General features: G+C 38.2%; 2 protein-coding genes and 1 long non-coding RNA gene across 5 annotated transcripts; 2 read left to right on the plus strand and 1 right to left on the minus strand.

Moving 5' to 3' along the window:
- The first annotated feature begins 19,921 nt into the window (after positions 1-19,921).
- HIF1A (hypoxia inducible factor 1 subunit alpha) lies at positions 19,922-59,433 on the plus strand. Of its 2 annotated transcripts, XM_045900998.3 has the most exons (15): positions 19,923-20,285; positions 37,843-38,033; positions 38,410-38,555; positions 38,639-38,723; positions 42,191-42,303; positions 42,869-43,071; positions 47,539-47,645; positions 49,117-49,264; positions 51,051-51,271; positions 51,936-52,222; positions 53,458-53,580; positions 53,712-54,136; positions 56,585-56,693; positions 57,230-57,356; positions 57,857-59,433. In XM_045900998.3, exons 1-15 carry the CDS (start codon positions 20,251-20,253, stop codon positions 58,006-58,008), a joined length of 2,472 nt encoding a protein of 823 aa, XP_045756954.1. In that variant the 5' UTR covers positions 19,923-20,250; the 3' UTR covers positions 58,009-59,433. The 2 variants fall into 2 exon arrangements, with proteins under 2 accessions (XP_054369719.1, XP_045756954.1); XM_054513744.2 differs by lacking the exon at positions 37,843-38,033 and having other exon boundaries at positions 19,922-20,285.
- Positions 34,015-64,672, minus strand: LOC129046544 (uncharacterized). Its single transcript, XR_010405211.1, has 3 exons — positions 62,402-64,672; positions 39,714-39,903; positions 34,015-38,061 (listed from the first exon to the last, which is right to left on the minus strand). It is a non-coding gene; the product is annotated as an uncharacterized LOC129046544 (long non-coding RNA).
- Positions 64,673-70,500: 5,828 nt separating this feature from the next.
- SNAPC1 (small nuclear RNA activating complex polypeptide 1) lies at positions 70,501-100,896 on the plus strand. Of its 2 annotated transcripts, XM_045900999.2 has the most exons (10): positions 70,503-70,719; positions 73,325-73,484; positions 73,638-73,778; positions 74,535-74,639; positions 79,085-79,243; positions 81,215-81,283; positions 81,981-82,043; positions 85,031-85,181; positions 96,416-96,514; positions 99,594-100,896. In XM_045900999.2, exons 1-10 carry the CDS (start codon positions 70,592-70,594, stop codon positions 99,653-99,655), a joined length of 1,137 nt encoding a protein of 378 aa, XP_045756955.2. In that variant the 5' UTR covers positions 70,503-70,591; the 3' UTR covers positions 99,656-100,896. The 2 variants fall into 2 exon arrangements, with proteins under 2 accessions (XP_064427219.1, XP_045756955.2); XM_064571149.1 differs by lacking the exon at positions 96,416-96,514 and having other exon boundaries at positions 70,501-70,719.
- Positions 100,897-144,179: the final 43,283 nt, after the last annotated feature.

The raw sequence follows: 144,179 nt of genomic DNA on the forward strand, positions 1-144,179 counted from the left end.
GAACTACAAATGATATCTTTTCCCACCACGAATACTTCTAGTACACACATTTTAAATAAGGGTGATAGCACCCACAATAAATGATTCTTGGGTGGGAAAAAACCTCATAGATAGTACAATGGTTTGTAGTTCTTTAAAGCTCAACTCTACCTGACAAAATCATATTCATTAATATTTCATTTCTCTTACTGGATTTTCCTGAGCATTACATGAGCAGCATTAACACTAATTTCATGGAAAATACACAAAACATATATAAGATGAGTGCTTAAAAACTACAGTGAGTAATGGCTGTAATTGGCAGATTTTCTCTTGATGGATTGCTTTATCTTGAAGTCATAAGTGAGAGTAGACTGTGTGTCTATTGGCTGCCATTTACTACCTTGTAGATGTCTATGTTTGATTCTCAGTGCTGATGTGTGTGACTTTGATTTAATTAAGTAAAAATAGTTTATATTTTATAATTTAATTCCACAGAAGTCCTTCAACCCATCATTAATTATGTCAAGCATTTAAAAGATGTCAGCAGTATCTCACTGAGTATCGGCCTATGTTTTACTAAAAACCCATTCAACTCAATGATGTTTTACTAAAAGGCCATTCAACTATATGTCATAGTGATAGTTTCCTCCCTCCCCCAGCTATAAAACCACTTGATCACTTGAAAAGGAAACATCCTGATAAAGTCGGTAAATATATATAATATCCAAATCTTTAAAACAGAATTTTGAGCTATGTAACACTGCTACTTCCTTAGTTAAGAAGAACACATGAATGAACAGCACCGGAGTGCTTGGGTCTTAGAAAATTGCAGAAATCATTACAAAATCTGGTAGTGCTCATACAGCTGCCAAGACTATTGTATGAATGTGGAGACTATAATTTCAATAGTGATCCAGCAAAATCCAGTATTTTAAAAGAACTGCCATTGGCACATTAAAAACAAGAAAAATGCTGGGTCGCCTGGGTGGCTCAGTCAGTTAGGCGTCCAACTCTTGATTTGGCTCAAGTTATGATCTGGGGTCATGAGATAGAACTCCATATCTGGCTCTGCACTGTGCATGGAGCTTGCTTGGGATTCTCTCTCCCCCTCTCCCACTGTCCCCCCATCCCCCTCTCTCCCCATGCACATACACACACTCTCTTTCTCTCTCTAAAAAAAAAAGCAAGAAAAATTTCTATTCAGATTGATGAAATACAGTTACAAGGTTTTTTAATGGCAACTATTGTTATCTCTGTGATGATTATATACTGTTAGAAGGGATGTTTGTAAGTTCTTTAGAAACTAAATATACTAGAACATCTAATTTTGCTGTTGTAGAATTTTGGTTTGATGGAACACAAGTACCATTGTAGAATTAAGTGCCTTGTGCTTCTGATGGAGGAAATTACATGGTTGGAAGACATAAAGATTTATAGCCCACCTAAAGGATGTATGTCCTGAAGTTCTTGCAATAAACTGCATCGTGCATTGACATCAACTGGTTGCAACGTTAGCCCAGTCCTTTATCTCACTATTACAATTAAAGCCATCAATAAAATAAAGTCACATAGCAAATATACTCTTTCATAAAACTTAATGTTGATAAAGAACAGTATGTGAGGGTTCTTCTGCAAACAGAAGTCAGACGGCTTCCTGAAGGAAACTAATAAGATCTGTAAGCCTTTTTGAAATAATTCCTTTTCAGAAAGCAAAGGAGATTTAGCAAAGGAAATCACAAACACAAAAAACAAATACTATGCTTTGAATTTTTCAAAAAACTTAATATAAGTATCATTTCAACTTCAAGTGAAATTATATATTACATAAATATGCAAGTTTAGCAACCTTCACTGAAAAACTGGAAATATTCTCAATCAATTAAATGAGAAAATGATGTAAGAGAATGCAGTAGTTAACTGAAATCAATGCATTAGTCACTAAGAATAAGGCTAAGAATTTGTGAGATAGTTTAAGAAGTCAAACTTCTAACCAGATAGCAAGCTACAGCAGCATGGCTTAAGAGCCAAATCCAGGGGGGAAAAAAAATTCATTGTCTTATAATCCTGCATGACACTTTGTTAGTAGAAGTTCCAACCTGTTTAGGTAAGACCTCCAATTCCCCAAAGTATTTCTGAGAGTTCTGGAGAAGTATCTCACATACCTTAACTGATTAGTCCAAGTCCTTTACTTCCTTACTATGGCTGGCCCCCGCAGTTCTCAGGCTCTGCTGTGGTAAGTGCCTGCTGGAGATCTGCTTAAATGCTGTTGCTTGCTTCCGCCATGTTGACGTTGTACGTCAGCTCCAGCTACCAATGTGCTCAACTTTGCTGCATGTAATAGTCCAGCAGCAGTGAGCTGCAAAGTGAGAAGGGAAACTGTTTTCTCCCCCTCTGTAGTATGTTGTTAGAGGGTCTTGTAACAGCACTCCAGCTGGTCTTAAGGGTTAACTTACTTCAAGCTTATGCACTCCTTGCCTACTGACCTAAACCCCATAATTTATAACAGAACTAACCTACTTCCCTTGAGATCCTGCAGACCGCTGACCTTGAGAAACAAAGGACCAGACTTTTGGGAAGATAAGGCCTGACCACACTCAAAAACAGCCACCACTGACTGCGGTATCCTCAATAACAGACACCTGGGAGCCTTGATTCCTGATACAGAAGGAGTGTGGATGGCCTTGCCAGGACCTGGTTTGTCAGGCTGTAGGGGTCCCTTTTACCGAGAGACACCTGGGAGCCTTGATTACTAAAAGAGCAGAGGACTCTGGAGCCTTGCAAGGACAAATGATTAACTGCTGAGTACCAACTTCTCTTGCATGTAGTCCCTTCGCCATTTCTTGGCTTTCTTCTTTAAAACATCCTGGTGATGGGTATTAAAGAGGGCACGTATTGAATGGAGCACTGGGTGTTATATGCAAACAATGAATCATGGATCACTACATCAAGAACTAATGATATAATGTACGGTGATTAACATAACATAATAAAATTAAATTAAAAAAAAATCTCTGGGGCACCTGGGTGGCTCAGTGGGTTAAGCAGGTTAAGTGTCTGCCTTTGGCTCAGGTCATGATCTTAGGGTCCTGGGATTGAGCCGCACATTGGGGCTCCCTGCTCGGTAGGGAGTCTGCTTCTCCTTCTCCCCTTCCCCTGCCCCGTCATGTGCTCTCTTTCTCTCTCATAAAATTTAAAAAAAAAAAATCTTAAAAAAAATAAATAAAAATCTCTGGCTTCGCCTGCAAGGGGAAGATGGTCTTTGGGACAGGAGTCCTCCACTTTCCCAGGTTGCCAACCTCCTGAATAGAGCAACCTTTCCTTTCCAACCAATACCTGTCTCTCCAGAGGACAAGAGCCAAACCTGAGCTCGGAACCAGTCCTCTGTCCAGTAACAATATCATAGCAACATTCTTAAACTCAAATATGTTAAAAAAATAAACAAGCAAACCAGAACTGCTTTCTTCAATTACTTAGATTATGTTGCTAAATCCAAACCACACCAGACTTTCTATAGGATAAATTGTCTTTGAGATTTAGTTGTCCTTTTATTGTAATTTGCTTCCATTGAGTTCTTCACAATTTACAGGTGCCTATAGATGCCTGAAATCCAATAATTGACATCCCAATGATTTTCTCAAGGGCTTATCAGCATCTGTATAAATTGAATCAAATGGAATGGATATAAATAAATGCTGATAGACAGTAAGTTGCCTGTCTCTGCCTATAACTGTATTAGAATTTTAGTTTTAGCCAAGCTAGGATGCCCTATTACATTCTTTTTTTTTTTTTTTTAAGATTTTATTTATTTATTTGAGACAGAGAGAATGAGAGACAGAGAGCATGAGAGGGAGGAGGGTCAGAGGGAGAAGCAGACTCCCTGCCGAGCAGGGAGCCCGACGCGGGACTCGATCCTGTGACTCCAGGATCATGACCTGAGGCGAAGGCAGTCGCTTAACCAACTGAGCCACCCAGGCGCCCTGCCCTATTACATTCTCAGAGAAAGCATGGAGGCTTTTACTGTGCAACAATAAAAGTACATATATATTTAGAAAGAAAAAACACCCTAAAACTATGATCTGGAAATCAGGTTTCTAGTTTATCTCTGTCTCTAGTTTTCTTTGTGACTTCATGCTGTGAACCTATTTCTTACCACACCGTATTAAATAGTTTCATAAGGTGGTTTTGATTATCAAACAGATAATCAGATAAATAGATATGAACGTGCTTATAAAATATTAACTGAACTATTCAAGTGTGCAGCATTCTTATTTTATAACATTTAATTAAAATTTTACTTTTTAAATTTAGTTGTCCACCTACTAAGTAAGCTATGACAGTCACTCTGCGTTTCTCAGTCAACCTTTAAAGGATATATGAGATAAATTACTTTAGAGGAGCTTTGTCATAGAATATTAGAGCTGGAAGGGACTTTGGAGATCACATAGCTCGAATCTCTCATTTTTCAGATGAGGAAATCGAGTCTGAAAGAAGGGTAGGTTATCTCAGTTGTGGATGGAATAAAAGGTCAGGAACCCAAAATCCTGATCAATACATATTACTCATTTCACCACATCGTAGAAGACTGCCCTCAAGGACATTAATTCCTTTCAGAGAGTATTCAACATGAACAGTTGTCCATCAAGGTCATTCACCAGACCTCCAGGTAAGCTATGTGATATTCATTCACACCATTCCTATCCCCAGAGCTTTTACATACTAGTGCTCAAAGAGCCCAGTTTTTAGGAGACCAACAAAATGGTATATATTGAGTCCCTTTAATGCACAACTTGAGGCACCAAAGATCAGCATTCAACAAGACAGACAAATCACTGCTATAATAGAGCTTATATTCTACTGAAACACTAGACATAAAAGCAATATATGTGTTAAAAGTAACCCATTCTCTCAAGCCTATAGGATACACAGGTAATGTTCTCCTTGGCAGTGTATTTCTTTAGCTGGAAGTCTCTACTGGAACATTTCTTCTCCGTATTGGACTAATATTCAAGTTTCAGTCTCCCTAGAAATAGTTTCCAAGTCCTTTCACCATTTAAGAATATCCCTACAGAGGCCCACAGGCAATATGAGAAACATACTCCCGTATGTTTCAGGCATCTGCCTCATACTCAGTGACAACATATATTGTTAATACAGACCTTTGGTAACATTCATTCCCTAGGCACAGGGCAGCCCTTACTTGAGCAGGAAGGAGAGAAGAGCCACGTTTTAACATCTGTGTCTGGCCATTTTGTTTTCCCTTCACACTTTGGAGCAGAGGAAATTCATTCAGCTATTTTATCCTCCTGAATTCTTCTCCTTTATGCCAGCTGATCATCAACTGCTCTATATTCTCCTGGTTGGTGTAGTGAAAGCTCTGAAAAATGGAGCTGGAATCCAGGATTCAGTGAGCCATAGACAGAGCCAAGATGAAAGACAACCAAGGACTAGCATATAGGCGGCAGTCAGGGGATCAACCAACTGATAGTTGAAATGTAGCCTGGTGAAGATAATACCAAAGAAAGGATCCGAAATTAGACCAGTGGCACAGTGAACAGATGGTTAGCCTCTTTTGTCACTTCTAATCAATTTTATTGAGGTGTAATTTACATGCAATAAAATAAAACCACCTTATGTGAGTTTGGTGTGTTTTGAAATATGGACATACTTGTATATCCACCACCATATCAGCATGATAATGTCTTAGGATGGACCCCTATTTTCCCACCACATAATCTTCTCAGCTATTTCCTCCTGCAGGTCCTAAGATAGCTAAGCTCTGGGATTTGTCTTTGCTCCAACAGAAAGTATCAGTGAAGTACCAGCAGCAATAACACCTTGAGATAAATTCTTGTCCCCAAACCTAATTGCCATAGATCTTGCTAACGGGATCTGGAGAGGGCTTGGGGAATGTTTATGCAGCAAGCATCACAGATGTTCTGCTGTCTGGCCACACGGGAGTATGGAGAAATAGTTCATTAATCCAGATGCTTATCTGTCCAAATACAAAAACTTTTAACAACTCATTGGATTGTTTTCCCTTTGTCCCTTACAATCCTAGAAAAGTGGACAGGAAGTAGGGAGTGGAGGTGAGGGTCAGGACTAGAAGGTATTGGTTGAAGTAATGATAGACAATGTCTGCAATTGCCAAGATCCACCCCAAACCTTGGCACACAGTGCATGTTTAATATCATGAGCACTGATAATAAGATAATGCTGTGAAGCTTTGGCTTTGGTATTGCCATGTAATTTACACTCAAACAGGAAAGTAGCTAACCTGTCTTTGCAAGTCCAGGTATAAAATTAATCAACTTCTTGTGACTGCCTCTGGTTCTTCATAGGCAAGTCTTAACACACTTAACCAAAGGAATCTTTGTAAGTTTTCCAATATAAGAGCCAAACAGCTAATGTTTCTGCATTACCCACAAGAAAATCAAAAGGAAAATATTATCCACCCCAAATTTGGAAAATATGAGTTGCCAGTGGCTTAGTGCACATGGAAAGAAAACCAAGCTAGGATAAATATTAAGCAATGCAAGATTCTTGTTTTCTTTCTGCTATAATTTTTTCTATCGCAGTTTTTCACTTAAAAATGATTGTTTCAAATTCCCTGGATAAAAGAAAGATAAACTTATAGTAGAAAGTAACATCTAGAGGAAAAGTACCTTTTAAATGCCATGTTCGCTGGCATTTTTACTGTTCTGGTAGTGTTTTCTTCCTGATAGAAACCACAGTTGATTTGCAGAGAATGAGTATATCACACAAACAGTTTTTATTTTTATTTATTTTATCTTATTTTTTTGAAGAGTTTTTCATTTTTATTTTTAACAGCTTCAATGAGATGTATTTTATATCAATTGCAGATATTTAAAGTGTACAGTTTAATAGGACTTGACATACCTATGCACCAGGGCCGGGTGTATACTTACATGTAGAGTGAGGTGAGTGAGGCACTCATCTCAGATGCATTTTATTTTTTTAAATTTTTTAATTATTTTTTTATTATGTTGGCTGACTGAACATAAACAGTTTTTAAAAATAAGCGCTTCTGTCCAAAGATTTATTCTAAGATTCTCTCACCTACTGTTTATCATCTGGCTACCTGTATTATAATCTGAAAATTTTTTTTCCTTAGAGCATTGAAACAAAGTTCGATGGAGATGCACAGAATTTCTGGAAGGCTACAGTCTTGCAAGAACTTATTGTTTAACAGGGTCTTGACAGAACCTCAGCAGACTGTATATAGAACTTGAAGATATTTCTCTAGAAATATGTGAGCAAATTTAAATTTTTATCCCAAAGGATAATTATGTAATATTAATTCATATCACAATCAGAAATGCTCAAAATCTATTAAGTGAATTCCTAAAACTCTTATTATAGAATTCTTAGATTCATAGTGTCCTTTTCACTTTTCACTTTCATAAAAATCAGATGAAACCCAGCTGGTTTGAACTGGATTTTTAAGTCATTAGTTGTTTACAATGAAGGAGTTTTGTGTCCTTGCAGCTGAAAAAAATGATGTATGATATGCAAAATCAGGGTAGTTCCTCTAAAGATAGTAAGGACAAAAGAAAAAACTATTTTTAATTGGTTATAATAATTGATACAGGTAAAATACTGGCATTTTTTCCACTTATAATTCATTTAAGGATGATAGCTTTCACAAACAGATAAGGAAATTGACAGGGTGAGGTTTTGCCAAGCAAACTATAATATAAGAGTTTGTCTTTCTAGCTGTTAAATGTCTCTTTGTTAACCTACTTAGATAAATCCAATTTTATTTGCAATCAAAATTAAAGATATTTGTTCATAGATATTAACATTAATTTTAGTTTAAAATTCTTGCAATTTTGCATTCTGTGTTATCATAGATCTGGTTATTGTAAACACTGAAAATATTAGATATATGCAAACTGGTGAGACATAAGCTCCAAATGATATTGTTATATGAAATAAATTCAGTAGGTAGTCAAATATATACTAGTTTATCATTTGTATAAAAAGGAAAGGACACAAAACAGATCTTTTGGTATATTAATTGAATATCTCTGGACAGACACACAAATACTGATAACAGTGGATTTCTCTGCAGAGAAGGAGAAGGTGAGGGAGGTCAGGAGAACTTTTTTGTATTTGCTCATTTGTTGAATTTGAATTTTTTCTAGCCAAAAGCATAACACACCCCACAATCACACACATGGTTATGTTACTCAACTTTTCCTCATTCTAAAACTGATGCTCTAGGAAGATGAACTATGCTTTTATCCTCCCCACTCCACCTTCCACAGGTTTGAGCATTCCCTGACATACAGGTATCACAGTTTAAGTACCATAAAGGAGTGGCATGTCTATAATCCTGGTTCCACTGATTCCTAGCTTTGTGATTTTGTATTTTTACCTCTTTCACCTTTAACTTACTGATCCATGACAAGATCACCACAATTTCAACCTCACAGGGATGTCATAGTGCTTAAATGAAAGAGTATTTCTAAAAGTGCTTAGCCCAGGGCCACCTGGGTGGTGCAGTTGGTTAAGTGTCTGACTCTTGGTTTTGGCTCAGGTCATGATCTCAGGGTCACGGGATCGAGCCCTCCAGTGGGCTCCTTGCTCAGCCCGGAGTCTGCTTGAGATTCTCTCTCTCTTTTTCTCTTTCTCTCTCTCTCTCTCCCCCTAAAATAAATAAATAAATCTTTAAAAAAAAATAAAAATCCTTAGCCCAGTGCTTAGAATATGACAGGTGCTAAGGGATGATTGTTCTTACATGCTGGGCACCATCCCAGATTCTAGGGCGGCCAAAATAAGTTTCCTGTTCCTAAGGAGCTCACACTCTACAATGGCACACAAACCTATAGATTAAACAAAAAATATATGTCTGGCCCATAATGGAATGGACACAATGTATACAGAATTAATGAATGATACAATGATATACTCTAAGTATGCTAACATATTGGTGTGGTCTGGGATGGGGATAGAAAGCAGGGAAGGCAGTTTCTTTTTTTTTAAATTTTTTAATTGTTATGTTAATCCCCATACATTACATCATTAGTTTTAGATGTAGTATTCCATGATTCATTGTTTGTGCATAACACCCAGTGCTCCATGCAGAACGTGCCCTCCTCAATACCCATCACCAGGCTAACCCATCCTCCCACCCCCCTCCCCTCTAGAACCCTCAGTTTGTTTTTCAGAGTCCATCGTCTCTCATGGTTCATCTACCCCTCCAATTTCCCCCCCTCCTGCTATCTTCTTCTTTTTTTTCTTAACATATATTGCATTATTTGTTTCAGAGGTACAGATCTGTGATTCAACAGTCTTGCACAATTCACAGCGCTTACCAGAGGACATACCCTCCCCAGTGTCTATCACCCAGCCACCCCATCCCTCCCACCCCCCCCACTCCAGCAACCCTCAGTTTGTTTCCTGAGATTAAGAATTCCTCATATCAGTGAGGTCATATGATACATGTCTTTCTCTGTTTGACTTATTTCACTCAGCATAATACCCTCCAGTTCCATCCATGTTGTTGCAAATGGCAAGATCTCATTCGGGAAGTCAGTTTCCTTTTTTTTTTTTTTTTTTTTTTTAATTTTTTTTTTTTTAAGATTTTATTTATTTATTTGCGAGAGAGACAATGAGAGACAGAGAGCATGAGAGGGAGGAGGGTCAGAGGGAGAAGCAGACTCTCCGCCGAGCAGGGAGCCCGATGCGGGACTCGATCCCAGGACTCCGGGATCATGACCTGAGCCAAAGGCAGTCGCTTAACCAACTGAGCCACCCAGGTGCCCCGGGAAGTCAGTTTCTTAATAAACATCTTTCTTTGGGTTATTAGTGTACCAACTTATATACAGGTGAAAAAAATGTGTGGAAATCCTATAAGCATTCAGATCAGGAGGTATTATTACCATTAATTTTCAAAGATAGGACTCTGTTCTCTTTTTCTTTTATAGCTTTCCTTTCTAGAGATGAAAACTTTTATGGAGTCGTGGTTTTCAGTATCTTTTTGCTGACTTTGATATTGGAAAAATATTCAAGTATCACTTTTCTTTTTAGTCAAAGGGATGCTTTATCAAGGTTTATTCTTACAAATTTATGCTTTTTGCTTTATTCAGGAAAATATGAAAACTTGACTTTGGAAAGGTATTCCTTTTTTTGGTCTTATAATTCATAGACTATTTCTTTTCTTTTCTTTTTTTTTTAAAAGATTTTATTTATTTATTTGACAGAGAGAAACACAGTGAGAGAGGGAACCCAAGCAGGGAGAGTGGGAGAGGGAGAAGCAGGCCTCCCGCGGAGCAGGGAGCCCGATGCGGGGCTCGATCCCAGGGCCCTGGGATCCTGACCTGAGCCGAAGGCAGACGTTTAACGACTGAGCCACCCAGGTGCCCCTCATAGACTATTTCTTAGAGTAGTTTTAGGTTTATAGAAAAATTAAACAGTAAGTACAGAGAGTTCCCACATATTCCCTCTTCCTCCACCTGCAACATACCCATTTCCCTTATTATTGACACCTTGGATTGGCATGGTACATTTGTTACAACTGATGAAACAATATTGATACATTACTATTAAGTAAAGTCCATAGTTTACATTAGGTTCACACTTGTTATAGAGTTCTGTGGGTTTTGCCTAATGCATAATGTCATGTATCCACCATTAGGTATCATACAGAATAGTTTCACTGCCCTAAAAATTCCCTGTGCTCCACCTATGCATCCCTCCCCTCTTCCCTCTAATTCCTGGCAACCACTGATCTTTTTACTGTCTCCATAGTTTTGCCTTTTCCAAAACGTCACATAGTTAGAATTATGAAGCCTTTTCAGATTGGCTTGTTTCACTTAGCAATGTACATTTAAAGTCTTCTTAAATATGCATTTAATGTCTTTTGGTGACTTGATAGCTCATTTCTTTTTAGCCCTGAGTAAGATTCCATTGTCTGGATGTACCACAGTTTATCCATTTACCTATTGTGAGTTTTAGTTGCTTCCAATTCTTGGCAATTATGGATAAAGTTTCTATAAACATCCATGTGTAGGTTTTAGTGTGAATGTAAGTTTTCCACTCATTTGGTAAATACCTAAGAGCATCATTGCTGGATTATATAGTAACACCGTTTAGCTTTGTAAGAAACTGAGACACTGTATTCCAGAGTGGCTGTACCATTTTGCATTCCTACTAGCAATGAATGAGAGAGTTCCTATTGCTCCACATCCTTGCCAGCATTAGATGTCAGTGCTTTGGATTTTAGTCATTTTAAATGTGTAGTGGTATCTCATTGTTATTTAAATTTGCGATTCCCTAATGGTATATGATGTTGGGCATCTTCTCATATGCTTGTTTGCCATCTGTATATCTTTACTGATGTGGCATCTATTCAGATCTTTTGTCCATTTTTTTTTCCATGCAGAACGTGCCCTCTTTAATACCCATCACTAGGCTAACCCATCCTCCCACCCCCTCCCCTCTAGAACCCTCAGCTTGTTTTTCAGAGTCCATAGGCTCTCATGGTTTGTCTCCCCCTCTGATTTCTCCCCTTCATCCTTCCCCTTCTGCTATCTTCTTCTTCTTCTTTTTTTTAAACATATAATGTATTACTTGTTTCAGAGGTACAGATCTGTGATTCAACAGTCTTACACAATTCACAGTGCTCACCATAGCACATACTCTCCCCAATGTCTATCACCCAGCCACCCCATCCCTCCCACCCCCCGCCACTCAGCTTGTTTCCTGAGCTTAAGAATTACTCATATCAGTGAGGTCATATGATACATGTCTTTCTCTGTTTGACTTATTTCGCTCAGCATAACACCCTCCAGTTCCATCCACGTTGTTGTCTTTTGTCCATTTTTAAATTGGATTGTCTATTTTCTTATTATTGAGTTTTAAGAGTTCTTTGTGTATTTTATATGCAAGTCCTCTATCAGATCTGTGTTTTGCAAATATTTTCTCCCAGTATGTGGCTTGTCTTTTAATTCTATTGTCAGTGCCTTTTGCAAAATAAAAGTTTTTAACTTAATAGAGTCCAATTTATCTACTTTTTCTTTCATTGATCATGTTTTTGGTGTTGAAGCCAAGGTCACCTAGATATTTCTTCTATGTTATCACCAAAAATATTTATAGTTTTGCCTTTTACGTTTAGGTCTAAGATCCACTTTGAGTTAATTTTTGTGAAAGGTGTGATAAGGTCAGAATTTAGATTCATTTTTTAAAAATGTGGATTTGAGTTATTCTAGCACCATTTGTTGAAATGACTATTCTTTCTCCAATGGATTGCCTTCTTTACTCCTTTGTCAGAGCTCACTTGGCTATTTTTGTGTGAGTTTATTTCTGAGCTCTCTATTCTGTTCCATTGTTCTATTTATCTATTCTTTTGCCAATACCACACCATCTTGATTATTATAGCTCCATACTAAATCTTGAAATTAGGTAGTGCCAGTCTTGCTTTGTTCTTCTTCAATACTGTGGTTGGTATTCTGATCTTTTGCTTCTCCATATAAACTTTTTTTTTTAAATTTATTCAGGGAGCCCGATGTGGGGCTCAATCGCTAGACCCTGAGATCATGACCTGAGCCGAAGGTAGATGCTTAACCGACTGGGCCAACCAGGTGCCCCTCCATATTAACTTTAGAATTAGTGTGCTGACAATGAAAATTAACCTCCCAGGGATTTGGATTGCATCGAGTCTATAGATCAATTGAGGGAAGAACTGACATCTTAACAATATTGAGTTTTCCTATCCATGAACATGAAATCTCTGTTTATTTAGATCTTTGATTTTTTTTTCCTGAGAGTTTGTATAGTTTTCTTCACATAGGTCTTGTGCATATTAAGTTAGATTTATACCTAAGTATTTCTTTCTTTCTTTTTTTAAATTTTTTTTAAAAGATTTTATTTATTTATTTGAGAGAGAGAGACACAGCGAGGGAGGGAACAGAAGCAGGGGTAGTAGGAGAGGGAGAAGCAGGCTTCCTGCGGAGCAGGGAACCTGATGTGGGTCTCGATCCTAGGACCCTGGGATCATGACCTGAGCTGAAGGCAGGCGCTTCACCGACTGAGCCACCCAGGCGCCCCTAAGTACTTCTTTCTTTTGAGGGGGAATGCTAATGTAAATGGTGTTGTGTTTTCCCCTCCAGCTCTACTGAGGTATAATTAATATATAACACTGTGGAAGTTTAAGGTGTACAATGTGACACGTATACGTTACAAAGCACTTACCACAAAAGATTAGTTAACACTCTTTTACCTCACATAATTACCATTTTGTTGTTCTTGTTATGGTGAGAACATGAAAACTCTACTCTCATAGCAACTTCCAAGTATACAATACAGTATTGTTAACTCTAGTCAGTGCTGCTGTGTGTTTAATTCAAATTCCAATTGCTCATTTCTGGATGCAGAAAAGCAATTGACTTTTCTGTATTAACCTGATAACCTGCAATCTCACTATAATTGCTTATTCATTCCAAGAGGTTTTGTTTGTTTTGTTTTTGTTTTTGTTTTGTTGAAACTGTGGGATTCGATTTTTGCTTTTGTCCTTCGTTTCTTTTTTGGATTCCACTCTTTTTCTGCCCTTTTGGTTTTAAAAATGAACATTTCTCTTGCCATTTGCAACGGCGTGGATGGAACTGGAGGGTATTATGCTGAGCGAAATAAGTCAAACAGAGAAAGACATGTATCATATGACCTCACTGATATGAGGAATTCTTAATCTCAGGAAACAAACTGAGGGTTACTGGAGTGGGGGGTGGGGTGGGAGGGATGGGGTGACTGGGTGATAGACACTGGGGAGGGTATGTGCTCTGGTAAGTGCTGTGAATTGTGCAAGACTGTTGAATCTCAGATCTGTACCTCTGAAACAAATAATGCAATATATGTTAAGAAAAAAAAAAAAAGAAGAAGAAGAAGGTAGCAGGAGGGGAAGAATGAAGCGGGGGAAATCGGAGGGGTAGACGAACCATGAGAGACGATGGACTCTGAAAAACAACCCGAGGGTTCTAGAGGGGAAGGGGGTGGGAGGATGGGTTAGCCTGGTGATGGGTATTAAGGAGGGCACATTCTGCATGGAGCACTGGGTGTTATGCACAAACAATGAATCATGGAACACTCCGTCTAAAGCTAATGATGTTATGTATGGTGATTACCGTAACAATAAAAAATTTTTAAAAAATGAACATTTCATCTGATTTATTTTATATGATTACATTTTTTCCTCCTATCTTTTTAATTAGATGAAGAAAAAAAAAACTTGGGCCCAGGAAAGGGGTGAGGCCAGAGGTGGGATAAAAAAACTAGTGGTTACCCTAGAGTTTGCAATGTGCATTTATGACTAATCCAAGTCCACTTTCAAGTAACATTATACTTTTTCACCAGTAATGCAAATACCTTATGAGAGTTTTCCCCATTCCTCCCTTCTGTCCTTTTTAACATTGCTGCCAATCATTTCATTTGTCCATGAGGTATAATCATTGAATATATCTTTACTATTATGTTTCTGAACAAACTATTTGCTAGAACAACTAAGAAAAATTTAAAAAAATATTTTACCTTCATTTATTTTTTCTGTAACACTCTTCCTTTATGTAGATTTAAGTTTCTTTTTTGTTTTAAGATTTTATTTATTTATTTCACAGAAAGAGAGAGCGAAAGCAGGAACACAAGCAGGGGGAGTGGGAGAGGGAGAAGCAGCCTTCCCGCTGAGCAGGGAGCCCGATGTGGGGCTCGATCCCAGGACCCTGGGATCATGACCTGAGCTGAAGGCAGACGCTTAATGACTAAGCCACCCAGGTGCCCCTAGATTTAAGTTTCTAACCCATATTATTTTCTTTGTCTCTGAAAAACTTCTTTTAACATTTCTTGCAAGGCAGGTCTATTTGCAAGAAATTTTTTCATTTTTATTTGTCCTTCACTTTTGAAGGACGATTTCACTGGGAACATTCTAGGTCAGTATGTTTTCTTCCTTCAACACTTTAAACATTTCACTCCACTGTCTTCTTGCTTGCAAGATCTCTGAAGAGAAGAACAATGTAATTCTTATTCTTCCTCCTCTATAGGTAAGGTATTTCCACACAACCCCCTACTTAGCTTCTTTAAAACTTTTTCTCTTTGTCTTTGGTTCTCTGCAGTGTGAATATGCTATATCTGACTGTAGCTTTTTTAGTATTTATCCCACTTGGTATTCTCTGAGCTTCCTGGATTTGTGATTTGCTGTCTGTCATTAACTTTGGAAAATTTTCAGTCATTAGTTCTTCAAACATTTCTTGTGTTTCTCTCTTTTCTCCTTCTGGTATTTCCATTTAAACCTTTTGTAATTGTTGCACAGTTCTTGGATATTTTGTTCCATCTTTGTCATTAATTTGTCTCCTTTGTCTTCCTTTGGAAGTTTGTACTGATATACTTTCAAGCTTTCATTCTCTCCTCAGCTGTGTCCAGTCTACTGATGAGCCCACCCAAATCATTCTTTATTTCTGTTACATTGTTTTTCATTTCCAGCATTTTTTCATGTCATTGCTTATATTTCCTATCTGTTCTTGCATGTCGTTCACCTTTTCCATTAGAACCCTTAGCACATTGATCATAGCTATTTTAAACTCCTGGTCTGCTAATTCCAAAATCTCTGCCATATCTGAGTCTCATTTTGATGTTTGGTTTAGGTCTTCAGATTGTGTTTCTTGCCTTTTAGTATGTCTTGTAAATTTTTTTGTTGAAAGCCAGACATACTATATCAGGTCAAAGGAAGTTAGGCAGATTTAGTTTTATGTTTATCTGGCTAAAAGGCTGCATTATTGTTTGCTGTAGCTGTGGTGTCTGAGGCTAAAATTGCCTCTTGGGTCCTTGTTTTTGTTTCTCTTGTTGTCTTTGGATGTCCCTAAGTGACTCTTTAAATGGGGTCTGAGGTTTGCTGTTTTTTAGCAGCAATTCCCTACTATTACACAAAAGCCTTACTGATGTGGTAGTATGGTCAGGTGTGGGAGGAAGGAAAGCATTCTATAGTCCTCTGATGAGTGCTCAGACTTTTAGTGAGCCTGAGTTATTTCCACTCTCCTATGTTGAAGGCTAGAGGGGGCTGGAGTTGGGTGTTTCCCCTCCCCAAGGTCAGTTAGGCTCTGGCAAAATAGTTTCCTTTGAGGGCAGATCTTGTTAAGAACAGAGTGCTCTGGGAATATTTTTAAAAGTTACTTTTCCCTTTCCCCATGAAGATTTCTCAGATCTTCACAGTGAGAATTTATTAGGGTTCCTGAAGGTAAAACTCAAAAAAGTTGTGGGACCCCTCTAAGGCTGAACCCCTGAGTTTTTAGCTCTCAAGCAGGTCCACACAGAGCCTTCAGCAATTCCACAATTAGAATTTAAAATATTCCTACTGATATTTGCTCCAACTGTCATGTTGGCTTCAGCTGCTGGCTTCCACTCCTGGTAAACTGTGATCTTCTGGTAAGCTGCGATTCTCTCTATCCGTCTGTCTCTCCAGTTTTCAGGGCAACAGTTTGCCCAGTGACCTCAATTCTCTGAGGGATCTAAGAAGAGTTGTTGGTTTTCAGTTTGTTCAGCTTTATTTTCTTACTGTGAGAATGGGAGCTTCCAAGCACTTTACATGTTGGACCAGAAACTGAAAATCCTTCAGCATTTCTCTGTAAAATTGTGCTTAAAATCTCTATCATAATTAAAAAGCGCTAGTGGCAAATTTTCAGGCTATTCTTATTCTCTGCAAACTCAGACAAATATATATATTTATTTTGTTTTGATTCTTGAAAGAAAAAACAAAGGATTTTTAATGTCAGTTGTCTGCTAAGCACTTTCTTTCCAATGATCTGCTTTTTTCCGTATGTTACTGTTCTTATAATACAATAGGTCGAAGGTGGGGGAGGAACTAAGGGTAATAATAAGACAAGAATCATGAATTGATCACAAGTTCTTCCCATATAATTTGATACATTCTAAACTATCTGAATCTGATGTGTTTCACTCTTTAAAAGCATCAATGCTCCATATTATTTAGTGGTAATCCAAATTTCAAGTTTTACCTTGCCTCCTCCTCAGTCACTGCCCAACTTCCTGCTTCCTACTAATATGGGTTAAGAGTCAAGTCGTTTGTAAGTCATCATCAGTCTACGTAGAAAGTTCTCCAAGGTATTTTGGATTCAAATTTGGACACTTACAAAAATTACAAGGTGAATGAATAAGACTGTTCATTAAGGATTATTTAAATTGTAATAACCTAAATACATTTATTGATAGGTGGTTGTAAAGAGGATGATTTAAAATTTTATCCCGCAGAAAACTTGGCTTTTTCAAATTCTGTTACTTAACAGGATTGATTGGATTATGGAATACTATTTGGCTCATTTGTAATTATGTGAAAACAAATTGGTTGAATATTACTGCTTTCCATGCTCATATATGTATGTGTGTGTATAAACATATATACATACATATTTTTTCACACATACGTAAAATAGCATATTCTACACATTTTGGGGGCAAATTTAATGAATGTTCAAAAATATCTTCTGCTGATTGAATTATCCTTCTGCTTTAAACTTTTGAAATGCTCAAAATTTTTTTCAGTGATTTAGATTTGCTATTACAAAATGCTCTTGGGTGCCTGGGTGGCTCATTCTGTTGTGTCTGCCTTTGGCTCACGTCATGATCCCAGGGTCCTGGGATGGAGCCCCGCATTGGACTCCCCACTGAGCAGGGAGCCTGCTTCTCCCTCTGCCTGCCGCTCCCCCTGCTTGTGCTCTCTCTCTTGTTCTCTCTCTCTCTGGCAAATAAATAAAATCTTTTTTTAAAAATGCTCTTTTTTTTGATGTAACAAACATTATACACTTTGGCTATAATTACTGGCTAAAGAGAATTTCTTACAAGTATAACGAGAAAGGAACTGATTGAAGGTCTCTGCCATTATGTTTACATACAAGAATGGGAACCCCGTGGGCAGTTCCAAAGTTGAAAATAGAGAATATATATGGACTTATATTAACATAATAGGCATTCTTGGATAGTTAAAACTAGCTGAACTGTGGCAGAAGCCCAAGTAATTATGACTAGCAGAGGCACAAATTTGGGGGTAAGAGTAAGAAGAAGAATGGAAAAAAAACCCACCAACAATACTAATGCTAACATTTATTGACTGCTTACTATGTGCCAGGAATTGTTCTAAGTGCTTTACAATGTATTATCTCGCTGAATTATGCCATAGTTCTGTGACATAGACATAAATGAATAAACTGAGGCACTAAGATTAAATAACTTGTTAGTGTCAGAGTCTGTATTCAAACTCACTCCTGACTGGCAAAACTATGTTTAACATTGAGTTTTCAGAATGTTAACTTAAAAGGTTTGTATTTTACGGAGTCATCGTTTTCACAATTAAAAAACAAAACATGAGTAAATATTTTTGGTCCTTTCCTCTTTTCAGGCATTTCCAATGGTATTTTTAAAGAAAACATATCATTCAGCAACGTAAATCTAAAAAAAAACAAAAACACAACTAACGTTAAGATCAATCTTTATATTTTCATGGGACTACTGACCAGTTAAAATGAGGTGCTTTGTGAATCAGTTGTTAAGTTTAGTGCTATGTTATGTAAACCTTTGTTTTTACGCATCAATATAACTGAATCCACTATAGATATCCACAATAATATACAACTCAAAGCTGGATTGTAACAATATAACTAATAAGGCAAATGTGAGCAGTAAAATAATCCAGTGTCCAGTGGAAATATAAGGTCAATGATTCTTTGTTGAACTCAAAATACATTCTTTTTTCGTTTAAAAGACTGACAGCCTTGAAATAATACTTTCCAAGTCAAAAAATGATGTTTTATACAGCACATTGCAAAGTCAGGTTAGCAAACAGACGATACTGGCCGCCACCATATCGAGTTACTCCGGTTCAGCAATCCCCTCCTGGCCCAAGCCTGGGTGGTGGGTTTGGAGAATCCTTCCTCTTTTCAGTCTACACAGTGAATTAAAGGTGATCAGTATCAAACTAAGGGTCTTCTTCCTTTTTTTCCCAGTCTAAGATTATTTTTGGCTCTCTTACAAACAACGAGAAAGTAAAATGAAAGTCCACTTAAAGCCATTTTCCTCCTCTTTCCCTGAATTTCTGGTTTATGCTTTTATTAAAGCCACTTACACCTATTTGTAAATGCTAAGATAATTTCAGATTTTAAGACTTCCCTGCTACCTTAACTACTTCCCTTGAGAAGTTTACAGCATTAGGGGTTTGTTCGCTTTATATTTTTATTTGCATTTATTCAGTAATCAAACTTCATCACAGAAAAACTTAGTGAACAAGGAGAGTACCCTTGTGTTCCATGCTAAAGAGTGCGGTTGGTGACATGGCCCGTGGTTGGGATAACCCGGCAAGAAAAACCCCACTGTAACACATCTAAGCAAAGGGTCGAAAAGGTTTTCTGCCGCGACGCGAAAAGTCCGCTTTGTTAAACTGGAGCTCAGCGGAGCTGGCGGCAACCCTGCACAACACAGCCATAGAAGAGAAAGAGAGCAGGAGACTCGCTGCACCGGGAGGAGGAAATGTGATGCAGGCTTGAGACCCAAAAACCGAAATCCCTTCTCAGCAGCGCCTCCCAAAGCCAGCCGCTGCTTTCCCTAGGAGAAGGCAGAGCGTCCCCAGACCCAGGTTGGCCGCACCCCAGCTCCTTTCTCTTTCCTCCGCAGCTGCACACAGACGAGCACGTGAGCGCGGTAGCGCGTCCCAGCTGTGCCTCAGCTGACCGCCTCCTGATTGGCTGAGACAGACGTGGGCTGGGGTGGGACTGGCCGCCTGCGTCGCTCGCCATTGGCTCTCAGGGAACCCGCCTCCCCTCAGGTGAGGCGGGCTTGCGTGAGCGCGAGCTGGGCTCCGCGGGCGGGCGCGCCCCCGACACTCTCCTCCCTCCATCCCCTGCGCGCCGCCGAGCGCGCCTCCGCCCTTGCCCGCCCCCTGCCGCTGCCTCAGCTCCTCAGTGCACAGAGCCGCCTGGTCTGAGGGGACGCGAGGATCGGCCTCGTCGCTGCTTCGGCCAGTGCGTCGGGCCGGGCCTTGACAAGCAGCCCAAGGGGAGGCTCTTCGGAGCTGGATCTGGACCCTTGCGATTGCCGCCTGCTCCTCCTGCTTGTGTTTTACGAGGGGTTTCCCGCCTTGCACCTCCCACCTCTGGACGTGCCTCCCCGTCTCTCCTCGCGTGTGGAGGGAGCCAACGCTTAGGCCGGAACGAGCCTGGGGGCGGCCGGCCGTAAAGGCTTCGCGGAAACCGATTCGCCATGGAGGGCGCCGGCGGCGCGAACGACAAGAAAAAGTAAGCCCATTTCCTCCGCCGGCCGCGTTCTCCGCCGGTGCCCCCGCCCGCCCGCCACCACGGGCTGGCGGGCCAGCCCCAGCGTCCCGGGGTGGGGGGGGCGCCTTTTTGTTTCTGCCTCTTCTCCCCTCCCCTCTCCCCCAGCCTCGCCGGCCGTGCTCCCCCGCTGCCCACGTCGCCATCTTGTCGTGGGGGGTGGGAGACGCATCGAAAGTGCTTTCGGGGCCGGGGGCTGAGCCCTGTTAGCCCCCCTCCCTGCCGCCTGGGCCTCGCACCACCCTCCTGCCCGCCTTGAAAACCCGGCTCGCTCTCTACCCCCATCCGGGTGGACTTCCCCTAGCCCGAAAACCCCGGCAGGAGAAACGAGCCGCAGCTCAGTCGCCGCCGTATGCACCCGAGCTTCCGCTCCTTCCCGCCCCCATTCTCTCCGGTTCCATTGAAAACTCGGCCCCGGGGCGGACCCTGCACACTGGTCCTGGCTTCCCAGTGGGCTCGGGGCCCTGGGTTTCCGACCGAGGGGCTCGCGTGGTCGGATGCGATCTGGCTGTTCGGTTGTCTCGCCGCGGCGGGGGTCTTTGCCTTTGTGCATTAGGGATTTGTCGCGGTGGCCTGAAGATGCTAACTTTAGTTTGCACGTGCAGGTTTTGTTTTGTTTTGTTTTAATTGCCTTGAAAAACTTGTCTAGACTGAGAGAGTAACGGGAATTTGGAGAAATCGTAACATTTTAAAGAGAGCATCAGAATTGGATACTTGTGTTTGTATCAGCTGTTAAGAGAGCCCAGACGTTATAAATTAATATGTGCCTCATTCATTCTTAAAAGTATCTTACTGAGGGCGCCTGGGTGGCTCAGTTGGTTAAGCGACTGCCTTCGGCTCAGGTCGTGATCCTGGAGTCCCGGGATCGAGTCCCGCGTCGGGCTCCCTGCTCGGCAGGGAGTCTGCTTCTCCCTCTGACCTTCCTCCTTCTCATGCTCTCTGTCTCTCATTCTCTCTGTCTCGAATAAATAAATAAAATCTTTAAAAAAAAAAAAAAGTATCTTACTGAAAATGTAGCGGTTGGCTGAATTTAGGCGAACAATATTAATGAAATTGAAAAAAAAATGATCGCAGCAAATGAAATGTAGCATCAACGTTTTTAGAACACTTATTTTCATGAAAGTGAAGTATATTAAAGGAAAACCTTCTAGATATATCCGACGTAAATAATCATTCTGTTAGAATTTAATGCAAGTTTTTAAAACACTTTAAAGTTTGAGTCTAGGTAGTACATTATGGGATTAAGAATTGTAAGTGGAACCAGTGGGATTAAGAGTGATTCCACACACACACACACACACACACACACACGCACAATTTGGTGCACTTCTGGTATTTTAACCTTTGTGGAAATCATTTTAAGGAATTGGAGATTTATAATAGTTGTGGTTAGTAGACTGGCTTTACTCCTTAAAGTCCTTCCACTCTTCTGGAAGAGATTAACTTCCCTAATCAGTATCAGCAGAAGATAAACTTGTGTTGTTGCTGTTTTGTAGATACCATTTTGATCCTTATTTAGTGGAATGATAAATTCTCAGTTTGTGTACACCAGAGAAAGCTCTTATAAAATTCAAACAGGTCTAGACTTTTAATTCCAAGAGTTGACAGGAATTAATTGCAATTAATTTTGCAGAAGTGATTACAGTGCTTTTGATGAAATGATGAGGCTGCTAGATTATAAACGTAAAGCAGATTACCTCCGTGTAGTGCCAATTTTCAGTCCTTATTATATGTTGAATCATACTTAATATTGTGCATCAAGTTATGCACCAATCCCTTTTTATATGCAATATTATACTCATTTTTCCTTTGCAGTTCATCAGTTGGGATATCACAAGCAGCTTTAATATAAATGAATTAATTAGTTACTGTGCATCACTCCCAATTCTACACTAGTTCTTAGATGTTGCTCAGTCCCATCTGTTATTTTCAAAATATTCTCATTTGAAAATTCAGCAAACTTGGATCAGATTGAGTCATATTTCTTAATATAGAGATTCTTGTAACTGAAAAGTTACAAATAAGTTAATAAGTGGCTACGCAACAACTTTTAGATGCTATTTTTTAAAGATTTTTTAAATCATTTTCTAACTAATAATTTTAAAACTTTTTGAAGAGGTAATTGAGAGATTACAGGGCAAGGTATTTTCTCCTTACAGTTTTTCCATTTTAAATGTGCTCTAGGGCCCAGGCTGGGGGGACAAATTTGTCTTCTTTAAAGGAGGTCTAGGAAAATAAAAAACTGAAGCATTGGAAGAAACCAGAACAGAGGATGGGTATGGTTATAATGGGTTTAACAGGGAATTTCATGTTGATTCCTTAGCAGTAGGTAGGGGCTGGACTTAGTAGCACATTAATATCGATTTTTAGATTTCAAGGGAAGGTTAAGAGGTTCATGGTTCTCTTTCAGGTTTCAGGCCAGACTCCTTCAGTATCCAAAACCAGTTATTGGATCATTAAAGTAAAATTTCTAAGAATGGACATTTCTTAACTTCTTTTAACTTTTGGTCATTAAAAGTCAAGAAGCTCTCTCATTTATTAGTAAGCTTTTTTCTTGTTATAATTTTACTTTGATTTTCTTCTTTTTTGAAGAAGAACATGCCTGGTAGCATAGGATCTGGACCCAGACACCTCTTAGTTAAAACTAACAGTCCAGTTTTTTCACTTGTTAGCTTTGTGAGCTTGGGCAAGTTACTGAATGCTTCTGAGCCTATTTCTTCCTTTTGAAATGATGATAATAATAGCAACCACCTCAGAGGTTATTGTGAGGATTAAATGAGGTAATGTTCACTGTCTGTCTGGTTTAGGAAGCTTGGTAACACTGTAATTGAAAATAGTCGTTACCTATTCAAGTTCTAGTTTGAACTTCCATAGCACTTAAAAACCCTTTTTTTGCAGGTGTTACCAAATATTTCTTGTGTTAGTTCTTCTCCCCACCTTCATGCATCTTTTCTAAATCTCCTAAAAATGAAAAGACTAACATTGGATTCAGATTTAAGGGGGGGCGGTTCTTTTCCAGCTAAAACAGTACATCCCTGGGTTATGTTGGCATCTAGCATCAATTCTTCTTGAGCATCTGTTCTCTGTCTACTCTAGGCCCCCTTCTTCACAATTTCTTATGCCCCTTTCCTCCCCAAATAGGCCGCTTGAAACTTGAATTTACTCTGGATTTCAGAGACTAGAGTCATAAAGACGTACACTACTCTTAAAGTTCATTTCAGCAAGGTATGTGCAATGCACTGCAGTCTTAGGAGTGGTGGTAACTTAAAACATTTTTTGTCTTGACACCACAATTTAGAGTAGACAATTTTATAAATACTTACCTTTGCTAAACATGACGAGTTAATAAAATACTCCCAGTAAAGTATGTGAACCTACATGATAGAAAAACCTTGCTTTTGAATTTTTCCAGTTAAGACTATTGGCTTCTGCCTCAAGGCAAGGCTTCACACTGTATGTTAGTCTGATTTTTGAGGCTTGATTTGTATGAAATCTATGTTCCATGCATTCTTTTACTTTTCTGTGGTAGTTCATTCCTGTGGTCCACTACAAAGCATTTTGTGCAGTTTGGGGAATGTCCAATCTTTCTACCTGGTGATTTCCATTATCTTTGTGTGGGTTCAAAGTTAAGACATAGTGGTTATATTCTATTATTGTATGTTAAGAATAGTGTATAAGAGGCTGAGAGAGATTAGTCTCTACTGATGTTTTCTGAAGAACTCATAACAGTTGATTATGTTTGGTGGTGAAAAAAACTGTTACCATATGTGGATGTTAAAGATTTGGTTAGATTAGTGTTTGTTCATAGATTTGTCCTCTTAAAATATAATTTATCTTATTATAATATATATGCATATATATAATAAATATAAAATAAAATTTAATATTTAATTTAATTATTTCCGAAATGCGATTTTCTTACTAAGATTGTTACTTACTTGTTTCTAAGATTGTTAACATAAGGGTTTCTAACGTAGGAGAAAATAATATAAATGTGTTGTTGGATTCGTTTTCTATTAAGAAATTAATTTTAATTCATAAGAACATTCTTTTTTTTTAATCTTGTTTCTTTTTTTTTTAATGATGGAACTAATTATCCAACTGGTGGATTTTAGCCAGCCTTCTGCTACTTGTAGTGTATGTGTTATGTATGTTTTCTGCTTAACTGCAGAGCTTGAAAAAAATTCTGAAGCTAAGATAAGTCAGTCATGTTGCTTAGTATTTTTGGTAAAAGTTTGGCAAGAATTTTTGAAATAACTAGATCTTGGAATTTTAAAAATAATTTTATTCCTCTCTATTTCTTGGAGCATCAAGAATTAACTATTTGGGGGAGTGCCTGGGTGGCTCAGTTGGTTAAGCATCTGACTCTTGATTTCTGCTCAGGTCATGAACTCAGGGTCCTGAGATCCAGCCCATCACCTCTCCACTGGTGGGGAGTCCGCTTGAGATTCTCTCCCTCTCCCTCCGCCCCTCCCCCTGTACTCTCTCTCTCTAGAAGAAATAAAATCTTTAAAAAAAGAGAATTAACTATTTTGTATGTGTAGTGAGTTTTATATTAAAATTCATGTTTTGGGGCACCTGGGTAGCTCAGTTGGTTAAGCAACTGCCTTCGGCTCAGGTCATGATCCTGGAGTCCCAGGATCCAGTCCGCATCAGGCTCCCTGCTCAGCAGGGAGTCTGCTTCTCCCTCTGACCGTCCCCCCTCTCATGCTCTATCTCATTCTCTCTCTCAAATAAATAAATAAAATCTTTAAAAAGAAATAAAATTAATGTTTTTTGCAATAAAAACTATCAAACGCATATTATTTGCCAGACATGACCCTTTCAGAAAAATGTAAAGCATAAAATCTAAATTTTATAAGAAGAAAATTTAAGTGATTTCCTCATGACTTGCTTTTCCATAGCTTTTGAAGTGATTGTGAGGGTTTTTTTTTAAATTGTGGTTAAAAACAAAAACCCATCTAATGTAAAAATTCCCATCTTAGACATTTCTAGGTGTACAGTTCGAGTGTTAAGTATATTCACATTGTGTAACCAGAATTTTTTCTACCTTGTAAAAATGAAACTATAACCATTAAACAAGTCTCCCAGTTTCCCTCTCCTAGTTCCTGACAACCATCATTCTACTCTCTGTTTCTGAATTTGACTGCTAAATACCTTATATACGTGGAATCATGCAGTTTTTGTCTTTTTGTGACTGGTTTATTTCACTTAGCATAATGTCCTCAAGATTCACCCGTGTTGTAGGCATGTGTGAAAATTTCCTTCTTTTTAAAAAAGGCTAATAAATACCACATTTTGTTCATTCATCTTTCGGTGGACACTTAGGTTGCTTCCACCTGTTGGCTATTTTGAATACTGCTGCTATGAACAGGGGTATGCAAATATCTCTTTAAGATCTTGTTTTCAGTTCTTTTGGATATATCCCCAGAAGTATGTTGCTGGATCATATGGTAATTCTATTTTTGATTTTTTTTGAGGAACTGCCATACTGTTTTACATAGTGGCTGCACCATTTTACATTTCCACCAATAGTGCACAGGGGTTCCTATTACTCCATATCCTCCCCAACATTTGTTATTTTCTGTTTTTATGATAATGGACATGTGGAGGAGGTTGTTTTTAAGGGTTTGTTTGTGTGTAATAACCAACTTAAAGTTAACAACAGAGAACAGTTGCCAGGGAAGCTTTATCAGAAGTGAAGTTAAGCTCCTTTAAAATGAGAATTAAGTTTTTCTAGGGACTTAGAAAGATTTGATTTGCCAGTATGTTTTCAGAAAAATCCTTAATTAAAATGGTCTATAACTGTTTTGTTGTTGATAAAGTCCCACTTACTTGGTAACTTATTTTAAAAGATTTTAAAAAATAATGGAAATGACTTATTTTCATGAGCAAATGGTCTCCAACATGTTACCTTTTAGTTGTTCTGTGACCTCAACTGTCATTTATGAGTGTTTCTTCATTTTGAAATTTCATTTGGTTATAATATTAAACATAGAGATGATTTCAAAGTGTGATTTTCAAAATTTCTTGTCTTGCAAATGGGACAAAATTCTAGTGATGGAACATAATTTAACTGTGATTCTTCACCTACTTGTTTTGAAAGTCACAATATATTTAGGGAAATTAAGTGTCTGCTACTTAGTATTGCAATTTTCACTCATTAGTGACCATTCCCTGTGATGCTTCTTTTTTCCTAATAGTGAGAATCTGTTTTTTCACTTGAAAAATAGTATGGTAAAAAAATAAACATAAGGTTTTTTTTTTTTTTAACGTCTTTATTTATTTACTTGAGAGAGAGAGAGAGCACGAGAGGGGGGAGGGTCAGAGGGAGAAGCAGACTCCCTGCTGAGCAGGGAGCCCGATGTGGGACTCAATCCTGGGTCTCCAGGATCATGACCTGAGCCGAAGGCAGTCGCTTAACCAACTGAGCCACCCAGGTGCCCAAAAATAAACATAAGGTTTAAAGGCAGAAAGTTTTAAGTCTTTAGGAGTTGGGATGTATTTCTGTTCTTATAGATCTTACAAATTAAGATGCTAACCAGATTTCTCTAAAGTGATCCCCTCCCCTTTTTTCAGTTAAAAAATTGAAACATATTTCAATGGGCAAGATCACAAATAGACTGAATTTGAAACTTACAGTGTGGAAGAGAATGCTCACACACAATGAGTTCTTAATAAGTATTTGAATGAACAAATGAAACAAAAAATGAATGAACAAAGAGAAAAGCAAAGAAAGATTTTAAGGTTTTTAAAAGGTTTTATGGAAGTCATTATTTTCCTCTTCTAGGTCCTCTTTTTCATAGGAATTTTTCTTACGCTTGGAAATGCCTTGTGCTACTTTAGAACTTTCTTGAATCTTGAACTTTATTTTTTTATTTTTTAAATTTTTTTTTAAAGATTTTATTTATTTGAGAGAGAGAATGAGATATAGAGAGCATGAGAGGGGGGAGGGTCAGAGGGAGAAGCAGGCTCCCTGCCGAGCAGGGAGCCCGATGCGGGACTCGATCCCGGGACTCCAGGATCATGACCTGAGCTGAAGGCAGTCGCTTAACCAACTGAGCCACCCAGGCGCCCCCGAACTTTTTTTTTTTTTTTTATAATTTCAGAAATATTTATAGTGTCTATTAGAACCAAGCTAGAAAAATATTTTGTTAATAAATACAGCTATGTCACATGTACTTGGCCTTGAAAGTAACCAGTGCCCTACTTTAAGGTATGTGAAAAGTTAGTGCCTGCCAATTTTATATATTTAGAGCACTGAGTAAAAAAAGTTTACTGAAAGAGGCATATGTGTATGGCTGCTGAAAATAAGCTAGATAAATGTATGGAAAGTATCTTTACCTTGTTTTATCTTTAGCAGATGTTTCTTAAGTCTGCTCTAAACTTCCAGAAAGTTTGGACCAGTTTATACTCTCCAGCAGTGTTGGAGAGTGCCACTTTCTTGTACTTGGTCATCCTTAAAGTTTCTAATATGAAATACTTGGAGTTTGTAAATGTATTGGGATTTTTTATTGCAGTGACGAAACACAACTCAAGCTAGTTTAAGGGGGAAAGGCAGTTACTGGCTTACACAATCTAGTTTTGGTTGGAAGAACAGTTAAATCCAGAGTCTTAAGTGGTGTTCTCATAGTGTAATTCCTGACTTTCTCTTGAATATGACTTGGTTTATATGCCTTTGTTCTACTTGTATGTTGGCCTCATTCTGCCACTGACAGGGTATCTGTATGGTATGAAAGATGGCATGTAACATTCCCATGCCTGCATTCATACAGTTTGTATTAAAAAAATGAAAAGAAACTCCCTCTCCTTTCTAGTATCCATATATCAGTCTCCTGGATGAATGCCAATTTGCCTTGCTTGGACTATTCATTTTTAACCATGTCAGTGGGGTTTCCTGATTACATGAGTCAGATGTCTTATTGTAAAGTATTTGATTGTCTTGATGTAGATTATTAATTATCTCCTTATCTAGGACTCTTGATCATTGCTGGTATTGTAATGAATGAGCTATAGGTTTTTGTTGAAAATCATCTAAATTCATATACTGCAGTTTTTTTTTTACCAATCATAACTGTTCTGCAGCTATTCTTGCAGTGCCTTTTAGAAAGCTTAGAGTCTCTTTTATGGATTCAGCGTTTTCATTTCATTTCCTTTCCTTAAGAAAGGGATAGTAGTGAATAATGGCTAAGAATTTAGGCTCTAAAGGTTGGCTGCTTGCTTTGCCACTTACTAGCTATGTGATCTTGTACAAGTTGCTTTACCTCTCTAGGTCTCAGTTTCCTCATCTATAAATTAGGATGATAAGAATATTTACCTTACAGGATTGTTGTGAGGATAAAAGAGATATTAACCCATATGAAACACTCAGAATAGTTCTTGGCACAAAGTAAGGACTTAAACTAGAAACTGTCATTAGATTCGTTTTTATAATAATAAGGTTTTTCAGAAGAGTTTCACTGTCTTGAAGTTTCATATTATTGAGAATCACTCTAGCCTTCTTTGGGACAATCTGACAAAGGATGATGTCCTTTGGGCCACACCATCAGTGACCCTATATAATAGTGGTAGAATATTAGTGATGCTTTTCCTCTACATTGGTTTTTTTTTTTTCGATGAATGTCTGGCCTTTGCAGATTAAATGAAGATACTTGGTTTTTTTTGTATAGACATGCTGTTTTAAAATATCATTTTCCATAGTGATAATGGTAAAGGAGAAAAATTCTGAAGGCTCTTTATTTGGTTGTTGGAGATGGCAAATTAAGAAAGCCTACTTTTCCATGCTCTTTTGGTGTCAGGAATTCATTAAATGTCTTTTAACCTGTTTGCAGAGGAGAGTTGGAATTTCCTTGCCTTTGCAGATAACATAGCTAAAATATTTAAATGGGTTATATGTCAAACCAGTAAGCAAAGCCTTCACCGTGAAAGGAGGAAGGGGTATTTTTCTTGGGTAACGTGAACAAGTTGATTTATTTCAATGGTTCAGAAATTTGGTTTCAACCCAAGACCATTACTCTAGCACCTAACCACTATGGCGTGTAACAGATTATTATATATTCATTTATTCAGCAGATATTTGTGCATCTAATTTGTCAAGCAGAGCATTGAATTGTGATGACTTAGGCCACAGTTGAGTAGTTTTTGGTGTTAATTGATAACATTCATTATGTATTACATCTTTCATTTTTTTTTAGTAATTTCAAGTTTGAGATTCTTGAACAATACAGACTTTAGGATTTAAGTTTTGTTATTAATATCAGTTACCACGGTAGCATCTTCTAAATTGTGTTTTCTAAGTCAGTCTGCTTTGAGAATTTTCTTAGACACACACAGAAGCACTCTCACAAAATAGTCTATTCATTTTTGGCAGCTTGATATGTTAGAAAGTTTTTTGTTCTCATATTTCTTAACACTCACTAATGTTTAGATCTCTTTTGGAGCAAAGTAATCCCTGTGAACCTTTGAGATATGCCCACTAACGTCATTTTGATTGTGCACATTAAAAAAATGTAACTGTTCCTTTTAGTGATAATTTGGTACTAATTTGATCATAAACAAATGTAACCTCAAACACAGAAGGCTTGTAGCAAGAATATAGACCTATGTGGAGATCATTTAGATGATCCAGAATATGCTTTTTTTTTTCTTACATTGCCATCAGAATGAGAACACAGTTTAAAAATTCTTTAAGTTTACCTTCAACACTGCTTTAACTCTACTGAGCAAAACCCTTGCCATCTTTTAACTCTCATGTATTACTCTCTGCAGTTGAATAAATCACCTAATTTGCCTTCCATACGACATCCTTTTCAAATACATGAAGGTAGTTATTTCTATTCCTAAATAAAAACATCCCCAAATTTCTTTAATCTTTTGATTTAAATATTATTATTGAGCATCTGATTTGGGGAAAGGCATAGGCTGTATTAAATATGGGGGCTTCATTCTCTTGCTACTAATTAATAGTGTTACTCATTCCCTTTTTATATACAAGGAAATAGGAATCAGAGGGTTAGTTGGGAGAATTTATTGGCTAACACTGGATAGGATGGATTAGTGTAGGTGAAGTACCAAGACATTTGCTTAGGAGAGCTTCTCATTTGTCATTGTTTCCAGAATCTTCATTATGGTCAGGGTTTAGAACTAAATAGGAAAAATCTTCAGCATGTGATTTCTGTGTGTATACCTTTATTCTAATACATGTGAATTTTTTCTGTTGTATAGCTACTTACTATAACTTACATATCTTCTGTTGTATTTAAGCAAATAACTAAGGACATGTCCTTCTGAATACACACATCCACACACTCATGTAGTGTCACTGACCTTTAAGTTCCAGTTTCAGTTCTATTACTATTGAAAAGCATATAATAAGGAAAACAAAAGCATTTGCAAGCTGAGAGGGCAAAGGGAGAAGAGTGATAGAATAGGTGATATGGGTAAAGCCACTAACACAGCTGTTATTCGTGGACAGTTATTCTCAACCCCTTTTATGTTTCTAGCATTCATAAAGAGATTTAAAGGTGATTTTTAAAAATTGTTTCCAAGACTTGAAAAAATCATTCTACAGTTACTACATTTTTCATTTGGTCATGTTTGAATCCTAATTATGCTTTTCTGTTTTATTAAGCACAGACTTTATTACTTGCTTGTCATTGAGTTGTACTTCTAGCTTCTTATTCCCAGCAGTTGTTCTATACAGTATCACCCAACCCACTCAGTGCGGTATTCTGCCTGACAAACATAGTTGTCATAGTATGTGTATGTAGTTGCAGCTAAAAATAAATTTTTCTTATTTTTCAGAATTTGCTGGCTAACCTGTATAATCTCTGTTATAAGAGATCTCAAACTTTTGTGGCTTAAGAATCACCTGGGTGTTTAGTTAATATAAGGATTTCCAGGTACCCACGCCCAGAGATTCTGATTTGGTAATTTTGGGATGAGACTCAGGAATTTGTAAACTTAGCATTTCTCGGACTTTTGGCTAAGGTCAAGTGTAGGAATCTGTAAAGTTTACAAGCACCCATAGGTGAAGCACAAACCTTGAATAGCTTAGAGTGCTAATCAGAATCATCTGGGAGATTGTTTTTTATTATTTTATTTTATTTTATTTTATTTATTTTTTGGGTGGAGGGGGGAGATTGTTTTTTAAAGAGACATGCCAAGTCTACAATTTGAGTTTCCAGGGCTGGGATTTAGGCACAGATATCTAGGAAAAAAGTTTCACTGGTGATTGTGTTGTATACCACAGGTCAACCCATGACTAATCTAGTCAAAGTCCTTAGTGTATTTTGTAGTTTTTGAGTTCCTAAGTATGTGGCATTGGTAATGTCTAAGAGGTTGGATATGGTATGTAAAGCATTTGGGCAGATTTTTTGAGAGAAAGGATTTAACCAGTTTTAGGTGTTGAACAATCTTTTACACCTCTGGGTATTTTTGAAAGACACATAAAGTATTTTCATAGAGTAGAGGGGCTCAAAGTGTTCTCCGGACTGGCATCATTGGTACTTACCTGCTAACTTGTTAGACATGGAGTTTTTCAGGCCCCATCCAGCCCTCCTAAATCAGAAACTCTGGGTGAGGCCCAGTAATCTGTGTTTGCAGAATCGCTCCAGGTGACTGTGATACAAGCTAAAATTATTCCATCTTAGAGTAACAGCCTCACATACACATTTTTGGTATTATTTATCCACTACTTTATATATATTAGGAGATAAAAGATTTTTTTTGACAGGCTCAATACCAATTCTGAACCAGGAGAGAGTTTATTTAAATCACTAGTTAGGAGTAATCGAAAAACAAAAGCATATTCTTTTTACAGACAGAATTTTAATACACAATATTGTCAACAAATGTAAATCTGTTAGCTAATTAATAAATTTATTTAATGTATAAATAGAACATTTTCACATTAATGCTACCTCAGATGTGATATAGATTTTATTTTCAGAATGTACCCTGAATTTAAAACCGTGATTCTTTCTTCCTTACTTATTTTACTGCAGCACTAAAAAACTGAGTATTTAAACATTTTCATGAGGTTATTGGAAGGGGAATAATCCATCTTTTCTCTATTATTCCAATTGTGGATATTTACAAGATGTTGACAAGCTAGTAAGATAATAAACACCTAAACCAAGAAATTTAAGTTGCTTTCAAAAATAAAATAAGTACATATATTCTGAATATTTTTCTTTAGAAACCACTTCACTTGATTTTGGAATTTCAAATTAATTATGAAATGCTAAATTTTCAAAAGCCAATAATTAGAATGAGAAACTTAAAATACTGAATTATACTGCTTACTCAGTCTCTACTTTCCGCTTTCTGGAAAGAAATATTGTTTCTACTTCATTCCGAAAATGAAGAAAACATTTAACTCATTTCTAGTTAATCTTTCTGTAAAACAAGTTAAAAAGTAAGATGACTACTACTTTTGGATTTTTCTGACAAATGCAGGTGCATTAATAGTGTCAGTTCACTGATGGATTTTTCTTAAAATATAAAATATTCTGTGATCCTGCTATCTTGAAACTGCTATTAATATTTGTAAACTTTGCTAACTGTATATTGTTTATGCACTTATAAGTTACATATCCATATGTATATGTGTACCTATATACAGATTTACATAGGTACACATGTATTACATACAAAAATGGATTCATACTCAAATTTTGTTGTATAACCTCTTTTCACATAATGCTATGTTGTAACATCTTCTATAAGCACAGATTAATTTTCGTAGATTTTGCCTTGTCTCTTAAAGTTTTGTTATTTGATTTTATGGAGCGATTATTCCTAGGGCTAATGTTTTGTGAGTTAGGGGTTGACCCTAGTAACTACTATCGAATAAAGACAAGAAACATAAAGATATATTTGTCCTAGAATATAAGTTCCATGGGAATAGTAACATGGTCTGTTTTGTTTATTGCCCTATGCTGAGAACAGTGGCTCATTGGAGATGACTAAGAAATACTTGTTGAATAAATGAATGACATTCTCTAACATGAATATCCTAAAGGTTCATTTTTAAGTTTATTGATTAGAACTTAGAAGACATTTTCCTGGAGAAAATAATTACAAAGTATAGCTAGCTATCCTGAAAATGTAATTTATATTTATTTGAAATGTCAAATTTTTGCTGTTTTTTTCCATTAAGTAGGGACACATTTTTTTATTAAACATTATCTGTTTGAACTGTTCCAGTTTTGCAGCAATTACCAGGTGGAAAATATAACAACAAATACTATTAACCATAAGAATACTCTAAATAATAAATATATTTGTCTGAGGGTAACTCCCCCACCCCACCCCGGAAAAAAAGCCAATAGGATTAGAAATCAACCTAATGAAAACTTCCATGTTTTAGGATGAAAATTACAACACTTTCTTGAAAAAGACTGTAGAAAACAGTCAAGTCTTCTGTTTCCAGCTGGGCTAGGAAGACGTAATTATAAAGGTATTGATTTAATTGGTTAACAGCATTAACTACAACTCATGCATTTTCCTGTCCACATTAGCTTAGGACAAAACAGTAAAAGACATTAGAGTATAGATCAGAGTGATAAGGGAAAATAATCTTAAACCTTTCACCTCTTTTCAATAAATTGGTATTCTAGTTTCTCTGCTTTCTCCCTGTGCCTCCAAATCTCTTCTCTGGCAAAATCATCTGCTCTCCTCGGTGATAGTATTGGTGCCATTCACTGTTGTAGTGCTTGGTGATTTTTTTTTTTTTTTTAATCAGTAGCTTTTTTCTAACTTACATCTAGTATGCTTACTAATTGCTTACTAAATGCTTACTTACATTTGAAAGTGCATATCCAGGTAATCACAGTAAATCTAAACAGTATGCATTGTTTATAGTACTGATATTATTATGCTGTTCAATTATCACAGTCTGTAGTGTCACAGGAGCACTGATGAAGCACAAATTCAGGGATCCTAAAAAAATGTTGAAGGGGCAGTCAGCCTTCCATGGGCTTAAGTCAAGGTCAAATAGAAGATTAGGGCCAGATACTAAAGCCAAGTAGAACTTATGCACATCTCTACTAAGAATACAGAGATGAAGGGCGCCTGGGTGGCTCAGTCAGTTAAGCGTCTGCCTTCAGCTCAGGTCATGATTGTGGGGACCTGGCTTCGAGCCTGCTTCTCTCTCTCCCTCTGCCCTTCTCCCCCACTAGTGCTCGCTAACTCTTTCTCTCAAATGAATAAATAAAATACTCTTTAAAAATTAAAAAAAAAAAAAAAAGAATACAGAGATGAATGAGGTAGTTTCCCGCCTCCAAGAAGCTTTAAGGATTTTAGAGGAAGATAAATACAGTTGACCGTTGAACAGTGTGGGTAGTTAGGGGCGCTAACTCCTTGCACAGTCAAAAATCCATGTATAAGTTTTATCTCTCCCAAAATATAACTACAAATAGCCTTCCCCAAAAAACTTAACTACTAATAGCCTACTTTTGACTGGAAGCCTTACCGGTAACTAATAACACATATTTTGTATATGTTTTATATACTCTATTCTTACAATAAAGAGAAAAGAAAATGGTATTAAGAAAATCTAAAGAGAAAATAACATTTACAGTACTGTATTGTGCAATCTAAGTAGTAAGTAAATAAATAGTACAGGATCATCTCTCTGGGACCTACATGACGTGGTCTACCAGAAATTTCTTGTTCAATACTGTAATTCTGTGGGGTATGACTGATAAAAAGAGCCTTCCTCTGAGTAGACAAGAAGCTAGGCAGTTCAGATGCTGAAACTCATAAGAACTTTGGAAGTTACAGCTTTTAGCTAAGCAATGTTTTAAGAGATCCCATAGTCATATGTGAAGAACATCAGATAAATTTCTATATTAAATCTTTTTTATAGGTCACCTGATTGCTTTATGTCTAGATAGATTATATAATAGAAGACACACTGATTTTCTAATCTAATTTAGGTTTGTCAACTCTTGGAAGTACTATATTACCTATTTTATTGAGGCTTATTTCTCTTCCAGAATTCTGGCTCATCCTCAAATTCTTCTCCTAGTCTTCCCTGCTTGAGTATATTATGCTTTAAATATTTTATCCAAGCTCACATTTCTTATGGATTTGTCTTATAAATTTAGTTGCCACATCTTTGACAATTATTATCTTCAAAGTGGTGGACAATACAAGTATTTCTAAAGGTATGGAGATAATCACCATGGTTAGCTAAATCAGATACCCTTTAAAAGCATAAAGCAGGTAATAAAAGGATTTAAATTTTTTACCAAGTGTTTCATTTGGGTAGTCATTTGTTGGTTGCTTAAATTTGGTTGAGTAATTAAGAGAAGAAGGTGAGTAAGTCTGATGAAAGTTCCTGATTAATCAAATTCTGATCACCTGGACTAATTGTGACATTTAAACTTATATTCAGGTTTATCATGAGATCATTGGTCATCACACTTTTTTTGGTGGTTTTACTTGAACTAGATAGGAATCTGATTCCCACTACCATCCCTTCCTCTCACCTGCCAATTCAGAGGGGAAAGAAGTGAGGAAAGTTACGTGCTAGAGCCAATGGTGGGGGAGGGACAGACTGGATCTCTACCCCCATACTTGGGAACTCTGGTATATGTATAAAATAGATTTTGAAAACTTTTATTATTGTACATCTGTTTCTAAGTTCAAATTTAAAACATTCACTTAAAGTTAATGAGAACAATGAGGCAGTTCTAAGCAGATAAAAAATGAAGTTGCGGACTGTTGACATTGTTGCATTTTCATGATAGTCTCAGTCTAATTTATTTTCATGGGTTTTTAAAAATTATACAAAATTAAGAAAATCCTGATTTACATAGATCACTAGTTATAAGTAGTAATTTTAATAGTTCACCTTAAATCTCAAGATACTAAAGTTAAATTGATCTAGGTGCTTAAATTGAATAATTTGTATCAAAGTTCAGTTAGTAAAACAAAATATTCACATTCCTTATTAAGTTATAAAAGTCAGATAAAGCACGCAAACTTAAGTGCTAAAACTACATTATCATTAGTATATAATACAACTGTTATTCACTTGTTATACAACATAGTAGGAGCATGTGCTGAGAACCCTGCCTGGTTTTCTTTACTTGTTGTTTTTGAGAATATTGCTTTTATGATTGAACCTTGCAGTTTTGCAGGTGATTTGAAGGGAGGAGAGATGTGAGGTAGATATAATTATGCTTTATTCATAGGATATAAGGAGGATTAAGTGAAATAATGCTGGCAAAGTCCTTACCATACTGCTTGCTAAGTGCTCAATAAATGGTAATGCGTTTTTTCAACATTTAATAAATAATTGACTTAACAGAATTAGGTTGAGGGTCATAGGACAGCAGCCGAGTATTTGAGGTAGAAACAGCATTCTTAAAACAACTGTGGAAGAGCAAAGACTTAGGAGTAAAAAAAACAACTGTGTTCAAATCCCGTCCGCTACATAATGGCTGTTTTTAACACTATATAACCTCCTCTGTAAAAAGGGATAATATTTAACCTATTTGCAATTTATGAGAAAACTAGTTACCTGGTACAGGGTAGCATTTGACACATAGTAGGTTTTAATAAAAAATAGCTATTAAAGAGGAAGATAAGGACAGAACCAGGTTTAGCCTTGTTTACCTCCAGCTGGGTTAGGAGGAATAGATGTTGCTACAGTTAAGCAGAGGAAAATGTCTCTGCTTGGTGTGACTTAGGAAAATCTTTCTGACTGACTTTATTCTTGGGAGAGTTCCCTAAAGATATGTCATTGTTTTGACACCTTTATTAATCTTTATTAACCTGTTTCTTTCAATTCTTACTGTTGTGCCACATCTTTTCTTCTTCTATTACTCCTGCCTTTATTTGGTACCTGTTGTGCCAGTAATAGATTAAGGGGTGCTAAGGGAAGAAGCAACCTGAAAATGGTAACTTATTATAGCGGCTAATATAAGTATCTATAACTTACAGTCAGTATTGCTCATGTGGTAGGGTAGAGGATGGGAAAATATTGGAGTCAAAAGAAACTTGAGTCAAAAATCAGTTTTAGCTGCAGTCTGTAGTCTGCCTGCTTAACAACTTCCTGTTTTCAAGTTAATATGTACAGCTTTAGTTTCTCTAGACTTAATGGTGATTTTTTTTTTTTTTTTTTTTTATGTTGAGACTACTTCTGAATGGCTGTGAGGGTATAGCCTTAGATACGCGGGCTACTTTTAAGATTTTGGTTAAAACAAAAACATCCTCTCCAATTTGATATTCCAGGGAGGAAATACCTGTTTCAGAAAGGTTTAAAGCTTCATCTTGGACTTCTTGTGAGTTCCTTATGTCTTCAGTAATCCAAAAATTTTTGTAGCTGTATTTTACATTCTTACTTATACATTCATGTAATAGACAAATCTCTGTATAATTTGATTTACATGGCATCTTTAAATTATTCCATGAAAAGCAGAAAAATATATAGTGTTATCCAAGCAAAGGCAAACTAACATATAAATTTTCTCTTTTTCTCTCTTCCTCCTCCTCTTTTGTTAAATAGGATAAGTTCTGAACGTAGAAAAGAAAAGTCTAGAGATGCAGCTAGATCTCGGAGAAGTAAAGAGTCCGAAGTTTTTTATGAGCTTGCTCATCAGTTGCCACTTCCCCATAATGTGAGCTCGCATCTTGATAAGGCTTCTGTTATGAGGCTTACCATCAGCTATTTGCGTGTAAGGAAACTTCTGGATGCTGGTGAGTTGTTTTACAAAAGTGTAATAGCCTAAAAATTAGAAATTAGAAGTAATTAGAAGATGGTCGTACTCAGTCCTTCTTTAATGTGATTTTTATTACTTGCTTTTAAAACTTCAATAAGGAATTTTTAAGATATTGGCCTTTCCCCCCTCTTCTCTTGCCCCAACTTCCTACTTGTCTTCCTTTTAATAACATGACCTTTCTTTCTCTTTTCAGTGGTTTGCTTGCTGTGCTACTTTAAATAATCATTAAAACAGCTGGCAAATCTAATTGTAATTTTCAAATAAAGTATCAGATATTTATAAAAATATCTAAATATTATCATTTAAGTATAACTTTTAAGTTAATTATTCTTCTTTTCTTGTGCCTTTTTTAGGTGATTTGGATATTGAAGATGAAATGAAGGCACAGATGAATTGCTTTTATTTGAAAGCCCTAGATGGTTTTGTTATGGTTCTCACAGATGATGGTGACATGATTTATATTTCTGATAATGTGAATAAATACATGGGATTGACTCAGGTAAAATACCCACATATTAAGAGCCCTTCTGTATGTTTTTATGATTTTATGATATAGATCTAATTTTTTTAATGTGTTTACAGTTTGAACTAACTGGACACAGTGTGTTTGATTTTACTCATCCATGTGACCATGAGGAAATGAGAGAAATGCTTACACACAGAAATGGTAAGAAGAAAAGTCTATTGTTTGATTTAATATGACAGGTTTTACATAATAAGATACTGGTACTAATATTTAAGTTTTGCTGTTGTATTAACCTAAGGCTCAAAACATCATTTCATGTTTAATAAAATTTTGCTCTGTTCTTTTTGAAATCTACGTTATTCTATTTTTTAGAAATTCCATGAAAATACCTAAAAAATTTTTTAAAGCCCACCTAATTCCATGAATAATTATATAGATATAATACCACATAAAATAAAATGGAAAAGTAAATAAAAATCAGGACCTTCAAAGAAGTCAATTTATAACATACAACTTTAAGGCCAGAGGAAGTCATAATCAAATAATAAGATTTTAGATAGTGATTACACTTAAGGTACCAGTGTATGTTCAAGCTTTCTAAAGTACCAAGATAAAGAAAAGAGAAAGTTCACCAGATTTTTAAGAGCCTAATAGCTGCTTATTTGACCTCAGAATGTTCACAATTATTTGAGACTATGTAGTAAAATTACCAAGTATTATACTATGGATGCCCCCACATTAGCAATAATAAAAAAGATCTGCTAAGACCTCTTAACTCTTAGGAATGAATTGTTAAAAATAAGTCTCTAAGATTTTTGGAAAATACCTCTTGAATTACAAAATTACTAAAGAAAGTCTCTTCACACCTGTGCCATCTTAAAGTATACTGATAATTCATAAAGTTACCACAATGAAAATTTGTCATTATTCTCTGTAGCTCTCCAATTTAAGTGTATGTTTGTTTGCTTCTGTATTAAACTCAAGTACATAGCACTTTTTGAATATTTTTATGGTTTTCTTTTTCATCTCATTTCATTTATGATAATAGTTAACCTCTATTGAGAGATTACTATGTGCCAGAACACTGTTCTCTGCATATTATGTGCTTTCTTTTTTCCTTGTAACATCCTGTGAAGTTACTATTTCTGTTTTACTGAGGAAACTGAGGCACAGAGTTATTAAGTAACTTACCCAAGATTACTTGGTTCATAAATGGCAGAGTGTAGGTTAAGCTCAGGTAGATGGGCTCGAGTCTACGCTCATTCGTACTCTGGAGATCTTTCATGTTCACCAACTCTCACTACATTCTGTGACCATTTTTAACCTTGCCAGTAGGAGCCCTCTTCTGTTTGTTCATTTCATACTTTGTATTTGCTGTGAACTTGGAAAGCAAATGTATAGTTTTTAGAATTTTGTATAAAGGAAGAGTAAATACACTTCACACAGGGAGGGACCTAAGCAGGCTGTCAATTAGTTTAATATAGGACTTCTAGTGTTTAGACTGAGGTTTGTACTGGCTGTTCAGTGCTTCCCTAGGGCTAGACTATGAATGGATGGATATTAGGAAATTTTGTTTTGATTTGGTAATCCTGTTAATGCATTATTCTAAATCAAATATATTCTATATAATATAGTTTAGATAATGTTTTTAAACAGATTTTTTCTAATTTTTTTAGACAAATGGTTTTTTAAAGCACATGAACTTACTGAAAATCATTTCTAATGTAATGAATGTTTGACGTTTTGTTGAGAGACAAAAATGCGCTTTTCACTTTTAGAAAAGGGCTGCTGCAATGTATCACATTTCAGTAAGAACCAGTGGTGTGTTTATACAACATAGTCCTATTATTTTTTCATTTAAATTCTAAAATGATGACTTAGAGGTCATTAAACTATTAAAAATATGATCTATTTCTAGAGGTCTGAAAATTTAGTTCTTTTAAAATGTTTTCTCCCCCAATTAGGAAAATGCTAGTACCTTGGTTTTGAAATTAATCTTCATGTCCCAATTTAGAGGCTTTGGGTTTCCAAAGATCAGTACAATTCAAGCTTAGATTATGAAGGACTGGAAATCCACAGAGAATTTACAAGTAGATCTCTGCCGGCACCACAACCACAGCCCAGTTCTGTACCGCCACTGAGACCAGTATGGTTCTTGTGGCATCTTTTTAAAATCCATTCTCAAATGCTTCTAGGGAGGGCAAATTTAATCCTTATTTGAGTAAACCCAGATAATTTGTATCAGCACCAAAACCGCCCCCTTGCCTAGTTCTGTTAGTATGTAGAACTAGAACTCTTCTTCTTGAACTCTTCTCCCTCAAGAGTCCAGCATTTCTAGCTAAGCAAGCCTAAATTTAAACTTAATATCTTGTTTCTTTTCAGGGGAGCCTGGGTGGGTCAGTTGGTTAAGTGCCTTCAGCCTAGGTCGTGATCCCGGGGTCCTGGGATTGAGCCCCACATCGGGTCCCTGTTCAGCAGGGACCCTACTTCTCCCTTTCCCTCTGCCTGCTGCTCCCCTCTGCTTGTGCTGTCTCTCTCTGTCAAATAAATAAATAAAATCTTAAAAGCAAAAGCAAAACAAAACAAAAAATCTTGTTTCTTTTCTACTTGGCACTTTTCTTTCAATATACTAGCCTTAAAATCTCCAGATCTTTTTTTTTCTTTTTAAATTTCTCTCCTACCCACCTACTTCTATTAGTTTTCAAGTTTTTATAGATTCTAGTTCTTCATGCGTCTTTTGTCACCCTTCTTTTTACTTCTGCTACTGCTCAGCCCCTGATTACCATCATTGTATTTCAATTCTAATACATCATATATATTGCTTCTAGATTAATGTACCTTAAGTTCCTGATTGTGCTTCCCATCTCAGAATTTTTTAGAAGCTCCATGTTGTATATTTAAGGCTGAACTCCTCATTAGGCCATCCAGAGCCCTCCATTGTTACAGCCCTAATCTTGCCTTTCTATCTATCTCAGTACTCTTCTGCATGTACTTCATATTGCAGCAACCTGAACTATCTACTGTCCCCCGAATATGTGTTTTATTCCCCACCTCTGTGCTTTTCATTTTTTTCCTTTTCACCATTTCTTAGTTCTATAAGGTTTGGAATGGGAGTGAATAGACCTGAATTTATTTCACTCTAATTTTGCTTTGAAAAGTCATTCAGTATTTTTGTTTTGTTTTTTCCTCTAGAAACAAAATAGAAATAATGTCATGCCTGCTTTACAGGAAGATTTAAAGAAAAATCAAATATATAAAAATGTTATTTGCTTTGAAAAGAAAGTTGCTATTTTAAAAGTTCCATAAATAGAGTGCTCAATTATCAATTGAGCTAACACATTTAGCAAAGGTTTGGAGGAGTTTGCTGAAGTTCTTTTTTTGGGGTGTGCTTGTAAACTGACAGCACAATTACATTTCTTTGTAATTTTGCCAACTTCACTGGCTTGAATGTGAAATGATTAACTGTTACCTGAAACCAGGGAATCACTGTAGTTGTGAATCCCAGTTACTGACTGAAGCATGTTAGATCCATTGGACTTGTTGGAGTGTAAGTTGCTGTTCATGCTGAGACTTCTAATTGAAGATAGCACCTAAGTGCTACTCTTACTGTGACAAATTTAAATATTTAATTATGTTTTTAAATTTTATTTCATGCTTTCATTCATTAGGCCTTGTGAAAAAGGGTAAAGAGCAGAATACACAGCGAAGCTTTTTTCTCAGAATGAAGTGTACCCTAACTAGCCGGGGGAGAACTATGAACATAAAGTCAGCAACATGGAAAGTAAGTAAAAATGATTTGTAAGTGGTGATGTACATCTCAACACTGCAAATACTTAAGATAGCATTAGAACTGTGAGGGAAAACATACAGTTGTTCATTGGCATTTGCAGAGTTACCATATAAAACTAGTAATTTGTCAGTTTGAGGCATGAACTTAAATTACGTGAATTGTCGCACTGGTGTACCGAGCTAACTTCATCATTTGGCTTTGCCATCCACCCAATGTTGAATTTTGATAGAGCTTAATTTTCTATTTATTGTTGTTATATTTCTTTGCTCAGTGTTGAAACAGTCATTAAAGCAAGAAATAACAAAAATAATAAATCAAACAGCCACTATGACTAGATGAATGAAAAATCAGCCCAGATTTGTCTGAAGGAAATTTTTTTAAAGAGTAATTTATGGTACCTGAGTCATGCATGGTGTTACAGGGGAAACATTTATTGATTTCAAAGATACGGTTATCAAAGCTTCCTTGCCATGTCACACTTCAGCTGTTTATCTCTGCATTTTTTTACTAGAATTTTATATTTTTTAAAGAACTGCTTTGTTTTCTTTGTACACAGGTACTTCACTGCACAGGCCATATTCATGTCTACGATACCAATAGTAACCAATCTCAGTGTGGGTATAAGAAACCACCCATGACGTGCTTGGTGCTAATTTGTGAACCCATTCCTCATCCATCAAATATTGAAATTCCTTTAGATAGCAAGACTTTTCTCAGTCGTCACAGTCTGGATATGAAATTTTCTTATTGTGATGAAAGGTAAATGATATATAAGATATAATTTGAAATTTTTATTAGTCCCTAGCATTTTTTTTTACTGTTCACTCTAATAAAGACTTTATGCTTCCTTCCACTAAGTTGAATACAGTGATACATTGTAGAACTCAGTAATATTACATTAACTTTGTAGATTAATTCAGCCACATGTATTGAATACTTACTATGCACTATGAGTACTTTACCAAGGTGCTATCCAGAAATCACAATGATGAGGTCTTTTTCCTTTCTAACTTATTTAAAAAAAATAAACATATTTCAAAGACAATGCATAATTTGAGGAAGAATAGATTACTTTTGGTTATGGACTAGAGAGGAAAGTGTTTGATCATCTCCTCACCCTACATATTGCCCATGATTTCTATTGCCATTTCCCAAATTTATGTTCATAACTATTTTTAATTGCCACTTTGATATTTTTATCTGGATATTCTTCTGTATTAATAAACTGAATATTTCTATGACTGAGCTGCACCGCTATTGTCCCAAAACAACAACTTTAAAAATTGCTTTTCCTTTTAAAATGCTAGCATGGTTAGTATACCACTGTAGACACACAACTCCTGCAAAAATTTGGAATTTATCCTTAACTTTTATTTTCATTATCTGTACTCAGTTGGTCTCTAAATGTTACAGATTTACTATCTACATATATCTCTTGGTCCATTTCCTCCTTTCTACCCTTGCTCTCCTGCCACTGAAATCTTCAGCTCGTTATTATAACCTTTGATTCAAATTTTTGCCATAATCTCCTAAGCTGCCTCTCTGCCAACAGATGTATGTAAGCCTTTTAATCTCTCATCCACATTCCCAAAAAGTGGACTTTCTAATGTAAAAATTAGATCCTGTCATACTACTTTTGGAAATGCCTCAATTGCTTCCCTTCATCTTTACACAGAAAAAAATTCGGTTTATAAAAATATTAGGGGAGGGCAGGAGATTTTTCTTTATCAAAAGATGTGCATTTTGAAAAGCTGAAAGAAAAATAGACCTCCAGTAAAACCCAAACTTCTTAGCATGGCCAACAAAGATATTTATGACCTGGCCCCTGCCCACTTCTCTAAATTAATCAGGAAGAGAGGCCATTCCTCTGGTGTGGCCCCCTACATCCTACAGCTAGAGAACACCACATGCTGACTTGCTATCTTAGTGCCTTTACACACATTTTCCCATTCTGCACTGAAGTTTTCTTCAATTCCTAACATATTTACCTTTCAAGAGCCATCTACTCCTTTGTGGAGCTTTCCTTATTCCTTCAAGAAATTATACTATTCCTTGTGCATTTGTCTGCCATAACATTTTTTCTACTACTGTAATTATTTGCTTGCTTATCCCATTTTAAGTGTAAGGCTGTGTAACATAGTAGCTGAAGGCATAGATTCTGTAGCCAGACTACTAAATCCTGACTTTGCTGCCTATATCCAGGTGATCTTGGGCATATTAGTTTTTCTTTATAAGCATCTTTTGTTTCTTCATCTTTTGTAACACTTACTTTATGTAGGGTCAACTTAAAGACTGTAAGAGAAAACCAATTGTAAGCACTTAATCATAAAGTAGATAGGAATCCCCCTCCGCACTGGACAAGGAAATGCGACAGAACTCTGGCTTTAATATCACATAATCCTGGATTCAGTCCTGGCTTGCAGCTCTGATACTTACAGTGTGGCCTTGGTATTTGAACCTAACTATTTCAAATTTTATGATCCTTATCTGTTAAATAAGGGTAATCTTTTGAAAGGCTGTTGCCAGGATTAAAGGAGTCTGTTGAGTGCCTAGTACACGTAGTGAATGCTTTACCACTGGTGTCCGCTATCAGAAAAATGAAGATAGAAAAGCTAACAAGTATTTTATGGTGTTTATTGCCATTATTCATGTGAATATATGATAGAACAGAGATACCCATCTCTTTTTGAGGAATTTTTCATTTTTTGATCTCAGTAGCAAAGTATAGAAGTAAGTTGGGGAGAAAGGAAAGTGGTGGAGCTAGAATCAGAATTGAGAAAGGGAATGACATTTCTCTCTGGTTATATCAGAAAACTGGCAAAATGATCATGACAGAGGAGTAAAGACTGCCAGCTTAGAGATGAATCAAGTAAGGTTTTGAGTTTGACCAGGAGATTGTTGTTTTCTGGTTAGAGCTCTTTCTAGGAACTTCTCACATCTAAAACCTCTAAGAACTGAGACCTAGAAAAATATTTGCTCAGTTTTGAGAAAATCTAACGTATCAAACTTCTGGCATTCAGAATATCTCACAAACACTTAATATTTACTGTAATAATTTCCACATATAGTCATTCAACACATTTATTTGAGCATCTACAAGTTCATGGCAAAGTAGAAATGAAGAACAACAGTTCTTATCCTCAAGACGCTTATAATGAAGGAATAATACGCTGCATAGTTGCTTTAGATCACAGGTTCCTAGTCTCTTAAAAACACTTTGTGATAAGATTTTCTGAATCACTCCCCTTTTTGGTACAGAATATAAGCTATGTAATTCTCTAAAGTTAAATAAAATTGACTTTCTAGGAAAATATGTTGTTTATATTTTAACATCTTGTATCCCTCAGTGATAGACATACCTCAACTCAGATTGAGAAGTACTGACTAGACATCTAATTAAATCAGAGCTTCTTAACATGATAATACAAGGCCCTCATTAATTTGGTTACTTCTCTAGCCTCATCTCTCCTCACCTGCCCCCCCCCCCCAACCACATGAGTCTTTCTTGTTTATATAATGTCAAGCATTTTCTTATCTCAAGCATTTTCTCATCTCTGTCTTTGCTTCTGGTATACCGTCTTCCTGAAATGGTTTTGCTCTCCCTGCTTTTCTCCTATGTTCAACTCCTAAGTCTCCTATAAGAAGTTGTCCCTCACCCCACTATTTCTTCTCATGGATAAGGGTGGTTCCTCTGATTCCTGCAACAGATTCCCATCATTACACTTAGCACATTATTTCATAAGTAGTATGGTAACTGTTCCAGAAGATTAGCTACATGTTGAGTTTTGACCTTGTATTTTCACACCCAGAACAATACCAAGCATACTTACGCATATAAAGATTTAAATAATGGAAGTTTTTTTAATTCCATGGGAATCTTACTTAAATAACCAATATAAAACCAATTAAAATTATTTTTAGAGTATCATTTAAAGAAATAGGACTGTTTTTTATAAAATAATTTCCTTTGTAATGCTGCCACCTAGTGCAGATGTGTTTAGGGATATCCCTTTGTAAAGAAGTTTGGATTTTAGTGTGGTTTGGTTTAATTTGTTTTTTTTTACAAACCACTTTCTATTTACCTATTTTTATTTTGGAATAAACTATATGGCAGATCTTGCCTTAAAGTTTGACAACACAAAGAGTATTACTTTTATACATTTCTTAGAAGGATATCTCCTCTGTGTGTTTTTGTAGTTTTTTTTGGACACAGTACATTAAGTAACTTTGCTTACACCTCAGTTAGAAAGTCGTTTAAATTCTAAAGGCTGAGAAAATGAAAAGTTGAACTCATGTTTTGCTCTCAGAAAAAAGAGAACATTTCGGTTTAGTATGGTGCTAATAAGCATTCTCTTTCACATGAAATGGGTTCCATTTCAGACTCGTTACAGAAAGTAATAAGATCTAATCCCTGTCCAAAAAGAGTTGCCTGGAAACCAAAAGGGGTAACTGAATTATTTTCTCTTCCATTTTCAGTTTGATATCATTTTTCATCTGAAATGAATTCCTATAATTTTATATTATTTAAAAAACTAAGTATAAGAGCATCTTCTAAAACCAACATAATATGTATTTCTTAAGTTCCCATTTAGTGTGGATAGTCTTTGGTTGGTGATATTAAAATTCTGTAGTATTGATCCCCCAAAGTGAAGCCTTGCCTAAGGGCACTGTTAAAGAATCTGGTTTTATGGTAAACTAATGTTATGGATTTAATCTTATATTTCAAATTAAATGTCAGTGGCTACCTTTATAACTTTTATCATTTAATTTAGCAGTACTTCCTATCTATTTATGAATCCCCTGTCTTTTTACCAAAAGTAAGTACAGTAAAATGTGATAAAAATAGGGGGCACCTGGGGTGATGCAGTGGGTTGAGTGTCTAACTCTTGGTTTCCGCCCAGGTCATGATCTCAGAGTTGTGGGATCTGGCCCCATGTCAGACTGTGCGCGCGCGCGTGCTCTCTCAAATAAGTAGATAAATCTTTAAAAAAAAAAAAGGTATTAAGTTTGGGTGAAGGGGATAAAAGGGTCAAGTAGCAGGATGAACCCAGAGGACCTACCAGAAGTGCATGGTACTGCATTTAGTTAACTGTAGAGTTACCAAAGGTGAGATGTAAACTTACTCTAAGCAAAGGAGGATGCTCTTAATGCATATCAGTTACTTTGGAGAAGCAAAATTTTTCTTTATCACTTAGTTTTTCTCTTTTTATAATTTTTACTTAACAGAATTACTGAATTGATGGGATATGAGCCAGAAGAACTTTTGGGCCGCTCAATTTATGAATATTATCATGCTTTGGACTCTGACCATCTGACCAAAACTCATCATGATAGTAAGTACAGTGGAAGAACTACAGATGTTCTAATTACTTAACTCTTGCAGTCTCTTTACTGTTTAGCCATATATCTAACTTTTTGGTTAAAATTAACCAGTCTTCCTAGACTAAACATCTTTTTTTTTTTTAAGTTTGGGGCTTGAACTCAAAAACCTGAGATCAAGACCTGAGCTGAGATCAAGAGTCAGACGCTTAACCAACTGAGCCACCCAGCTGCCTCTCCTAGACTAAATGTCTTTTTTTTTTTTTAAGATTTTATTTATTTGAAAAAGACAGCGAGAGAGAGCAGGGGAAGGGGTGCGGGGAGAAGCAGGCTCCCCACTGAGCAGGGAGCCTGATGCTGGCTGGATCCCAGGACCTTAGGATCATGATCCAAGCCAAAGGCAGATGCTTTAACCAACTGAGCCACCCAGGCACCCCTCCTAGACTAAATGTTTTAATAGAACTCTTCATAAGGGATTGTGACCATTAAGTCTATGTTTTGTGTTTATTATAACGAATGCTAAAGTAGAATCATTTAATAATATATAAAACTAAGTTGGCATTTTAAATACAAAGACTAAAGGTCATAGAATATTACAGCATCATTTTCAGAATTCATACTTAAGTATTCAGACCAGTGGTTGGCACATGGAAGGCACTCAGAAAATAATTGTTCAGTGACTCAATGAATTTGAAGGTGATCAATGTCATGTACAAGTGGTAACAAGTACCCTTGACATGAGATACAATTCTGTTTTACTCGTGAATGTTATTTAAAAGATCCAAGAAAGTAAGACTTTGAAATATCACTTGCCTGTTTAATCTACCTAAACATGACTTCCCAATGTGATCGGGGATACCTGAATGTCACTGAGTTAGTATGATTAGCCTTGAACTGCAGAATGAGCCCAAGTCGGCAGTCAGGGCCCTAGTCCTCGTGATAATGTCATCATTACTATTTATCTAGTACTTTCTCCCAAATCAGTAAGAGATTAAGATCGCCTAGATTGCCAAAAAGATTTCAGCGTGATATCAGTTGAGATTCAAATATGCTAGCACAGTTATTTTGAAGCATCGTTAATTCTCTGGAAACCTCAGTAGAAATTTAAGGAAATGTAGCAGTGCCACTTGCTCAAATGCTCTCTGTAGAATCAAGATTATTCTTTCTGTAGTCTTTCTGATACTTTCAACATCTAAGTCATTAAAGGAATTTTAGTCACTGCTATCCCTCATTCCTGGCTTTCATTTGATTTAAAGTGAAGATTGGCAGGAAAGGAGTTTATTTTGGGGGTTAGAAGAATGAAATGTGTATATTTTTGGCTATGCCAGGACTTTTTCTCTGTTTAAACGGTTACAGTTGATTCCATTAAAATAAACATCTCTCTTTTCTAAAATAATGACCAACATTCAGCATCCTATTCATTTGATTGAAAATTCAAAGTTATTTTCTCTCCGTGACTCTTTTTCCTTTCCTTTCCACTCCTAGTGTTTACTAAAGGACAAGTCACCACAGGACAGTACAGGATGCTTGCCAAAAGAGGTGGATATGTCTGGGTTGAAACTCAAGCAACTGTCATATATAACACTAAGAACTCTCAACCACAGTGCATTGTATGTGTAAATTATGTTGTGAGGTAAGCTTGGAAAGTAAATATTTTGGGGGAGCAAGTCATTACTTTTTTGGATAATCTGTTCTTTTATAGGAAGAGAAGATTATAAATGTTATCTGAATTTTATTTTCACATTTCTACCTAATTATGGTTTTTGGTACTCTTGAGTGGAGTGTCCAGGCCAGCTATTCTGCAGTGATTCTGCAGATATTATCGGTAGCTATCTGTTTCCATTCTTTTCACTCTTGTTTTTAAAAAAGACCTTGAAAAAAAACCCAGAGATCTCCTGTTGGATTAGTTTGTTCTAGTTATGTATCGATCAGCATATACTATCTCAAGTAATTGTGTTATTTTGTAGGAAGAATACCGGCCTTGGAATAGTTAGATCTGTGTCATAGCTCTTTCACTCATTAGCTCCATGACCTTGGGAAATTCTCATTTCTTTGAATTTCACCCATATAGGAGAGATGATAATACTTAGCTCAGAAGGTTGTAGTGAGGATTAGATGAAATCCTATATAAGGTGACTGTAAAAGGCTGTATAATGTGGCGCATGGCTCTTGTATATTCATGAACTCTTCTTTTAGTTGATTGGCTTGTGAATATTAGGATATCATAAAGCAATCTTTCATTTGATCTACTTCAGCAAGTGACTGCCCCCTTCTAGTCCATCTTTCAGATTACCACCATGCTGAGTTTTCTTGCACGAATATCTGATCATTTCATTTTCCTTATAATGGTTTTAAAGGTCTTTTTATAACCCCAAGGTAACCATGGCTTACTTGCATAGCATCATTTCTTGTCATTTTCTCTACTCTCGTGCTTCCACAGATTCCATCGTCTTTCTAAAACTATGGCCACCTCTCTTAGGAAGACTTTGGTCATTTGTTTTTATTTTTGCCACTTCTGACACTATCCTTTAATGTTGTTACTGTAGTTTTTTTCATACTTTAATGTTTTAATATTAGTGCCAAAGAGTTCTTTTGTGGCTTTCCCATTATATAAGAATCACCCACTTGGAATGTCCTTCTTTTCCCCCTACCCCATTTGCCAAAAAAAACCCTACTTGAGCCAGAGTTTCAGCTTGTTGGCTTCTCTGTGAAGCAGACCTTCTCTATTTTAGCAATTACCACTTTGTTTTTTAATTGCACATCTACTTTCACACTGGGTTATAAAATACCTGGGTTAGGTATTTTAAACTTTGTATCCTTGGTTCATTTCACTTAGTGAACACTTAAATATTTGTTGATTAAAGGGACAATAAAACATTTAAGCCAAACACAAAGATGGATCTGTTGTCATCATCCCTCTTCAGCTCTATCCTGCAGGTGTTACCATGATACCATTTTCTTACCGTCAAGGAAAATATGGCACCCTTCTTTGAAAGGCCTTGGGTGTTTATATATCTTTATATTCTGGGACCATCCTTAGGTCATGCCTCATACCTCAGTCCCAAAGAGTTCTTCTGTGCCAGTTTCATTACATGTGAATCAGCCCAAAAATTGTGAAGATCTGTTTGTGCCCCTCATGTACTTGACTATTACATTTCTTTCCAGAGGGATAGCTGAATTTTCTTAATTGGTCAAATATTTGAACTGTCTTGTACTATGAATTTTTATAGGTGTTTATTTCATATTGGTATTTTAAACCCTAAATGTGACTAAGTATGCATGAGAGATTAGGATAAGGTATCTTAAAATGTTCCTTTTCATAAAGAAGAATTTTAAGAGATAAGGTTATTTCAGAGACACCCCCCCCCAGCATTGTGTCAGTGCTCATTTAAGAATTACTAATCTCTCTTTTTTGACAGTGGTATTATTCAGCACGACTTGATTTTCTCCCTTCAACAAACAGAATGTGTCCTCAAACCAGTTGAATCTTCAGATATGAAAATGACTCAGCTATTCACCAAAGTTGAATCAGAAGATACAAGTAGTCTCTTTGATAAACTTAAGAAGGAACCTGATGCTTTAACTTTGCTGGCCCCAGCTGCTGGAGACACAATCATATCTCTAGATTTCGGCAGCAATGGTGGGTCTTTAGTTATTCTTATGATTGCTTAAAAACTATGTCTGTTGGTACAAGCCCATTTTAACTGAACTTGGACATGTTTTTGTTAGTAATCATTTGGACATTGTAGTCTTATATATTTTGTTTTTCAAAGTTTTTTTCAATATTTGCTTAAATATTTTTGCCCCTATAATTTCTCAGCATTCCTACTTCTGTCACAGTGTTGGAACTTGTGCTTCAAAGGGTTCTTAGGTATTTCTTCTTCCCACTTTAATGTTTCTCCGCTACTCTGTTTCTATATCCTATTGCCATATTTTCTCCACAATGTAGCAGTTATATTGCAGTAAGCACAGTTCATTAAAGGATAAATAGTCATACCATAATATCAAACATTGAAAATAAAAACTACTTTTCAAAGTTGGTTAAATTTTAATGAATAGAAGGTATGAAAAGGTTGGAATTGCAGGGGGTTTTATGCCATAAATATAATAGAAGCTGTCAATAGTAGATTGGAAAGATAACTCAGACTTATGTTTATACTGTAATATCTGTAAACTTTCTGATTAAGGAAAATTTGGTAACATTTTTGTTTGATTTAGACCTTTTATAAAAGGGGGCATACATTTCTGTATATTATTAAAATCTAGCTATTCTTTAAATTGACTAATAATTTTTTTCCCTATAGACACAGAAACTGATGACCAACAACTTGAGGAAGTTCCGTTGTATAATGACGTAATGCTCCCCTCATCCAACGACAAATTACAGAATATAAATTTGGCAATGTCTCCCTTACCTGCTTCTGAAACTCCAAAGCCACTTCGAAGTAGTGCTGACCCTGCACTCAATCAAGAAGTTGCATTAAAATTAGAGCCAAATCCAGAGTCCCTGGAACTTTCTTTTACTATGCCCCAGATTCAAGATCAGCCAGCTAGTCCTTCTGATGGAAGCACTAGACAAAGTTCACCTGAGGTAGGTGTCATGATATAAGAAGAGGATAACTTTCATATTTTAATGTTCAGGAATGTATTTATAAAATGAATACAAAAAGTCTTGAATTTAGACATCCACAGAGAACAGTGTGTGTGCCTGTAATTGCTCCAAGCCCATTGATACTACCCTTTGAGTTGGAGAATTGTCAAGTAGCAAAAGGCTTATTTTAGCGAAGCTTCAAAAGGAAAGGACCCTAAGCTATTTGCCTAATTTAGCCCAATTCCATTACTGTTCTGGATTAGTGTAACATGAAAATACCAAGTCTTACCCAGAGTAAATACCTTATAACTATTTTTATTCAAGTTCTGTCTTGATAATAGTTTTTCTATAAACACTGAAAATAGTCTTTGAGGGCTAGGCTGAGGCCAAGACTAAAGATGTCACATAGGGTTCTATTTCTAAATCTAGAATGATTCCACTTCGGAGCTTCCTACGTCTAAAAATATGCTCAGGATTAGGGCAGCTCAGACTTGAGTATTATGACCTGTGATGCGCAAGTAAGTCTTAATAAGTGGTGAATAATTTTACATTAAATATTTATCAGTTCAGACTGGCAAGTGAAGAGTAGGAGATTTGACATCTCACAGCCTTCTGGAGAATATATTTTGTACTGTGGTTACTCTGCTTACCCAGCATAAAAATCTATTGATTCGTTTTGTTTTTAATCTAACAAAGATGTTAAAATGAGGGAAGCAGAAGTTTATGCTTAGACTATGTAGTTACAGTTTATTGGTTAGAATCCTTGCTCAGAACTCCTAAAATAGTACTGCATTCATTAAGGTGAAGGCAAGCAGAAGAACTTAAGTCTCTACCCCTCCCCCACCCCAGAATACATGTGAGATTTTTAGGTACATCCCCACAGAAGTGTGGCTTCTCAGAACAAAGGTAGATTCCAGTGAGTGTATTATTGGCCAATTAGGTACCATGTGGGAGTTGAATTATTAAAGGAGTTTTATTCTTCAGAAGAAGCAGATGAATGTATCTTTTAGTCCTAATTTTATAAATGCTGTTACACAGTCAGAAATGTATATATTGGCAAAATTAGTTAAAAATGTAAGCTCAAAAGTTTAACTTCTCACTAGTTAGATAAAATGTGATGGAAGAGATGGACTTTGTTAGGGATTCTCTGAGGTGTGCTTTGAGAATTCTAACAACTAGCAAAATATATGCATGTTTCCTCAGGGAAATGTAAACACATTGAATTCCTTTTACAGCCTAACAGTCCCAGTGAATATTGTTTTGATGTGGATAGTGATATGGTCAATGAATTTAAGCTGGAATTAGTAGAGAAACTTTTTGCTGAAGACACAGAAGCAAAGAATCCATTTTCCACCCAGGTATAGGAACTTGTTTATTATATTCTCTATTAAACTTTATTAATTTTCAGTTTGAAGTGATTCTGGGTTTAACTTCTTTTTCTTTTATAAGATGTGGCCATTGTAAAACTCATGTACTTGTTGCTTTAAAGGACACTGATTTAGACTTGGAGATGTTAGCTCCTTATATCCCAATGGATGATGACTTCCAGTTACGTTCCTTCGATCAGTTGTCACCACTGGAAAGCAGTTCTACAAGCCCTCAGAGTGCGAGCACAGTTACAGTATTCCAGCCTACTCAAATTCAAGAGCCTCCTGTGACCACTACCAGTACCACTGCTACCACTGATGAATTAAAAACAGTGACAAAAGATGGTACAGAAGATATTAAAATACTGATTGCATCTCCATCTCCTACCCATGTACCTAAAGTAACTACTAGTGCCACGGCATCACCATACAGTGATACTGGAAGTCGGACAGCCTCACCAAACAGAGCAGGAAAAGGAGTCATAGAACAGACAGAAAAATCTCATCCAAGAAGCCCTAACGTGTTATCTGTCACTTTGAGTCAAAGGTATTTATATCTAACATTAAAGTTACTGTTCTTTTACTATTTTTGAGAAAATGTGTGTGGTGGTAACTTATTTCTAAACATAGCTAACTTTCTGATAAATATGCTTTAAGAACATTAAATTGACATACAAATTCTGGTAAAACAAGCACTCAAAAAAATGTTTCTAAATTAACTTGTGTATTTATTTTCTTGAAAATAACCATATCACCTATCTAAATGTAGGAGGTAGGCGTGTCTTCCAGTACCTTTAAAAAATGTAATGCAGCCAGTAAGTTCTTAACTGTACAAAAATTGGCCCAGTTTCTTATAGTTGTTTAAATCAGACTAGTTAACTGTCCTCCACTGTTTGTCTCTTTGAGTTATTTTAAAGCTTACCTGAATAAAAGACCTTCCAACTTAAGGGTATTTCCAATTCCCCATTTCAAATTAAGCCTGATAGTCTTCAGTCCCCAGTATTCAATACAGGGGAAGCTTTCTTTTAAAATGTATGTATAATTGTTTTTATTTTTCATGACATATTTAGAGAACATTAGCTATATTATAAGTTAAATAAGTGTTTAAGAGCTAACAGGAATCTAAGCATGATGTAGGATGTTGCTTTTATGGAGTTAGTTTGAGCAAATACCTGTACACCACCCAGATTTTAAGTTATAATTTCTATATATAACTTTTATAGTGGGATTTGATATTTTAAATTTGAGGCTGTAGTCAGAGGAAACCAGTTTTAGCTAGTCAGTGGGGCAGTTTGTGGAGGAAAGAAACCATTAATAACAATAGCAAGAAAAAAAGCACTGCCATAACAAGACTTTATGGCTTTTTTCTCTTGCCCTTCATCACTATTTTGACCTAGAATGCTAGGAGGAACCTTTCCCAGAACTAGGAAAAGATCTTGGGGCTTTAGTTTAACAAAAAAATTTTAAAATGTAATGTTTACATTACTTTATAAATTAGTATGTCACCAACTGACTTTAGACTCTGAATTCCTTTAAGGCAGTGACAATGTCTTAGACATTTTCATGGTACTAATACTTAGTACAGTATGTAATGTGTAATACTTGCTCAGTAAATGGTTATTAGATGGATAGATGGATGAATAAATATAGTTATAGAATTGGCAGTGACCTTGAATTTGCAGTTTACTGTTAGCTACAGGGGACTATGGGATGTTCAGTTTTCTGAACATCTGTGTACCTGTCAAAACCAAAGTCTAACATCTAGTCACTTTAGCAAGTTTTTTTTCACATTAGTTCCAAAATAGTATACAGTAAACACTTTTTAAGAGATGAACTTACCTTGAAGAAATATAGAGGCTTTTTCCTTACTACTACTGAAATGATATTTACATGACAGAGTTATACTTCATAAAGATAATATATTTATATAGGAATTTTAAATCCTGCCTATCTGTATTGTGAGGGTTTCATAGGATTTTTTAAAATAGAAAACAAAACCTCATGTAGCAATTTGAATAATGTATCACTTATCCATATGGCATTCTTAACTATATGGAACAGAGCAAGGAGCTATTGTGATTGTGTATGGGCTGGGGAGAGGAGTTCTTGAAAAGACAAAACAGATAACAGAATTCATGTGCCTGATGCATAAAACAGTTCTTCACTATTTAATACTAATTTTAAATGCAGATAGTTCGGGTTTGATAATCAGATCAATACTGAGGACAAAGTGGCTTAGTGGAAAAGATTACTGGGAGAGGAGTGGGTATCAGATCTAGAATGTACTTCCATATCTGCAACTAACTAGGTAACTTAAAGTCCCATTGCTAACAAGCTTCAGGTTTCTCATTTATAAAATAGGTGCTATATACCTCTTTATCTTGGAGATTGGTGTGAGGCTAAAATGAACTAATGAACATGCAATGTTTTATAAACAAAAACACTACACAATTGTGAAATTAATCTTGTATTCTTGTAGTCCCAAGAATATCTGTGTATTTTACTGGGTGGAATGAAGAATCAGTATTTCACTTTAACCTACAAAAATATCCATTTAGTTCTGTTCAGATCTATTTTATAAATAGGTAAATGCATCTTTTAAGAAATTTTGTTTTAAAAATTGAGCTTTAGGGGCGCCTGGGTGGCTCAGTCATTAAGCGTCTGCCTTCGGCTCAGGTCATGATCCCAGAGTCCTGGGATCGAGCCCCGCATCAGGCTCCCTGCTCGGCGGGAAGCCTGCTTTTCCCTCTCCCACTCCCCCTGCTTGTGTTTCCTCTCTCGCTGTGTCTCTCTCTGTCAAATAAATAAATAAAATATTTAAAAAATAAAAAAATAAAAATTGAGCTTTGACTTTTAAATAAACTTTAGTAATCGGTAAAGTTCTCTTACATACAACATTATATTCCTTAATGTTGGCAAGCAGGCATTATATATTTTCAAAAACAAGTTAGTTGGATATTTTAAAAATAATAAAGCAACCATATTTTTTTTTCAGAACTACCATTCCTGAGGAAGAACTAAATCCAAAGATACTAGCTTTGCAGAATGCTCAGAGAAAGCGAAAAATAGAACAGGACGGTTCACTTTTTCAAGCAGTAGGAATTGTAAGTGTGAGAGTACATGTTTGTTTTTCTGTTCTAGCTAATGTGTTGTATATAAGTAATTCTTTGTTTCTTCCAAATACAAAAGTTGTATTTTCAGAGGTTAAACATTCTTTCACTTTGTATGCACTATTTCATAAAAATACATTTAATGAATACATTCTTGTTGTAAAAATTCCAAACACTACAAATGTATTTTAAGTGAAAAGTGAATTTCTCCACTCATTCACTACCAGTCTTGTTCTCTTTGCTTTCAGTTACTTTCCCATCTTACCCCCCAAAAACAGTAGTTAATGTTGTCAGGGATGGTGTAATTCATACTGATATTTTCAGATCATATTAACTAGAAAGCATTTAAAAAACAATTGCCATAATAAGTGGCAAATAATTTTATCATAGTATTAAGAGAAAGAAAAATAATTTAGGGCTGTATTTAAGAAATCTGCCTACATACTGTCATTACACGTAAGCTGATTTCAGTGTTTTTGATTTTAAAAAATTTCAACACAGTAAAACTGAAATAACTTTACTGTTTTTAGGGAACATTATTACAGCAGCCAGACGATCGTGCAACTACTACATCACTTTCTTGGAAACGCGTAAAAGGATGTAAATCTAGTGAACACAATGGAATGGAGCAAAAGACAATTATTTTAATACCCTCTGGTTAGTTTGTTCTTTCTACCCTTGAACATCCCACAGAGAATTAAAATATATGAAACTTTATTTAGAAGCTTTACTGTCAGTGAGAGTGATTTTCATTCTTTAGCATCATTAAAAGTAATGTTAGCGGCGGTAATGCAGGAATAGCTATTTCAAGATGGAACTTTTAATTTTTAGTAATTATCTTTTATATATCTGTGTCTATATCAGTATTAAATAGAAGCTGAAACTTGTACATTTTTATGCCTTATTCAAAACTGATTTATCACTCCTTTGTGCCATCATTGTGTCCTTTAAATGCTTCTGACATAGCACCAGTAACACTTTATTGCACTCACTTGTTTACATAGCTGTGGTTTTGCCCTAAAACCACAGACTAAACCATAGTCTAAAAACCCAGAGCTTATTTGCTTTATTTTCCTGCAATATCTATAGCATAATGAGTGTTCAATAATATTCATTAACTAGGTGAATGAATACTTATGCATGTTTTTGTTTTTCAGATTTAGCATGTAGACTGCTGGGGCAATCAATGGATGAGAGTGGATTACCACAACTGACCAGTTATGATTGTGAAGTTAATGCTCCTATACAAGGCAGCAGAAACCTACTGCAGGGTGAAGAATTACTCAGAGCTTTGGATCAAGTTAACTGAGCTTTTTCATAATCTCATTCCTTTTTTTGGACACTGGTGGCTCATTACCTAAAGCAGTCTATTTATATTTTCTATATCTAGTTTTAGAAGCCTGGCTACAATACTGCACAAACTTGGTTAGTTCAATCTTGATCCCCTTTCTACTTCATTTACATTAATGCTCTTTTTTAGTACATTCTTTAATGCCAGATCACAGCACGTTTCACAGTTCCTTGGTATTTAAACCATTACATTGCAGTAGCGTCATTTTTAAAATGCACCTTTTTATTTATTTATTTTGGGCTAGGGAGTTTGTCCCTTATCGAATTATTTTTAATAAGATGCCAATATAATTTTTTTTAAGAAGGCAGTAACCTTTCATCATGATCAGTTTGAAAAATTTTTACTCAGTTTTTTCACATTTTACATAAACAATAATGATTTGCCAGCAGTACATGGTAGCCACAATTGCACAATATATTTTCTTAAAAAAATACCAGCAGTTACTCATGCAATATATTCTGCATTTATAAAACTAGTTTTTAAGAAGAAATTTTTTTTTGGCCTATGAAATTGTTCAACCTGGAACATGACTTTGTTAATCATATAATGATGATTCTTAAATGCTTGTATGGTTTATTATTTAAATGGGTAAAGCCATTTACATGATATAGAAAGATATGCATATATCTGGAAGGTATGTGACATTTATTTGGATAAAATTCTCAATTCAGAGAAATGATCGGATGTTTCTTTAGTCACTTTGCCAGCTCAAAAGAAAACAGTATCCTATCTGTAGTTGTGGAAGTTTATGCTAATATTGTGTAATTGATATTAAACCTAAATGTTCTGCCCACCCTGTTGGTATAAAGATATTTTGAGCAGATTGTGAGCAAGAAAAAAAATCATGCTTTGTTAGCAAAATTGCCTAGTATGTTAATTTGCTCAAAATCTGATGTTTGGTTTTATGCACTTTGTCGCTATTAACATCCTTCTGTTTTCATATAGATTTCAATAATTGAGTAATTTTAGAAGCATTATTTTAGAAATATATAGTTGTCACAGTAAACATCTTGTTTTTCTATGTGCATTGTACAAATTTTTCATTCCTTTTGCTTTTTGTGGTTGGATCTAACACTAACTGTATTGTTTTGTTACATCAAATAAACATCTTCTGTGGACCAGGCCCCCTTTGATCAGCTTTTATGTTAAAATATTTGCTTCAGTGCCTCATAAAATTGATTACCAACAATTTAATTATGAAAATTACATCAATAATTATTTCTACATTTATTTTGTCACTTTATACTGTGTCCCTAAAGTCATGTTAAGTAAAATCAAATTATAATGTTCCACTGTAAAAAAATATGCTTTTAGAAAAGAAACTTGTCATTTATAAATTTATGAACCTATTAAAGTAAAGCCGATTTTAATGCTTTAATCCCAGGTGAATGGGATGAGTGAAGCAAATCCTGAACATTATAGTTACATAATGTTGTAAGGGCTAGAAGTGCCTCTAAAGATTTCCAATCTATTCCCATTTCATAGATGAAGAAATGTAGACCTCAAATGATAATCGACTTGTCCCAAGTCTTCAAGGTAATAAATGGTACACCAAAGATTTTTTTTTTTTTTTTTTTTTTGGTACACCAAAGATTTAAACTTAGGTCTTCTGACTCTGATATGAAACTAGAACAAACTTTGCATTTTTTGTTTTAATGATACTGTATATATTTTTAAAATAACTTTACTCATTTTTTCCTGTATTTTTTTATGGAATAGCTATATTTCTTTTTTTTTTAATTTTTATTGTTATGTTAATCACCATACATTACATCATTAGTTTTTGATGTAGTGTTCCATGATTCATTGTGCATAACACCCAGTGCTCCATGCAGAACGTGCCCTCTTTAATACCCATCACCAGGCTAACCCATCCTCCCACCCCCCTCCCCTCTAGAACCCTCAGTTTGTTTTTCAGAGTCCATCGTCTCTCATGGTTCGACTCCCCCTCCATTGTCTCTCATGGTTCGTCTCCCCCTCTGATTTCCCCCCCTTCATTCTTCCCCTCCTGCTATCTTTTATTTTTCTTAACATACATTGCATTATTTGTTTCAGAGGTACAGATCTGTGATTCAACAGTCTTGCACAATTCACAGAGCTCACCATAGCACATACTGTCCCCAATGTCTATCACCCAGCCACCCCATCCTTCCCACCCCCCCACTCCAGCAACCCTCAGTTTGTTTCCTGAGATTAAGAATTCCTCATATCAGTGAGGTTATATGATACATGTCTTTCTCTGATTGACTTATTTCACTATATTTCTTTTCTGATTATAAAAGTAATACATTCTCACTTTAAAAAATTTAGTACAAAAAGATGAAAAATCACTGTGAACCTCTGCACCCAGAAGTAACAGCAAATGATTTTTATGGACAAATTACAGAGGCAGTGCCAGAGCCTTAGGTCCTGTAACCTGATGTTATGAGAACAAAATATCCTGAACAAAATGAACTAAGCCCCAGATCTTAGGTGGCTGTTTTTCTCTCAGACTGAAAAAATGTTATTACAATTACATGAAAATTTGGGCACAAAAATTTGTAATATGAAGACTTACTCCAAGATTTGGGGAGCACATGTATATTTCACTGTAAATACTACAATGTGAAGTGCATCTGCATTTCATTACAGATAGTACAGAGATGGTATTTTAGAATAAAATAGTTGCTTCATATTTTCAGGTCAAAATACCAAAAATCCTGCTTATTTTGGTAGCAAATTAGCTCTAGTTGAAAACTAGAAGTGGATGTATAGTTTTCAAATATTAGTAAGTGGTCAGATTATATGTAATGACCGGGAGTCAGAAAATGACTTGTAAGAGCAATGATTAGAAGAGAAAGTCACTTTAAAGGACAGTAGAACTGGAAGAAAATAAGTACCCACCTTTTGGTCATTCAGAAATTCCACCCCCCCACACACACACACCCCGGAGTGCTTGAAGCTGTTGCAAATAGCAGAACCAGCTCTGCCTTCCCAGCATTGTGCCCTCTCTTTGAGACTCATTTACTTCTTTATAATGCCTTTCTCTGAAGTATAACCCTACTCTAACAACTAGAATTCTGTAATAGCTTTTCTCTCCTTATGCATGCCTATCACTTCCCCACTTTTTTGGTGCCACTGTGAGTGAATGATCACAGTATTATTTTCACACCTGAAGAAAGTATGGCAAAGGAATTTAGTGTGTTTTGTTTTGTTCTAAGCCTTATCTTTAACTTTGGAACTAAAAAGAGTTCCACAGAGAGCTTACCACAGTTAAATACAATGGCTTTTAGATTAGGAGTTTAAAATGAATCTGACATCTATTAGGTATATGTTAGACTTTGTGCTAAGCATTTTGCATGTTATCTTACAATCTTCAAAAAACACCTATGAATTAATATTTATATCTCATTTTATAGATGAGGAAACAGTCTTGGAGAGGTAGTTCAAGGTTCAAAGCATTTGAGCTGGCCATCAGTGACTCCACATAGCCCATGGTGCTGAACACCGCAGGGTGCCAGCCAGTTCAGTAGAACATATCCTTTTCCCTGGTAACTGTTTAAATAGCAAACAAGAGAAAACAGTGGGGTGAAGGTAATGATACCAGAGCACATTGAGGGCATGTCCTAAGGGAGAAATGGCAAGACATAAATGGAAATGAGTAAAAATGGTGTTCTACAGTGCTACCGAATTTTGAGTTTGAACGAGAGATTCAGGTGTCTGGTGACGGAGACATTAACTCAAGTGAAAGAGGTGATTTATGGAAAGCCCGCTAATGAACTATAAAAGGTTATACCAATGTATGATACGGTTCTCCCAGAGCTGTTTGACTTAATGGCATAACAGACATGTTTAAGTCTGTATAACTTTGCAACTATCACTCCAAATAGCTCTTTTCCCCTAAAACCTCTAAAATACAGAAAAGATGAGCTTAAAGTTACTGGCTTTGCATAAACTTAAACACTGAGATTCTAAAAGTTCTGATTTCTAATGTAGCAACATCAGAAACAAGTTGCAAAGAATATGGAATCTTTTTTCTAACAATAGGGTTTTGGTTAAATAAAACCTTTGCCAGCATGTTGCCAACTGTAACCAACAAAAGTGTAAAAAAAAAAATCTTTTACTCAGGTGTTTGGTTTTTTTTTTTTTTAAGGTCCGCTACTAACCACTCTACTCGTATTTCATCCTTTAAAATAGCGCTGAACCTGTTGTCCCAGATCGTTTTACAGATCGTTGTTCGATCTGTAGAATTTGATACTAATAGTCTCCTTGTACTATAAAAGCTATACCTTACCACAAACCCTCCTATAAAACGCCTTCTGGAGTTTTATTGTGTTCACACTTTTCAGAGGTTTGGACATAATTTTCTTACCTGTAGTGGACGGTTTTATCCAAGACGCTGCCCAGACACCCGATCTCCTTGTACTATTTAATTTCTTTTATTCCCTTGTCTCGGCTCCATGATCCGGGACGGAGAGAAAAGACAGGTGCCTGAGAGCAGCACTGATCAGACAGACCCCTCAGCGGGGAAATAACAAGGATGCGGAAGGGACCGGTCACCCCTTCTGTGCCTGGTGCCGCCGGTACTACATGATAAGGATGCGAAACACAAGCCGCTGGGAAAAACTTGCCCAAGCCCCGCCCGCCGCGCTGCAGGCCCCGCCCCGGTACGTGCTCGGGCGCAGCACCGCAGCCCCAGCCCCCGCCCCCGCCCCCGGCTCCGAGGCCGGGTTCGGCCCGTGGGGCTGCTGCTCCCGGCGCCCGCCTACGTGTGAAAGCTCATGTGAGCGGCGCGGCCCCTGCTGCCTCTGCCCGGGCGGGCCGCGTGCGCTGGTGGTCAGCAGCGCCCTTTGTCTTCGCGGATTTGTCCAATTCTCATGTCTGGCCTTTGTCCCAACATCTCTTGGCATGAGATGGTTGGGAGATTCAGGGAATAGAGACCCGCTGTGTTGCTGTGGAGCTGTCGGCGGAACTCCCAAATACTTTGGGGTGTGAAGCTGTGCTTTATGGAATAGAAAAGTATCTGAGGTGTCCTAACAGATTGGACCTTGTTTAACTATATAACAGGTTTTAAAAATTAGTCATCTACTAATCTGGTCAAAAACAGAGGACTCTTTTGGTTATTTAAATAAATTTCCCATGAGGCACTCAAAGATGTAGTTTATTTTAAATAAAGCACTTTGAGATATCCCTGATTAAGTAAATGGGAACTTTAGCTGCCCCAGGTGTTTTGTTTGGTTTTGCTTTTTGTTTGTCGTGTTTTTTGAATATTGTGTGCCAGCACCCTACTGAGGCCAGCTATTGAGAATCCTTTGGGAGAAGATAATCTTGTTGGACAGAAGGGAGGTGAGTTTATGGAATACGGAGAAGCCTGGGGCATTAAATTTAATCTGTAATTAGTATGTTAAGATTGTGCAGTTTGTAGTAAAAGTACAAAGAAAGGTATTGTTTAAATTAATAACCTCATATGTGCATATCCACAGTTGTCAACATTTTACATTTTATTTTAAATTGCTTCCTTCAGGAAAATTCAATGTTCATGGTTTTTCAAACAGAATATCCAAGAAAGTAAGAGTCGCATTTTTAAAAAGTGATCGAGGTGTTTTAAATATGTTTTACTAATAAAAACTGATCTGTAGCCTCAATCATCTTGTGTGTTTGTATTTATTGATTTAGAGGGGTGCCACTTAAAGAGAGTGCTACAACTCTTTTGGTCTTATGGATGCTTAATAATCATAAACTGGTGATTCTCCACAGAGCAGAGCAGGCTGGGGGGTGGGGTGGGTGGCTGTAATGTTTATCACCAAGGGCAATGTATTTTAAAAAGTTGAGAAACATCATACATACATATATATAGCCTCACAAGTAGACTAGAACTCTGTTAAGTCAATTCTATCTTTTAGAGATCTTTGAAACATTAAAACATTAAGAAACACTATATAGAGATCCTTTCCAAATATTTCTGGATAATATTTGCTCTTTGAAACAGATTTTTTTTTTAATGGTTCTACACATACCTGCTATGACAAACATAGGAGCTCTGAACAGCTGTGGGGTAAACCATCATAAACTGTTTCCTGATTTCCCAGTCTGCTGGTAGAATATTGAAAGCAAAAACAAAAGCATAAACAGAAGTGAGGTATTAACACTACAAATTAGAGAGGAGCCAGCACAGCCTGGGTAGGTGCTATGCCTCCTCCCAGGCAAATTCAACTGCAAACATCTGCCACTCCTGTGAACTTCCATGTCACTACACCTTTAGCTTTCTTCTTCTTCTCTTTTTTTTTTTTTTTTAGCTTCCTTGGTCATTTATGCATGTCTCATCTCCCCCAGTAAAGTTCTTAGCTCCTTCCAGCATGATTCCATATGATTCATCTTTGATTGCTCCTTAAAACCTTCCACTCTGCTTGCACAAGGACAATTCACACATGATTAAAGGTGGGAGAGGATCTCGTGTGACAAGGGGACCAGAGAAGAATTATGATCAGAGAAAGAGAATGGGGAAAACAGGACTATCTTCCAGTCTTCCAGTGAAATCCATTCATTCAGTGAACAATTACTGAGGGTGGAGTGAGTCCAAGGTGTTTGCTATGTTCAGAATGTTTGTTTCCTCTCAACATTCATATGTTGAAACCTAACCTCCAAGATGATACTAGTAGGAAGTGGGGCCTTTGGGCAGTGATTAGGTCATGAGGGTGGAGCCTCATGAAAGGGATTCCTGCCCTTATAATAGAGACCTTTTTTATGAGCCTCCACCCTCATGACCTAATCACTGCCCAAAGGCCCCACTTCCTAAAACTATCATCTTGGAGTTTAGGTTTCAAGATAGGAATGTTGATAGCCTCTCCTTGAGAGCTCCATTGCTTCCTTTGGCTGTGTGAGGATTCAATGAGAAGTCAGCCATCTGCAAGTGTAACAGGGTTCTCACCGGCCTCCAGAACTCCAGGAATCAGTGTCTGTTATTTATAAGCTCCCGAATTTATGGTATTTTTCTTAAAGCAGCTTGAACAGACTAGGACAATGTTATTCTAAGACCTGTGGATGATACAAATATTCCAGAATGTGGTCCCTACCATCAACAGCCCATTCTACGAGCTACTCACACATTCACCTGTTAATGGGCAGAACATGATTGAAAACTAAATAGAATGTTTATTGGCCATTTAAGATGTTCTGAGTCACCATTACCTCTTCTTTTAATGAATTGTTTCTGGCTTGATAATCTGTATCCAGACTACACTGCTCCCCGCAGGAACCTCCAATTTGGCTTCTGAAAAACTAACGGTGCTCCAAATGATTCATCATATGTTCTCCAAATGCCTCCTCCTCCTGCATTCCCTGCTCCGTGTCCCAAACCAATCCCTAGAGGTCACTTGTCACTTACGACCTTATCCACCACATCCAGTCTGACTCAGTTCTTCTTTTTCCTTAAATTTTCACTGTGGAAATTTTGAGTATGTACAAAAGTAAAGAGAATAGTCTAATGATGCCCAAGTCTCTGCTATTGGGTTCCCTAGGAAGTAGACTCCGAGATGGAGACTGCAGGTCATGTATTAGTGCTTTAAGGGACAACATGAGAAAGCAAAAAAGCGGAAGTGGGCAGAGGGAGAAACCAAGCTGAGATGCAGTCCCAACAAAGATCTTCAGCAGCCATATGTGGAGCTCTAGACCTGGAATAGTCCTTGAGAGTTGTCCCAAGTTACAGAGAGGGCTGGGGCCTTTACACCCCTACACTGATCAGTCATTGGATGGGGGAGTTATGCCTTTAAATGCATCTCCAGGAAAATGGCAGTAAGAGGAGCTCCATGGACTTGTTCCCCAGTGAAACAACTACAACTGGCAAGAATTTTTAAAAAATACCATTTAAAGTTTCTTGAAATTGTCTGAAGAGAATACAGCAGATGAAGAAAATTTTATTTAAGAAAATATACTAAATCTTGGTAAGAACATCAAGAGTTAGTGACACTTGAGCCATGACCTGCTGCCTCCCCCACTCTGCTCAGTATGACAAAAGCTCAACTCCAGGTGGGTGTGGCCAAGAAAGGGCTCCCTCTTCCCCTACATCCCAAAGGGCTATGGTATCTTTCTGGGAGGGCCAGGCAGCCAGCACTTCTCATCCTCTTTAACTTCATGTTGCAAAGGTAAGAGATTGGAGAGATCGGGAACTCCTTTCTTCCTTTCAGACACTATTCATAGGACAGGCTCTATCCCATGTGCAGCAGGCCAAGAGTGGTAGGACCCCAACTGCTTTCACCCCAGCTCACATTTGTAAGCTGGGAGTTCCATGCTAGCAGAGGCAGCCTGAGAAGAATTACTGCCCCCTCCCACAACCCTGCTCTCATTCTGAGAGAAGTGGGTCTCTATCCCCATCCCCAGCTCCATAGCAGTGGCTCAGAGATTTTGCCCAGGGGGAGAGAAAGTTCATTAGAACAGAAACTCAGAAGCTCTCCCCACAGGAATGGACTCTATTTGGAAGAGTGTGAGAAGATTCAAATCCAAAGGTGCTGTTAAAAACAGTGTATGTTTTGGTGGTAATTAAGAAGAAGCTGGTAGCTCCATGGCAGCAACAAGTTAAACTGCAGACCAAGGAGTTTACCAGAGAAAGCCAAGGAAGAGACAACTAAGAGAAGTCCTCTTGGGATCGGAACAGGCCTCAAAGACTACCTCTGCAAAGGAGCCTAAATATAATTGGATTAGACTGTGGAGCAATTCATGCCCCTAGGACACTGTCAAAAGCAATGGAGCAATCAATAGGCAATTACTGGAGCCTAATGGTTGGGTGTGATAACAACAGAGGCCCTTTAACAGAGAGATCTGGAAGAGACAGCCAAAGAAAGCCTTGCTAAAACCACTGTCATCCCAGGTAACTGTGTGCAAAGCCAGGGCTGTACCCTCTGAGTAGCTACTTAAGAGGCTTCACCTGGGGGAAATGGACTTCACTAAAATAGTCCAGCCAGGTCACTAAACAAATAAACAAGGACAAAAAACCAAAAAACAAAAACAATAAGCCCCATGGGAAAGAGGGAGCAATCAGTATTGAGAATTGATACAATAAGTTATATATACTAACAGTAAATATTTTGGTATCTTAACAACAGGTGCAGAGCCATACAATTGTGTATTGGCTTCAATTAGGCCTGCACATTTGATATATGACAGAAGTGACTTTTTAGACCATTAGGGAAAGGGTGGACTATTCAATCGGAGGTGCAAGGAAATTACACATATGGAAAATACATATACATAGATATATATGGTTATATATATATATGCAAAAAAGTGAAATTGGATCCTTAACTCATACCATACATAGAAATAATTTTTAGATGGATACAGTGAATTAAAAGTGAAAGGCAATACTTTAAGACTTTTGGAATAAACTTGTGGCAGCAATGTTGGCAATTCAACAAAGATTATGCACCTCTTCCATAGAGTTTTTGTGGGGAAGAGGTTGCCCAGTTAGGGACAACGTTTCCCAGGTTTCTTTGCCTTGGGGTAGGACGATGTGAGTGACTTATAGATAACAGGATGTGGACTGAAATAATGTACACCAGTGCTTCTTAAACTGTCTGTGGTAATGGACAATTTGTCTCCAATTTATTATGGATCAATACTTTTGTAAACGAAAACAGAAATAAATTACCAGAAAATTGATATTTAAAAAAGTCAGACCAAATGCAAGCCTGTTTTTTATTTAGAATTAACAGACATAAAATTACTTTGCCAGATTGCTATTAAAAGTTTACAAATACTTATTCTTAATTTCTGTACTACTAAGTGATGGAGAGGTATAAATAGGTTGTGGACCAGCAGAGTTTAGCAGACCACCCGTTGAGTGTACCACTCCTAGGCATGGCTCATAAAAATCTCTCAGGCCACTCCTAGGCATGGCTCATAAAAATCTCTCAGGCAATCTTTCACATTCTTTCTTCCTCTGTCTACAGACTAGATGTTGATGCTCAGGGTGACTTTAAAAAACAATGGCTGAAGATGGCAGAGACTTCATCAGTCTGGGTCCCTGGATGACTTCTCGGAGTAGAACCCTTCCTGCCCTAGCTTCCCATTAATGTGAAAAAAAATTTTTTCTTTTGTGTTAAGCTACTGAGCATTTAAGTTTATTAAGTCACACTACTGGCATTAGCTCAGCTAATAATGAAATATAGGGAACATATTTATAGACAAAAGTCCTTATTGGAAAAGATTTAAAAATTGACTACACTAAAAATAAGAATCTCTGTACATCAAAAATCACCATAAAGATAGTAAACAAAAACAAATCAGACTGGGGAAAGATATTTATAATACATACAACATACACCAGTTTAGTATTCAGAATATATAAGGTGATTCTACCAATCAACTGAAAAAGGTGAACAACCCAATTGAAACATGGACAAAATATATGAACAGGCATTTCGTAGTAGAGGGAATAGGAAAAAAATTAGAATTTAAGAAGATGCACAACCACGTTGATAATCAGAAAAATGCATATTAAGACCACAATTAGATACCAAGTTTTTGAGATGGTATGGCTGAATTTGGAACTGCCATACACTGATAGTGAAGTGAAAATCAGTTCAACCGTGCTAGAACAACAATTTAACATTATCTTTTAAAGTTTCACACTTGCACCCATTATCATCCAACAATTCTACTGTACGTTGTATATACTGCTGTAAGATGTAAGCAGAATTGCCAACTTTGGCAAACAAAAATAAAGGACCTCCTTTAAAATACAGTTAAACTGTGCTTAAGATAAACAAGAAGTAATTTTTAAAATTTTATCTGCAATTCAAATTTAATTTGGCCTCATCTACTTTATCTGGCAATCCTACAGATAAGAGGAGCCATGTACAAAAGTGTTCATGGTAGCATTGTTTATAATAGTAAAATCTAGAACCCACCTAAATTTGCAGAGAGGAAATAATGGATAAACTATGTATTCACACAACAGAACATTAGACAGCAGTGAAAATGAACTACAGCTATGAATAAATCTTAGAAACATTATTTAATGTAAAAAATAATTCAGGGGCGCCTGGGTGGCTGAGTGGTTAAGTGTCTGCCTTCGGCTCAGGTCATAATCCCAGAGTCCTGGGATCAGCCCGCATCAGGCTCCCTGCTCCACGGGAAGCCTGCTTCTCCCTCTCCCACTTCCCCTGCTTGTGTTCTCTCTCTCACTGTGTCTCTCTCTGTGAAATAAGTAAATAAATAAATAAATCTTTAAAAAAATTAAAAAATAATTCAAAGACCATGTATTAGAAATTGCAAAAAAAAAAAAAAGTAAAGTAAAAAAAATAAAAGAAAGGGGAGTGGTGCCTGGCTGGCTCAGTTGGTAAAGCATGCTACTCTTGATCTCTAGGCCATGAGTTCAAGTCCCAAGTTGGGACTTAAAAAAAAAAATTGCAAATACCATTTTCATAAGACTCAAAACCAACCACAACTAAACAATATAGTGTCCATACACATGTCATAAAGTATATACAAGAGAAGGAGAAGCAAAACAAGGTAGTTGTTAACTAAGGTAGTGGTAGAGGCAGAATAGGTTAGAGGAGGAGTTCACAGATTAATGTGACAGAGTTGGTAGTGTTCCTGTTCTGCACAGGTAGAAGGTACACGTGTATTCGTTTCATCGCTATGCTTCTTATCTCAGATATGTTACATAAGCTTTTACATAAGGTTTTGTGTATACATAAAATATTACATAAAATTTAAAAAATAGATCGACAATCAGGAACGTTACGTGAGTTGAACAGATCTACGGACAGATCATCTAATGCTATTATATTGGGATACGACTCCTAAAGAATATAGCATGCCCTGCAATCTGAAAATGGTGAAAAGTACAAAATACAGCTCCGTATCTAGCTCCAGGGAGAAGCTCAGAGGTGGAGTGCACAGAGAGCCAATTAAGCCAAATAATCAATAAATATAAATAAATACTTTCGGCTAAGTACTGTGCTAGATTATTATGAGCATAGGGGGTGGGTGGTGGCGGGGAGATGTTCACAAGTTTCTCAACTTGTGGTTGCAAAAGACTGCTACGGTTACAACGAGAGACACATTAAGCACCATATTATGTGGCTGTGGACTCTGACAGAATGAGTCCAGTCCATTCCTCCTAGTAAACCGTCTTTAGATCCTGTTTCCACCAGGAGGTAGGTTGAAGACGGGGAACTGTTCTTGCCTAGTCACACTAGGGTCACTTTAAAGGAAAGTGATAGTAAGGGTAAAGCCAATTAACACAAGCCAGCCTAATGCAGACCTAAAATCCTTCTTGGGCTCACAGGACACTTGAGACATAAACCTCTTCAATGAAATTTAAAGGACTGACCTTAGCGCCCTGCTAAGGAGAGCTGAGCAGGTAAAAACGACAGGCATCCACGCATGCGCAGTAAGAAAACCTCGGCTCGCGCGAGTCCGGCTGGAGGCGGAGCTAACGGGGCCGGATAATACGTCACGGAGCGCAAGTGCGTCGCGTGTAGGGGGTGGGAGGTCGGGCCCTGGTTTCCTCGGCGACGGCGGCGGGCTGGTTGGCGCGTTTTGTGTGGGCTTTGCAGGCATGGGGACTCCTCCAGGCCTGCAGACTGACTGCGAGGCGCTGCTCAGCCGCTTCCAGGAGACGGATAGTGTGCGTTTCGAGGATTTCACGGAGCTCTGGAGGAGTATGAAGTTCGGGACCATCTTCTGGTGGGTGTTTCTACTCCGCTGCCCTCCCCTCTCCCTGGTCGGGGGAGGCATCGCAGCCCCTGGGAAAGGCCGGGAAAGGCGGCAGTCTCAGAACGCTGCCCCCAGCTCTCCTGGGCCTTCTTCCTGGGCACTCTCATTGGTTTCGGCTGCATCCTTCTGCAGCCTCCAGGCGAATGTTATTCCTGCCTGGCCGTCGTTCTAAACCCTCCCCTCCCACCTCCTCGGCCTCATCCTGGCCTCATCCTGCCCATCCCCCATCATTTGCCTTCCTCCATGCTTTATCCTCCATGTTTAAAAACAAAACAAACACCTAAGCAAGGACAGACCCCTGCACGACCGAATTCATTTTTCATACAACCACCAAAGTTGTCTTTCAGAAGTGCAGATTTGATCCTGTCACTCCCCTGCTTACCACTCCAGTGGTTTCCGGTGCCCTTAGGATAAAGCTCAAATTCCCTAATATGCACGGCAAGACGCTCTCTGACTGGCCTCAGCCCATCTCAGCAGCTTTATCTGCCGTTCCATCCTCCGTGCACGCAGTTGCTCCATTCTGCCTATGGCCCTCTTCAGGCGTTTCCAAAGCCTGGAGCTTCCCCGCAGCTCTTTCTGCCAGGCCACCTTTTTCTTCACTCAGTTTTAACCTCAGATGACAGTTCTTTAGGAAAGCCTTCCTTTCCCCTTCTAGAGTTAAGCAAGGCGTTCATACTCCGTTTTTCCGAGAGCACTCTGCTTATTTTATCTGTGGACTTACTACCAGAGGTTATTGTAAAGTATAGTATAGTAGTTAAGAGCAGATTACTGAGTCCCACTGCCTGATTTTGAATCAGAGTCCACAGAGTAACTTAACTTTGGGGAACTCACTTGCCTGAGCTTCCATATCTGTAGAATGGAGACAGTGATAATACATCATATTGTAGGTCTCAGAGTTAAATGAGCTAATAGATGTTAAGTGCACTCTAAGTACTCCATAAGTATTCATTACTATTATTATTGCTTTAAAATTTTCCCTCCACTCCATAGAGCTCTGAGGACAGTGACTGTATGAATTTGGTATCCATTAGCATAACATATATAATATTGCAAAAGCTAAATAATTGGCTGAATGAGTTCTTGTGATTAAAACTCTATGTTTTCCTGAAGAAAAAATAAAAGTTCCCTTTTTTGTCTTAATATAATAATTACTTATGTAGTTTGTACATTGCATGGTTTGAGGATAGAGAACTATTTGTTGTACAGTTAATGAAAAGAAAGGAACTAATTTTTTAAAAAGACTTTATTTATTAGAGAGCACGAGGGGAGAGGGAGAATCAGGCTCCCCTCGGGCCTCTATCCTAGGATCCCAGAATCATGATCTGAGCTGAAGGCAGACACTTAACCCACTGAGCCACCCAGGCACCCTGGAAAGGAACTAATTTTTTTTAAAAAAAGATTTTATTTATTTAACAGAGAGAGAGAGCACAAGCAGGAGTGTGGCAGGGAGAGGGAGAAGCAGGCTCCCCCACAGAGCAGGGAGCCCGATGTGGGGCTCGATCCCAAGACCCTGCTATCATGACCTGAGCCAAAGGCAGTAGCTTAACCAACTGAGCCACCCAGGCGCCCCAGGAACTAATTTTTTAATGGCTACCAAATGTGATGTGATTATAGCTTAATGTATTTAATCCATAGAACAACTCTGAAAAGCAGGTATATAATTACCCTTGTTTTATAAAAGGGGAAATTGAAGCTTAAGGACGTTAAGTAATCTTCATGATCACACAGCTAGTAGGTGGTAGAGCAGATATTGAAACCTATATGTCTGCCTGTATCCAAAACCCATGGTCTTTCAGTGCATTTCCCCTGAAAAGTGGCAGTTAAGGAAAATTTTGCTGGGGTTACTTCAATATTTAGCTAATGAGGAAAAACTAAAATGAGAAATAAAGTAGGGACTACTTGAGTAGTGATGTTATTTCTTTAGAAATTGCTTTGGTTACTAATACCACAGTAGGTATTTTGCATTCTTTTAGTATATTTATTATTTGAAGAGCCCAGGCTTTGGGAGTATAGGGCGATCTGCTTTTCTACTCTGCTCCTTCTTTACTTTGGTGAGCTTTACCCTGCAGAATTGGGAGGAGGGCAAGGGTTAGGTTGTATTGTGGTTCTCTAACTTTTTCATCTCGGTGTCTCAAAGACAAATGAGGTGTAGGGTGAATCCCTGAGAGTATTGGGGAAAATCTCCATTACATATTAAATGCATGTAATTTTTTTATTTTATTCTGTAATATAACCATGATTATTTTAATATGTTAATTGTTTAAATTATTTTGTTAATCTGTTAATATGTTAAATGTTTAAAATTCTTACCCGGGAATAATTTGTAACCCCTCCCTTTTTGCTCCCCAATTCAGCAAGTAAAGTTGATGCTTTACAAAGAGCATTATGTTTACCTAGTGTATGTCTGTGCCTCAGGGTGAGAAGCACAGCAGAAAATTAGGTCATGCTTGATCACGAAAGGATCAGATGTGGAATGCCCCTTCAGTTTCTAGCAGCTTCTAGGATATACCTCTTCTAATTTTTGTTCATTACTTATTTACTTAGAGTCATAATATATTTTCTCTTTGTTTTCTAGTGGTAGAATGAGAAATTTAGAAAAGAACGTGTTTACAAAAGAAGCACTGACTTTGGCTTGGCAGTATTTTTTACCTCCATACACCTTCCAGATCAGAGTTGGTGCTTTGTATCTGCTGTATGGATTATATAACACCCAACTGTGTCAGCCAAAACAAAAGGTAATACTTGTTTTCCCTCAGCAAAATAGGAAATAGGTACAATATTTTTACAACCAACTGATTTTAAGAGGAATGCCAGTGTTTCAAAATTATAATACATTTGTGAAAAAAGATTTACCTTTAGTAATTTTTTTTTACTCTTCTTGTTTGTAGATTAGAGTTGCCCTGAAGGATTGGGATGAAGTTTTAAAATTTCAGCAAGATTTGATAAATGCGCAACATTTTGATGCAGCATATATTTTTAGGAAACTACGACTAGACAAAGCATTTCACTTTACAGCAATGCCCAAATTGGTATGTTGTCTAAAATAGATCGTTTTTCAAAATGAGAATTTATGCTTCATTGTTTATAAAGTACCTCAGTCTCCATATGTAATTTCTAATACTTGTAGAAAGGTTTCTTAAAATAGGAGAAAATGCTTTCTGATTACTTTTTTTTTTTTTAAACAAAAATTTAGTCTCTGCTTTAAAATGCAGCGTGTTTCTAAATGCTATTAAATTGTTAGAAGTGGAAATTAGATTTGGCATCTGCCATTTGCTTATTTCTTTATTCAGACATCAGGTTACTGAAAGAGGACCGAGGAATTTTATTTTATTTTATTTTTTTAAAGATTTTATTTATTTATTTGACAGAGAGAGACACAGTGAGAGAGGAACACAAGCAGGGGGAGTGGAAGAGGGAAAAACAGGCTTCCCGCCAAGCAGGGAGCCCGATGCGGGGCTCGATCCCAGGATGCTGGGATCATGACCTGAGCCGAAGGCAGGCGCCCCGGACCAAGGAATTTTAATGTCAGTTGGTGAAAAGTTGAAACTTCCACTAATAAAATATATTTCTTCAGTCTTAATGACAGTTGAGACACTAGATTAAAAGAGCATTAAGTCCTGATGCTGGTTCTGACATCAGCTGGCAAATCATGTAACTTGTCTGAATATCATCTGAATTTATAAGCATGTGGCATGTCATCTTAAAGGTTATTATAAAAGTCTAATAGTCTTTGGAAAATGTATTATATAAAAAATATCCCTTAAAAGACATTCATTATCGTATAGCTATCATATAGGATGAAGAAGAAAATTCAGCGAGCTCAAGTTACAGAAGAATTTAAGGACCCGAATGATCGTGTAATGAAACTTATCACTTCTGATGTATTAGAGGTAAATTTGTTTTTTATGCCCTTGAAATTTAAAAAAAATTGTTTTATTGTTAACTATATATTGAAGTTAGATCCTTCATCTATGGGATACTGAAATTTTTCTAATGATTTTAACCTACCATAGAATGCTTATTGTTCCTCCAAAGTATCAGAAATAATACATCTTAAATATATGAAAATTTATGGAATAAATCTTGAAACTCGGTGAGAAGCAAAAAGATGTAGAAGACTGTACTTAGACTCAGGATATTTAGATTCAAATACTGAAACCACCATTTGTATTTGACTTTAGATAGGTCATAAAACAAGAATTTAAAGTGACTTTATTTTTATTTTTTAATATTATGTATTCATTTCCTAAGTTCCTTTTTATAATGTTTATTTAAAACCCATTGAAAACAGTGAGGCTATTCTGATAAAACAAAAATTTGAAATCAAGAATTACAGATAAGAGCAGCTTTACCTGCTAATGTATTTTGGTATTTTATTTCAGTTGTTCAGTATTGAGAAAAAAAAAAATCTTCCTTCACATGGATCATTAGTGAGACTCAATAGAATTTTACATACATGGAAAAGCACTGCCCTGAGGTTAAAACAAAACCCTTTCAGGACTGACTACAGCCTTGTAATCTACGATATATTCAAATTTCAAAAGAATGGATATATCTATACCTAAAGAGAGAAAGAGTTCTCATGAGCGAGTGAGTCTAACCAGGTAGCAGCCTTGGTCAGGTTTTTTAATTTCTTTGAGCCTTAGTTTCCCCCTCTTTAATATTAGGATTACCATCCTTATTTCATCCAGTTGTGAGAATTGAAAATGATTTATCTCTGAATAATGCTGAGGATGGCCTGTGGCACGTAGTAGGCTCTTGATAAATGTTACTTCTTTTTTTTTTTCCTCAACTCTATTCAGTCTTTTCCTATATCAGGAGTGAAAGAGGGATCAGATCTTCGATATACTCAAATGTTTCTCTATGCTTTAGATGCCATCATATTCTAATAACTTCAGCCTATCAGATTTCATCTATTATGTTTGTAATCAAGGTAGCACATTGATTTTTTTTTAAAGATTTATTTACTTATTTGAGAGAGAGAAAGAGTGTGTGTACAAGAGCTGGGGAAGGGGCTGAGGGAGAGAGAATCTCAAGCAGACTCTCCACTGAATGCGGAGCAGGTTGCGGGGCTCAATCTCAGGACCCATGAGATCATGACCTGAGCTGATATCAGGAGTCAGATGCTTAACCAACTGAGCCACCCAGGCAGCCTAGCAAATTGATTTTTGAAAGTACTCTGGGTGTGCTCTGTAAAGTAACTATTTTTAAGCAAGAATTGTTAATTTAGGATCCATGGATGGCCCTCAGATGGTCCATGTATCCTTTCCCCCCTACATTTTATGATAAGCTGTCATACATATGGATGCTTGGTTGAGGTACCATAACTACTTTCACATTCTCAAAGGTGTTCATGCTCCACCCCGCACCCCCCTACCAAAAGATAAGAATTACTGCCTTAGAAGGAAGCTGTTTACCAAATGTCTAAAGACATAGTATAGTGCAGGAGCTAAACAAGATGTTTTGTATGGATTATTTTATTTCTCATAATATCCCTGCCAAATAGGTGTTTTAAACAATTTTTAATTATTTGTTAAACTTCAAGTTTATATTTAGGCTTAGGGTAAGGAGTCAGTTAGGAGAGGTTATACGGAAGAAGGAGGTGTAGGGTTCCTGCTGTAGAGGAGGTAGGCAGTCTGTGATTGAAACGCACTGGAGAGATTACCTTGAGCAGGAGAAGGCATAATTCTTTTGAAACTTGGAGAAAGGAGGTGAAAATGGATTCATATGATTTGTTGTGAAGATGAAAAGTAGAAGGCAAACAGACCTGATAGTCTAAATTTTAAGAGAGGGCATTGGGCGTCCAAGGAATTGAGAATAGAGAAAGTTTGGAAAAGCCATGGTGAAGAACAAAAGGTTTGGGGATACCAGAAAGGATTTGCCAGGAAGTACTGAGGTTAAATCATAAAGAGGCAGAGGATGTTTTAGAACAGCAAGACATTACATTGTTCTTATCCGTATTCTTCTAATGAAAAAGATGATTTGAATCCAATTGATTATAATTTTTGGTTGTGGACTAATGTGGTAGAATGTTAATTTTTTTTCAACATACCTTCTTAAACATGCTTTTTGGTTTTAAGTTCTTTTACTCTACGAATTAAAGGTTCTGAAAGTGTTGAATTAAAGGTTCCTCTTAAAAAAAAGTTGTATATGTCAGCAAACAGGTATGGAAGATTTTAGAGAACAGAACTGAGGCGATGTACAAAGGCATGTCCTTTTGGGGTGATTGGGGAGGAGGGTCAGAAGGGCCAAGCTACGGAATGCCTATTCCTAGAAGCTCCTGTATGAAGTCATCCTGACTATCTAGGGTCTTTGGCTTGCCTCAGATCTTCTTTGAGGGCCTTATCCCTTAATACCTCAGTTGACTCTATCCTGTCCTAGTGTAGTCTTTGATCCATTCTCACTGATAATCCTTACATTTAATACTTGCTTACTTTCCTTCTGCGCAAATGCTATTAAATCTGCCCGTCAGCACCTGAATTTTTGTCATCATTTTGCCACTCATTAGTTCTAGCTTTGTGGTTAAGGAGGCATAATAAAATGAAAAGAATAGAACCAGAACTTCTGATTTCTGTTGAATCATTATATTGTACAACCGAAACTAATATAACTTTGTATGTTAACTATAACAGAATTAAAAAAAAAGTATATGGGGAAAAAGAAACTTTTGATTTTTAATTTTAACTCTGCTACTTAAATATGACCCTGAGCCAGTCATTTTATTTCTGAGTCTTTATTTATAGGGTTATAATAATGGCTATGATCTGTTGAGTTTTCAACATATGCCAGGAACTATGTTAGACGTTTTATGTTGTTATCTCACTAATAATCTTAGTAACCCTTTAAAGGAGGTGGTATTTTCCTAATTTTAAAAATAAGGAGGGGCGCCTGGGTGGCTCAGTCGGTTAAGCGTCTGCCTTCGGCTCAGGTCATGATCCCAGGGTCCTGGGATTGAGCCCTGCATCAACAGGGAGCCTGCTTCTCCCTCCTCCCCTGCTCGTGCGCTCTCTCTCTCTTGCTATCTCCCTCTCAAATAAATAAATAAAACTTTAAAAAAAAAAAAACAAAAAACAAGCAGACTGAGGTTCGGAGAAGTTATTTCCATAAAGTACAGTACAGTAAGGTGCAGACTGGATTTGAATGTCCAAGCCTGTAAGGCTCTAAAGTCCATGTACTTTCTTTTATTTCTTAATCCTTTACCTTTATATAGTGCTTTACATTTTATAGAACACTCCCACTTGTATAAGCACACTTAATAAATACTTTTATACACTGGGCGAGATGGCATCACTTAATTTTGTACAAATGTGGAATGTGATTCCCATATTGAGGGATTTGCTCAAAGTCAATCTAGCAAGTGACAGAACTCAGGCTCAAAACCAGGTCCAGCTAGTGGTCTTTCCCCTGTGTTGTATTGCATGTAGTAAAATATAGGAGTACAGTACACTGTAAGCTGTAAAAAAGTTAGGGGCTCTCCATGGCTGGACACTGTTCTCCTTTAAAGATTCTGCATATGTGAGTACTCACCACTACCCAGCAGTTTTTCATTGCTTTAACAGGTATCTGTCACTTCCATCGAAGCCTACTGGAAATGAATGGAGTAGCCTAACTTGGGGATGACTCAGATGTTGCAGAGGTCATCTATGATGGAAGTGTCAGTAGTTCTTTGCTGGTCTTTGAGCTAAGTCTCAATACCAGTTTTATCTGATTTCTAAAGTCTGCCTATAACGTGTTATCTTTCTCCTTACCCCATAGACCTGCCCATTTGGCTGGAGGTTCTGGGGAATGAACGTCTAAGTAATAAATGATTCCTCAAATGTTGTTAAAAGTTGCCTTCTATTTCTTTTAATCCTGGATCTTACTCGTGAAAAAATGATGACGCTTACAGGCACATGGGCTTTGAGATTTGTGAAAGTCAGCACATCTCTGTGGAGGATTGGATAAGAGTTGTTACATAGGAATTTATGGCTGAACATAAAGAATTATGTAAATATCTTTGAAATGATAATACGAAATTTAAAAAAATGTGATCTTAGTTATCATTAGTGATATTTAATGGTATACTACAAATAATTTTTGTTATGTCCTGTCTTTTCCCTGCATTTCTCCATACAGTGTATATTAATGTTTGTTGAGTTAAATTCAGTGAATCATTATCTCTGGAAAGCAGCCTCTGCATTAATAAAGTTGTACTATTTTGGTTGCATGACTATATTATTTTCAGTATATTGTAGCATATTATTCCTTATCAACTTAAGTCATTTTATTTTGTGTTGGTTTGCCTTTAAGTTTCTCCTCAAAAATTGAAATAAAAGACTCATCTTTTCACTTTTAGGAAATGCTGAATGTTCATGATCATTATCAGAACATGAAACATATAATTTCAGGCGATAAATCCAATCCAGACAAAGCCCTCAGCTTGATAAAGGACGATTTTTTTGACAATATTAAGAACATAGTTTTGGAGCATCAGCAGTGGCACAAAGACAGAAAGGTATGTGACTGCTTGTTTGATACCTCCCCATTGTATTTGCATTATACACTAATGGCTGGACATGGGTGATAAAATTGAGAGGCAGCTTAGTTGAGTGGCTATATTCTTCTGGAGTTCAGATTTCAAGGGCTTTATTTTTCTAGCTCTGGCTTTGCCAGTTATCAGCTATGTGATATTATTTAACCTTACAAACAGATTTTGTTATGTAATTATATAATTAAACAATTATTTATTTATTTATTTTTTAAGATTTTATTTATTTTTTGACGGAGAGAGAGACAGCGAGAGAGGGAACACAAGCAGGGGGAGCGGGAGAGGGAGAAGCAGGCTTCCCGTGGAGCAGGGAGCCCGATGCGGGGCTCGATCGCAGGACCCTGGGACCATGACCTGAGCCGAAGGCAGACGCTTAACGACTGAGCCACCCGGGTGCCCCATAATTAAACAATTATTAATAACAATTCTATAATATGTGTTAAATAATATACATTATATATAATATCAGTGTAAATGTAGAGGAATAAGTAATCTTGATATATCACTGATTTATTATAATCTTTATAATTTAGCATTTTCCAGAGGTTGCACACTGGCAGTCTTTGGGTCAAATCCTACAGACAGGTGTGGTTTGTTTGACACAGTGTTGATCCTAATACTGTTTTAAAAAGTTGAATTACTCACTAGAATTTAAATTTTTGTGACTTCACTTAAAATTCCAGACATCCAACTTCTCTTAAAAGTCAGTGGTTTGGGGGCACCTGGGTGACTCAGTCGGTTAAACATCCAACTCTTGATTTTGGCTCAGGTCATGATCTCAGGGTTGTGAGATCAAGCCCCCGTGTTGGGCTCTGGAACCAGCACGGTGTCTGCTTGAGATTCCCTTTGCCCCTCCTCCCATAACGACACTCTTTCTCTAGCTAAAATAAATAAGTAAATCTAAAAAAAAATTTTTTTAAAGTCAGTGGTTTGGTAACACTGGTTCCATCTTTCTGCATGGCAGTAGACTGCTAGGCCTGAATTGTGGCTTCTTCCATTGTGATAGGGCATGCTCTCCCTGCCTTGGTTTATCTATTTACAAACTCATCAACACAAATCTTCAATTTAGTTTTCTGATCCAAATACTGATGCTAGAGCTCCCCATTTTTCACAGTAATTTTTTTACCTAGAAAAACTTTTTTACTCTGGAAACTTCATGGCCAGCCTTGCTAAATTTAACTTTGAAACCACTACTCCATCTTATTTTAGTAAATCGTTTAGGAAAAAATAAAAGTAAAACATAAGCAATTTCTGATGATTTACTATGTATCTGATAACAGTGTTTTCACAAATGCTACATAGGTATTATTATTTTATATATTGTCTTTTAGAAAGATTGGCTACCAGTTTTTGGTTTTCATTGTATAAAGGGAGCTGGTTCAAAAAAAAAAAAGGGAGCTGGCTCAAAACTTAGTTTTAGAAAAGATAAATAAAGTGATGAGATGACAGTCTTAGAAAGGAGGAAACAATTTGCTTCTACCCACATTTATTTTAATGAGAGATAGTACATTTTAGACTGTTTGAATACTTTGTTACAAATGAGTTACACAAATGACCTAGGCAATTCATGTAAAAATCTAATAGGTACTCTCTTATAGTACTTTTATAGTACTGTCTTTTAATAAACTCTAATTAGCATTACTAAGACTTCTGAAAACCTGAAGGAAAGGAGAATAAACCAGTTTTCTTACTGCTATATGAAGTGTATGTTTTCCTTCATTAGTTAGGAGGATTTAGGCATTTCATTGATAAATTTTATAACTATTCTGAAACCTAACCTTGATCTTAATGTCAGGTGGTGAACCATGCTGTAATAATGTGAAATGATCTTTTAGTTTTGTAGTAATTAAATGATTCTCATTGCTCTGAAATAATTTGCCATTGATTTTTAGTTAATTTGAATTATAAATGTGTATGTATAACTTTTTTCTCTTTCAGAATCCGCCCTTAAAATCAAAAGTTAAAGATGGAGAAGAAAAGAGAGAAGGAAATTCAGAAGAATCAGAGGTCAGAAAAATTCACTTTATGATTGTTTACAGGGCAGTAGTTTAGTTAGCTTCTTTTCATTTGATACGTGGCTGTGATTCTGTATACAAGTATCATGACCCTTGGTCAGTATTATCACAGTTACCTCAGACAATTCTGAAACATCAGTTCTCTGAAGCCTTAGTCTGTTCTTTACTGGAAACCCTATGAAAGACACATCAAGTTTAGATTGGGAGTGACGACGGTAAGTGTTTCTTTAGGGAAAGGGGAGGATAATGGTGGAGGGTGTTCTCCGTCCTTACATAGACAGAGTAGGGTTTTTGTAGTATGTCTTTTCTTGTCTGACTTTAAACCAGTGTGGAGCTCTAGCTACTATTTACTGCTTCCTGCCTCCGAAGTTTTCATCCATCTTAGTGGATGAGACAAAGAGCCGTCTTTGGGCATAGGCAGATGAGGGGGCAATGGCCTGATCACTAAGGCTTTCATTCATATTATCCTCCTTAAATCCTGAATAATAACAATCATTAGCCACAAGGATGGTATTGTGGACCTGCTATGAGAATGTAGTGTGCGTTTATATGTCTTTGGTCAATGTGTGTCCAATATATGACCCTACCTTCTGTCTCAAATCTTATTTCTGATAACAAATACTTGGGAATCCATAATTTCTTTTAATGTTTATGTTTCTTTTTCCCATTCCTGTTTATTTTTTATCCAGAGATGTGAAAGGGCAGAATCTTTAGCGAGAATAAAATCAAAGGCCTTTTCAGTTGTTGTTCAGGTAAGTTATTTCTTTAGTAAGGTAATTTAGGTATTGATTTGATGCTTTTTTAACAGTATTATTATTTTTCATCAAAGTAATACATGTACATAGTTTAAAAAGTCTAATAATTCTGTAGAGCTTATATAACCCAGCAGTCTCCTGGTTACCACTTCGACGCCTATATTCCTAATCCATCTTCAACTTTTTCTCTTTTAGTTATCTCTTCTGGTATTTACCTGGAATTTTGATGCCTTTTGTTTTTTATTGTCTTCCAGCTTTTAGTATTCCTGATCATGGAAGGTTTTAGGATTTTCTCTCTATCCCTTGAGTTTTGAAATTTCATGATAATTTAAGTTGGTGTAGATCTTTTTTCTATCATTGTCCTTGGCTGTCATGACAGGCATCCTTTTGATCTGATAGTTTTCAGTTCTGAGGAGTTTTTTTATATTGTTTCTTTGATAGTATTTGCTGCATTTTTGCTCCTTCTCTTGAATTTTTATTTTATTTTTCTTTTCTGTTTTCAATCTCTGTTTTCAGGGAGATTGCTTAAACTTTGTCTTCTGAACCATTATATTGAATTTTTTATTTTTGCTGACTTTCTTTTTTATTGCTAAGGTCTTTTTTTTTTCCTTCTCTGAATCTTTTCTTTAAAAAAAAGTATTTTTTTATCTTTATTTTTTATGTCCTTGAGGATGTTAATTACAGTGTTTTGAAGTTTATGCCTTTTCCCCCACAGTTCCTGTTTTTGTTTATTTTGATCTCTTTCATTTTGGTGGCTTTTTTCAAATGTTTAAAGAGCCTCAGATCTTATTTAAGAGTGGTCATGTGAAGATATGACTTGTTACCCTCGGTATTTCTTTTTGTTGGATCGCATCATTTTTACCAGAGAGCAGTCTTCCATTCCCTTGTCTAGGGGAAAGAAGGGTAAATAAGCCCAACCACCAATGTTCTGGGAGCCTACAGAGAGAATCAGTCATGAGGCTTACCATTCTTTATGCAGGTTTCACTTACCTTCCCTATTTTCAGTAAGAGGCTTTGTCCTCTTCCTCAGCTATGCCATTCCTCAGGCCTACAGCATCCCTGGTTTAGCCTCTCCAGAGAGCAAGCCTCCTGTTTTCTATAGGAGGTCAGTTGTGTAGTTTTGAGGTTGGGAAATGGGACACTATTGCTTTTGTAGATTTTCAGCATATCTACCATTTTTAAAAAATTTTTAATTTTATTTTTTTAAAAGATTTTATTTATTTATTTGACAGACACAGTGAGAGAGGCAACACAAGCAGGGGGAGTGGGAGAGGGAGAAGCAGGCTTCCCGCTGAGCAGGGCTTAATCCCACGATCCTGGGATTCTGACCTGAGCCGAAGGCAGATGCCTAACGACTCAGCCACCCAGGTGCCCCTCTACCATTTTTTTAGACACATTTCTGATGATTCTAATTCCTGATCCACTTGGATCAGCTTGCTTTATAGTAACTTTCTCAATATAGGCAATTAGATTTTAGATTTCTTCATTCTGTTAAGTCAGCTATCACTCACTGTTCCTACTACTAAATTTTTTTTAGCAGCTGCGTTGTTTTCTATTATCTCTGTTTTGTGAGTTTATTCAGAAATTTTCTTACTACCATTTTAGTGGGATTTCAGGAGGGAGAACTGATAAATTTATGTGCTTAAGCCCATATTTCTTCCTGGATTGTTTTCATGAGTCTAGGGGTGTCTTTTTTTTTTTTTTAAGATTTTATTTATTTGACAGAGACACAGCGAGAGAGGGAACACAAGCAGGGGGAGAGGAAGAGGGAGAAGCAGGCTTCCTGCGGAGCAGGGAGCCTGATGTGGGGCTCGATCCCAGGACCCTGGGATCATGACCTGAGCCGAAGGCAGATACTTAACGACTGAGCCACCCAGGCGCCCCTAGGAGTGTCTTTATTCTGTGGGAAATTACTATCATTTTCTAGTTGTAGAAATGAGAAGGAATAAATAAAAAATTAAAAGTGATTATAGATTAGTTAAGTGTTACGTATTTGTTATCCCACAGTAAATTGAGTACAAAATACTGTTGAATTAAAGCACCAAGGACAATAAGTTAATTAATCCAAATTGCTTTAAACCAGAACGGTTCCACATTATATAGTGCTAATTGATGTTTAGTGTGTATCTTAAGAGATTATGAGAATTAAATTGTAATCCCCATAAAGTGTGACAAGAGAGCGTCATAGCATAGCTGCAGGTTTTTTCTTTATTGAGGTACAATTAACATTTAACACATGGTAATTGTTTTAATAATTGTTCATACCTGGATCTGAAAACTCCTATAAGGACTCTGCTTAAGCAAGGAAATTCATTGATAACAACTAAAATGTCCTTGCACTGTCCTTCCGTTTCTCACCTTTTATGTTGCTTTCACTGTCTTCAAGTGTTGTTCCTGACAGCCAGCTTTGCGTGTTCCCAGCTTTAGGTTCAATGGAAATGGAGAATTTTCCTTCCTAATAGTTACACAGAATTCTAAAATTGATCTGTGATAGAGATCACATGCCCACCCATGAACAAGTCAGTGGCCGTGGTGATGTGAAACTTTTGACTAGATCAGTGGCACGTACCTGGAGCCAGGCATCAGGTGGTTCCACTCAAAAGACATGGTGGTAACTAGGGAACATAACTGTTCTTAGAAGAAAGGAAGAATAGGTTAGTAGACAGTAAAAAACAGTACTCATCCTTTACACCTGTTTCCCAGCCACGCAACAACAACTACATTTTAACCCAACAATTAACATTTTTTACCCAATTTGAGTAGATGGTGATGACAGTTGCAGGGAGCCTATCCTGTTGTAAAGATAAAAGAGTATATATATATATATATATATGCAACAAGTATTAAGCAAGCCAGTATAATGGTAAAGTACTTTATGACTTTTATTTTTCCTCATCTTTGTGTATTTTGTCTTTTCCTAAATTGTCTATCAGTTGGATTAATTTTGTGATTCATTGTGGTTAATTGGATTTCTAACTCTCAAGGCATCCAAGTCAAGAAGGCATCGTCAAGTCAAACTTGACTCTTCTGACTCTGATTCTGCATCTGGTCAAGGACAAATCAAAGCAACTAGGAAAAAAAGAAACAAAGAAACATTGAAATCAGCAGGAAGGAAGATGTCTTCCAGAAACAGAGGTAACTTTTTAAAGTCTTTTTGAGACTCAACAAGGGATAATGGATCTTGTTTACAACCTCCCCTCTCTGTTTTTTCTTTATTAAAAGGGATTAGATACTTGTTTGAGAACTTTGTGAGATTTAGTATAAAAAATAAATTAATTATCTTAGATTCTTAGAATCTTACTGCTTAAAGGGACCCTAGGAGTTACCAAATTCATTATTTTATAGATGATGAAATTTAGGTCCATACAGATTAAATAATTTGTCCAAAAGTGAAATAGCTGTTTATAGAATCAGTCTAGAATTATCCAGAGCATACTTAATAAGTACTTTTTGTATGTGAATTAAACTTATGTGTAGAATTAGGTGAGTTATACATTCTATAAACTATATTTCCCTTTAGCTGCATTAAGATGTACCTTTTCTTTTAAAATAGTGTGTCTATAACATTAACCTTGGAATTTGATTCTTGAAGAAATGACTATATTTTAATAGTTTAATTTTTAAAAAATTACACGAGTAATATATATTCACCATACATAAAGTTGGAGTCTGATTAGCAGGCTCACAAGAAAAAAAAAGGCATTAGAAACATTAGTAAATATTCAATGCCTAATATAAAACACACTCCCAGCTACTAGTACAGTATATAAAGATATGTTATGGCCTTTTATTTATTTTATTTTTTTAAAGATTTTATTTATTCATTTGACAGAGAGAGACACAGCGAGAGAGGGAACATAAGCGGGGGAGGGAGAGAGGGAGAAGCAGGCTTCCTGTGGAGCAGGGAGCCCGATGCGGGTCTTGATTCCAGGACCCTGGGATCATGACCCGAGCCGAAGGCAGATGCTTAACTGAGGCGCCCCTGTTATGGCCTTTTAACATAAATGTTTTCCTTCCTATATTGAGGCAGTGGAAGGAGAATTGAAGTTAACATAGTCCAGATATGATTAAGTTCGGTAACAGTTGCTTGAAGTATACTGAAAATTCTGAGGAGGAGAGACCACATTTGTTAAGGATAATCAGGAAATACTTCAAAAGCAGAATTTCTTAGTTCTTTTTACAAAGCTGCAGATACTGGGAAGAAACCTGTTAGACCAATCTCACTTACAAGTATTACTGAAAAAAAAAATCCTGTTACATGTATTGAAAGAATCCCAGCTATAAAACAACTTGACTGAGTGCATTTTGTTCCAGAATGCAGGGATGGTGCAATTAGGAATCTCTCAGTATAATTTGCCATACAGATAGATTAAAGGGGAAAATGTGAATTCAGTTTAATAGTAACCCAAGAAGACTGATAAGATCTAGCATCCATTCTTGATTAACAAAGGAATCCTCTAGATTAGGGGGTCAGCAAACCTGTTGTTAAGGGCCGGTCAGCAAATCTGTTGTTAAGGGCCAGAGGGTAAATATTTTAGGCTTCTTAGGCCATAAGATTTCTGCCACAGCTACTCAGCTCTGCCATTGTAAGGCAAAAGTAACCATAGACAATACATAAACAAATGAATATGTTCCAATAAAATTGTATTTACAAAAACAGGTGATAGGCCAGATTTAGCCTGGGCCCATAGTTTTGTCAGCCTCTGCTCTGGATAAAAAAAGTAGTTGGTTATACTTTAACTCAAAAAAAGTATATATGTGAGTGTGTGTTATTTGACAAAAGGCCACCTCATGTTTGTTGGTAATACATAGAAGTATCACAATTGTATTACTATTGCCTGTCAATGTAATTAGGCAGGAAAGTGAAGTAAGACATGATTTCAGAAAAATTATAAAATTATCGTGATTTACAAATGACTGATTTTATGTGTAAAAATATCTGAAAGAAAATTCACTGGAAAAAACGTAGGAACACAAAATTTAGTAAGGTAAGAGATACCACTATATACCTTACAGAAATTAAGAGGATAATAAGGAAAAATTATGAATACTTTTATGCCAATAAGTTAGTTAAATTAGATAAAATGGATATATTTTTTAAAAGACACACATTTCCAAAAGCAACAAGAAGAAATAGAGAATTTGAGTAGTTTTACGTTTACTAAAAAAGTTAAATTCCCAGATGACTTTGCTGGAAATTCTAGGAAACATTTAAGGAAGGAATATTATGCTGTTTTTTCAAAAGACACAAGAAGGAATACTTCCCAGCTTACATTTTAAGAAAAGACAAAGACTAATATCCCTCATGAACATAAATGTAAAAACTTTTACAAAATATTAGCAAGTTTAATCCAACAGTATATTAAAAGGACAGTATAGTAGGACAAACTTGGGTTTATCCCAGAAATATAAGGCTGGTTTATTTAGGAAATAAACCAGCATAATTTACCATATTAGCAGAATAAAGGAGAAGGACTATATAATCATCTCAGTATATGTAGACAGAATATTTGAAAAAATCCAGCATCTATTCATGATAAAATCTCTGAGAAAATTAGGATTAGAAAGGAACTTCCTCAGCCTTTTAAAGGACGACTTTGAAAAACTACAGCTAGCATCATACTTAATGGTGTGAAACCATACTTTCCCTCTAAAATTGGGAACAAGGCAGGATGACTGTTCATTGCTCTTCTTATACATCATACTGGAGGCCCTAGCCAGTGAAGTAAGGCAAGAAAAGGAAATAATACACATTTAGATTAGAAAGGAAGAAATAATACTGTGTCTGTTTGCAAATGAAATTATTTTTTACACAGAAACGGTCTCAAAAATTCTACACAATAGTTACCAGAACTAATTAAGTGAGTTTAACGAGATCACAAGGTACAGGGTTAGTATTTCTGTATACTAACAATGGAATAATTAGTAATTGAAAAAAATGTTAAAGTATAATAACACAAAAACCACAAAATAGTTTGGTATATAGGTAACAACATATGTGCAGGATCTGTATGCTGAAAACAACAAAACGATGAAAGGAATCAAAGAAGATTTAAGTAAATGGAGAGATAATATGGGCTTCATGGATTATCAAACTCAACACCCAAAGAACAAATAATCCAATCAAGAAATGGGCAGAAGACATGAACAGACATCTTTCCAAAGTAGACCTCCAAATGGCCAACAGACACATGAAAAAGTGCTCAGCATCACTCGGCATCAGGGAAATCCAAATCAGAACCTCAATGAGATACCACCTCACATCAGTCAGAATGGCTAAATTTAACAAGTCAGGAAACGACAGATGTTGGCGGGGATGTGGAGAAAGGGGAACCCTCCTACACTGTTGGTGGGAATGCAAGCTGGTGCAGCCACTCTGGAAAACAGTATGGAGGTTCCTCAAAAGGTTGAAAATAGAGCTACCCTATGACCCAGCAATTGCACTACTGGGTATTTGCCCCAAAGTTACAAATGTAGTTATCTGAAGGAGTACGTGCACCCCGATGTTTATAGCAGCAATGTCCACAATAGCCAAACTATGGAAAGAGCCAAGATGTCCATTGACAGATGAACGGATAAAGAAGAGGTGGTATATATATACAATGGAATATTATGCAGCCATCAAAAGGATTGAAATCTTGCCATTTGCAATGATGTGATGGAACTGGAGTGTATTATGCTGAGCGAAATAAGTCAATCAGAGAAAGACATGTATCATATGATCGCACTGATATGAGGAATTCTTAATCTCAGTGATGGGGGATGGGAGGGATGGGGTGGCTGGGTGATAGACATTGGGGAGGGTATGTGCTATGGTGAGCGCTGTGAATTGTGTAAGACTTGAATCACAGACCTGTACCTCTGAAACAAATAATACATTATATGTTAAAAAAAAAAGATAGTAGGAAGGGAAAAATGAAGGGGGTGAAATCAGAGGGGGAGACGAACCATGAGAGACTATGGACTCTGAGAAACAAACTGAGGGTTCTAGAGGGGAGGGGGGGTGGGGGGATGGGTTAGCCTGGTGATGGGTACTAAAGAAGGCACGTATTGAATGGAGCACTGGGTGTTATACGTAAACAATGAATCATGGAACACTACATCAAAAACTAATGATGTATGATGATTAATATAAAAGATAAAATCAAGTAAAAAAAAAAAAGAAGAAGACCAATACAGTTAAGTCACCTAGTCCTATATTGTTCTGTAGATTAAATGTAATCCCAAGAAGAAATCCCAACAGTTATATAAATAACAAGCTGATTTTTTTTTTTTTTAAGATTTTATTTATTTGACAGAGAGCGACACAGCAGAGGGAGTGGGGGAGAGAGAGGGAACACAAGCAGAGGGAGTGGGAGAGAGAAGCAGGCTCCCTGCTGAGCAGGGAGCCCGATGTGGGGCTCCGTCCCAGGATAACAAGCTGATTCTTAAGTGTATATGGAAATGGAAAGAAAGTAGAGTAGCCAAAACAAGTTTTGAGAAATAACTATAAAGCTTCAGAAATCAAGACACAGTGTGCTATCTGCAAGAAGGTAGACACAAAAGTCAATGGAAGAAAATAGAGAATCTAGAAATAGATTTGTACTTATATGGTCAATTTTATTTTTGATAAAGGTGCAAAGACAATTCAGTGGAAAAAGATAGTCTTCAGTAAATGGCGCTGATATAATTTTATATCCATATGCAAAAAACAGATCCTCAACTTATACCTCTTACCATATACAGAAATTAACTTAAAATGGATCACAGACCTAAATACAAAAACTAAAATCATAAACTTAAAGATGAAAACATAAAAAATGTCTTGGATTGGGCAAAGATATTTTTATATATGACATAAAAATACAAGCCATAAAAGAAAAAAATTGATAAATTGGACTTGCCTCAAATTAAAATTCTTTGGAAGACACTTCTAAGAAAACGAAAAGACAGGCCACAGAGTGGGAGGAAATATTTGCAAAATACAACCCTGATAGAGGTCTTGTATCCAAATATATAAAGAATTGTCAACACTGAGTAATAACCCAATTAAAAAATGGGCAAAAGATTTGAACAGATACTTCAAAGAGAATATGTGCATGGCAAATAAACATCTTGAAAGATGTCTGACATCTGTAGTTATTAGGAAATGCAAATTAAAAGCATAGTGGCATTCTGTTACTCCCTTTGCAATGGCTACAAAAAACAAAACAAGAAAATTGGCAATAACGAAAGCTGATGAGGACACAGAACAGTTGAACCTTCATACATTGCTGGTGGGACTCCAGAATGGTATAGTCACTTTGGAAAACTGTTTGGCAGTTTCTAATAAAGCTAAACACATGCTTAACTTATGACCCAGCAGTCCTACTCCTTGGTATTTACCCAAAAGAAATGAAAACTTATATATTCACACAAAAAGTTGCATGCAAAAGTTTATAGCGGTTCTGTACATCATTGTGAAAAATTATAGCCAGCCTAAATATCTTCAACTGGTCCTTGGATAAACAAACCATGGAATAAGTGTACAGTGGGATACTACTCAAGAATAAAGCAGCTGCTGATACATGTGGTAGCAGGGGTGACTCATGTGCCTTGTGCCAAATAAGAGAAAGAAGACAAACACAAAAGGCCTAAGGACAATCTGGAAGAGGCAAAATTTATAGGGGCAGAAAACAGATCATAGGTGGCTAGGTACTGAGGGTGGAGGGCAGTGTTGACTGCAGAAGGGCAGGGAAATTTCTGATATGGAATTGTTCTGTATTTTGGTTGCAGTGGTAATTGCACAACTGCATTTGTCCAAACTCCCAAATCTGTACATTGAAAATCATGGTGACTTTTATTATGTATAAATCAACAACCCAAACAAACCCAAACCAGAGGACATGAGGAAAAGACTGATTAGTTTGATTATATTTAAAAATTAACTTCTGCAAGATTAAGTGTTTTTTCTAAGGTATTAAAGATAACTTGGGTCTTTTTTTTCCTAAGGTATCAAAGATAACTTGCGTTTTGAAAGCTGCACAAGCAGTTTTTATTAGTAATCAACCTTCATACAAGTGCAGAGAGGTCAGCTGGCCAAGCTGCTTTCTTAAACACCTAAACAGGTTTTTGTTTTGTTTTGTTTTTATGTGGCTGAGGAACAAAGGAGAAGCAAGTGCAAAATAGGAAAGAAATTAAATGAAAGTTTCTTTTCATCTTAAATAATTTGGCAGGTGTAATTTACAAAATAACCACTTCCTTCACTAACTATATTTTATTACTTAATGTAGTTACCTAAAACATTTTCGTAAACTCTGAGATTAGCTTTTAAGAACTGGTTCTTTATCACATCCAAGATTTGTTACTGAATTTACCTAGGTGTGTTAGGGAGGATTTAACCCCTGAGAAAGAAAGTGTAATAAGATACCTGAATTCAAATCGTCAGTTGTATCTCAACTCTTCTAGCTAACCAGCTAGGTGGCTCAGAAGGTATTGTAAATACTTTGAAGCAGAAGTGATTTATTATTCTATATCTTAAAGATCCAAGTACTTCATAGTTTCTCTTTAATCAAAATTTCATTTCCTTAAAGTGGAAAGGTATTTTTGATTTCATGCTCTTTTCAAAAAGAGGCACCTTATACTCCCAACAATGCAAAAGAGCTTGCAAAAGTATTTGCAGCACATATAATAATGTTAACATTTCTAATTTTAGGGGAGCTCTTAGAATTTAGTAAGAAAAAGACCACCACCCAAGTAAAGAAACTGGCTTAGGAGATGAGCAGGCAATTCACAAAGTGTAGACAGTCAACATATATTTGAAGAGATATTTAATCTCAGTAATTAATGTAAATTAAAACATGATTTTTATATAACTTACTAGATTTGCAAAGATTAAGGATAAGTGAATACCCATTGATCGTGGAAGTGTAAAGAGGTAAAATCTGAATTTAAGTGGGAGTATAAATTGGCACATCCTTTTCAGACAGCAATATGGAATCATCTGTCAAAATTTTAAAAGTACATGCCTTTTAATGTAGCAATTCAATTTCTAGGAATTTATCCTTTACAAGTGACAAAAACACACAGGACATTCACTGCAGGATTATTTGAAATGGCAAAGACTAAACAACTCAAATGTGTAACATTGAAAAATTTGGTACATAAAATTGTTAGCCTATACAAAAGAATATTTTGCAGTTACTAAAAAGCTAGAGAAAGTTCTATATATACTGACATGAAAATAGGTCCAGAATATACCAATGCATTGCTTAGTGAAAATGTCTTTTTAAAGAAGAGTATGATTGCATATCTGTTCATAAAAGTATCTGTAGGGGCACCTGGGTGACTCAGTCAGTTGAATGTCCAACTCTTGGTTTTGGCTCTGGTCATGATCTCAGGGTCATGGGATCCAGTCCCATGATGGGCTCCATGCTGAACAGGGAGTCTGCTTGTCCCTCTTCCTACCCCTGCTTGTGCATGCACACACACTCTCTCTCTCTCAAACAAATCTTTAAAAAATAATATGTAGACATAAATACAATGTATATCATTAAAGAAATCTAGAAGCATATTAACAGTGGTTAATTCTCAGGGATGGGATCATGAGAAATTTCCAAGTCCAGGAATTTCTGTAATGTTTGAATTTTTTGTGATAACTGTATGTTACTTTAGTAATCTGGAAAAAATCCAAAGTTTTTTATTTAAAAAAAAATAAATGTAACAATACTTTCATAGACTTAAGACAAATATAAGAATTGGCATGAAAAAAGGCAGGGTAGTTGGAAGTATAGAGTGACTCCATTTTGCCTGGGACTGTAAAGGATGTGTTGAGGAGCTACTGTTAATGTAGAAAAATATGTTGAGGATTGTATTTTGACCAGCCCTGAAATGTGGAAGCATTACATTTTGGTAGGCAGACGGGAGTCATCTGAGACTTCTGAGTAAGAAAGTGGTATGACCAGTTTTCTTTGAAGAAAATCAATCTGGGAGTAGTATGGTCGGTAGGTGGGGACAAACTGAAAATAGGAACACTAAGGAAAAGGCTGTTTAGGAGTAATGAGCATCTGGCCAGGTGGTTGTAGGAATTAGGCAAGCAAACAGATATGAGAGCCAATGTATATAACCAAGTATAGATGTAACATAGCTGTATGTAACCAAATACAGAGGCTGATGGAGAGGGATGAGACAAGGATGCTTAATGCCTAAATAACTGAAGGAATGTTGGTGCCTTTGACAGAAATAAGGATCACAGGATGAAGATTTCATTTGGGGTAGAATTTGTCCCAGTCTGCCTTTCCAGGTTCAATTCCTGTAATAGTTGTCTGGCTCAATCTATTGATTGGATTTACAGAAGTTTGTATTATTTAAGCTTCAGCTCTATGTGTTCCCCATTCCTCACTATAGCGTGCACATTTCTGGAAGGACATAAGTAATAGTAATGACGGTGGAGAGTAGCTATTATTTCTGTCACACTTAGTATCTGCCACACTTCTTTCACATATCCAAGGTCACCTAGCTAATAAATGGAGCTGAGACTCGAATAGCATGTGTCTGAATCTAAGCCTGAGTCTTTAAGTGCTATACTTGCTGTCTCTCAGGTAACTGGAAATGTGGTCTGGAGCTCAAATTAGACATGCAATTCAGTATGTTGTATTTTTTTTTTTTTTAAGATTTTATTTATTTAATTTAGAGAGAGAATGAGATAGAGAGCATGAGAGGGGGGAGGGTCAGAGGGAGAAGCAGACTCCCTGCTGAGCAGGGAGCCCGTTGCGGGTCTCGATTCTGGGACTCCAGGATCATGACCTGAGCCGAAGGCAGTCGCTTAACCAACTGAGCCACCCAGGCGCCCAGTATGTTGTATTCTAACTGCATGTCTAGTAACCATTTGTTTTAAGATTGAGCAATAGTCTATTAGTTATAATTGTATCCCACACTGTTAGCTTTGAGCATAGTAAAACCATCTACCTGATACCCTCTAGGGAGTTAGTTTTGTAATAACTAAGGTTAATGATTTAAATGTCAAAATTTACTTTTTAAAAGTTTAATTATTCCGGTTAATATCTTTCTAAAACATTCATCTCTATATATTGCTTGTTTTCTACAATGTGGATTTATCATTTTTATAATTAGAAAAATACTAAAATGTTATTTTATGCCCTCCTGTTTTCTAGAACAGTATATCCTAACATAATTTAATTTTCTCCTTATAACTCAGGGTTATCATCATAAGCATATTATGTTACTGGGCTTTATAATATAATGATTGTATCAAGAAATATCTTAAGTATGTGGGGAAGTTTATACTTACGGCTTCATGCTGCATTACTTTGTCAGTTTTTATGTCTTATTTTTTAAAAAGTTCTTCTGTTACACTTACTGTGGTAGTTGTCTTCTTTGATTCTCATTGTGGCTTATAGCAATTTTTTTTGCCCTTTTGCTGCTGTTTAACTGTAATGGTTTCAGAAACTGGGTGGCCGTTCACTTCAGTTTTATGTAAAATAAATGTAATCAGGTTTGGATAAAGGCCTGTGGAACATACCGGTGACTAAAGTTCATGAGCTTTATTTAATATATGGACTTTGAGATAAACATCTGAAGTTTTGTATGTTTACTTCTTGGTTCCTGGCTGCATGTTAGGTGGGTGAAGCACTGTATTTGTTTTTAAGAGCTTTTAGAGAACATTGCTTTTTATTTTTTTAAACATACTTAACGTAGAGATCCATCTCTAAAACACAGTCATCATGTGGCTAGATGAAGACTTGTTTCTCAACTGTCTTTTTTTTTTTTAAGATATTTATTTATTTATTTATTTGAGGGAGAGAGAGAGAGCATGAGTGAGGTGCAGGGAGAGGGAGAAGCAGACTCCACGCTGAGCAGGGAGCCCAATGTGGGGCTTGATCCCAGGCTCCTGGGATCATGACCTGTGCCGAAGGCAGAAGGCAGATGCTTAACTGACTGAGCTACTCAGGTGCCCCTCAACTGTCTGTTTTAAACTCAGAAATCCTTACCTTGATGTTGTTGGATAGAATCTTTCAAGTTGTAAATGTGGATTTAGGGAAAAGTCATTAATAATGGATATGGATGGACATGCTAAAAGATTGTGAAGAACAGTATCAGTAACTTTGGGTAGATTGTACTGATTGTAATTTTGTGAACTGGAAAATTTTATAGGTCCAAGTTTTAAAAAAACGTGATTAGATGTAAAAAGATTTCCTAAAACATTATCTACCATCTTAAAAATCATGTAATAAATTATTGTAATTAATATTTATGATTTGCAAGTAAAGGTAGAATTCTGCTTTAAAGACTTAATGGGAAACTGGTATTATTTTATTATCAAGTTTAAATTGTATTTAAATGGAAGCTTATGGCTGCAGTTTACTCAACTCCACCTTAGAGCAATCTGTTCATTCTATAAACTCTACTATACCCCATTAACTCAGCATATATGTGTTCAGAGCAGAAAATTTAAGCTTATTTTCATTTTAATTTCTTGCCTTCTGAGAAGTGCTGACAGGTATGTATTAACATATGTACTAAATGAAATACTGTGGTATAAAATCATTGAACCCATATTTAATCATTTAATAAATATTTATCGAGGCCCTACTGCATGCCAGGCACTTTTCTAAGTGCTGGGGATACATTGACTTAAGCCAAAGTCTATCCTTGTGAAACTCACATTCTAGTGGGAGGAGGCAGACCATAGAGAAAAAAATTAACATGTAATAATAGATCAGGTGGTGAAAGTATTGTAGAGAAGAATAAGGCAGCATAAGGAGTGAATGTATGTGGGCGTTACTGTTGGGACCTGAAAGTTATGTGCTGAGACCTGATAAAACAATGGTATTTGATAAATTTGATTAGGATATTTCTTTAGGCACCAGAAGGTTGATGTAGAAAAATGTTTTGGAAAATGGTAAGTCAGTGGCAAGTTATGATTAGAGAAATCTATTTTATAGAGCAGATGTAGTGAGAAGAGAAAGTATACATTCAAAAACAAGGCTATTACCTTTAAAATTACATTTGTGATTAGTTAATAAAGTTGAAATAAGACACATGATTATTCCCTGATATCTGCAGATATAACCCATAATGTGTGTGATAAAGCTTGAGTAGTGTTTATTAAACAGCAGTTTAAATAATATTGTCATTTTTTTCCCTTTTCTCCCTTTTCTTTACTTTAATGATAAGAATTAGATTATTTTCAAAGCAGAGATACAAATATAATAATACTTAAAAATAGAAATGTATTTTAAAATGCATATTTCTCTTTACCATTCCAATTTTCGCATTTAGTTTAAATATCTAATTTTTATGTTGTAGTAATGACATTATTTTGTAAAAATTTTTCTCAAAGATTAACATTCTTGGTTTTTGTATGAAATTATTTTCCCAACTATTTCCAGATAACATGCAGAATGTACACAAAGAAGATAAATCGTTAAGGCTGAGTATGCCTGTAATTACAGAAGAAGAAGAGGACAATGAAAGTGTTAGTGAAACAGGTACAGATGAAATTTTGTCAAATACTGATGAAAAGTTATGCTCGGAGAGCATTAAGATTTAGAACCCTTGAAGAGCATGGTGGTTAGCTCTGTGTTCTTGTGATGCTTTTTTTCTTTGACACATTGGAGAATTTTAGTATTAATCATGACACTTAAAAGTAAATGTTAATACAATAAATAAATGGAAAGGAGAGGTAGTGGTCAGTTGAGGTGAGAAGTGAAGGATAGGTAAAATACCATTATTAGCACGTGAATATACCTCCTCATGAGGATGTCTGGAATGTATTCCTAACAAAGGGCAAGGTTCACAAAATATAAATTTCTGAATATAACTTTAAAGAGATTTTATTTTTAAAAAATAGTTATTTCAAATTTGAATGTAAAATTTTCACCTATGGAATGATGATTGTAACTAAATAGTTGTAAATTGCATGACATAAGTTAAAATGGCTATACCTTTTAGTGTTGTAGTTTGTAGTTTTCATAATTTGTAGTGTTTATTAAACAACAGTTTAAATAATACTGTCTCTAGTAATAATTACAGTATTACAGAGAATAAGTTACATTTAGCAGGCTAGGCTTGATAATTGGTAATCCATCAATGATAATGAATATAATGTGTGTTAATAATGCGTAATGACTTTTTTTTCATTTGGTTTTATATTCATTCAGCAAGCATATCCTGAGTGCCTATCATGTTTCAAACACTTAGCTATGTACAGGGCTATAAAGATACATACTACTGGAATTTAAGAACCATTTTATTTTGATCACAGTTATTATAGATCTGAGCACAGTGACTGGCCCATAGTGGACTTAAGTAAGTATTTGTTGAATGAATCAGATCAGTCTGTGCCTTCAAGGACCTTAGAGTTTAGTTAGGGAGAAAAACAGCCCAGTTCATTATGGTAGAGAGAAACGGTGTTATAGAAGTATATAGAAGACAAAGAATAGACATTTTACAAGGAATATTTGTTCCTTCAGAAATGTGAGTGCTTCTGTGATTTGCTTATGTCAGCATAAAATAGTCCTTTACCAATCTTGTGATGAGTTTCAGACTGTAGTTTCTTTCCCGTCTTGATTGGTAGCTTTTTTTGTGAGTAAACAGTTAAATAAACAAACACACCTTTATGAATCTTTGGCAAGTCCAATTTTAAAATCTGTTAGTTTGTGGGGTACCTGGGTGGCTCAGTCATTAAGTGTCTGCCTTCGGCTCAGGTCATGATCCCAGGGTCGTGGGATCGAGCCCCACATTGGGCTCCCTGCTCAGCAGGAGGCCTGCTTCTCCCTCTCCCACTCCCCCTGCTTGTGTTCCCCCTCTCGCTGTGTCTCTGTCAAATAAATAAATAAAATCTTTAAAAAAATAAATAAAATCTGTTAGTTTGTGATTTTTAAAAATTTGGTTAAATTATAATGACATATGCATATGACTTAATTCAAATAATTTTATAATATTCATTATAAGAAACTACAGTCTTCTGACTTTGACTCCCATTTCTTTCTTTTTAAATTTTTATTTATTTATTTTTTATTATTATGTTCAGTTAGCCAACATATAGTACATCATTAGTTTTTGATGTAGTTATTGTTTTGGTATTTACCTCTATGTCTTTAAAAAATTTGTATTTTATCACTTCTTTATGTTTTAGTTCTGTGGATTATTTCTTGACTTTCCACTGAGAAAGGCAAGGGTATAGTTTTCTTTAATATATATTCTTCACCTCCCACTTCAAACACATGTATGCTTCCCAGGCCCCAGCCTTCAAATATAATTATTTTAGCTATGTCGGTATTCTGCGTTTATAAAATATTATTGACAACAGAGCCATGTAATGTACTGTGACTTACTCTGTACATTTATTGTTTTCCCTAGAGAGTGATAACTTTTTGTCTTACTAATTTATTTTTTCTATAGACTTAACACGAATTTATCTTCAAACTCTTCCTCAGTTGTGTAAATCTCCTGTTGGGATACTCAAAACACATTAGGGATTTTGTCATTTTCATATTTTTAAAGAACTTTCTTGCTGACCTCTGACCTGCCTTACTGGACAGTTTGCTCTCTTGGCCTGCTGCACTCCATCCTGGTCGCTGCTGTCTTCTAGGAACCTAGAAGATTCCTGGAATCTCTTTTTCTTCTTACTTTTTCTTTGTCTTTTCTCGTTCCTTTTCCTATCACTCTTCTTTTGTTTTTCATTAGTGGGGAATATTTTGTTTCTTTACATCTTTCATAATTTTCATGTTTTTGTATTTTCTGTTTTCTTTGTTTTTAATGATTTGTAATTTTTAGGTTCATAGCTGTTTCTAGATAAACACTTACTTGAGTGTTGGTTGTGGCATCTGCTGTCATAGCCAAAAAGGTGTACTGGACGGGATTATGCTAAGTGAAATAAGTCAAGCAGAGAAAGACAATTATCATATGATTTCACTCATATATGGAACATAAGGAATAGCATGGAGGACCACTGGAGAAGGGAGGGAAAACTGAATGGGAAGAAATCAGAGAAGGAGACAAATGATGAGAGACTCTGGACTCTGGGAACCAAACTAAGGGTTACAGAAGGGAGGGAGGTGGGGTAACTGGGTGATGGGTATTAAGGAGGGCACATGTGGTGATGAGCACAGGGTGTTATACGCAACTAAGGAATCGTTGAACAGTACATCAAAAACTAATGATGTACTATATGCTGGCTAATTGAACATAATAATAAAAATAATAATAGAAAAAGATGTATGGTACTAGTGATTTGGGTTACATTTTCAGGTTTAATTGAAATGAAATTCAAATCTTAATCACTCTGTCTCTTATTGCACTGGCCTATAGTTTAGGGAGAGCTCACCCATATGAAACCGCTTCAAAGTAGCTTATTATTAAATAAGGATTTAGGAAGACTAGAATCTACTTTAGCAAGTTTTCAACTGCAGTATCATTTTGAAGGAAAGAATCATGTATATGTTAGGTTTAGGATTTTTTGTTGTGAGGGCATTCCAATTAAACAGCTGTGTCGTTTAAATGTATTATTATCAGTTAAAGTATTATTTTGTAGACCTGACAGACTTATTAATTTTATGTCTTTAGAGCTCACTGTGCCCAAGAGGAAAAGAAAATGCAGAACAAAGAACCCGGTGAAGAATTCTTAATTTTGACAACTCTGACAGAAGAAAAGATTTATATTTTGTATATTGAACAGGAACACTGCCAGTATTAAAAATAATTCTTCTGGGAAACTATAGGTTATTTCTCTGAAACAGCAATATCTTAACATTGCTCTAGATTTATAAAGGAACAAAAAATTAGAAATAAGAATTTACTTCAAGAATTAATTTTAACATTTCCTTTTATGAAATCTGCATAAATGGAAATAAAATTTGGATTTAGAATGTAATAGAAATAATCCTGTTATTTGCAGGTTATTGTTTCCTATAACTTTTTGTGATGTTATACTTCTTACAGTTCTGATATTAGCTATTTAAAATACTTGTTCTTGAAGTAGTAATGTTTATTACATGCAAGTGGCTAATTACATTTATAGTATGGTAATGGATTTGTTTATGATGTGTATTAACTCTTTTATATATTGTATGGTTAAGTGCAATACAGTTTTTGCCTTATTTGCTTTATTTTTGAACATATGAAACTTCAGTGGTCAGTAACTTACATGACTGATACTTAGGAAGCCCAGTTTCTACTTCTGCTATCAATTAAATAGTCTTTGGTGCTTGTTTTAAAGCTCCCTTTGGCCTAACATTTATGTATATATGTGTATGTATAGATATATGTATGCACGTGTCCATATGTATACATATATGATTAGTTCAGTACATTGTTTAACTACAACATTTAAATACTAATTACTTCTTTTTCATTTTTTTTAAAGATTTATTTATTTTTAGAGAGAGCGCGCATGTGCACACGTGAGCGGCTGGTGGGGCAGAGGGAGAGGGTGGGAGAATCCTCAAAAGTTGGCCACTTAACTGACTGAATACCAAATACCAATTACTAAATACTAAATACACCCCTAACTACTAAATACTAATTATTTCTAACAAAACCTTTAGGAGTGGTAATGTAAATTCCAGAATGTGTCTATGGTACAGAATAGATGATACAGAAAAAGATTTCTAAGCTTTGTGGATGTGCCTCTGTTAATTTCTCACTTAAGACATTTAAATGGAGATCACTTAAGCCATGTTGTTTGAATTGCTGCCACTAGCAGACTATCTCCACACCACGTGGTTGGCTCAGCCTGTCTTACAGTTGATTATACTCCAGGTTGTTTTCCAGCATTGTATATTCAGGAATTTTGCAAATGTCCTGTGAGTAAAAATGTGTGAAATCTGTAATCTTTTAAAATAAAAATACTGATGCTAGCCCAAGTAAACTTTTGTTTATTAGAATGTATGCTATCACATTAGCTACTAAACAAAATTATTTCCTCTGATTTCAGATGTTCCTGGTAGTAGATGGGACAGTTTTCATAATGTGGACATTGGACAGAGCTTCTGGGAATTAAACATTCTAGTGTTGGGGCACTTGGAGATAACATTGGCCTCTTGTGTACTAGGTTATTTGCTAAAACTTGTCTGATCATTAACATTTACAGACATTGTACCACTAACACAGTGAGTTGGCCCCTATTTTTTCATAATAATACTTAAGCAAAAGACAAAGTATCATTTCACTTGTACTATGGAGAAACTATCTTAAGATGGTAAGTGCCTTGCCCACATTCACAGAGTTAGTGAGTGATGCATCTGGGATACAAATTTAGGGCTCTTGCCTATAATTTCAGTGTCATTTTATATAAGCCAACAGAAATGGAAATCCAGAGGAGTATTTAGGACTGCAAGCAGTAAAACCCTATTTTGCAGTGACTTAAGCAGTAAGGAAAGGTTAAAACCAGTTGAGTCTCCGTGCAGGTTGGTGCTCTGGGTTGTAAAGTAGGTCATTTCCATAATGGCTTCATATACAGGTTTGGGTTTTCAGGGAAAGCTTTGTTTCAGTGTAGGAAACTGGTCACCAGCCAAGTTCCCAGATGTCAGCCAACGGCCAGCCTTGCAAGCAGGCCTGTCTAAGGACTGCAATCTCAGGCTTGCACTGGTGCCTCTTCTCTGCACAGGTTCATTTCATTTTTCACTATTTCAAATAACGCTGTGTTGACTTGTGTGTGTGTATCTTGGCTCACTTTAGGTTGGTATTTCTTTAGATAAATCTACACATGAATTTGCATGTTGGACAGTGTATGTGTGTATATATACACATACATATATATATAAAAAGTTTTAATTATTGCCAAATCGAACTCCAGAAAGATTGCCAGTTTACATTCCTACTAACAGTATTTACAAGGGACTCGCCACATCTCCATTACACTTGTTATCAATCTGTAATTTTTGCCAGTTGAATATAGCCTGAATCTTTTTTTTTTTTTTTTATAGCCTGAATCTTAACGGCAGAAAATGTAGAAAGACAGTTAAGAGTAACAATTTTTTTTTAAGATTTTATTTATGAATTTGACAGAGCACACAAACACAGGGAGGGGCAGGCAGAGGGAGAGGGAGAAGCAGGCTCCCAGCTAAGCAGGGAGCCCGATATGGGTCTTGATCCCAGGACCCTGGGATCATGACCTGGGCAGAAGGCAGCCGCTTAACCAACCGAGACACCCAGGCGCCCCAAGAGTAACAAAATTATACTAAACAGTTGTGAGTTGTTACATGGCTACATCTGACACAGTGTATGCTTTAGATGATAGCAAGTTTTCCATGAATATATTATGAAGGTAGGGTGTGAATCACTTGGTAGATTTGCTTTAAATATGAAATTGAAGCTTATTAAATAGAATTCAAATAGAAAATACTTGTGTTTAACAGTGGGATTTCAGAATTAAAATGTGTCATAATACTAGCTACCTATTAAGCTATTTGTATTGTCACCCTGATTATAATAACTGCACCAAGTTGATTTTAATATTAAATAATGACTAATGTTTTGTGAAGAAGAGTTATGTGGCAGTGTTTGTACCCACAAGATGTATTTTAAAACCCTTCCACTTTCAGAAATCTTAACATAGGAAAGTACTGTTCAAAGTAGAGACTTGGAATCATAGTAGTTTTAATGTTATATGCCAGGTTTACTTGGAGTATCTAAAACAAACCATGAATGAAAGAAGTGGAACCATAAAGGAAATGGAGGTTGTACAGATACTGATTAGGGAAATATTTTTCAATTGGAAATGAAGTATTGTAATTTATGTCTTCAGAAGAAAACTACCCTGGAAACGTGTAGTTTTCTGTAAGTTATAGCATGTTTGTTTTCTTTTTAGGTACTCAAAATTTTGAGTTTATATTGTAAGCACACCTATGATCCCATTTGGTTTTATAACTCCTTAATGCCTCAAAGGTCTTTTGTGAGTGGATATATTTATTGTAGGGAAACATCCCCAATCTCTTAAATACCCAATTAAAGTGCTTGTTCCCTGAAACACACAGTTGTACCATCTGCAAGCTATTTTCTACTGCCAAAGGAGAAATAATGAGTCAACTTTCAGGCAAAGACTTTGTCTTCTTACAGAGATTTCTAGAACAGTGGTATAATAGGGAAATGTATTAAAAATGCATTTATCTAAATTGACCAACTGTTCATTTTCCTGACCTAGAAACTAGAAAGTCAAATATTTGTATCCTAGTTCTGCCATTATATATCCTTTAAAAATTCCTTTTTGTTTAAATCTTTTCTCAGCTGTAAATTCAAGATAATACAGAACTACTGTACAGACTTGTCACAAATACTTAAAATTGCGTTAGTGTTTTGAAAGTGCAAAGATAAGAAATTCTAAACTTCAAAATAATAACTGCTGGAAAGTGTTAAGTTTTTAAAAAATACTTGGATGCCAAGGAAACCAGAGTGATTATTAGTGCTTAGTGTGATTTGTTTTTTAAAGATTTTATTTGAGAGAGGGAGAGAGCGCGCGCGCTCATGCGCAGGAGCTGGGGGAGGGGCAGAGGGAGAGGGAGAAGCAAGCTCCCCACTGGGCAGGGAACCCGATGCGGGGCTCAGTCCCAGGTCCCTGGGATCATGACCTGAGCTGAAGGCAGACACTTGAGCGACTGAGCCACCAAGTGCCCCTACTTAATGTGATTTTTGTTGCGATTTTCTTAAGTCAATAATCGGAAACTTACGTGTTTACACCGATTTTCAGATTGACAAGAGACAGCTCTCATACCTCAATCAACAACTTAAGGAGCTACTCCTGGTTTTCTTTTTCACGTTGAATTAGGTACAATATATATCATCTTCCTAATAACCTATTTGGGTTATGACAAAAAGATTCACAAATACATAGATAAAATATCTTTAATTGAGGTATCTTTAAAAATTAACTTAAACTGAAATTTGCTTTCACGTAAAGAGCCTGGGAAAATAAGCAGACTTGTTAATACCTTCCTAACTTCCCCTTGATTCTTGAGTTAAATTACAGTTGGAAGAATGCTTGCTTTTTAAATGGCATTGAGAAGACTCTGTGGGTGCTTAACTATTCACATTTTTATTTATCTTCTGAACAGCTATGTAGTAATTTTCGCTGCACATTTTAAAAATTCCCTGTATTAAAGTAAATGCCAAAACCTCAGACCGTATAGCCCCTTCTTGTGTAGTAATGTAGTATTTTTTTTATCCCTGAATTATTTGGTTTCCTGTGTTGTATATTGCAGGTCTGGATTTTTTTTTTTTTTTTAAGATAAATTTGGACAGGCCCCTTTTGGTTGCAAGGAACAAAGGCACATCCGTGTTATCTTAAATGCTGGAGGCTTATTTTCAGAATACAGAGGACCGTAAGGCAGCCATCTCCTCCAAGGCACAGCTTGGAGAGCTGCAAAAATGGCTCTTTGTCACGTAAGGACACAGCAGCTCACATGGCTGGGTTGTGTCCTCATGCTGAAATGGCTGCCCATGCTACGTAGTTGCAGTATGCATACTCTTCTTCATGTGTTTTCCAGCTTCTCTCTGCATTTCTGTCTGCTACTCCTACTGCTCCTGAAAGAGGATCTGAATAGACCAAAAAGATCTTCCTGATTGGGTAGAGATTATTCTAGTGGGTTATTTTGGCCTCCCTTACGTCTACTCAACGGATGGCTGCCCCTAACGACGGCAGAGGTCCTGATGCAAACAGCTGTGGCCAGTGGAGCAGGGTCACAAGCCACAGGGCACAGCAAATTATGTGGAAGGACCCAACTCTGGCAGCTTTCTTTAGAAGAGGCCACGCGGGACAGGCCTTTTGAATCTCAAGCATTTCTCAGTCCATCTATGATTTGATTAAAATGGTAACGATGCTATAACATCAATATTGGCACTAAGTGAAGTAATCAAGTAGTGGCGAAAATTTCACTTGACAACAGGAGCGTGGCACAGTGGTGAAGAGAAAATTGGTCAGGGGCCAGATTGTCTGGGTTTGCTCTGAGATTGCAGTGTGACCCGTGCCTTAATAAAACCCACCTGTACGTTCACTCAGTATAATTCCATTTAGACCCCCTTCTCTCCTTTGTGATGTTATATATTTTACTTCTGTATGTTACAAACCTCATTATACATTTTAATTTTTGCTTAAACAAAAAATTAAAAAAATATTACATTTACCCACATATGAACATTTTCCAGTGCTCTTTTGATCTTCATGCAAATCTGTGCTTGCATTTGGAATAATTTTCCTTTAGTCTAAGAACTTTGAATATGAATTTCTTGTTGCTCAGCTCTATTGGAGGTAACATTCTACGAGCTTTTGTTTGTCTGAAAATGTCTTTATTTCACCTTCATTTTTGAAAGATACTTTTGCTGGAATTAGAATTCTAGGTTAGCAGCTTTTTCTTTCAGCACTTTAAAGATTGTTCTATTGCCTTCAGCCTTCTTCCTTGTGTCTAATGTGAGGTTAGTTTCCATTCTTGCTGCTATTCCCTTGTATATGATGTGCTGTCTTTCTCTGGCTGCGTTTACGATTTTGTCTTTACTTTTGGTTTTCAGCAGTTTGATAGGATGTGCCTGCTGTGGTTTATTTTCGTGTGTCCTACATGTCATACGGGTCTCACTCTTGTCTAGGATTCCAAGTACATGTGTGTTGACCGCTTGATATGGTCCCACAGGTCATCATGGCTTTTTTCCCCCCAGTAATTCTTCTCTCTGTGCTTCAGACAGGATGATTCCTTTTGACTTGTTTTCAAGCTGATGAGTCCTTAATTCTAATGGATTCAATCTGAAGTTAGTCTCTTCTAATAACTTAAATTTTAGGTGTTGGATTTTTCAATTTTAGGATGTCCCCTTGGTTCTTTTCATGGTTTTCATATCTCCACTGATATTCTCCATTTTTGTTTTACCCATTATTTCCATCTTTTACTGTAGATTGTTCAATATACTTACCTAGTTATTTTCAAGTCTTTGCTAGTTCCAACATTTGGGTCATCACTCTATTTCTGTTGGCTGATTTTTTTCCCTATTGACTAAGGGTCATATTCTCCTGTTTCCTTCTTTGTCTAGTAATTTTTTATTATATAATGATACATGTTAGAGACTCTGGATTCTGTTATCTCCCTCTGAAGAATGTTTTTTTTTTCTAGGAAGCAGTTAAATTACTGATAAAGCACCTTGAGCTTGTGGAGATTTGATTGTAGGCTTTGCTGGGGTGGATCTATTTTGGTTTTGTCCCTACTTTTAGGGAAAATACCTCAGCCCTGGTATGTGGCTCTTACTTGTAAGGTGTGGCCCTTAGGACGTTTTCACAGAGTGATGTGGAGTATTTGCCATATCACCCTCTCCTGGCAGGGCTTGAACTTTGAGCTCGTCAGCTGTTCAACTTGCCTTGAAATCGTTGGAGTTTTTGCCTGCTGGCAGCCCAAGAGGTAAGGGCATTTCACACTCATATTTTGGGGTTGCCCTCTCTGTCATCCCTGTTTTGGGGGTTTCCCATCTTGATGTCTAACCACTCTGACAACCCAGGCTTCCTCTTCTGACTCCTCAGGTCAGCAGGACTCAGCATTTCTGCCTGAATTCTACCTGCCCTGTTCCAGACAGAGCTGTGCCCTCAGGGGTGAAGTTGTATAAACACAGATCTCTCCTTTCAAGGATTGCATCTGCCTACGTTTTTATCACAGAAACGAATGAGGTGATAGCCTCCTATTCACCCATGTTACTGAACCTTCTTCACTGGATTTGTGCCCTGAGTGTGTCCCAGGTTACCAAGGTTGCACTTAGTATTCTTGGAGACTTAAGAACTCATTTAGGTCACCCAAGTATATGTGATCATAATTTAGTGTGATACTAACCTAATGGCTCGAAAGAAGTTGGTGCACTTCTGAAAATGCTAAAAATCCTGCATTTTTCAAGGAAGTTAATCTTCCCAAAATGCTAAGCACTACAGTATTATCAAATTATGTTATTAATTTGCTTTTGGTTGCAAGCTGCAAAGCCTGATCATCAGGCTAATTACAGATTGCTGTGAGGGAAACCTTTTTATGTATACCAGTCTTTTCTTATAAGTGCTTTAATATGAGGCTTTAAAAAATCTTATTTAAGATAACAAAAACAAAAAAGAGAAAGCCTTCATGTAATTACATTATCTACAGGCTGATTTCAAATACCTTATCACCATAGTACCTAATTAATTGGGCTATGTTAGCTTAACTATTTTTAGAGAAGTCAACGCCCAAACATTTGTTGAACTTCTTACAGTGTATATGATTTACGTGAAATGAATTTTGCTAAAGTCTCACAAATTGTTAACTCTTCTGCCTTTGTTAAGTGTTTTAAATGGTTGACTTACCTTAGTTTCTTGTAGCATAATTGGCATACTGACTTTCTTGCTAACTTTATACACCATTTTATTACACGTGGTTAACTGAAAGTATTCTCTTTGTAAACTTAAACTAGTTGCCCATAAAATTTTCCCACCAGATAATTTCCCCAATTTTAGCATTGCATTTAAAAACGAAATATCCTGGGGCACCTGGGTGGCTCAGTTGGTTAAGCAACCAACTCTTGATTTCCGCTCCAGTCAAGGTCTCAGGATCCACCAGGCCTGGGGCTCTGTGCTCAACAGGGAGTCTGCTTGAGATTCTCTCTCCCTCTCCCTCTGCCCCTCCCCTCACTAGCTCTCTCTCTCTTTCTCTAATAAATAAATCTTTAAAAAACAAAAACAATGAAATATCCTGTCCTTTATTTAGAGACCATATGTCTGGAAAGTCATTCTGTTTTTAATTTAAGATGAATCAACCAATCAAAAAATATAGCTTATCTTCTTTAGTGTTCCCATGGACACCTAACAAAATACCAAATTATTTTTTTTTTTTAAAGATTTTATTTATTTATTTGAGAGAGAGAATGAGATAGAGAGAGCATGAGAGGGGGGAGGGTCAGAGGGAGAAGCAGACTCCCCGCTGAGCAGGGAGCCCGATGTGGGACTCGATCCCGGGACTCCAGGATCATGACCTGAGCCAAAGGCAGTCGCTTAACCAACTGAGCCACCCAGGCGCCCCAAAATACCAAATTATTAACAAAATTACCCATATACTGTATATGTTATACTGGCAAATAACTCTATACTAGTCTTCTTTCTGAAAATCCTTTATGTTTACAAATATAATTAATTCACAGAACTATATACTCTACAGAATCAGGATCCTATTTCTTTATAATGTTTCTGTATCTCCATAACTGGGACTTACTGCTTCAGAGAAGAAAATGAAAAATGTAGAATACCTCCTTCGGGCTGTAGAGTCAGAAATTTCTTTGTCCTCTGGTGGATTTACACACTTTTCCTGATTCCAATTTTTGATGAAATGAGAGTATCTCTAGTAATTTATAAAGCCTGGGTGAAATCAAACAAGACGGGCATGGGCTTCCAGGAAGCCGGTTTAGGCTAGAATTTGTGGCACCACGGGCAGCTGAGTCCAAGCCAGGCCGTGGCTGATTCCATTGAGTTTTTAACTTCCACTTTGCTTTTTCATTTCTGAGATTTTTATATGTGTCTAGATATTTTTGATACTCTCTTGTTCTTTGGTTTTTTTAAGTTCAACTTCTGTTTCATTAAATACTTCAAACAATAATTTTACATTCTATATCTGATAATTTCAGTATCTGAAATTCTACAAGTCCGTCTATAATTTGTTGTTTCTGCTAACTCTCACTCATGATGGTTTTTATCCTCATTGTATTTGGAGCTTGTATTTTCTCGAATCTGACGTGTGGGAATCCTGTGTGCCTAATTTGAGATGTTTTTCCTTTAGAGAGGACTTCTGTTTGTGCCTGCTGTGAGCCAGGAATACTACTTTTCTGGTACTTGTATGGTCCTTGGAATCTCAGGTTAAGCTCCAAGTCTGGTCTCTCAATTGCCGGAGAGATCACGTCAACTCCACTCCACTGGTCTCTATTCCACTTGCTTACAACATACTGCCTCCTGCTCTGGCTTCAGCTCATTGTTTTCTTTTTCCCCTTGGAGATTTTCCTTACTTTCTAGTGAGTGCAGGAATGCATGAAAATGTATTTTTACAGTAATGTATCCAGGAAGAGTGAGAATGCCCTTTGAAAGTATCTGATTTGTCATACTGTCAGAAGTAGAAGTCCCAGGGGGTATTATTTATCATTTTACAGATGGTAAGTAATTTGCCCAGCATCGCAGAGCTGGTGAGTGATGAAGACATTATTGGATGGACCCGTGTGGTCTGGCTCCAGAGCCTACACTTTTCCCCACCACACAGGTGAGTCTGAATCTCAGGGGAGATTGTGCAACGTATTGCAAAGAATTGGTTGGTGAGACCAGGAGAGATTATAGGATACCGAGGGAGTGGGTAGGATGGGCCAATGAATTGGGGTTGGAGCACCAAATATAAGGGCACTCTGGAGGGGCTGAGGAACCCTGGAGAAGAACCACTGATGATGATGTGAAATGTAGGTTGGAAATGGAGGAAAAGGAAGTGTCACAGAAGCCAAGGGAGTAGACTCTTAAGGATGAAGTGGTTAGTAGTGTCATTATACACAGCAGTACGATGCCATATTGAAAATTATCCTTTGAGTTTGGCAGTTAGGCTACTCCCTCTACCGAGAGTGCTAAAGACTGAACGTTGGATCCCCCCACATTCTTCTGTTGAAACCTAATCCCCCAATGTGATGGTTATTGGGAGGCGAAGGTCATGAGGGAGGAGCCCTCATGAATGGGATTAGTGCTCTTACAAGAGAGACCCCAGAGAGCTCCCTTGTCTCTTCTTGCATGTGAGGACACAGAAGATGGCCCTTGATGAACCAGGAAGAGGCCTCTCTCTAGATACCCAATCTGCTGGTGCCTTGATCTTCAACTACCCAGCCTCCAGAACCGTGAGAAATACATGTTGTTTAAACAACCCAGTTTATGATAAGTTTGTTATCGCAGCCCAAAGAGAGCAAGGCAAAGGGCTAATTTTAGTGGTGGGTTGAGGATTAAATTGGAAGTGATGCACTGTGGATGGGAAATCGGGATTGTTCTTTTCAGAAGTTTGCATGAGAACGAAGACAAACTGGTTCAGTGAGAGGGAAGCCCAAGATCCAAAGGTCAAGATGTTTACAGGTTTAGAATACAGAACTAAGGAGGATGATACACAAAATGATTTACTAAAACTATAAAATGTATTCTAGCTTGAAATACATTAATATTGCAAATCAACTTTTTAAAACTTACTTCCATTTCTCCTTATGGTTATTCAGCTCTATTCTCTTGTGCCCAAAAGAAAAAAATATTAACTGCTCAGAGGTAGAGGGAAGTGGGTGTTTTATTTCCTCTCCTTGCCCAAGGGTTACTCAAATAAAACACAGCTTTGAAAAATCCTATCCTATTCTTCTAGCTTAAACAGGTACTTTGACATAGAAAGTTATTTAAGCCTGGAGAGAAGAAAGCAACTACGTGGGCCTATGACTCTTGGAGCTTTTCCTTACTATATAAGGAATTAATTACTGAGAATTGTGACAAGTTCTCTATCTTTATGAAGGATTGAAAGAAAAGAATGGACTTACATTTTTAAAGGGATGTCTTTAATTAGGTCTGAGTAAAGACCACCTATTGAAGAGGTTTGTGAACACTGAAATCATTTCCTAGTGGCTGAATTCTCAGCATTTCTAACTTACCAGTACTTCCACTCTCTGCTGTTAGATGGAGGAGACCAGAGTGGAATCTCCCAGGTCTGACATTCCGGCTCTCAGGTGGTTTTAGTCCCCTGTCACCAGCCGCTGTTACTTGGGTCAGAGGTTGGCTAATTTTAGGTTGTACTGGAAACACCTGGGGAGCTCATTTAATAGGCAGATCCTAGGGTCCCATTGCTACAGCTTCCACTCCAGTGAGTGCTGGTTGGGGCTTGAGAATTGGCATTTGTAACAAGTTCTCCAGGTGATTCTGGACCAGGTGGTCTGAGGCCCTTAGCTGGTGAGAGCTGGCCTATGCTTGTCTTTGGCAAAAATTGAATAGCTATTCGGATGCATTTCTCTGCCTCTGCCCTCACCCTCCTCCAAACACATTTGACATCGGGGTGAGTATGGATTGCTTGAGATTCTTAATATTTTATAACTGTGTCCTGCTTTCTGAAATGAGGTGATCAAACATTTTTGAACTTTTTTTTGAATGACTGCTAAAATGTACTAAAAAAAAGAAATTAATGCATGTACATCAGAGTCTTGAACAGCAAAGCCATCCTTTTTTTTTTTTTTTTTTTTTTTTTTTTAGCAAAGCCATCCTTTTGACCTATTTGTTTTGCTGGTCTCCATACTGTCTCCTTCCCCAGACTGGTTATTTTCCCTTCCCTCTTCTGAATTCCTACCTTACACATTCTTAAATATTGACCTGGCGTCAGGTATAGACTAGCTAAGGGACAGCCTGCAGCGAGGCAGAGGCAACCCGGATGCTGTGGTTTTCTGGCGAGTGAGTCTCTCCAGTGTCTGCTGGAAGTTTCTTTTTTTTCTTTTTTAAAGATTATTTATTTATTTATTTGACAGAGAGAGAGAGAGCACAAGGAGGGGGAACAGCAGAGGCAGAGGGAGAAGCAGGCTCCCCGCTGAGCAGGGAGCCTGATGTGGGCTCCATCCCAGGACCCTGGGATCATGACCTGAGCCGAAGGCAGATGTTTAACCTACTGAACCACCCAGGCGCCCCAGCAATTTTCATCACGTAACTACAGGCTGGGACCAGGCCTTGCCCTCCACTTCCCAGACCAGACTTCCACCAAATGAGCCCGGTCACACTTATGCCCATTTCCGGTGTGACTTGCAAGGGTTCCATCAGAACATGATGCTCTTTATTACCTAATGGCTATGTTTTTAAAAGCTTTATTTCTTTATTAGCATAATCCATGTCTTAGGGAATGTTCTGGAAGTATTTGAGTTTAGAGGCTTAGGACAGATACAGAGACTGAATGAAAATCAAAGGCAAATTTTATACAAAACAATAAAAATTTCCTCTCTTGTCAGATAAAATGCTCATTAGCTCGCAGCCTACTTGCACATATCGTAGTTAAAGTAATTTTTCTGTTTTCACCTACTCTAACAAAGACACAAAGCAATAGCTATCTCAAACAAGAATAGTCTCCGTGGTGACGCAGACCCACTCAGTGGGGTGGCTTCAGCCCCTCACCCTGCCCTGCTCTCATTTGTTTATAGCCAGAGTTAATAAAGCCAACAGGATGTGGTCATAGGCCAAGGGTCAGAGAGCCCAGATAGTAATTTCCATGCAGTGTGTGTAAGAGGTATTTGTCCTTTCTTATTTGGGAAATGAACTCAAGCTATGTGGGGGCTGACATTTGCCTCACAATTATGGCAAATAATAAGTCCGAAGAGCCCTGCAATAATCACAAATTACCTTAGCTAAAACCCTTTGTAAGCAGTTGCCGCGGTCTGACCTGTCTCTGTCCCGACCCCCTTTATGTATTAGCAGTCTAAAGAGCTGATGTTCTCACAGATCCCTGGCCCCTGTCCTCCTACCCGCCCTCCTCCTGGTCTCCAGGCCCTGAGACATCCTCCACATCCTCCCAGTCCCACCTGACTCCCTCTGTGGCTCCTTTTATCCCTCCAGCCGCCCTGACCCTCGTGGCTGGCCATTTCAGGGACACAGCAACCTAGACTTCCTCCCTCCTTTTGGCCTCCAAGTCCTGTCCTTTTCCACTGCCTGCTCTCCTCAGCCATGTTGGAGAAAGCCTGCACGTGGCCGCCTTCCCTCCCTTGCTCCTGAGGTCCAATTCCAGGTAGGCCCTCCCTACAGCCTCTTCTCTTCGTGCTTTGGATTCCCTCTCAGCTTTCCACTCTACGTCCTCCACCTCCTCTCTGCTTCCTTCCTTTTTGGTAACTAAGCACACATGCTTATGTGATCCAGAACTTGGGGACCATACAGCATGCCTGAACCCCCCAACCTCCCCCTTCCAACCCCAGAATCCCTTTGCATCGTCACTCTCTATTCCTCCACCTACGTTTCTGAGACTGAAAGTGCACCTAAGACTGAACTCTCTGCCTATGTTGGTGATGCCAGCCACTCTGTCAACCAACACCCAGTCCTGCCTTGATATTTTATTTTATTTTTTTTAAGATTTTATTTATTTATTTGACAGAGAGAGACACAGCCAGAGAGAGAGGGAACACAAGCAGGGGGAGTGGGAGAGGGAGAAGCAGGCTTCCCGCTGAGCAGGGAGCCCGATGCGGGGCTCAGTCCCAGGACCCTGGGATCATGACCTGAGCCGAAGGCAGACACTAAACGACTGAGCCAACCAGGCGCCCCTAGATTTTAGACACTTCCTCTCCATGTACTCCTTCTTCCCTTGAAATTGTACGCATATCCTAGCTTGATACTGATTTGTGTGTTTTCTTCATTCCTGTTACGTAACTTCACTTACCATGTGGGTCTCCCTGTCTCTAACTAGAGTTTGGCACCTGTAGCCTTAGGTTGTATAGAACACCAAAGAAACCAGAATCGTGGCTTTTGAGTTTCAGAAGTGAAAGTCCATGAACAAGACACACAGATTTGCAAGAATATAGGATGTTTTAAGAGTTTGTTTTCCAGCCCTTAGGAGATGAACTTCCTCAGACTTGGAGAGAGGAAGGGTTATAAAGGAGCGCAAGGAGCTGAGATCCTACTGAGGTGTGAGAAGGCAATGGCAGACACCGATGGGGTGTCCCTACCCATTCTCCTTGGCTGACAGAACCCACCTCGTGTCGTAGAAGTTGAAGTTAAAGGACACTTGCTTTCGCAGCCTCCCATTGCAGCTAGAATGGAAGGAAGAGGCTTTTGAGGGCATTTTAACAAAGATTGTCTCCCCTGATTAAAAAGAGGGAGACGAGAAGGAATACCCCATCCCCCAATTTCTGGAATGCCATGTGAGGATATGAGGTGTTTGTGTTGTGGCAGTCTTCTTGTCCACAAAGTGAGGGATGGCAGAGTAGGAAGAGAGAAAGATTCTGAGTTTTCACTGACTCTGGATTCACCACCTTTGGATTCCTTGTTATGTGAGATAATAAGATGTTTCTACTGTTGAAGCGACCCTCTGCAGTTAGGTGTAGTTGCAAACATTCTACACCCATCCCCACCCCCACCCCCCACTCCCCTTCTTAGAGAAAAGTCCCATTGCCAAGGACCCAGGGAGATGAGAGAACTTCCAGATAGGTTGGAGAAGCTGAGTCCTACAGGGACATTTGTCTTCTATTAAATGTCTTGTCGGCAAACCATGCAGAGTTCCCCTTCGCCACCACAGTAAGGGGATGGTAAGAAAGGCGAGGTTGTGTGGCCCATTCATAAAGGCCTGAGACTCCTTCATAGATTTCCCTGTTGCCCCAGAATGGCCTGGGCAAATAGCCAGACTTTCCCACAAGAACAATGGAAATTTCAAGGGTAAGCGTCAGGCCTGGCGAGGTTCTGAGAGGATGAGAGGACAGAGGAGAAGCGCACCCTCATGGACTGACACCTGAAGGCCATCCACCGCTGATGGGCTCGGCACTCCAGACAGAAGAGGCCCATCACAGTGTGGAGATGGTGCCTGAGGGGCAGATACCTCCTAACACCCCTGATGCTATCCAGCTCTTTCCTCCAACCTGGATGCAACCCCCAGAAAAAAGTGGGGCAAGAAAACTGAATTGCCTGAGAAAACCCCGCATCAATGGAGTTTACCCTGAACTGACTAAAATCAAGCTCCCTAAAACCAGGTGGAATGGGGACAGGGGCCAGAAAGTCAACTTAGTTAAGGAAAAGCAAACATTTGTTTCTCTTTTACATACTTGAACGTGAGGACAGAAGTAATCCTGCTGAAAAATCCTCTACCTTAAAAAAGAAAAACCAAACAAAAACCAGTCTCACCTCAATCCCACCCTCCCCTAAAGCTCTTCCATCCCCTTTCATTCCCTGCACTGCCAAACTTTTGGAGAGAATTATCTATACCTGGGGCCCCCACTGACTCCTCAACCCCTTCTCATCCCTCACCTGGCTCCAGGCTAACAGGCCTGCTCTCTAACAGGTCAGTTATTCAGAAAACATTTATTGAACTTATACTTGGAGTTACCACTTTTCAAACTCTTTCTGACTTAGAAAAGTAGTACAATTAAGAAATAAAGAGCCTCATGAATGTTCTACTGACCCTTCAAAGAGTTCAAACCCAATTCGTGATTGTCCCCCTCACAGCAGCTTAACCTACTGGTTTGTGAGCTTCAAATAGGTTCCAAACTCTGGGGGCATTTTTAAGTCTTTTTTCTTTTCTTTTCCTTGTCTGATCCATTTCAGGTCTTTTTGCTTTGGGGACCTACCACGGAGGGTTGCTTTGAAAGACCATTGAGCCAGATCTCTGTGCTTGTTAACTAGAGGAATGCTTCAGAATCACCTGTGTTAAACATACAAAGATTCAAAGCTAACAAAAACCTGATGCCCCTGGGTTCCACTCCAGATGTACTGGCTCTGGATGTAGAACCTGATTGGATCGTCAACCTCTTTCATCTGTGTTCTGTGGACTGATCAGAAGGGACTCCTGTGTTGTTCCCTGCGCTTCCCAGCCAAATGGGAGGGGCTTCTGACTGTGTCTTGTCCCGCTGTCTTCTAGCCCAGGGCGAAGAGGATCCCTGCGGGGATCCCTACTGATTGGGTTGAATGTGAATCCTCAAATGCATCAAATAGATTATATTTGGAAGGAGTAAATAGCCTGCCATGTGCTTTAGATCGTATGTTTGAGCTATTTGATTTTTTACATAAAGGATCTGGGGCTGTCATGTATCACTGCCGCTGACATACCAAGAGACCATCAGAAATCAGTTTGTGAACTTCAAAAAGATGTATACAACCGTCACAGACAGCTTCAGCTCAGAGCCCTCCTGAATCATGCATGAATGGCCCGTGAGGCCACAAAACGGCCTGCCTCACTCATTCTGGCTGATCCAGTTACCCAAGCGTCCATTCTTAGCTGGCGGGGCTGTGGTTTGGCCCGTGGTCATCTGTCAATCAGTTGCTCATCCAGTCGGCATCCAATCAGTTGGCCATACAGTCAATCACTCATTTACTCATGCAGGCCTCCAGTCATACAGTCAATCCATCCACCCATCCAACAGATAGTTGCGAGAGCCTACTATGTGCCAGATGCTATTTTCACGTTGGAGACAAAACAGATGGTGACATGAAGGACACAGGACCCCTGGAACCTACCGGGACGGCGGCGCTGAGCGGGTTTCCCAGCAGTTCTCCTGCAGAAGGACCGCTGTCTGGCACCTGGCTGAGCGCTGCCTCCCACTCTCAACTCTTTTCATGCTCTGCTCTTTCCAGCTGGGCTGAGCGCTGACTCTTGGGTCCCAAGCGGCAGGCAGGAAGCTTGGGCAGAGATGAGGTGGAAATTGTGAAGGTGACATGGAAACGAGGATGTAATGGGGAACATAGTGGGAAAGGCAGCCCGGAGAGGCAGCCTGGGGAGCAGACCCTGCGTGGCCAGGAGCGTGTTTCCAGGTTGCTGCCTTCATTGTCTATGGGGGAGGGGAGGGCTGGCGGGGGAGGCCAGATGCTGGAGGCGGGGAGGGGTGGGTCAGCCGCCGGGGCCGTAGCTCGGCCGCCTCTGCCCGCGGGGCTGGCTCTCCGGGCGCCGGCTGGGCGGCAGGTTGGAGGGAGCGGTGGGCGGGGGCGCGGGGCGGCGCGGCGGGGGCGCGCGGCGGGAGGGGCTGTGCGCGGCGCGGCTCCCGAGCGCGCGGGGCCTGGGGAGGAGCGCGCGCCCGGCCGGCTCCGCGCCGGGTCCCCCAGCCGCCCGCGGCCGCCCGGCAGCCCCTCGCCGGACCATGGCGACTGGCAGTAAGTGCGCTCGGGCCGCCGAGGCCCCGGGTGGGAGGCCGCGGGGCCCAAGGGTGGGAAGTTCTCCTCTTTCCGACGCCTGCCTTTGTGCCAGGCTCGCGGGAGCGGCGGCCGGGGTCCCCCCTCGCCCCCCGGGCGAACCCCTGCCCCTCTGCCCATCACCCTCCGCTGCCTGGCAGGACTTGAGAGGCGCAGGTGGTTCTGGCAGCTTGCTCAGGAGGGATGTGGTCAAAGGGCGTGCTCCGATATGGAGGGGACACGGCGATGCCGCGGGGCCTGTCATCGAGCCCTTTGGGGGCAGTGCCCCCAGGCCCAGCCGCAGCCTTTGGGGAGCCCTGGCACCGAGGCGCGGCGAGCTTTTGGCGCTGTCAGTTCAAGGTTCGCCTCGAGTTTGGGTGGTTTGCGCGCTTGCCTTCCGAGGAGAAGGGTGGCTTTGGCTGGTCCGCTGCCCAGTGGCCCCACGTGGGCCGCGTCCCCAGCGGGCAACTGAGGGCTGGCCAGAGACCGCATCTGGTCACCACGGACAGTGAGTGAGGTTAGCGCGTGGACATAGGTTAAAACTACTGGATGTAAGTGTTGGAAGGCGCTGAGCTGGCCTCCTTGGGACATCTTGGCACCACTGCTTTCTTGGCTCAGTGCTTTTGGACATGGAATCACGTCTATGAAACCTGGTTAAGTAAGAAGTATTGGAAGCTGGTTGCATATTAATAGGGTCCCAAAGGGAGGTCAGAGAAAACCATCAGTCACACCTGCCCCATACTTACCTTGTAAGAGGTGCTGTGTCCAAAGCCCTTATCACACACCTGACACATTTTAGGGAACTCTTGAATGAATGAATGAATGAGTGAATGAATGGTATATTGGTTAGAGTGGAGCTTTGGTAGGCATTTTTGAGGGGTGAGACAGGACAAAGATGAGAAGATGGGGTCCACATTTCTGCAATAATTATTATTTTTCTTTTAAACAGACTATTATCCTAGCTGAGAACACAACTTTGGTATAGTGCAGAGAGCCTGGGTTTGTGTAGCCAAACAGATCTGTATTTTAAATCTCTGAAATTCCCTAGTAGTGGGGCCGTGTCAGATGTCCTCGGTTTATCTTTAAAGTCAGGACAAAGCTGACCTATCTTTTGCACAGTGGTGGGCACAGAGTTGGCCCTCAGTAAAGGGTGGCTGCTCACCCTATTTACCATCATTTTATATGTGTGGAGATACCAACATGCTCTCCCCCTTTTTAAATGAAAAAAATCTAAATCATGTCTTGATAATAACATCAACTAATCTGGGCCAAGCCTCCCCTTTTCTCTCCTCATTTATAAAAGGGTGGTCTGGCTAACTTTTTTTTTTTTTTTTTGGTCTAGGAAAAGAAATTATGGATTTAGGCTTTTGTTAACAAAGTAAGACTCAACGAAGAGGAAGATAATTACATTTGGCCTTATTGTATTTCTTAAGGAAAACAAAAAACAAAGGAGCTTGAAGTATCTATAGGCATTTGTACATCACCAAATGCAGTAGGACAGTGTTCTATTATGCATTTTCTATATTTTGGGCAAAGATGATACATTTGGTATTCTAGAAAAAACTGGCCATACTTCTGTCCCAATTTATTGAGATAACTGTTTCTTCTTCTTCCTTACATGGTATATTCAACTCTACTGAAGAATCAAACTTTATTCCATTGCTTTTGCTTATGGAAAAAATTATAATATTCAACCAGATTATCTAATGAACTGATTTTTAGGCATAGTCTTAAATCTGTTTATTCTCAGCTGGGATGGAGCTGGAAATCTGAAAAGTTTCCAGAGTGTAGAGGATAATTAGTTTGTCTTTGTTCTTATTCAGAAATAATGTGAGAGACTTCCTACGTGTTTCTACTATGGAAATGAAGAGAAGGGAAGCATTCTCGGCCAGTGTCTTGAAAAATTCTCCCTAAATCTTGACCACGTTTACAACTTCAAGTCCCATAGTCCTCTTACAGTTAGCATCAAAGTGGTCCTAAAACTAGAGCCCAGGGCTCCTCACAGACACAGAGTCCTCAGCCTGGCTGCATATTATAATTACCCCAAAAGTTTTAAAAAAATACTCTGGTATCTATCTATCTATTTATCTATCTATCTAATCTTTTAATGTAGTAAGTTTCAGACTTAAATGTGTATCCGAATGACCTGGAGAGCTTGTTAAAAGATTGCTGGGCTCCACCCCAGAGTTTCTGATACAGTCACATTGGATTGCTGCCTGGGAATTTACATTTCTAACAAGTTCCAGGTGAAGTTGCAGCTTCTGTGCTTCCCGTCCTTCTCTCTACCTCTGCAGGTAAGAGGCCGGTAGGCGCATAGAGTGACAGTCACTTCTTCAGCAGTCCCGTCCTGTCACTGTGCAGCGAGCACATGGCCTCATTAAGACATATCAAAGCTGGGCACAGTGCTGCCTTAGGGCTATAGCTGCCTGCTCTCCCCATTTTTCTACCCCAGGAAATTTCCCCTTGAGAGAAATATTGGTTCTAAAGTCAGGCAAAATCTGAATGCTCTATCCAGTCATTTCTGGAAAGAATCCAGAAGGACCTTCTTGATGAATGTGGTGTGTAAATGGATATAAAATAGAGAGATACTTTAAAAATATTTGCCTGGCAACTTACAACTTTCACAAAAAAGAATGTAACAAATAGAATGAAAATATCCTTATGTCCAGACAGCCTAAGAGCCCATTCCCGAGGAGGAATGGAGGACCTCAGTGAGTTATCCTGAAATGGTAAGGAACTTGTAATCCTCAAACTAAATTCTCCTTGGGCTATTCATGTTTTTATTTGGATCATTCAGGTTATAAGACCTTTAAAAGGTCAAAAAATTGGGAGGAATTGTAATTGGAAAAAAAGATAAGAGACCAGTAGGGAAAAAACGCCGCTGACACGAACAGCCCAGTTCATTCTATAAAGTGGTGGTACTTAGGTATTTGAACTATGTTTCGTGATTGCCTCAGTAACAAGTGTTCCGGATAATTCTGTGTTTCCAAATCACAGTGAAGTATTTTTTCTTTTTCTTCCGTTTATGTCATTTGTTTCATTACTAATATTTCTTCTCATGAGTCTTTATTATTGAAGTCACTGTAGTCTGTTTATGCGAATAGTTTGTCAGGAACAGTGAGGCATATTTGGGCAACGTTGGAAATATGTAATTATATTATGGCCCAGAAATCTCACGCAAGTCTCAAGTGGATGGGTCTTTGTGGCTCTTGTTGATGAACATTTGGCTTTATAAGGGAAATATCTGGTCCCCATCTGGTTGCTCCTGGTTTCCTGGTTGGTCTTGTGTCATTTTTGCTTGGTCCATTCACAAGCTATCCCCCCAGGCCAACTCCATCAGTGGCCATTCCCTCCTTTCTACTTTTGGTCAGTAACCTGCAGTTTCTTTTCCATTCCACCTGCCCCATCAGCAATTCCCACTCTGTGCTTAGTGCTCAGGATAGAAGGAAGAGAGAGCAGGGAAAGGAGAAATCAAATGCAGGCCCTTAGCAGGTGAAGGTTGGAGTTTCTGCCAGAGAGTTACTGTTCAGGATTTAGGATGTTTAGGATTTAAAAGAAAATTGCTTGACTTTGAGTGAAAATTTTCTTGAGTAAATTCCTTTCCAATTCTCATAATTATTAAAAAGCTTACAAATAGTGCCAATTAAGAAAATGGAGGCCAACTAAAAGTTGGAAAATTACTACTTTGCAACCATCATAGAAACGATTGACGCAAAAATCATCCATGGATGCTAAACTATTGTGTGAAAACTTGAAGACCACGATATTTACATTCTTGGGGAATTTCCCCACAGATGACATATTAATTGCAAGGGGAACGTGGTAATTTTATAGTAGAGAAAACTGGGGGTACACTGCCTTGTCCAAATAATCAAAGTTAATATCACTGGTAAGGGACCAAACTGCTATCCTGTGTTTCCTGATATGAAGCACTGAGGAGGATGCAAATGCCACTTGTTCCAAAAATGTATAATGTTTCTTTCTCTCTTTTTAAAAGATTTTATTTATTTATTAGAGAGAGAGAGTGTGTGCGCATGAGCTGGGGGAGAGGCAGAGGGAGAGGGAGAGGCAGACTCCCTGCGGAGCCTGACAGGGGCATTGATCCCAGGACCCTGAGCTCATGACTTGAGTCGAAGGCAGACGCATAACCAACTGAGCCACCCGGGCGCCCCTATAATCTGGTTCTAGGTAAGAGGAAATATCACACAAGCGCAAATTGACATTCCACAAAAGTCTATGACATGAGAAATGGCATGAGACACTGTTCCAGATTGAGGAAGACCAAAGAGACAAGTAAATGCAGTGGATGATTTTGGATCAGACCCTAAACTGGGGGAAAAAATGCTACAAAAGACAATGTTGTGGTAATTGGTGAAATTTGAATACAGATTGTATATTGGATAATAGCCTTGTATCTAAGTTAAATTCCTTAAATATGATATTATTATTGTAGTTTGGAAGGGAATGTATTTATTCTTTTTTTTAAGATTTTATTTTATTTGACAGAGAGAGAAAGAGAGAGCACAAGCAAGGGGAGTGGCAGATAGAGGGAGAAGCAGGCTCCCCGCTGAGCAGGGAGCCCGACACAGGGCTCGATCCCAGGACCCTGGGATCATGACCTGAGCCAAGGGCAGACACTTAACTGACTGAGCCACCCAAGTGCCCTGAATGTCTTTATTTTTAAGGGAAACTGAAGTATTTATGGGTAAGGGGACATGATGTCTGCAACCAAATCTCAAAAGGTTTAGGAGAAAAATATGTACATATGTGTGCATTTATATGTATATGTGTGTTATACAAGGAAGAAAGATAAAATGTGGCAAAATTTTAACATTTGGGGAATCTAGGAATCCTTTGTACTATTCTTGCAACTCTTCGTTTAAAAAAAAAAAAAGAAAAAACCCAACAACTTATGACAATGGTGGGATGACAATGTATATAGTTCTAGGTATCATGGTCTATTATTACTGAGTTTACTTTCTGAAAAAAAAATCATGTTGAAAGACCCTTAATCCTGAACTCCTAATTTTGGTTTGAGATCATAAAATTAACAAAACTGTTAATCACAGAAAACTTCATATGCATAAAAAAGAAGAGAGAATAGTGTAATAAACCTCCACGTACTCAGTGTTTTACCAATCTTATTGCATCTATCTTCCACTACTTTTTTGGGAGAAGGATTCTGAAAGCAAATGCAAGCTATCGTGTTCCTTTAACCATTGATGCCTCAATGTGCCTCCGTGGAAACTTCTCCCCTCCCGTAACATCCATGTTGCTAGCACACTTAAGGAAAAGTAACAATTCTGCAATGGGAGATAATAGCATTCGGATATTGTTGGTATTACAGAATAGGAACCAGAGTTCTGCAGATGTATCGATTTGACATATATGGGTTGTATGCTTGTTTTAACTTTGAAAGCTGACTAAGCCTGGTAATTATAAATGGTTTAGAAAAAAGGATCTGAGAAGCTGCTTGTTCTTGTTGCGTTTTCCAAACTCCTTCTCCTGTTTTTAAACCAAGAATTAAATTTTTTTTTTTAAGATTTTATTTATTTATTTGACAGAGAGAGACACAGCGAGAGAGGGAACACAAGCAGGGGGAGTGGGAGAGGGAAAAGCAGGCTTCCCGCAGAGCAGGGAGCCCGATGTGGGGCTCGATCCCAGGACGCTGGGATCATGAGCTGAGCTGAAGGCAGACGCTTAATGACTGAGCCACCCAGGCGCCCCAAGAATTAAATTCTTGGAGAAAACATAAAGATGGGTATGGAGACAGTATTTTTTTTTTAAAGATTTTATTTATTTGACAGAGTGAGACACAGTGAGAGAGGGAACACAAGCAGGGGGAGAGGGAGAGGAAGAAACAGGCTTACCACGGAGAAGGGAGCCCGATGCGGGGCTCGATCGCAGGACTCTGGGACCATAACCTGAGCAGAAGGCAGACACTTAATGACTAAGCCACCCAGATGCCCCTGGAGACAGTATTCTGGACTGAATTTACCTATTTGATGTGACCCTGTTGAAATATTCTGAAAGTCAGAATGACTGACTTCCTACTGAATGGCTAGAATTCCGTATGTTTTAATTTCAGCGTAGCTTTTGATTTGGTAAGCCCAGAGAAGCCTTTTTTGTTGAGCTGACTTTCTCATGTTTTGTATAGAAATGGGGCCAGATCTCTTGGGAGGAATAAGCCTTTTTCTGCGTAGGGTAGATTTGGATGACATTTGTTCTTTTAGGTCACTAGGGTATCATTAAGTTATTAACTATTATTTAGCATTATGGGTTGATAAAAAGATGCCCATTATGCCATTTAACAATGATGAGGTATATATTAAAATGATGGTAAAACTCTTTGACAACTCTTAATAAATTAAGGAGGTATCTGAAGCACATATTGCAAAAAAAAAAATTCTTATACACAGCTATTATACTCCCATTAATGGATTATGCACATCTGATTTTAGGCAGTTTGAATTTATGCATGGATACCATCCCTTTATGATAGATTTTCTTATTGAAAATAAGAGTGTAATGTTCTAGAGCATTCTAATTTTAAGAATGCAATGTCACATTTTACAGTTTGATTTATAATGAAACGAAGATTAAGACACATAAAATGATTTTATCCACCCTATGTGAAAATTGCCCTGGCTTACATACTAGTATATTTATATACTACTTTATTACAATCTATTTAATCAAAATTAGATTTTCCATTGATTTAGCTCAATAGACAGTTGAAAAGGTTGATGAACTCAATGTGATGGTGGAAGAAAGTACAGGCTTAGCTTCATAAATGCTCGAGTTCTGAACTCCGGAACACTCACTCACTGTCTGGGGAACCTCAGGTAAAGGGTTTAACTTCCCAGGGCTTTGTTTTATTCCACTCTGAGAAGTTGTAGAAATTAAATGAGATGGTGCACATAGTAGGCATTAAATAAATGTCTCCTTACCCTCTACAAGATCCATCCCATAGTGTATGCCTCATGTTACAGGAATAATCTGTCCTTTAGAAATGGAGTCCCAGTCTTTGGTTCCATTTTTCTTTGTGAAGAATATAAAATGAAGATTAAATGATCTGTTTAGAAATGTAAGACTCTACAGAAGTGAATCTAGGAAAAATCACTCTAAGTAGAGAACTCAGGGGCACCTGGGTGGCTCAGTCGTTAAGCGTCTGCCTTCAGCCCAGGTCATGATCCCAGGGTCCTGGGATCGAGCCCCACATCGGGCTCTCTGATCAGCGGGGAGCCCTCCTCTCCCTCTCCCTCTCCCCCTGCTTGTGTTCCCTCTCTCGCTGTGTCTCTCTCTGTCAAATAAATAAAATCTTTAAAACAACAACAACAACAAAACAAAGTAGAGAACTCAGATTTAAAATAGAAGTAATAAATCATGGCATTTTCTTTCCTAAGGCTTATCGTTTTGCACAAGTGTGCTTACAGCACGTATCATGAGCATGTGGGCGTGTGGTGCGTGTGCACACATAAAATTTTTGATAACCAAAGGCGATTTCAGTGATGCGGTTTTAGAGGTGCTACAACTCTCTCTCTTATGGAAGATGCAAGAGGGCAGTGGGATCCTCTAAGCTGACTTGCTCTTGGTGATCTCTTTGGGCTTTGTAGTCTTGTTCCTCACTTGGGCATGACTGATGGACGGTTGTAGGACTGGATGGGTGTTGTTTCAGGGTGCCTCCCCAGACTTGGATACCCTGCTGGCTCTGAAGTCTTATAAAAGCCTGTCCAGGGGCGCCTGGGTGGCTCAGTCGTTAAGCGTCTGCCTTCGGCTCAGGTCATGATCCCAGGGTCCTGGGATCAAACACCGCTTCGGGCTCCCTGCTCCACAAGAAGCCTGCTTCTCCCTCTCCCACTCCCCTGCCTGCGATCCTGCTCTCACTGTCTCTCTGTCAAATAAATAAATAAATAAATAGCCTGTCCAATGATGTCGATAAGCCTGAGGAAATTTCTGTTTGTCCCATTATCGAACTTTAAAAAGGTGTAATCTAGTAATGCCCACAATGACCTCATCTGCTTGATGTCCCTGCTGGCCCTGACCTTGGCCATCCAGGTTCCGAGAGTAACCTTTCACTGTCTCATACTCCCACTGCCCCTCTTGATATTCCCTGTTTCCCTTACATTTCAGCCCATGCTCTAAATCTCCTTATCTGCCAATCTGTTTTTTCTTTTCCTTTCATTATTCCTTTGAACTTTGGTTGAACCACACTGGCTCTGTCAACCTCAGGTTTGTAGAGTCCCCAGCAGCTAGGCTGCCTTCAACTGCCCTCCCCTGCTTCTCCATAGTCAGAAAGTAGAGGGGACTTCATCCCTCAGACTCTATCATCCTGTTCTCAGGCTTTTTAGATGCACATTATAATGTCGTTCTTGACTGGTCCATTAGCATAGAATCAACTGTCAGATTTTAGTGATGATAATTACAATTATAATTATAGTTATTTTTCTTTGTGCTCTCCCGGTATTTATGTATTGCTGTGTAACAAATTACCGCAAGCTTAGTGCCTTAAAACAACACATCCATCTCCCAGCTCTGTTAAGTCAGGAGTCTGGGCAGGACTTTTGGGAGTCGGAAGTCTGCAAGGCTGCAATTAAGGTGTCAGCCAGGGCTGGGTTCTCATCTGAAGGCCTGAGGCTTGATTGGGGAACGATCTACTTCCAGGCTTACATTGACATATTATCAGCATATCACATGTTGGCAGGATTCAGACCCTTGTAGTCTTGTGGAGTGAGGACCTCCATTTCTTGTTGGCTGGAGGTCATTCTCAGGTCTTTAATATGTGAACCTCCTCAATATGTCCACTTATGTCATCACGGCTAGCAATGGACAGAGTCTCCTAGCAAGATAGGTATTAAAATCTTAATTGATAGAATCATGGAAATGACATCTCATCACCGTTGACATATTTTATTGTTTAGAAGCAAGTTATAGGTTCTGCCTGAACTCAAAGAGAAGGGATTACACAAGGGTGTATCAGAAGGTGGGAGATCATCTCAGAGTCTGCCTGCCATATTCCCCATGAAAGTCTTAGCATCTACTTCAATTCGCTTTTTGTTTGGAGTATCACATTCCTCTTTAAAACTTTAGATAACACTGGGGTGGTAAAACCTGAAATGATAACTGCCTTGCTCAGAAAAGAAATTGTTCTCCTCCCTCCCACCAGAGAGCTGTTGTGCTGTAGGAATGATGGTGGGGCAGGGAAGGGTAGTTTTTGGTCTTGGAGCTGTTTTGGGGGGAGTCATATCTGAATGAGATGCTGCTGAGGGGAGCTTAAAATAAGCAGAAGACTATACGCTTTGTGAATTGATTCTATGAAAACTTAAAAATTTTTAAAAATTGAAACACTCAAAAGGTCTCATTTTTGGAAAAGCTAAAAAATCAAGGGAGTTGGACAAAACTATGAAATTAGGGTTGGAAGTCAATGAAGGTCCCAGAATGAGAAAATAAGGGGAATGAGAACTCTATCAAAGAGAAGCTGTTTTCTCATGGGGGCAAATGCATTTTTATTAAAGTGTCTTGTCAGTGTGTGAAGCATTATAAGGGGATAAGAGATTATTTAAGGTTTTAACCCTCTATTTGTGTTGCATTCTTATAAATGATTTTATTCACTTCAAACTATTGTTTTTGACTTATTCAGAGGATGACAGATACCTGGAAACTGGAGAGTTCCTGACTACTGATAATATTGTTCTGTGTAACAACAAAGTCTTGCTTTAAAGTGGACTCAGAGTTTAGAATCTGAAACTACTCTGAAGAGGTTTTTTTTCCAATGGTAAATGTTGATTTTTATTTCATGTCCTTTTCTTGAAACTCTGAACATCTTGATTTTTTTGGTTGCTACTTACCACCCGAAAGCTATTCTCCAGTAAAAGAGATGTAATCACAGTCATTAGCTTCTTGTAATTAAGGTAAGAGTATCCTAGTTTTAATAAATTGATTTGGATCCTAGAGACATTTACATTTTTATCAGATAAAATCAGCCTATATAAAATGAATAGAAGCGAGGAGCCTGAAATTATTTTCTTAAAAGGGATTCTCTCCCCAATGTGGCCCAAATCACATGCTGTTTTCTCTTTGAAGTCTTTATAAATTTTCCAACAGATGTAACTGTCCAACAAATTCTCAACAGAATCCATTGCTTATTTTATCTATACCTCTTAAGTTTTTTTTTTTTTTTTCCTTTTTTGGCTTCTCTCTAGTCTATATGTTCTTTGAGGGAAAGATCTACTTTTAAGTTTATTTCCTCAATTTGTCATTCTATTGAATAAGCATGATGCCTTGCATAGAGTAATACTCATATGGTTGCCAAATTCGGTCTTTTTCTCTAGTGCGAGACTTTTCTTTTCCTTGATTTCCCGCTTTACTCCAGCAGTTCTCAAAGTGTGGACCTAGCAACCCTGGGTGGTGGAGGTCCCTAAGACTATTTAGAGGGTCGGTGAGGGCAAAACTACTTTCAAAATAATACCAATATTGTATTTGTCTTTCCATTTTCCTTTTCTTGACTGTTCATCAGAATTGGCAGAGGGTACATGAGGAGTGATGACACCCTCACCCTTCTAGAATGTTGGGCCTGTTTATTCTGTTTCTCACTGTAATTCAGTTCTCACAACTTTCCTGTGTTCAGATTGGCTTTAGGTGAGGCGCCTGGGTTGCTCAGTCGGATAAGCATCTGCCTTTGACTCAGGTCATGATCCCAGGGTCCTGGGATTGAGCCCCGAGTCAGGCTCCCTGCTTCTCCCTCTCCCTCTGCCGGCCACTCCCCCTGCTTGTGATTTCTCTCGGTCAAATAAACAAATAAAATCTTTTTAAAAAGATTGGTTTTATGCATGGATCGTTTAGGGATATGCTCAGGACTTCATACACAGATTTATAAGTTTACTTTTTCCAGTTCCCTTTTCTCATTCACCTTCACCTCCCCCGCCCCCCCTTCCCAGCTGAGATGAGGCAGGGTAATACTGCTTTGCTGTCCTTCACTTGGTACAGTGTGGTGGTTGGTAGTGCTTTCCTTCATGGGCCGTGGCCTCTGTGGTCACTGTGCGGGTGAAGACAGGGAGGGCCGCTGCCTCTTTCCTGATGGTCTCTTAGTGCAGAGCAGGGGTGGTCAACACAGCTCCACCCTGCCTTGTCTGCAGCAACCCCTGACACCCCCTGGGAGGAGGAGGCACGCTCCTGCTTTGTTAGTGTAGGGCGGGGGGTGGGGGACAGCAGGCCTCCTCCCCTTGGTCTCCACAGGGCCTGGTGGGGAGGCATGGGGATGTGACTCTTTCATGCTGTTTGTTTAGAGTAGGCTAAGTAGATTAAAAGAGGTTCTGTCCTTTCAGGCTGTCCTCCTCCAGGTCCTTTGGCTAGAGAGGAGAGATGATTTGGGGATGATTTGCCCTACAGGTGGCATCTGATAGTGTATGAAGACATTTTTTGCCGTCTCAAGTGCGAAGTTGTTACTGGCATCTAGTGGGTGGAGATTAGAGATGCTGCTAAATGTGATACAGTACGCAGTACAGCCTGACCCCTGCCCTGAACAAAAAAGAATGATCTAGTCCGAAATATCAGTAATGCCAAGGTTGAGAACCCCTGAGCTATAGAGAGCAGACTTTTCTTGGACCTCTCCTTTCCTTTCCTTTCCTTTCCTTTCCTTTCCTTTCCTTTCCTTTCCTTTCCTTTCCTTTCCTTTCCTTTCCTTTCCTTTCCTCTTTCCTTTCCTCTTTCCTTTCCTCTTTCCTTTCCTCTTTCCTTTCCTCTCCTTTCCTTTCCTTTCCTCCTTTCTTTTTTTTTTTTAAGATTTTATTTATTTATTTGACAGAGAGAGACACAGCGAGAGAGGGATCACAAGCAGGGGGAGTGGGAGAGGGAGAAGCAGGCCTCCCGCTGAGCAGAGAGCCCAATGTGGGGCTCGATCCCTGGACCCTGAGATCATGACCTGTGCTGAAGGCAGACGCTTAATGACTGGCCACCCAGGCGCCCCTCCTTTTTTTCTTTTTTAACATTTATCTCATCTTGTCCAAAAATGGAGGTCCCCTCAACATTTTATTTTATTTTAAAGATTTTATTTATTTATTTGACAGAGAGAGACAGCGAGAGAGGGAACACAAGCAGGGGGAGCGCGAGAGGGAGAAGCAGGCTTCCCGCCGAGCAGGGAGCCCGATGCGAGGCTCGATCCCAGGACCCTGGGATCATGACCTGAGCCAAAGGCAGACGCTTAATGACTGAGCCACCCAGGTGCCTCAACCCCTCAACATTTTAATATATTATTTTTCACACCTTTGGCATCTATCATTGATGAGAAATGTAATTTATAATTTAATTTTAGATACATTGTCTTTCCCCTTTGGTTGATTTTTAAGAGTTCTTTTTCTTTTATTTTCAATTTCATTATATGAATGGATGGAGATTTTTTTTTTCAAAGAATTTTTTTAGGTTCACAACAGAATTGGGACATAGAAGGACTTCCTATATACTCTCTGCCCCCACATATACATAGTCTCCCCCATTATCAACATTACTTACCAGAATGGTGCGTTCATTTATTTATTTACCAAGGATGAACCTACATTAATACATCATAATCATCCAAAGTCCATGGTTTACATTACAGTTCACTCTTGGTGTTATACATTGTGTGTTTGGACAAATTTATAATGACATGCACCCACTGTTTTTTCATACGGAGCATTTTCACTCCCCAAATTCTCTGTGCTCTGCCTGTTCATCCCCACCACCCCTACCACAGCAACCACTGACCTTTTTACAGTTTTGGCTTTTCCAGAATGTCAGATAGTTGGAATCATACAGTATGTAGCCTTTTAAGATTGGCTTCTTTCACTTAGAAATACATATTTAAGTTTCCTGCATGTCTTCTCATGGCTTGATAGTTCATTTCTTTTTAGTGCTGAATAATATTCTATTGTTTGGATACAACACAGTTGATTTAGCTATTCACCTATTGAAGTCCAAGCTGATTGCTTCCAAGTTTTGGCAGTTATGATTAAAGCTGCTCTAAACATTTTTGTGTGGACATAAGTTTTCAACTTACCTGAATATGAAGAAGCACAATTGCTGGATTGTATGGTAAGAGTGGGTTTGTTTTATAAGAAACCACCACACTGTCTTCCAGAGTGGTTGCACCATTTTACATTCCCACCGGCAATGAATGAAAGTTCCTCTTGCTCCACATCTTTGCCCATATTTGATGTCAGTACTCCAGATTTTGGTCATTCGAATAGGTGTATAGTGGTGCATCATTATTTTAATTTACATTTCCCTAATGAGATATGATATGGAGTATCTTTTCATATGCTTATTTGCTATCTTCTTTGATGAGGTGTCTGTTAAGGTCTTTGGTCCTTTTTTAAATTGGGTTTATTTTCTTATTGTTGAGTTTTAAGAGTTCCCACTTTGTATACTTTGGATAACAGTCCTTTATCTTTATAAATGTATTTCTTGCAAATATTTTCTCCTAGTCTTTCTCTTGTCTTCTAATTCTTTTTTTTAAAGATTTTATTTATTTGACAGAGAGAAACACAGCGAGAGAGGGAACACGAGCAGAGGGAGGGGGAGAGGGAGAAGCAGGCTTCCCGCCGAGCAGGGAGCCCCATATGGAGCTCGATCCCAGGACCCAAGCCGAAGGCAGACGCTTAACGACTGAGCCACCCAGGCGCCCTGTCTTCTAATTCTCTTGACATTGTCTTTCACAGAGCAGGCATTTTTAATTTTAATGAAGTCTAGATTATCAATTATATCATGACTCCTATCTTTGCTGTTGTATCTAAAAAGACATCATCATACCCAAGGTCATGGAGGTTTTCTCCTATGCTATCTTCTAGGAGTTTCAGTGTTTTGCATTTTACATTTTGGTCTATGGTCCATTTTGAGTTAAGGTCTGTGTCTAGATTTTTTTTTTTTTTTGCATGTGGATATCCAGTTGTTACAGCACCATTTGTGTAAGAGACTATCTTTGCTCCATTGTATTTCCTTTGCTCCTTTGTCAGATATCAGTTGATTCTATTTATGGGGGTCTGTACCTGACCTCTTTATTCTGTTCAGTTGATCTATTTATCTCTTCTCTCACACAGACACTACACTGTCAGATTACCGTAGCTTTACAGTAAGTCTTTAAGTCTCCAATTTTGTTCTTCTTCAATATTGTGTTGGCTGTTCTGGGTCTTTTGCCTCTCCGTATAAACTTTAGCATCAGTTTGTCAACATCCATTAAATAACTTGCTGGGATTTTGGTTGAAATTGCATTGAATCTATAGATAATTTGGGAAGACCTAACATCTTGACAATATTGAATCTTCTTATCCATGAACATAGAGTATGTCTGCATTTGTTTAGTTCTTTGATTTAGTTCACCAGAATTTTGTAGTTTTTCTCACATAGATCGCATACATATTTTGTTAGATTTATACCTAAGTTTAAGATTTTTTGTGTGATTTGTTTTTATTTTGTTCAAGACATTTTAATCTTAATTCTCATCTCTAATTCTGGGAAGTTCTTTGTTATCATCTCTGAGTATTAGTTCTTCCCCAGTCCCTCTCTTCTTTCCTTTTTAGACCTTGTTAGACTATAATGAAGCTTCCTGTGTTTCTTATCTGTCAATTACCCCCATCCAGTCATATTCACTTTCTTTCTTGTTCTCTCACTCTCTCTACCTCCCCCTCTTACAGAATTTCTTTAGATTTGTTCTCTACTTCAGCAGTTTTCTTTTAAGCAAGGTCTACTACTGTGTTATTTAACCTACCAAATGTGTTTCATTCCGATATGGTAATTTTCATTAATATTTGGTTACTTTAAAAAAATATCCTTTCCCCAGAGTATCTTATTGCTTCAATATGTTTTCTAAATTATTGTAAGATGTTATTATTTTCTAGTCTCTTAAATTCATCTACAATTCCCACTTCTTGAAGTGTCAACTTTGGTGTCTGCTGATTAACCCTGATGGTGATTTATTTCTTCATGTAGTCTTTGACATTTAATTTTGCTCATCTTTAGTGAGCTCATCTTTAGTGAGAGTTTCCTATAAGCTTTGAGCTGGGAAAGAGTCTCTAAGGACAGAGATTTTCATGTTGTGTTTATTGGATCCCTAGGAATTTTAGTGGTCTTGGATCACTTTTTATATTAACTATTCATCTGGGGTTCTTTTTTTTTTTTTTTAAAGATTTTATTTATATATTTATCAGAGAGAGAGCGCACAAGCAGGGGGAGCCACAGGCAGAGGGCGAAGCACGATCTCTACTGAGCAGGGAGCCCAATACCAATATGGGACTCGATTCCAGGACGCTGGGATCATGACCTGAGCTGAAGGCAGATGCTTAACTGACTGAGCCACCCAGGCACCCCCATCTGGGGTTCTTAAACTATGAATGTAGAAAAAAAAAATTAGACCCCTTACCTTGTGTAAGTTTAAGATTTCTATTTCTCATGGGTGATTTGTTTTGTTTTGTTTTTAAATTCAAGGTCCGGGGCACTCAGCAAACATCTTTGCTCTTTGTTTGGGCTAGTAAGCAGGTTTTGTACAGTCTTATTTTTTCACTTGCATGACTGTTCTTTAATGTGTTGGGCTTCTCTCTGGCCAGGAGGTGTGGATGGAACTTCAATATCTGTTCTTCTTCCTTGTGTAGACCAGTTGCCCCTAAATCTGAAATTAAAGCCCAGTGGAAGGGTGCATGGATGGCTCAGTCAGTTAAACGTCTGCCTTGAGTTCAGGTGATCCTGGGGTCCTGGGATGGAGCCCAGTATGGAGCCCTGCATTGAGCCCCACATCAGGCTCCCTGCTCAGCGGGGAGTCCGCTTATCCCTCTCCCTCTGCCCCTCCCCCCACTTGTGCGTGTTCTCTCTCTCTCTGTCCCCTCTCTCAAGTAAATAAATAAAATCTTGAAAAAAAAAAAAACAAAAACCCAGTGGATTGTTGAGGCTCTGGCTTTGATTTTCTTTGGTTTTTGGAATCTGGGGAATATTTGTCTTTTGGGGCTCACCTATGTAATTACATTTATTTTTTGTTGTAATTTTATGTGCCTGTGGTGGGAAGTGCACATTCATATCAGGTGTGTATACTATGGCCAGAGTCCTGAATTCACATTTGAGGGAGATCACTCGTCCATATATCCCGTCGTATTGGCACATAAATACTCCTTGGTCCTCTGCTTTTTTCTTTTAAAATTATTTATTAAACACATTGCTATATTGCAACTATTACTTGAAAAAGCAGTATGGTATTTGCTGTATTAATATGATGACACATATCCTAGCATCTCCATCAAACTGGGCAAGTGTTTGATGATGTCTTTCTGTTTTCGAAGCACTTGTTTTAATTCCTTTAAGGCCTTAAAGAAACCTACCTTTTATAAATCCTGACTTTTATCCCCATTGAGCGTATGAAGATATTGAGATGAAGAGAAGTTGTTACATTACATTATTTGCTATCACAAAAGATTTTCTGTGAAGGAGGCAGTGCAATTAATACCTTCACTGATGTTAAAAATCAGTTCCTAAAATGCAAGTAGGTGTGCCTATGTAAGAAGAAAATTATGTACATTAAAAAGCCATAGACATAACTAAAAGATGATCCCCTGGAACAAATTTTGCAGTGACTGTGAGAAAGGAAAGTTAATATACTTAGCATAAACTCCTATAAATAAGGTAAGAAAGATGAGTAGCTGCATAAAAAAAATCGGCATTACATATAATTCCCAGAAGAAGAAAAAGAGGCCTACAGAATAAATCTGCTAATAATGAAGTCAATACAAATGAATACTACAGGAGATTCCATGACTGGACTACCAATCATACCAAATTTCTTGACAAAGAGATTTAAGAAAGAATACTAATTGGTATTGGTGAAGGCACCTGTGAAATGGGTGCATATGGGAATTTTTTTTTGAAAATTTTTCAATATTTATTTATAGCCTGAAAATTATTAACATGCTGAAGATCCAGTAATTGTATTTCTAGGGATTTACTTTAGGGAGATAATCGGAAAGATGCATAAAGATTCACATCAAAGAAAAAAAAAAATCAGTTCCTAGACTGGCATTTTCCACAGGACTGACTAGTACAGTGATACGTACTACACGGACCCACTCTTTCACTTCATAGTACAGTGTGAATCTTGTATCATGGAAGGTGATTATTTTACGATTTAACAATTGTCTTTTAAAGGACATTTATTTATTATTTACTCCCAGTTAGGCAACTGCTGAATCAAAGGATGTGCTTACCTGATAATCTGATGTTGCCAAATTTTCCTCCAGAGAGATCACACCGACTTATGCTTTCACTAGCACGGCACTGATAACAGCATCTAGCAAAACTTTTCTACGAAAATAAATTCCAAGCTGTAGATAATATAACAAAAGTTTTCTCAGCCTGGCTCACAGACGTGTGTGCTCTCTCCCCCGACTTACCACACGCCCCAGGTTCATGAGACTTACTTTTCTGGATCTAGAACAGTGGTTTGCAAAGCATGGGTCAGAGCATTAACATCCCCTGGAATTTGTTAGAACTGTTTGGTGGGATCCCCCTCCAGACCTCCTGAGTGGGGAGTGTGTGGAACTCAGCAATCGGCCTTAATCACTTCCAGGTGGTTCTGCTGAAGGCCAAGTTGGAGAACCATGGGGCTTGAAGGCACGTCTCCTGGTGTCACTCAGAGCTCAGCTCCAGTTCTTGACTCCCACATCCTTCTTCATTCAGGCAAAGAAATCAAATTCCTGGGGCTTGATTTATCGCAGTCTCTTCTAGCTTTTCATTCCTGCTTCTCCGCGTCTCTTGGTAGGGCAGTTTGGCTGCTGATGGTGGTTCTTGTGTCTACATTGCCCTGACCCAGATGCAGAGCTGAATCCATTTTTCTTAACGCAGACACGTACGATCCATTCACGTGAAAGACATTTGAACGTGTGGAAACTGTAGGATGATGGTTTGGGGCAAGGAAGAAGTTTATATCTCAGGAAAACAAACAACTTAAAATGAAACGTGAGATGTGACCAATCTAAAATCCCCAGCCATTCCTTTTTCATCCTCTCATTTTTCTCTCTTCCTCCTCCTGCCTTTGTTGCTGTTGTAATAGGGTGAGCGAGTAAGAAATTCCATTTGTTTCCTTGTCTTCTGTAGTAACCAGGGTTTTTATTGCAGGAGATAGAACCTCCCCACCTATTTTAAGAAAAAAAGGATTTCACTGTAGAGTATATGGCAGCTTTCAGAATTATGTGAGGGTGCCAGGGAAATAAGCTTATTTTTAGGCACTCAGGCACGGGTAACATATCCTCATTTTTTTGTGTCTGTCCTCATTTCTTTCATTAGGATTTTCTAAATTTCTTTGAATATGTTTTTTTGTAGTCTCAAATCAATATCCAATTAAGTGTTTATTGCCTCTCATGAGTTCATGACAGTTTTTGATTGCTGTCCATTGATTTTCCAGTCTCCCCTGCAGAAGGTGCACTAACCTGTGCTGATAGGAGGGACGTGGTTTGGAGGCGTGGGTCACGTGCAGCTGAAAGGCCACACTCCCATCACTGAGGCAATTGAGACTGACTTTGATGAAATGTTTGCCATTGAGCTTCTCTTACCTTTCTTTCTTTTTGGAGGCTCTACCAGGGCCTTGGGATTGAGGGGGTTTCAGATTAGACCCCTGTTCAGTGGTGACTTTTTGCCAGCAAGCAGGGCCAGATCCCATGACAGGTGTTGATCCTCCACTGAACGTGAGCGTCAGATCAGGCTGATCCTTGAGCCAGGGGCTAGGTATCTGTAAGGCTCGTGGAGGGCCTGCCTCTATAAAACGGGAATATTAATGATCTGAGGGTAAATCCCTCAGCAGGAAAGTCTTCTAGGAGCCGGCTTTTCAACTATCCTATATTAACTGTCTCTCGGATTTTCCAACATCCTAGGTTCCAAACTGTTAACAGCCGCCAGTACACTTCTGGCGACAGGGTCACTCTGCCACCTTGTGGCCATGCTGGAGAACTGTACTTCCCCAATGTCCGATTTCCCCCTACATCCTTGTCCCTTGCAGAGCTGGAATCGGTCACCCTGGGTTGTTTCTGCCTTTGCCTTTGAGGACAGTACGATTTGAAGAGACATGTCACAGCACATGCCAAAAGAAGACTTCCTAACAGTTTTAAACAGATATATATGTGCCAGAAATTTTTATTTCCTGTGTAAGAGCATCTGGCATATCAGGTAATGTGTGTTCAAAGTCAAAATGGGCCAATGTTATGTCCCAAAGCTGTTTCAAGGATGTTCTGGGAGAGATCTTGTAGTTTTCCTGGAGATTTCAGTGAATGTTGTGTCGTAGGTATTAATTTTAGATTACGATATTGTCATTGTTTTAGGTCACATTCCTTTATTTCTCTAAATTACATTGAATTAGTTGCCCAGCTGGAGGGAAAAACTCAATCATTACTAAGGTAACTTTGCCCACTTCCTGGGCTTGTATAAGAATCCCAGGCTAGGGGCGCCTGGGTGGCTCAGTCGTTAAGCGTCTGCCTTTGGCTCAGGTTATGATCCCAGGGTCCTGGGATCAAGTCCCTGCATCGGGCTCTCTGCTCAGTGAGGAGTCTCCTTCTCCCTCTGCCTTCTGTTGCTCCCCCTGCTTGTGCATGCTCTGCTCTGCTCTCTCTCTCTCTCTGTCAAATAAATAAAATCTTAAAAAAAAAAAAAAGAATCCCAGGGTAATGCAGTGCACAGATATGGCATAGGGCCTGGTCAGCTGTCCACCTTCGGCTCCATCACGATGCTCGCACGGTCCGATATGCTGCAGCTGAAGACCAGAACAGCACTGAGGCCAAGTCAGGCGACTCTCCCAGCTGCCGTACCACTGACCACTCTGGTGCATCGTGTCCATCCACTGCCGGCTTTCTGGAGCGGTGCCTCCCATCAACCATGCAGGCACAATGGGAATGGGGTCTGGGTTTCTGACAGACTACAATCCCTTAAACTCAGTCCTTTCTTGGTCTTCAGGAATATCCATTTCTACTCCCTTCCGACATTGGCTTTCCTCCACAAACCACTGTCTGAATGGAAACTTTCATGAATACCTTGCAACTTCCATTTATGACCCTGCGATACACAAAACCATTAAAAATCTCAGGTGACTCTGGCCACGGAGTCCAGAACTCCACACATACATTTGCTTACCTTCTTGGGAAGGAGAAGGAAAAATGCTGACAGCAAAAGAAGCAGGAAGGAAGCACAAACTGACATCTCAATAAATCATGCTGCTCCGTTGTGTTCATTGAGGCCACTGCAGGGCAAAAGCATCTCTTTACTTGGGTCAGCCCTAACCATTGAAAGGTGTTTGTTTATTGAATTTTGACCACAGGCTGAGCACTGTCCTGGCTTCTCCCATATGAAGACCTCGAGTGTGGTCCCAAGTAGCTGATGCGAATGGGCACTAAGCACCAGGAGGGGGTGCATGTGCACAGATGCTGAAGGAAGCAGGAAAAGCCACCCACAGGAGATGACATTTGAATGGAGCCTGGAGATAGCAGAGAAAGCTCCACAGTGGGAAAGAAGTGGGGCGCATAGGGACCTGGGGACACTGGGATCTGCAGGAGCACAGGTCTGAGTACTGGAACTGCACGGCTGATCTCGGGGAATGCACGTGCTAGAGCTATGGCGGGGGGGGGGGGCGGGGTGAGGACAGGTGAGCTGGATTGCAGCCTCATCCCAGAGGACTTCATTTGTGGTATTAAGAAAATCTTCATTTATCTTTTAGGCCAGCAAGTCGCAGTCCATTTGCTGTCGCGTTGGATTCCCGTGGGTTTACTTAGGGGAATGTGCCGGTCCCTCAGGCCTAACTGTGCTTCTGCCTTTTTCTCTCCAGTTCACAAAACTGTAATTAGGCTGGGAGGGAGCCTTGTGGAACATAGTGAGGAGGGAGAGGAGACAAAGAAGCGGGAGTGGAGGGAGAGGTGAGTTAACAGGTATTGGAGCAGGCCACGCAACAGGTGTTCAGGGACTGAGCTCAGGCAATGCATGGGGAAAATAGGGATGAAAGAGACAATGTGGAGATAGAATCCAGGGCTTATAGGTCTGAGATTAGATACACAGGGTGAAGGAGAAATAAAAGAATATAGAGCTTTCAAGACTAGAGAGCTTGTTGGATGAAAATCTCATTGTTTGATACCAAAGGTAAGAGAAGAAGTACTTTTGGAGATCAGGGTAATGAGCAAAGGTCTTCAAAATGGCTGTGACAAGGTGGCTGGTACTTACGGGTTAGTTTTAGCTGAGTGGTATAAAGGGAGCTGAAGCAGCTGGATTAGAGTAATTAAGGGATAAAGGGAGCTGAAGAGGTAGAGCCAGTGAATATAGGCTGTTTTGTCAAGAAATTCATACAAGAGGGTAAGGAGATGAGAGGGCAGCTTAGCATCCCCTTTACCAAGGGATGATGTGAGTATGTTTAAAGGCTTGGAGGGCAAGAGCCAATGGAGGGGGAGAGACTGAAGATATGAAAAACAGAGGGTAATTACTGGTACAATCACCCAAATGAGAGGAAGTCACTGGATTAGGTCAGCCCTGTGGTTCATTTGGAACTAGTTTTGGGGACTAGGGACCAATCTGGCTTGAGAATCTACTGAAATGGGCTAGAAATCCTTTGGGATCTCCCTGGGCTGAATGCTAGCATGTGGAGGAAGTAACAGGAAGTGTCCTAGGCTCAGCTGAAGACAGCAGTTTGGTCTCCCAGACTATCAGGATCCTTTTGGAGGGAGCCATGTGTAATTCAAGTTAAAAAAAAAAAATCCCACAGCATCACTCAGCAGTCCCCATGCTGGGACACACACCTGCATCCCAGGCTTTTGTTTCTGTCACAGAGAATGCTTGGGAGCTCCCGGGCTCCCCGGCTCATTGTAGGAAAAAGGAATGACTCGATCCTGAGTCACTGTTTTTGTACTCAAAACCATGTTATTAGGAGCAATGGAGAATTTCCAGATTAACAGTTTTTTATTAAGTCTTTTGGAAATCTGAGTCTCTTTAATTTTAACTGATTGTCTTTAAAATGGAAAAAATTTGTTCTTATTTTTTGTCTACCCAGTAACTAGATTGTAAACACTTTGAAGAAAGGGATTCTCTTATGTTTATCCCTTTGGTGTCCTCTACATCGGATGCATTTGACAAAAATCTATTGCTTTGGTTTGTCCACAGAAATGCCTCTGTTGCTTTTGTTTGCTCTTGTCTGTGTCGGTGATAATTAGTTAACCTGAATGTTCTTCTGATTACTCCAGAGGCCAACAGCACATCTTTTTGACTCTGTGACAGAGTTTAGGGGTTGGACTGGAAGTTACGAAAATGATAGTTGGTCTGAAGGATCGTTTAAAAATTCAAGACATCTTTTTTATTTGAAAAAGTCAACTAGGATCCCTTTTCTTTTCTTTTCTTTTCTTTCTTTCTTTCTTTCTTTCTTTCTTTCTTTCTTTCTTTCTTTCTTTCCTTCTTTCTTTCTTTCTTTCTTTCTTTCTATTTTTTTTTTTTTAAGTCGAGTTAATACTATAAACACAGAGTTTTATTGCCTGTTGAATTACTATTGTTTTAAAGTACAGGGTTTAACTTTTTTATTGTTCTTTACCTGTCCCGGACGGACACAGCTTGAAAGCCAGAACTGAAATCATTTTGGACCCTTGAGTTGCTGGGCCCTTTACAGGCTGGGTATCTTTGTCTCCATTGCTATATTCAGTCAGGTTTTAATCAGCAGTGGGAAGCCGACATTTTGTAAATGGGAAACTCAAACTTAGAGAGCAAATGTGTTCCAGAGGGGGTTAACCTAAAGTTGACAGATACTGTTGCTTATTTTTTTCTACTTGCATAGCTGTGACTCATGCAGCAAATACCTCCCCACCCCCACTTCACTTGGTATCTAGAAAGGACTTTGGGATCTTACTTTTGTTTGTCTCCTAGTAGTGATAATTCTAGCCCCTTGGTTCTTAAGACCTTTTCTTGGATTTTTCTCTCATCACACTTGCTTTTAGAGAAAACAGGAGGCAAGGTTATATGAACTATGAGTGCTTTATTGGATAAACATTCTTCTCCTTCTGAAAGGACCCAGATAAATTTATTGATTGTTAGCTTCGTGTCCACAAAGCTTTTCTCTTTTTAAAATTCATTAACAAAAAATCACAAACAAAGTTCTTCAAGTTAAGAGGTGACAAAGATAGAGGGAATGTTTGCACTGCCAGACTCTTTTCAGTGCTATCTGAATCCAAGTTAATTCCTAAGAAGAGTTAAAGGAATAAGCTTATCTTGTGCCTCTTGGTGGATTAATTAAACTATAATTTCGCATGGAACTACAGATGTATATGTGTATATAATAGGATGATTGTTAAGCTATTCAAAACTATTCTGCCAAATAATTTACCATAAGAATAGAGTGGTAATTATGCTATTTATTTTCTTATCAATCATTGTACCCAGCCAAAGTTTTTCTACATGAAAGGCGATCTAGTTTTTTTTTTTTTTTTTTGCAGTAAACTTGAGTGTTTTGTATAGGTCTAAAACTGACACAGCTGAAGAAAAGACTCTCACAACTAACTTATCAAATTAACAGATGAACTTCTTATCTTTCTACTCAAATGTTATCCCTAAAGTCCTCAGAGGACTGTGAAAAGGAAGAGCCAGGAATGTGTCTGGTGTTGTTGAAGCGCTCTAAAGAGGCCAGTGTACCTGGAGTAGGGGAAGTGAAGGGGAGAGCGGGAGGAGGGGAGGCTAGGAGGTTGGAGGGCCTGATGGAGTAGACTTGAGAGCTGGTAGGGAAGATTTTGGATTTTACTTTGAGAACCAAAGTTAGAAAGGATTTTGATAACAAAAGCAACATGATCTAATATACATCTTAACAGTTTTGCTCTGGCTGCTTTTTCTGAGAATTGACGAATGGTGGATGAAGGGTGACAACCAGTTAGGTAACATGTACCTGGACTCAGTGGGTAGCAGTGTAAATGGTGAGAGTCAGATTTTGGAGATAGAACTGCTAGGATTGGCTGATAGACTGAATTTGGGGTATGAGAGAAAGAGAGACACCAAGGATCACTCTAAGGATTTTGACCTGAGCAAGTGGAAGGAAGGAGTTGCCATGAACTTGGAGGGAAGACTGGAAAAGTAGGTTTGGGCAGGTGAGGATTGGAGGAAGGGATCAGGAGTCTGGCTTTGAAAATATTGAGTCTGAGATGCCTATTAAACATCCTAGTAGAGATATTGACTAGGCATTTGGATGTCTGAGTTTGGAGTTCAGGGGAAAGAGCTGGTCTTGGTATAGAAACTTGAGAGTCATCAGCATTTGGGTGATATTTAAAGCTACAGTACCAGCTCACATCCCCAAAGGAGTAAGCAGAAGCTTGGAAAAGAGGTGGCCAAGGATTCAGAGGCCGGGGAGGAGGACTAGCAGAGACTGGGAAGGAGCAGTCAGTGAGTTAGGAGGAAAAACAGGAGAGTTAATACCACAGCAGCCAAGTAAACATTTGTTTCAAGGAAGAGAGAATGATCAACCCCGTGAGACGTGATCAGTTAGATAAGGATTACCTTTGTCCTTTAAAAGCAGAACTTGCAGACAAGTGTCTGGGTACAGACATTAATTTGGGAGGCGGTCCCAGGAGTAGGAGTGAGAGAATGGGGGAGGTGAGGCCGTGTAGGAGAAATGCCAATAAAGTGTGTTATCAAGGTGGCTGCTTTTGATTATGGGGGGTCAGCTTCACTGCCACATCTGAGAAGAGTACAGAATGTCTGTTCAAACAGTGGAGAGCTAGACAGTTACTGGCTGGGGGTTTTCTCTTGAGTGTTAACTCCCCTCTACTGCACTTGGCAGGCTCCCATGGGAGAAAGCCTTGAGGCAGAAAAGCAGAGAGAAGTGAGGTGGGTGCTTGGTAAGCAATGTTGTCGGGGAGCATAGAACTCTGTACCACAGCTGTGGTTGAGATCAGAGTCAGGCCCAGGGAAGGTGATGCAGACCATCACAAGTGTCTGCTTCGAAGACTAGCCGCTGACTGTCAGGTTTTACAAAGTAGACAACTTTGACCTTGAGAAAGCCTTTGATGGAGGGGCCTGGCAAGCCTGATTGGAATAGGTTAAGGAAAGGAGAAGAGGGACTGGAGAAAGTATAATAGGATAAAAGGAGAGTGCATTAAGAGACTGCAGGGGAAATGGGATCAGAGAGATTTATTTAAGATGGGAGAAATACCAGGGTCACCTGGGTGGCTCAGTCGGTTAAGCGTCTGCCTTAGGCTCAGGTCATGATCCTGGGATAGAGCCCCAAGTCAGGCTCCCTGCTCAGTGGAGAGCCTGCTTCTCCCTCTCCCTCCCCCTGCCACTCTGCCTACTTGTGCTCTCTATCTCTCTGTCAAATAAATAAATAAAATCTTAAAAAAAAAAAAAGATAGGAGAAATACCAGCATTTAGGCTGATGGGAGTGATTCGATAGAGAGGAAACTATGTGTGAGGAGAGAAAGAGGAATGGATAGGACAGTGCCCTGGAGTGGGTGTGCCTAGTGCCTAAACGGGGCACTGGCCTTAGATGGGAATGTGGACACTTCATCGGTAGTAAAGGGACACAAAGGGTACCTGGAAAGTTGGTCCTTTCTGGTCCCCGCCTGTGAAAGAGGAAACAAGGTCATCAACCTAGAGCAAAGAGGCAAGAGGTGGGATAGTGGGACATGCTGGCAATCTGGGGAGAAAGGAGAGGGAGGGAGGGTCCTTTGGGACTGCCCTATGGGGAGTGGGGTGTGGCCCGCCCCTTGAGCTCTTGGTTACTGCCCTTCGAGGAGGTAAGTACAGAAAGTGAGAGTAAGCATTTAGAAACTTTTGCAGCAATTGACATCGCTGAGATATTTTAATAGTATTTTACAAAAGTATTGGTCTGTAAGGGATTGGAAATAAGAACATCTGGCCCCTCCCAACAGATTGTTTGTGAGGCTTGGGGCTAGGAGAGTGGGGCTGGGGGAATGGATTGGGAAATCAGGAAAGATTGCCACAGGCATTGAGAATCCCTCTGAGGCTCGTGGCCAGGAATGTAACTGCAAGGCTCCTCAGCTCATCCGGCCTTTTCTCCGGCCTTGCTCAGCTGTGTTGAGATGGGATGTCAGCAGGATTGGCAGAGAGTAGGCTTTTACCAGGGTGCAGTTTTGCTAAGTGGGTCCGAGGCAGCGGAAAGATGCAAGTGAGTGCAGGGACTGTGCAGTGAGCCGAAAAACTGTAAACTAGGGAAGGAAGGAAGCAAATCTTGAGGAGGGCGAGGGATACTGGAAGGGGAGTGGGAATGTAGGGAATGTAGATCCTGGAAGAATAGAGGGTGGTGTAGAGTGGGGACTCTAAGAAGAGTGAACTAGAAATATAGGAAGTGGTGACCAGAGAGCCGGATTCTTGGTAATGAGATTCATCACAACCCTGCTCGCAAAGCAAACACTGGGAACGAACCTGAACATGTTATTTTGCATGTATACAATGGACAGTTTGGAAGCCACTAGAAGTCATGTTGTTGTACTATTTCTTTATGGACATAGAAATGCTCATGATATGTTAAGTGAAGACAAAGTAGATTACAAAATAATTCACAAAATTAAGTTAGAAAATTTACAAAGATCATTTTTTCTCTTTTTTAATTTAAATTTTATTAACATATAGTGCAATATTGGATTCTAGAGTAGAATTCAATGATTCAGCACTTACATACAACACCCAGTGCTCATCACAACAAGTGCCCCCTTTAATCCCCATCACCCGTCTAGCCCATCCCGCATCCCCTTCCCTCCATCAACCCTCAGTTACAAAGATAATTTTTAATGGTAAAAATATAAACATTTTTTTTAAAGATTTTATTTATTTATTTGAGACAGAGAGAATGAGAGAGAGAGAGCACATGAGAGGAGGGAGGGTCAGAGGGAGAAGCAGGCTCCCTGCCGAGCAGGGAGCCTGATGCGGGACTCGATCCAGGGACTCCAGGATCATGACCTGAGCCGAAAGCAGTCGCTTAACCAACTGAGCCACCCAGGCGCCCAAAATATAAACATTTTAATGCACAGAAGTCTTAACCATGGTAGAGTCTGGATGGTTGAATTACAGGTGCATTTTACTTTTTGTTTGATAACATTTTCATACTTTCTTGCTATATGCTTATATTCTTATAGCTTTACTGAAGTAGTCACATGCAATAAAATTCACCAATTTTAAGTGCACCATTCTGTAAGTTTTGAAAAATGTACAGTTTTGTAACTACCACTGCATTTATAACATAGAACATCTTCCTCACCCCCAAAATTTTGCTCATGCCCCTGTGCGGACAGTCCCCTACCCCCTCTTCCCAACCCCTGACAACTAGTCATATGTTTTCTATCACTACAGTTTTGCCTTTTCTAAAGTTTCATATAGATGGTGTTAACAACTAAAAT

This window comes from Mirounga angustirostris, unplaced genomic scaffold, assembly GCF_029215605.1.
Source record: "Mirounga angustirostris isolate CCGP_5_RB_7025 unplaced genomic scaffold, mMirAng1.0.hap1 SCAF_9, whole genome shotgun sequence".
NCBI classification, from domain to species: Eukaryota; Metazoa; Chordata; class Mammalia; order Carnivora; family Phocidae; genus Mirounga; species Mirounga angustirostris.

What these genes read in the sequence shown, in the direction of transcription:
- HIF1A (XM_045900998.3), top strand. Translation starts at nt 20,251, where the DNA reads ATGGAGGGCGCCGGCGGCGCGAACGACAAGAAAAA. An exon ending in AATACATGGGATTGACTCAG is followed by an intron (nt 38,556 to 38,638) that starts GTAAAATACCCA and finishes ATGTGTTTACAG; the next exon opens with TTTGAACTAACTGGACACAG. An exon ending in TCTGTCACTTTGAGTCAAAG is followed by an intron (nt 54,137 to 56,584) that starts GTATTTATATCT and finishes TTTTTTTTTCAG; the next exon opens with AACTACCATTCCTGAGGAAG.
- SNAPC1 (XM_045900999.2), top strand. Translation starts at nt 70,592, where the DNA reads ATGGGGACTCCTCCAGGCCTGCAGACTGACTGCGAGGCGCTGCTCAGC. An exon ending in AAGTTCGGGACCATCTTCTG is followed by an intron (nt 70,720 to 73,324) that starts GTGGGTGTTTCT and finishes TTTGTTTTCTAG; the next exon opens with TGGTAGAATGAGAAATTTAG. An exon ending in AGTGGCACAAAGACAGAAAG is followed by an intron (nt 79,244 to 81,214) that starts GTATGTGACTGC and finishes TTTCTCTTTCAG; the next exon opens with AATCCGCCCTTAAAATCAAA.